This window comes from Gossypium arboreum, chromosome 2 (genome assembly GCF_025698485.1).
Source record: "Gossypium arboreum isolate Shixiya-1 chromosome 2, ASM2569848v2, whole genome shotgun sequence".
NCBI classification, from domain to species: domain Eukaryota; kingdom Viridiplantae; phylum Streptophyta; class Magnoliopsida; order Malvales; family Malvaceae; genus Gossypium; species Gossypium arboreum.
This window is the reverse complement of record NC_069071.1, coordinates 110,438,196-110,562,454: the sequence shown is the minus strand read 5'-3', so window position 1 is coordinate 110,562,454 and position 124,259 is coordinate 110,438,196. Positions and strand designations below refer to the sequence as shown.

Sequence of the window (124,259 nt, the reverse complement as noted above, 5' to 3'; positions counted from 1 at the left end):
GCCCATTTCTCATGTTTCTTGTTTTTGTTTTGTTTTTTTAATAGAAGTAAGAATAGATCTTCTATTGTATTAATTGACCTCACAATGATACTATTTATCATGTTTTGGCTTTACTTTGATGTTTTTATGAAGCACATCATCAATTTTATGATTTATTATTGGTAAAAGTATCATGGAAGCCTTTGTACTAGAAATTGGATTGAATTTTGCTCTCTCTGTTAAAAAATTGAGCAAATTAGTATCTATGCATTAGATCAAAGAGCAAATTGATCATTCTATTAAAAATTCTATTCATTTCTACTATTAAAAACTTGTCACTATACATTAGCATGAGGTACAAATGATAGGTCACGTATCATTATCGGGCTATTTCGTTGGCTAAGTCACTTTTGAACAATACAAATAGGTGAAGTTTTTATACATAAAGGACTGATTTGCTCTTTCATTTAACATACAGAGACTAATTTACTCTTTTAAAATAAAAAATAAAAAATACAATTTAACTTCTAGCATAAATGCTATATGTTAATTTTTAGTTTCATTATTTCAATATCCATGCATGCACTTAGGACCACCTCCTTCCTAATGTCAGTGTCCTTGGCAAAAGTGAAATAATTGTGTCTCCTTTACGTACAAATCCATAATCATACTTGTTTGACGTCTTTGAGCATCGATCATTATGCAACAAAGAAAAAGGTTCGATTTTTATATAGAAAGCATAGAAATTGCAAAGTCACCAAACTCAGTAACTAGGATTGGATATTTCTCTCCCCCACATTCAAGAATAACAAGTTCTTCAATCCTTCCGGCCAAGTTGGGGAGAATTAACATTGTAGCCTTACTATAATCATTCAAATTTGATAAAATGCAATTCAATGCGGCCAACTTACCCCAATGATCAGCCATACTTTTAGTAGTACCATTCACATATTTTTCTAACTTATGCATCCCTTTCAATAAGTTGGAATTTTCTTTTTTTTGTTTATCTCGTGAAACAAGTAAGTTTATTGGTTTTAAAAATCTCGATTTTTTTAAATTAAGGAAGTTTATTGGTTTTAAAAATCTCGATTTTTTTAAATTAAGTTAAGGTCTGATTAACTCGAGAATTAATTCAGGGACTTTATAAGTAGTATAAATTAAGTTCTTGAGAAAATTGATATTTTTTAAGAGAGTATTAAACTATAGTTCATTTTCTTACGTAACAAATATGTTCTTTCACAATAGCAACAACATTGAACCACTAATTAAGAGGAATCGTGGGAGGGGAACCAAAAAAGTAAAATTAGAAGAGGAGGATCCTCACAATGATGAATCTATGATTATTGATTCTCAAGTAAATGTCAGTATGTCATATGTTATTGAATATGTCATCAAAATATAAAGAAAAGAAGCTGTAGTCGTGACTAGTTTTGAGAAAGGCATTCCATTGATAAAATTCTTGGAACGAGTACATCTTTTGATGAAACAAAGTATGGCACAAAATGTGATCATCAAACTCCTTAGTAGGAAGATAGGGTTTAATGCATTACATGGTAAAATCCCTATCAAATGATTTCTATACAATGGTGTTGGTGGAAAGTCTCTAGACTGTATTTGAACAATATCTTATGGTTTAACCTTGGTTACCTTCCTTAAATGTCGCTCAACCATATTCGAACAATAAGGTTACAAGGATCCGATTACAAGATTTATTTAGAGCAATGTACAAAAATTAGCATATTAAAAGTGATCAGGGAATTTGATTAAGATTGATTATAACACATATAGTGGAGCACACACGAAGTTTACTTAAACGACAATTTGTATTAACCTAAACTAACCATTGATCTCCAAAATTAGCATTGAACGAAATTTATAGAGGATGCATGGAGTATGAATCACTATCAAACATATATTTTAATTGTGGAAGATATTATCATATAATAGAGAGACGCCCAAAGAACATTACAATCACTATCAAACATACGTTTTAATTGTGGAAGATATTATCATATAATAGAGAGACGCCCAAAGAACGTTACAGCTAGAGGTGTGCATAGGTCGGGCCAGGCTCAATTAAAAATTTAGGCCCATTTGCTAGGCTCAGGCCCGGTCCAAAAAATGGGTCTCAAATTTTGCCAAAGCCTGGCCCGGATAAAAAAGCTAAAATCCTGGTCCGACTTGGCCCACCCATATTAATTTTATATTTTTATATAATTTTAAAATATATATAATACATCAAAATACTAAAAATATCAAAATAAATATTTCCCAACAAAATGAAAATAAATTTTAAAAATATCTATACTTAAATAATACTAAGATATATGCAACTTAACAAGCAAATGTCTCTAAAATAATAACAAAATTAACAAATATCTTTAAAATAATAACAAAATTAACAGTAAAATAAGTTTTATACAATATCCAAATAATAACAACAAGATAGTAGCAACATAATAGTAAAATAGTAGCAAAATAGGGAGAAAACAACAAAAAAATAGTATTTAGAAAAAGCAAAATTTTTTTTGTCATTTAGTAAATTTGGGCTGGGCCTAGGGCCAAAATGCCTTACTTGAGGCTCAACCCGTTTTTTAAACGGACCTTATTTTTTTGTCCAAAGTCATTTTTTGGGCTTATATTTTTGCCCAAATCCTTTCACATTTCAGGCGAGCCTTCAGGCCAAACCGGGTGGCCCGACCTATGAGTAGGTCTAATTACAACAAAGGATTAACAAACACAACTAAATACGAAACCATCGTTACACATAGAGTTGTGATACAGGAATACGAGTGTTGGAGGTGGTGGAAAACGACCTAGCAAAATAGTAAGAAAGTGAATTTCAATAAATTTTAAATTCAGGAAGCCAATCAAGGAGTATCACAATTTGATACCCTTGTATAAATTTTTTTTTTGCCTAGGTACCCTTGTGTTTAGTAATGGATGGGTAGAGTCTTCTAGAGAAGAGAGGTTGAAAACACAAAGGGAAGGAAGCAGACCCACAGTGTAATGGCCCAAAGTTGAGTGGGCAGTCAATTTTCAAGGTCTAGTTGCTGACAAGGAGCTTGGAGCTAAGTTGCACATTAAATTTTTTAAAAAATAAATAAATATTAAATAGTTTATTGTATTTTTAAATCTTATTTTAATATTTTTTTAAAAATTATCAAATTCTTTTATCAAATTAAATGACAAAAGATTGTGGAAGACATAGATTGTTTTAGGTTAAATTCTAGTTATGGTTATTATACTCTAATTTAACATAACTTAGCTTCAGACTTGTGCGATATCACTAGCTAGTTCAAATAGTTAATACCTTAACTATATCGATTAAAATATTGAGACTAAATTTATTTTTAAAAATATCAATTTCAATTTATCATGTCGAAATAATTTTTTTAAATGTGTTTTAAGAAAAATTCATGTCATCATTTAATCGAAATAGCTAAGTATTTGGACTAACTAATGTCATTGTAAAAATAGAAAATCAAATTATGTAAAATTAAATTATAAATACTAAATCTCAAATGTGAGCATAGTAAAGTGATTTAAACTGCAGTTTGATCATTCTTTTAAATGGCTAACAGAGTGGGAGTTGTGTCATAAAGGGCATTCCTTTTATTTAGAGAGTATAATATAGTTCAAAATATGGTTATGATCCTCTACTATGTTTAAATTTAAGATTTAATATTTATAGTTTAATTTCACATAATCTTTTCTATATTTCTATAATATCATCACTAATCCAAATAGATAACACTTTTAATTATTCGATTAAATTATTGAGAATAATTTTTCTTACAAATGTTGTCAAATTAAAATATAAAAATTAAAACCTTAAATGTGAGCATAATAAGAAGATAATGTATTTCATTGTATAGCATTCGCTCCCCTTGCCCTAATTGTATTTCATATAATTTGCCCACTTAAGCCATAACGTTATACATTATATTAATAAAGTATATTTCAATTTTTAATTATATAATTTTAATAATAATCAAATATTAATATATGATGGACCTTGAAAGACTAAATTTAGAGGCTCAATATGGACTTTAAAGCAAAATTCCAAAATTAATTGATTTGGTCCATACCATACATATTAGGTTAGTAACTTTCTTGTATATTAGTTTGTATGTATTATTAAGGAATTATCTTCCTCTGGTAAGGTGCCGACACTGTTGAGAGAAAAAGAAAGGAGTTTGATGTCGAGACTGAGAGCACAGAGTAAAAAAATATAAATTATCTTCCTCTTGGCTTAAGCAAAAGACCTCGAAAAACAGCATATTCAGCCATGAAAATTGTAAAGACAAGGCTTCGCAACAGAATGGAGGATGATTTTCTTTCAACTTACTTGGTGGCATACATCGAAAAAGAGATAGCTCGAGAATTTTCAACAGATTCTTTCATTGATGAGTTCGATCTTATAAAAAGCGGAGGGTGCAATTTAGGATGCTTAGAATTGAGAAATAGGACTAAGGCCAATTTTTTTAATTTAATTTTTGGAATTATAAAGATATTTATGAAAATTTTAGTATAGTATTAGTTATTCTTTTTTGCATATTAGAAAGAAATATTTAATTTTATATAGTGTGATTTTTTTTTCTTTTAATTTTTTTACAGTTAAACCGTTCATACTTTTTAAATAATATTAAATTGATTTGTTTGATAAGAAAAAAATATCTGTGAAGAATTGACACTCTTTTACGTTAAAAAAAAAGGTTGTTCGGATTTAAAAGTTTTGCCCAATTAGAATAAAATCCTGGATTCATCCCTGGATATATATAACCTTCACAACTTTTACATTATTTCTCGAGCCAGGATTAGGTTCAATAAGAAAATAATATTCAATCCATAATCAAACTAATCCAGTTTAGTGTTACATTTTCCAAACCATATCATATTCAATAGGTTCATAAGCTTTGCTCATGTTGGACAATATGTTATCTAAAATCCAATGGATAAAAACAAAAAACACTTTGAGACATATCAATACATATATCTATGGCATGCACTAATCTATTAGCCAAGAACTTAGCAACAATCTCATAGAGAACAGTACCTAAGCTATAAAGCGGATGCAGTTACCATTTCTCACATTTACACCACCATCAACAAGAACATGAACAAGAAAAATATACAGCACTAGGCCTCTTTTTTCCCTGTCTATTATTATGAGGAATGAGATTCTCAACTTATTCATTTATCTAAAAAAATAAATAATAATGAACCTCTTACTATATGCTACAAACCCCCCCCCCCACCCCAATGTGTGCTCACCTATAAAAGTTCAATTCACCATTAACCGGATCCTGTCCCACTTAGCTGTTGATTCTTGGCATTTATCTGACTATCATGTGGGCAAATGAAATTTCAGTGGTTTCCTTCTGACATCCCTCAGCTGTGCCCATCGAAACTGGTTTGCTAGCTACAAGTTCATAGCTACCCCCTTCATCTTCTTCCTCATCATCGTTTTGATCACTTTCCATCATGTCTTCCATTATAGTATCATGGTGTTGTTGATGGGGCTCTAAAGGAGGTGGCCATTGCTTCTCTGGGCGTACCATCAAGGGGTTGGATTTGGAAGAACAGTCATGTTTGTTCTTTTCTCTATATAAAACATCAAGTAGGTGAAAGTAGGGACATGTTTTTGAATCAACCGGCCTTCGCTTGTTGCTTTCTTTCACCTTCTTGAAATACTTATTTATGTTCTCCCATTTCTCTTTGCATCTTTTGGCGTTCCGATTGTAACCAAGCTTTTTCATTTCGTTTGATATCTCCTCCCATAATGGTCCTTTAGGACTATTGTCTTGGTATTTAGAATCAAGGCTAGTTCTTATCTTAATCAATGCTTCGATTTCAACTTTAGGCCATCTTGATGAACTTGATGTATGGGTTTGAATTTGATTCCCATTATCCGGTGGTGGAGCAACCGCCGCAGGAACCACTGCCGGTGGCGGTAGTGGACCATTTTGTGACTGCCCCAGGTTTTGTTTCTCGGATAATTTCTGCAAAAAGGCCATTATAGCTGCATCTTTGGCTGCTGCTATTGATCTTTCTTGGGCTAATATCTCTCTTTCTGTATTTAATCTTGACATTTCTTGTACCTTCCAAGCTTCATCACGGACAATTCTTTCACGCTCATGTTTCTCAATTGCTTCCAAGAATGTCTTCTGCATCACTTGTTGCTTCTGAATCACCTCTTTCATTAACCTCTCGAAAAAATCCATCCATTTTCTTTTCCTCTTCTTACGACCTTGTAATTCTAAATCAGATGAAGTCGACGAAGAAATAGAATTCGACATTTGAACTGCCGAAATGGACTGATTTATAGTAGCTGCTGCTGTCATTGGCGGTCGTGGTGGCCATTGAATGGAAGGCTGATTTTGAAAAGCTTCTAACTGATCACAAAACCGATAAGTCTTACCATCGGCCTTACCACTTCGTCCATCTTTAGTTCTCTTATGGTACTTGTAAACATTCTCGAATTTCTCCTTGCATTTCTTGGCACTTCGATGATAACCAAGCTCTGCTAGTTTCCTGACATTTTTACATAAAATAAACTTAGATCTCTACTCATCAAACTTACAGGAAACCGAAAGAAAAAAAATATAAAAAAGAAAAGATAATAATGACCTTGAAACCTCTTCCCATAATGGACCCTTAACGCTAGCTTCACGAAAAGTAAGATCCATATCAGACCTTATTTTCAAAAGTGCCAAAGTCTCTTGCCTCGGCCATCGGTTACCTCCAAAAGAACGGTCACCTTCATCAACTTTGCTTCTATCATCTTCACCGGTATTGTTATTATTGCCGTCGTTGGTATCAAACACAGCAACAGCAGCAGCAGCTTCATTTCTTCCATTACGACCACCGACGCTGCTAACACTAGCAGTTGTGCCACCACCACCCAGCATATATGAACGTTTTCTTTATCCTACAAGTAGTCCTTTCTTCCTCTTCGTTTTTGCCCCTTGACAAGATCCAGCTATTTACTCACAGCTTTCAATGGAAAAAAAAAGAAAAAGAAAAAAAAAAGAGCATAATAACTTAAAAAAATGATTTTAACTTTTTTATTTATTTTTAAAATTTATATTATTTATCAAATTACTTTAAAATATATGTGAAAATTGATATAGGTTAACAATTAATTATTAATGCGGTATACACATAAATTAACGTACTTTAATTGTCATTCATGTTAAGATGTTTTAATAAACAATATAAATTTAAAGTTTTAAAAATTAAAATGAATATTTTATAAAATTGAAGTGCGAAAACCAATTATACCAATAATAATAATGGCTTTGTATTAGACCTGTTTATAAGTTGAATTTGATCTTGACAAAACTTTAGGTCTCGACTTCGATAAAAATATTAATATTTGAGTTTGATTCAGTTTGCCTATACTAATTTTTATATTATTTTTTAAAATATAATACACTAAAAATATTAAAAAATATTTATCAACAAATTAAAAATAAATTTAAAAAGACTTTTATACTTAAATAATATTAAAATAGTAACAAGATTAACAATAAAATAGTAATAACATAATAGTGAAAATGACAAGAAAAATAGTGAAAAACAATAAAAATATAATAGTAAAATAGAAGATTTTTTCTTTTTGTAAATTTGAGTTGGTCCGGCCTGGGGCAAAAAAACCCTTATCCAAGGTTAAATAGATCTTTTTTTTTACCGAAATTCATTCTTCAAACTTATATTTTTATTCAAATCTCTTAACTTTTCAGATGGATCTTCAAACTGCCAAACTCATAAAGTCTAGTTTTTATTCATGTAGGGGAATTTATTACTCTATTATTGTCTGCTGTGGATAGAGGTGTTCATGGGTCGGGCTATCCGGTTTGACCCGAAGGCTCGCCCGAAATGTGAGAGGGTTTGGGCAAAAATATAGGCTCAAAAAATGGGCTTGAACAAAAAAATAAGGCCCATTTAAAAAATGGGTCGAGCCTCAGGTAAGGTATTTTTAGCCCAGACCCGACTCGAATTCACTAAAGGACAAAAAAAATCTGCATTTTTTTATTTTTGAATGTTATCTTCTCCTTGTTTTGCTACCAATTTACTATTATGTTGTTACTATTTTGTCATTATTATTTAGATATTGTATAAAACTTATTTTATTGTTAATTTTATTATTATTTTAAATGTATTTGTTAATTTTTATTATTATTTTAGAGGCATTTGCTTATTAAGTTGCATCTATCTTAGTATTATTTAAATTTACATATTTTTTAAAATATATTTTCAATTTGTTGGAAAATATTTATTTTAATATTTTTAATATTTTTGATGTATTATATATTTAAAAATAATATAAAAATTAATATAGGCTAATTGAGTCAGGCCTAAATTTTAATATTTTTATCTGAGTCGAACTTAATTAAAATTTTAAACTTATTTTTTTAGGCTCGACCGAGCCCGAACTTAATAAATAAGTATAATTTTTTAATTAAACCTAATCTAAACTTAACCCAACTCTATCCATGATTATATCGGTTGTAGGACTATGCTGGTCAAATGTCAATATCAAAGAAGTTGTGTCTTATTTGACCTTTTTTTCTTTTTCTTTTTTTTTTTTGCTTTTTTTACTTAAATACCTTTTGTGTACTCTTTTGCAGTGGAATCTTCAGGGTTTTATTATTAGTTTTTCTAGAAAAGGCAAAATAAATAAATAAAAAGGGTTGGTTGGTTGGTTGGATAGATGTATAAAAAGAAGAGCAAAGAGGAGGTGGAGGATTGCCTTTTCCATTTATTATTATTTTGAGAGTAATAATTAGGGCACAGAATGATATATTTATCAAATATGGAAAAGACAAATCAACATTTCAGAAATTTATAACAGCTGTTGCTCATCATTTTTATTTAGTTAAAAGCCGGGGCCCCACCTCTTCCCTTTTATTTTTAGGCAGAGTGAATTTCTAGCTCGGAGTGTTTGATATCTTTTTAAGAATAATTGGAGGGCCGATTTTGCTGACCCGATTTTTTTTCTTTAATAAGTATGTGATTTGACTTGTTGAGTTTTGCCGCTTGATAAGCTTTTTTACTTTAATAAAATATATTCAATAGAAAAATATATATCGGAAAAATTTGAAGAAAATGTCAAATTTTTTTTAAAAAAATAGGGTTTGAGATCAACTTTTGAGATATTTAAGAAAATATGTTAATTTTGAAGAGAGAAAGAAAATGCGTCTAACAAGACGCGCTTTTAATTTCTTTCTCCTCGACTCTTTGTTTTTTTAAGGTTTAAAGGTTTTTTAAGGTTTAAGGTTTTGTATTTTTTGTTTAATGTTTAATGTTTTTCTTTTTTAGGGTTTACAGTTAGAAATTTGAAGAGAAATATTTATTTGTGCTTGTGTTTGAGGTAGACATTGTGATTAGCTTAAAAGTATATTTGAGTTGATGGTGATGCGATAACACTCGGAGACCCACATATTTCATTTGTCGTGTCGGGATGAAACCATTACCTTAGAAGCCCATCATATTGCAACTTAGAGTTCAAGTTCATAATGCTTATACGATCATGGGTTGAAGTATAACTAGGGGTTTTAGTTGATAGTGGTTATGCGATCATGGGTTCAAGTTTTATGATGCTGGAAGAGAATGCTTTATAAACCCGATACATAAGCTTAAAAGCATAATAATAGGGAGAAACAAAAGGGGTTTCCAGTGTAATCAACTTATTCTTTTTCTCCATCTCCACAAAAAGCAGTATCTTAAACCTAATTGTCCAAAACTTATGACATAGTTAGATACAAGATGTAACACCCCTAACCCGTATCTATTGCCAGAACAGGGTTATGGAGCATTACTGAAGTTTACAGATCAAATACAGTTAATTCATATCATTTAGTCATAAATGAATCATATTCAATCATATTGTCCCTTATGTGGGCCCTCGAGGCCCAAAATATGCATTAGAAACAAGTTGGGACTAAACCGAAAACTTAGAGATTTTTTGCAAAATATCAAAATTTTTCTAAGATGCAAGGGACACACGCCTATGTGGCCAGGCCGTGTGGGTATTCGAAATACGGGCATACTATCGTGTCCTAGCCCGTGTCCAATTTAGGGTGCTTACTGACTTGGGTCACACGGCCAATCCACACGCCGTGTGCTAGGTCATGTGAACAATTTAATTTGCATTAATTAGGTGCAGGGGTGACACGGCCAAGCCACACGCCCCGTATGCTAGGCCGTGTGAAAATACCTGGGGCATTCGATTTCTCAATTTTAAAGATGCATGGGACACACGGTCAAGACACGCTCGTATGGATAAAAATAGGCCATTTTTAAGGCCATTTTTCCCATCCAACTTGTATTTCACCTACTACAACATTTTAACACATCCTTAAACAAATTTCACACATTTGAATCAAGCCAAAACCAAGTATTATGCATGATATATCATCTCATATGTTCAAGTTTACAAACTTACTTATTTGTCGAAACATATAAACTTACCACATTAATCAAATACACACTTATACATGTTTATGTCTAATTTACTAAATCCAACACAACTATACCAAGCATACACATATCAAACATGATATATCCTCACATATAAATATACATCAAAATATGCCATCACTAGCCATCCCCAAAGGCTAGTTACAATTAAAACATATATATGCCAACATTAGCCAAACTATCATATACATGCCATTATAACCAAGTTTTAGTATTTTAAATATACCGAAAAGTCCGATAGATAGTGTGATGTAGCTCCGACCTGCTTCCAACCTTTATGAGCCTTCGAATACTATAAAACAGAGGAAACAAAACCATTTAATACTTAGTAAGTTCGTATAATGGGAAATTAACTTACCATTCATTTACATTAAAAGTAAGCATACAAAATACATTCAACAATTTGGCCAATAGCCTAAACATATAGCTTCATCAAACATGTTAGTCATGTATTACATATATAAATCAAGAAACATATATGAACTCATTAAATATCAAACTTCCATGTACATAAACTTTTCACATCTTGTGTTCAAATATCAATTTCATGTAATTCAAGTATTTTCAGGTAATGGTTCACTTTAATTTCATGTGGTCTCATGTCAGAGCTTGACCCGTTAAATCATTTGAAATATCGATGGATACATGGGTAGTACACTTGAAGTGTACAAATCTGTAGCCCGTCAATTTATATTCGGGAATGCTCATTCGAGCACATAAATAGGAAGCTCTTTCGAGCCATATAATAGGAAGCTCTAGAGAGCCATTAACGGGAAGCTCATACGAGCCAATATCAGGAAGGGTCAAGTGAGCCAATATCAGGAAGCTCTAGAGAGCCATTAATCAGGAAGCTCACGAAGAGCCATGTATCGGGACGCTCATAAGAGCTATGGTGTGTCCACAACACATGTAGGATCACAAACAAATCGGGATGCTCCGAAGAGCTATTAACGAGAAGCTTGCAAGAACCATTTAACGGAAGCTCATGAGAGTTAATAACGGGACTCTCTTTCAAGCTATGGTGTGTCCACAACACATGCAAGAACACAACTAATCGAGAACCCTGTATCCATCGAATTTCATTTGTTCAAACGGAATTTAATACTAGTCGGATCTACTTAGATATTTGCTCAATACTTTTACATAGCAATTATACATTTCACACACAAAAATATTCAATTTAAATCATTTAATTACACAAATAGTTACACGAACTTACCTCAACAATATTCGTGTATGCAAAATCTACTAATTTGACACATTTTCTTTTCCTCGATCTAACTCTGTATTTGGTCTATCCGGATCTATATGAATGAATTTAGAATCAATTTAATAAAATTTACATTCAATTCAATCCAATTCACACCTTATGCAAAATTACCATTTTGCCCTTTACTTTTAATTAATCTTGATTTTGTCCTTAGGCTCGGAAAATGAAATTCATGAAATTTAATCTTCATTCAAAGCCTAGAAATTTTTATATATAATACTAGCAACCCATGAATTCCATAAAATTTAGAATTTACCCTAAATTCAACATCTTTTTAATTTAATCCCTAAATCATGTTTTCATCAAAATTCTTTAATACCTTTAAATACTCATCAACATCTCAAATTCATCATCTAATAGCTTAAATTATATGGACTCATCAATGGTAACTTCCAAGATTTTCAATAAAATCAAAAACTAAGGTAAGGTTAATTGGACCTAATTGTAACAATCACAAAAACATAAAAATAGCAAGAAACGAGTAAGAATTGAACTTACAAGAAGCAAAAATTGAAAAAAAAACCTAAACCCTCTTCAATTTCTGTTTTAGAACTGAAAATGATGATGAAAATGTCAAAATCCTTTAATTTTCCATTTGTTTCATTAAATTTGGCAAAATTTACAATTTTGGCCTTTTTTCACATCAGTTTGTCATTTTTCCAAGCTTATGCCGCCTCAGCCATTTACTTTAGGCATATTTATGCCTAAATTCCTTCCTTATTTACTATTTAAGCTATTTATTAATTATTTCTTTTAATTAACAAGTTTTGTAACTTTTTTAATCTAGTCCTTTTTAACAAATTCAACATGTAATCGGTGAAATTTCTTAACAAAATTTTCATACAACATTCCTATCATACCATAAACTATAAAATAATATTAAAATAAATTTTCTTCCGACCTCGAATTTGTGGTCCCGAAACCACTGTTCCGATTTCACTGAAAACGGACTGTTACACAAGATTACTCTTAGTGGGAGCAACTGTAGCAGTGGAGAGAAGCTAAAACTTGAGTGAGGGTGACAATGACTGTAGTTATTAATGATTTCTTTAATCACAGCAACTGCTGCCGCCCTGTAAAAACCTTAAGCTTTTTTCCAGCACCATATTCACTCCTCTCTTGAAACTCCTCTTGCCCCTAACTCCATCATAGGTTTTGAACAGGGAGGTTAAGGATATTGTTTTGGTGGAGATGCAGAAAAAGAATAAACTGATTATACTAGAAAGCCCATTAGTTTTCCCAATGATTATGGTTTCAAACTTATGTATCGGGTTTATAAAGCATCATCTTCAAGTATCATGAAATTTGCACCTGTGACTGCATAACCATCGTCAACTAGGCTCTCGAGTTATAATCCAACCCCTAACCGCTTAACCACCATCAACCAGGAGCCCTAATTATACTTCAACCCGTGACCGTATAACCACTGTGAACTGACGGCCGAGTAGCAATATGCCGGGCTTTTAAGGTGATAATTCAATCCCCATACTGCAGATGAAATGTTAGAGTCTTTGAGTGCCACTGCACCACTGTGAACTCAAATACATATTAAAACTATCATATTGTCTCCTTTAAACACAAATAAACCTTTCCATCTAAAAAATTCAACACTCAACCAAAAAATATAACATTTTAGGAGAGAATTGTTTAGGATTTAAGGATTGTGGCTGAGAGAGATGATGTATTAAGGGGGAGTGAAACCCCCTTTATATAAGAAACCGGGGGGAAAATTGAGAAATAAAAAAAAACAATGTACCAACTGAGATATTTGAAAGTTATCCCGGGATTCCAAAAAATTTTCACGAGTTTGGATGAGGTATGACTTGTCCAGATGTCTAAATCGTAGTCCGAAGAGGTTGCCAATTTCGATGCAAGAACAGGGTCGCGCATAGGTATGAAATTGTATTTATATTCCCAAATGTTAATATATTTCTCGTGGAATTTCGCCCAATCTTCATTGGTCCTCCTCACAAGTCGACTTTGTGCAGTTCTTCGAGGTCCTAAGGTGACAGCAGAATGGTTCGCCTAAACTCGAACTGATGCATCACTTGGTAAGATTCATGCAACTCTACAGTCGGGAAAACTATCAATGGCATATTCACGTGCCGGATATTGAATTGGCTAAAAATTCGACCGGGATGCATTCTTGAATTTTCGATCGGCGTATGACATTCATTCAAACTATAGTATGAAATTATAAATATTGTTATCTACCTAATATTAAATTTCAAATCCTTGTGTAAATATTATATAATTGAAAAATTCAAAAACTAACCTCCGCTTCCGATCATTGATTTAACAGTAGCCGGATATCTTTGAGCTTGTCTGCTATACCCACATGACTTGCCCCATTGTTCAACCTATTCAAATAATATGTTATTTCAAAAATATAATAATGAATAAATATTATGATAACTATATTATCAAATGAATTTTACCTTGTTATGAATGAGAATCGATAAGGGGCGTTCACTTGGGGACATAAAAATGGTAGTCGGAACCATGCCCATGCTACAAAAGGAGTATGCAACCATCAATTTTAATTTTTTTTGGTTGGTCGCCTAACGCATCTCTCAGTATAGTCTGGCCAACACAGTTGATCCTCAACTGAGTCACCCCATTTCCTTCAAGTCAACGAGTTGTAGTAGCCACTTTAGATGTACTAAATTTTGAGATTTATCGAGCATTAGAATGCCCTTGATTAACCTCAGGATGAAACTTCAGCCGTCTTATTGTCTTTTAAGGGTACTCGTGGAGTTATCAAGATAATTGAAATTTTCTTCCAACCATTTCATATTTATTCGGCTACCAAAAAACTTCTCCTACACCTTGCCTAATAGTGCATCGTAAATGCCACTCCAATCGCCAACATACACTGCCCCCGTAACGACTGGCCCATCGATCGATAAATTGAGTTTTAACGCTATGTCCTCAAGTGTGATTGTATACTTGTTGCATGGAAGATGGAATATGTGTCTTGGGTCTACATCTTTCTACCAATGTGCTGATAAGTGTGGGATCCAATTTACACCCCCTGAGCATAAAAGACACGTGCAAGAATCCCACCTCTTGCAAGTCTCCTTCAATTACACGTGATGCCCTCATAGATAAATTGTGGATGTACATCTCTAAAATTCTATCTTCGACCTGATTATATAAATATAAAGAAATTTTAAATTTAATAATTTTCACAACTTAATAATGAACTTAATTCCAATTAAAAATTTAGAAATATTTTTTTACTATTTGCAATTGGACACAGGAAATGTACTTGTTATCGAAACAAATTAGAGAAATTGCCATTATAAAAATCAAATAAAACAAATAAATTACGAAATGTAAAATTAAAACAATTTTTTTAGGGAAATTATCTTTTAAAAATTGAGAACTAAAAACTTTAAAGAATTGAGTGAATGGATGACTTGTAAGAATTGAGAAAATTAGAAGAATGGGATTTGAATGCAAAAGGGAAAAAATGGCTTGAATTTATATAGTAAATAAACTAGCTATTTTTAGTCGTTGGAAACAATTTGTCCCTTGGAATTTTGGACTGTCGGAAAACTTACCATTGCCTGAAAGAGCGTCAAGTAGGACGTGTTTTCATTTGACATGGCAGGAAAAATTAAATGAAAAACTAAAATAACTCTTTTTTTATATAAAGTTAGAGAGGCAAATAAATTATTATACCAAAATTATATTAACTCTTTTTTATTACGTAGATTCTATTGAGATCAACCAGAGAAAACTATTCAAAATTGGTAAAAATAAAGATTAAATCAGTAATTTTTTTGTTTCTTAGTAAAACTATTTTTACAAACTTTCAAATTTAAAAATTTTACCTTGTAATCATATATTAAGTTAAATACATAATTAATTATTTATTATATTGAAAATTTATTTAATATTTATTGATGAAATTTTGATTTTATTGGTTAATGCGAAAGTCTTAAGTATTTAATATTTAGGTTCGTGTTCTATCATGTTCGATTACAATATATGAGTTTCAGTTCCATCAATTTTTCGATTCTTTTGTCTATTTTATTTTGCACTAGTTTTATTCTACATTGTAGTTGATTATATATACATGTATTTGCATTTGTATTTGTATTTGCATTTGTATTGTACTTACTTCAATTGTAATAATCAAACTTTAAAAAATTATTTAATATTTAATTTATTTTAATTTAATAATTCACCGAAAATCAATTTATCAAATAAGAATCATCCAATAACAACAGCTATAGATTTTTCTTTTATTATTTCCTTTTCAACTTGTTGGGTGAGACTGTGGTACACAAATGGTGGCGAAAAGGGGGTCCTACGGTGACAATGAAAAGTTTGACAAAATATTTGGAAATTTCATAATTTTTACAAGGAAAAAATAAATTGCATATAAAGTTATCTAAATAAATAAAATAAATAAAATAAAACAATTGAGCCGATGGAGTATTAACTCGATTGGTATGTGCATTGTTGTTAATGTAGGAGGACGTGGGTTCGAATGTGCTGAAGAGTATTATCTTTTTATTTATGAGTTGAAGAGGAACTATAGGTAGTTGTAGACATTATGTCAAAAAAATAGATATAATCAAAATTTATAACGAAATTATAAAAAAAAAATTGAAATAGGACCCACTGTTGAATTAAACTGGTTAGATGTAAGTCATGTTATTACGGGCCAATCTATTTATGAATTGAAGTAAATTGGTTGCCATTTCAGTTAGGTCTGCAACCTACCAATTAATAAGAAAAATTAATTTTGGAATAAAAATAACTTTTTTAGTTTTTGTATTATAGTTAAATTACCATTTTAATACTTGTACAATTTTTTTTTAATCAATTTAGCTCTTTTACTATCATTTTGTATACCTCCTTACTCCATTACTCATTTCCATTTAAAAAGAAAAGGGTAAATTATAAAAATAGTCACTTTTGTTTGCCTCGGATTACATATTAGTCATTTATGTTTGAAATGTTACGTTTTAATCACTTACGTTATCGTTTTGTTACAAAGTGGTTACTCTACCATTAAACTTCGTTACCTCCCTAACGACAGTCCTATATGACAGTCCAAATGGGTTTTAAATGCCAAGTTAGATGTTCAGTTGTTGGGATGAAAATAGATTTTTAATTAAATAAACTTAATTTGGACTGCCACATAGGACCGCTGTTAGGGAGGTAACGGAACTTAATGGTAGAGTGACTACTTCGTAACAAAATAATAACGTAAGTGACTAAAAACATAGCATTTCAAACATAAAGCAAATAAAAGTGACTATTTTTATAGTTTACCCAAAAGAAAAAGAAGGCTTATTCCCTCTTTTAGCCACTATATTCTAGTTAAACTGTCGCTTCGGCCCTTATATTGTTATGTTGTATATTCTATCTGGAACTTAAGTTGTCCACATGTTGCTATGTGATAGGCTTAAAGTTTTTTTAACGGTAATGGGTATAAAAAATGATAATACATAGGTCAAACTGATAAAAAAAATTACAAACATCAAAGTGATAATTTAACTATAATATATAGACCAAAAGAGATATTAACCCAAATAAGAAAAACTAAAAAGAAATGGAAGAAAATTATTGCAACTTTTTGGGACCATTTGTGTCAATTTTATCCTAAGAATGAGAGATGTGATTGTTGAAAGGCAATGTTAAATCATTTTATTTTATTTTATTTCTAACATTATATGTTTTTTCAATTTCTATGGTCCTTTTTATATTGCACTAACTTAATTGGAAAATGACTCCTCATTGTGATAAGGTTGTTGAGAGCTATTTTTTTTTGACATTATTTTATGGATAAACTGTATTTTATTTTATTTTACTTTACTTTTTTGTCATTTGTATTAATTAATTAGAGGGTAAACCATTAAAATAGTCACTTTAGTTTTCCTCAAGTTACATTTAGTTATTTATGTTTGAAATGTTACGTTTTAGTCACTTACGTTAACGTGTAGTAATATTTTAGTCACTGAGCTATTAATTATAGTTAACAGTGTAGCAGTAAGCTGACGAGGCATATTAAATCATCATTTCAAACAAAAATTTTAGATTAAATTATACAATTGGTTCCCATATTTTTTCGTTTTGAGTAATTTTTTTTCTTTTATGTTCATTTAACTTTCCCTTTTTTTTTCCATTCTTTTCTACTTCTCCCTCTATTTTCCTCCCTTCTCCATCTCTTTTAACGTAAAAAAAATTAAATTGCTCAAAATAAAAAAAATAGGGACCAATTGTATAATTTAACCTAAAATTTCTGTTTGAAATGATGACTTAACGTGCCACGTCAGTTTACCGTTACACCGTTAATGTCAATTAATGCTTAGTGACTAAAATATTAAACACGATAGCGTAAGTAACTAAAACATAATATTTCAAAGATAAGTGCAAAAATGTAACATGAGAAAAACAAAAGTGACTATTTTGATAGTTTACGCATTAATCAAATCTTGGAATTTTGTAAAATTCAACTTATTTGCTTAAAATTTGAATTTAAATAAAAATTAATTTATTTAAATCAACATTTTATTTTCTTTTTAAATCATGGTTACACTAATATACATAATTTAAGGACTTATAGTCTCTTGTATGAGTGTTTGAATCCAATCTCGTTACAATCACTTCTCACAAAATTATCTCAATTTTCATTTAATGATGGTAAAATTTTCTCAATATATATCCAAAAACCATCGGTATAGCACCTTAGAACCTATACCAGCGAAAAAAATATTGTCGGAACAAAAATAGGACCGTCGATAAAATTTTGGTCAATATAGGATTATAATGACGGAGATTCTCTGCCAATATATACCTTTTACCTTATACTTATTAAAAACTTGTTAAATCCGTCGATAAAAATAACGTTAGCGGATAGTTATCCCAACCAATTATACATATCTTATTTATGACCACTAATTTTCAGTTTTGACCTTTAAACTTATATTGACGTCTTTTCCGTCAGTAAAAGTTAAATTTATTTTTTAATTTTTATAATTATTCAAGACATTTACTGACAGATTCAGCTGTTGCTACCGTCGGCAAAAGTATACTATTTCCTATTTATTTATTTTTCAAAATTCTCTTTTCTAACAATTATATTTCCAAAATGGAATGTTAAAATTAATTACAATCCATGAAATTTTAATAAAAATATAAAGAAAATAAAGAAACAAAGCAGTTGTTCTATATTAACAATGTAAATTCAACATAAATGTCAAAAATGATAAAATTTTCGGACTACAAAGTTAACAAATACTATGAAGTTTATCAAAAGATAATATTTTATTCAACTTCCATACTTTTAAAATAGACTTGATCATTGGTGGGGTTGATGTAAAATTTTAGGCCTAGGTTTGGTCGGACTCGAAAAATGAACTTAAAATTTTGCCAACTCGGATAAAAAAATGTTAAACCCAAGCTTGGTCCAACCTGCCCATATTAAAATTTTTATATTATTTTTATATAAAAGAAATTTAAAAATATAATGCATCAAATACATCAAATACATTAAAATAATTATTTTCCAACAAATTGAAAATACATTAAAAATTCTTTATACTTAAATAACACTAAAATAGTTGTATATTAGTAAGCAAAATTAATAATAAAACAAGAGTTATACGATATCCAGACAATAACGAGAAAATATTAGCAATATAATAACAAAATGATAGCAAAGCAGTAGTAAACAACAGCAGGGGAAAAATTTTAGGCAAATTTGGGCCGAACCCAAGTGAAAAAACTTACCCAATATCCAACTCATTTAGAAAATTGGCCTTAGTTTTTGTCTAAACCCATTTTTTAAATCTATATTTTACCCAAACCCTCACACTTTTTGAGCGGACCTTTTGACTTAAACAGATAGCCCAATCCAATATCACATCATCTTATTCAAGCTCGCATATCTTCATGGTCAACTTTGCCTTCAAGGTTAATTTTATTCAAGCTACTGTATCCTTAAGAAGGATTTGTCTTTAAAAATAGTTCATTGTTATGTAAACAAAGCCAACAATTTTTAAAACGGATTCTTTACAAGAGCAACATTGGGGATGAACTTTAAGTCAATGGATTTTTGAAAACTTGTAGACAAAATGATAGAATAAACCTTCATAATACAAGGTATTTGCATCTCAAAACATTGCTTTGATTACTTTATTAGAAATTATACATTCACAAGAAAGACTGTACATAAATCAGCTACCATAAACACATTATTCCAGTAATTTATAGCATGCAGTCAAGTAAAACAATATACAGAAAGATTTAGTGAAAATCAAAAGAAAAATATCAATTCATTAATGTGAATGTTAATCAATAAAAAACCTATGTAGTTGCATTATTAGTAACCTTTACTTCATTCAACACTTTTTCTTTGCCATCGGGTGATCACTGAAGGGGTCAAAGACTCCTCTTGCGGAGAAATCTTCCATGAGTCTCTCCATTCCTTGATGAATTCATCCCAAGCATTTCTTGAGGGATTCAAGATGTCAAAGCTAAACTTTGTCCAAAGAAGACCTTTTTAAGTCAACACCGTTAAGATTAAAGGTGATGAGCGGATATTTGTTACATATTTTAGTTTCTTATTTGCTCACATTTGCATGTGGTTGTTGTAATTGAAGATGTTGAAGACGAAGCTGCTGCAAGGCCGATACTGAACCAGTTGCTACTGCCAGACCAAACTCAGCATTGGAGAACAGAGGGCTTGAACATCTTGATGAAGAAATTGTAGGATTAGATAGAAGCACCAAATACTTGGAAAATCAGCTTAAGGTGCTTCACCCTTATAGGATGGATATTCTTACCGATAAATGAAGTCCTTTGGTAGATTTGTTGAACAAAAAAGAGGAGCTGATTTGCTTGTTTTGGCTCTGAACTTTATTGGATTATGTTTGTTGCTTTTCAAATTTTTAATGTTGATTTCTTTTCTCTGGCAAACATTGCTTATATTTCAGCTTGAAGTCTTTCCTTTTAACTATGATAGTATCTGGGTTTCTTTGATTATCAAAGCATCTATATCATAAACATTTATAGTTATTATACACGTAGTTAAGTTTTTAGATTAGGGAGAGGTACTGATTAAGAGGAAAAGTTTCTTAATCAATCTTTTAGTAATTTCTTTTGCTTGAAATTATTAAAAACTCATCTAAATGAACATTTACCTCCAATGCGATTACGTTTAGTTTTATGAAAAATAAAAACAGAAGAGGAGGTTAAGGTTTTCTATTGGTTCGGAAATGTTTTCACTTATCCCAAAAACCCAAAAACAATTTAATTTTTTAACAAATAATACTTAAACTTAAATTAAAAATTATTAATTATCTTTTCATGAAATAAATAATTTAAATCAATGTTAACAATAAAAAAAGATTATTGGTTATAAAAGAATTTTGATATGAATAATAATAGACTTTATTTTATATATGAAATTAAATTATATTAATTTCCATGTCCATGTCATTTTCTTTTTAAGCTGTCATGTCAGCGGTGTTCATGTCATAGTATACTTATGCAAGTCCATGCTTCATAGATTTTATGTTTGCTTATGGCACACACAAACAATTGTATTTACTTACATGAAAATAGCTAATTTTCTTAAATGGACATATGTATCTTGACAGCAAACTGAACAAAATGAATAAGCAGTATTGAGAGCAATCGTTTCACCTCTACATTTTCACCAACCAAGTAGTGTTATAGATGCTTTTATTATGTAACCATTTATGTATACAAGGAAGTCAATTAAAGATCAATAACATAGTTAAAATGGTATGGACCTGCTTAAACTCCACCACCAGTAATAAATAAAGGACAATAATAACCCATAAGGTTAGTTCAATGCTCCCTTCTACTGTTCCTTCAATAACAGAGGGGGTACTCCAGGCCAGAATTCAAGAAAACCTACTATATATGACCTCTAATATACTCGGGCAGCATTTAGAGACACTCAAAACGGTGGGTTGGAAGGTTATTAAATGCTATCTCTCTCTATATCTCTCTCTATATATAGGCAATGTTTGCAATCATAGTATCAAGAAATCGATCCCATGCACAGCCTATCTCTCAAGAGTCTCAAGACATAGTAACACATAGGTAAAAGTGCCGTGAAAGTCCTTTTACTAAGAGTCAGATTTCATTATGTTCCCTTTACTTAAAAAATGGACAAGTTAATCCCTGTACGTTTGATCAAAGAGTAAATCTGTCCTTTCTGTTAAAATTTTCTTCCATTTTTACTATTAAAAACTAGCATGGCTAACGAAATAACCAGCATGCCACTAGTAACTCATGCAGATATACAGGGACTAATTTTTAATCGTAAAACTGGATAAAATTTTTAACAGAAGAACTAGTTTGCTCTTTGATTTAACGTATAGGGACTAATTTGCTCATTTTTTTAGTAGAGGGGATAAATTGCAATCTGACTCATAGTACAAGGGCCCCTATGGTACTTCCACCGTAAGTAGATATAAGGCAACCATAGAGAAGATTGCCAAGCTTGCAGAAGCTACACATCAAACAACAACATTTAAGATGAAGGGAAAGAGTGAGAGTCCAATCATATGGAACAAAAGAACCCTAAAATCAAACAAATGTAGACATGAGTTGCAATCTAATGTACCCTAAAATTAAACATATTTAACATGTAAAACAATAAACAGCACATCCATCTTATAGAATAGTGGAACATCTAAGAGAACCAAAGTCTAAACAAACTAGCAACCTAAGACAAGTAGGAAAAGGCCATATCCAATACAGTAATCATAATAATATTAATCAATATCAACAAACTATATGTGATACTCCAAGGAAAAATCAATAGCAGCTTACCAACAACAAAATAATTTTGCATCAAGGCCTTGGCACTGCAGAAAACAAAATACATGGTTTTAATCAGCAGCTAACTCTTTTCGCTTCAACTCTAATGCCATTTGTTCATTCTCGAGCTTCATCCTCTCATTTTCCATTCTTATCTTTTCTAGTTCACGATCACTTTTCTTACTGAATCTCTGCCACTTGAAACGTTGTTTCTCCAGTTCTAGCATCTCCACTTGAATTTGCAGTTTCTGTTCTTCTAGCTGAAGTGAGCGGGATTCAATCCACTGCTTCTGTAACCATGCAGCTCTTGAGTAGTCAGGTAGGACTTGGTTTGTATCAGCTTGGGCGACAGGTGGACAGGAAAATGAACTTTTGTTGCAGTCCTGAGAGTTTAAAAATTTCTGGAAACAAGCATCTTCATGGACTTGGCTTTGTCTAGATCTCTTTGTAGAGCCCACTGGTGCACCAAATATCACTCTGTTATCCCCATGTGAAGCATGATTCTCCTCAAGTTCATCATGATCATCAGTTTCCATGTCATGGTCATCATCATCAAGATCATCATGTTGATGCCTCCTTACATTGTCGTTTTCATTCTCATCTCTTCTTCTAAGAGCCAATTGCAAGGATCGCTGCAATTTTAGATCATGAGGCAGATGCAATCTGTTCCCATTATGATAAGAACACATCTCCTCATAGAAAAGATGCTTTGAGCTTAAAATTTTCCTCACATCATCCTTTTCTTTCTCTGTTAAGTAATCTATAACATCCAAAAGTGCCGGATTCTCAACAACTTGACAAGAAGTGCCCCTACCAAGCATATCATTTAGTTTTTTATACCTTTTATTCAGGTCATTGAACTTATCTTCACACTGTTGAGGAGAAACATGATAGCCCCTCTCAGCAATGACTTTCGAAACCGATTTCCATTTACCCTTCTTCTGTAGAACTGCAAATTTCCTCCTCATCCCACCACCACAATCCCCCGCCATATCCTCCCCTATATAAGACACCGCCGTAATTAGAAGCCTCACCATTTTATCAGTCCACTTCACACGCTGCCATGGGGATCCTTTCTTGCCTTTATTCCCGTCGTTATGACCATCAACACCTTCTTCTGCAAAACTAGGTTCATCCTCATCACTTACTGAACATTTCCCTATTTCCATCTTGTTGTAATCTATCATTGAAATAGGTTGATCAGAGTTCTGCATGGTCCCCGCCGTGAGCCGAAAACCAGGATGGGCAGAAGTGCCACGGCGAGGGTTAGGGTGGTGATGATGATGATTTATATTATGTGGGTTTTGTGCATGATGATGAACCATCATTGATCCTTGTAAATCAAGACCTCCAAAAGAACTCCCACCAGGAATCATTCCTCTTGATAAATTGCCTTCCATTGCTTATTTCAAGATTTCATGTCATTGCCCCTTTGAAGCTATTCAGCCTAAACTATAAATACCATTCAAGCACTCAATTAACCAAAAACAATCAAGCATAACATGTTCTAGTCTTCCCTTTCAATACATTGCAATCTACCAAACAAAGGCAATTAGAAAAAAAAAATCCCAAATTAACCAAGCTCACCAAGCTAAACAAGCATACATTAACAGATTTCTACCCTTTAATGACAATTCCAAAAAAAAAAAATGATACAAACTAGTAAAAACCTACATTCAACATCACCAAAAACGTAGAGAAAAAAGTCACGCACCAAAAAAAAAAAAAAAAAAAGAAGAAAGCTTTCCTGAAATTAGGGCCGATAATCGAGGAGTTGGAATCATCAACTATTAGCTGAGACTAAGTTAATGAAAGCAGCAAAAATGAAAACTGAAAGGGAAAACTTAGTAGAAGTTGCCAAAGCGTTTTATATGTGAGGGTTTTTGGCTTTTGTATAATTATTTATATTAAAAACTTTTACAGGTTCAATGTATGGGGAAGATGGGCTCCATTCTTGACATATTTTAGTATTTAAGAGATGAATAAAATATTCATATATTTAGTAGTAACATAGAATATAAATTTATAATTTAACAAATTGATTAATTTTTCAATTATATTAGATTAGACTAAATAGGTTCAATTTAATGTTGAATCCCTGTTTCCGTTATAATTTTTATTTGGTTACTATTTGTAATTGTTTTGTTTGAAAAAATATTATTAAAAGAAAAATATATATATAAATATTTTTCATTATAACTCGTATATATTTTTAATAATATAAAATTTAAAATATATATTAAAATTAAATAAACAATATTTATTTCATAAGCATGTACGTATTAAATAGAATAAAATTATGAAAATTTGAGTTACCCAATTTTTATTTGGAATTTTTTTATAAAATTTGAAATTTTCTATTGTTTCTACTTAAATAAAGTAAATTTATTTTTAAAATTTGTAGATTTTGACAATAATGAAATTAGTCCTTTTTTTTTTAAACAATCTCATGATAGATTCGGATCATATCTGTTTTTTTTTATACAATGTTTAGAATTACCTATAGCTTCTTCCGAACTCATAAATAGGAGGATAATGCGCCTACTACATTAACAATAATGCTCATACCAATCGAGTTAAGACTCAATCAACAAATGAAATTGGTCTTTTAAATCTTTCCTTAAAACACAACCTTTAGGGTTTTATTTCTTTTAATTGTAAAAAATGTATTTTATATAAATAAATTTTTTATTTTAAAATTTCAAATTTCTTTTAATAATTGGAGAAGGATTATGAAACTGCTTGGAATCAAATTCAGATTTTCATGCCTAGAACATAATACTCTTGTTATTGAACCAAAAATTTAAACCCATCATTAAAATAATAAATGTCATTTTAGACCCTCCCAACAAAATTACTACTATAATAATGATAATAATAATATAAACATATTGTACTACAAATAAATTTGATTGAAACTTTAATATGTTCTATTTTTATGGAGATAAGAAATAGCAGATGCATGGATATTTAAGGTGAGTTTGAATGGGTGACTTGGTGCGGTGCGTTTAGTTTATTTTTTGTATTGCATTACAGTATCATTACAATATCTAATCTCACTACCATCGCAAATTTTAGACTAACTATAAATAAATGCACCGCCCATCAAAATCCAACCTTAATATTTGGATTTCTTAAATATAACACGCACCGCCAAATATGAAAATATATAGTTGTTGATTAGAAATTAAATTTTAAACACAAATATTTTATTATTTTACTTATAATTCAGTTTATGAAAATATTAATAATCGACAATAAATTTAAATTGTTTTACAATATTAGATAACTAATACGTTATCATCGCGGGAAACTCTACTGATGAAGTTAATATATTAGTGTAGCAGTTGAATGAAGGTTTTTTCCTCAAGGATGTTGCTACTAGTATAATTCGATACTCACAAGTTATTCAAGTTTAACTCGAAAAGAATTTAAATTTGATTTGATAATTATTGAATTGAGCTCGAGCTAACAATTGAATCGAATTCGAACTTAGTAATACTTAATTTGAGCGACTCGCGAGCTGGTAAAAATAATATGGTGACCCCTGTACTAAGAATCAAATTTCATTTTGCTCCCTTTTACTCAAAAAATAAGCAAACTAGCCTTTATACATTAAATCAAAGAGCAAATTGATCATTTCAATTAAAATTTTAATCTACTTCTAATGTTAAAAACTGACATGGCTAACAGAATAACTAAATAGTTACACATGGCGTGCTATATACACCTCATTTCGACATGCATGAACCAATTTTTAACAATAAAAATTAATAAAATTTTTAATAAAATGACCATTTTGCTCTTTGATCTAATGTATAAAACTTAATTTGTTCAATTTTTTTAATAAAAGAGACAAAATATAATCTAACTCTCAATACAAAAACCTTCATGATACTTCTACCTTCGAGAGCCTAATCAAACTATTCATATTTTTATATTATTATATTATGTCATTTCCCTTAATATATTTTATTAATAAGATTTATGACTGAGTCGAGCTCAAATTTAAGTTCGAGTTTAAGTACAAAAATTAATAAACAAACTAAAGTAACTCAAGCATATCTCAAGCCGAACTTGAACTTAAAAATAAATATCCGATCAAGCTCGAGCCGAATATCAAGTTCAAGCTTAACAATATTTTAACATAGCTCTGACTCAATTACACCCCTACTCACAACTTCTTGCTACGGGAAGTGCAGCATAAAAATGACGGCATAAAACATAATCGAAGTGTGGTAGGAGCATTACAGTACATATGCCTTACAAGACCAGACATAGGTTACTCGGTCAATAAAGTTGGTATATGAATATGTCACAAGCCGCACACAAAAGCCCCTGACCAAGGCAGACAGAATAGCCAATATATGAACATGTCGATAGGCGCTACTATTTACCATAACAATGAGAATGTAAAACGAAAAACTTATGAATATAATCTATATTTCATTAAAACCAAATGACAAGCTGCATGAAAATAGAGGAATTCCCGAATCATAGACTGATATTTTTTTTCACTTGTGCAGAGCACAAACGCAATTCGCTTTCCCTATCTCTGCTGCAATACAAGGAGGTTGAACATTCCCTTGATACCAAGTCGACCGTTTTTCAACTAATTCATTCAAGAAGAAATCCAGTTTTTCGATTGTCACATTAGGCATCACCACCACATGTGCTATATTCCCTTCACAAGCAAGTTGCCACCTACGAACAAACTCCTCATCCCGGGGCCGCTCAAACACAACCGTACTGCTGAGTTCATTTAGCATAGCACTGATCCCAGCCTCGTGCAGTCGGTCTTTCAAGTAGTGAGCATTTCTGAGGCATTTCTGAACATCTTTTGAAATCCTTTATAACCTTTTCTATTGAGAGTATACCAAAGGAAAAGAGGAGCATGACCATTCCGACTTCCCATGATCGTAGCATCCCTTGATGCTAGGTATTCAACATTGCTTGAAAGCACATTGATGTGTTCCATCCTTGTGATCTGAACACCACAAGGCATTGGACAACCCACAAACTTATGGCCAGAAACACTCACACTTCCAATTGGCTTCTTGAAACTAACCTTCGGTGCCTGTTCACCACCAAGAATGATATCAAGCTTAAGACAGGATTTCTTTCACATCTTTTAAGAATGCCAACAAACATCATAATTTTTTTGATACATACATAGACAGACCATAAAAAGCAAGAAAGGACTCTTATGGTACTTTATCTCTGTTCTTTAGAATTACTATTCCTGAATCACTTTATCTAGCCCTAATTTATGCTAAAAACCAGAGGAAACCCATACCAGCTTACATTATAAACTTGCTAGAAAGGAATAATAAATTGGAAGAACAAGAGCAGTATGTTCATGCCTCACATGTGACGAGGGAGCTTTGCTATCTTCCCTCAAAACCAACATATGAATCAGGAGCTATACATGTGATAACTTACCCGTTTGACAAAAGGCATCATGAGTCCAAATAAAGCTCCATCACAATGAATGTAGAATCGATCATGTGAAAATCCACATTCTTCAAGGGTTTTTATCACAACATCAAGATCATCTACTGCTCCTTTTACAGTTGTTCCTGCAGCAAACATCATTAACCAAGTTATGCTTCTCGTTTCAATACTTATTGGCCTGAACCTGTGACAGTGTAAGGATACATATGCTAGAGAGACGAAAGAGACCTATGTTAACGTTGAGTATAGCCGGTTTGTCTTTATTAGCAAGCAACTTCGGTCTCAAATCACTGCAATCAATCTCACCCGAGACCAAAGTGTCAACCTTCACACACTCCATACGATACATTCGTGCAGCTTTAAAGACAGAGTAATGAGACTCTCGTGAAGCATACAAAATTCCATCGGGAAACACTTCCCTCCTACAAAACTCAATCATCAGTGATTTTTTTTTCAATTATAATAGTCAAAATGTACGTAACCAAGTTTTAAACAAACACTAACCCAACTAAAATTCCATGAAGATTGCCTTCTGTACCACAATTTGTAATGTAACCCCAGTATTCATCCTTTTCTATTTCCCACAAACGGGCAAACCAATCTAGCACACCAACTTCAAACTGCCTTGAATGAACTCCATAATTGCTTTCAATGAATGGATCTCCAAGATTGTTGATTGAGAAATGTTGCAACTGTGCTAATGCACCGTAATCGAAGTCCAGATTATAAGGATAACCTGCAAAATTCGCACTTCAATTACTAGCCCATAAAAAAATTTAAGCGACGACCTGGTTATAGACAAAAGCCGAATCTGATTACGGATGCAAAAAACCAAATAAAATTTTCGAAAAATTAACAGTTAAAAGATTTCTTCAATATTTTAGAACACAATACAAGATTTACATTTACCGATGTCATATTGTATTAGTTTCTTCATTTTTATTTAATAATCACAAGTTTTGCTTAGTTACACATCAAACCTAAATGGTACTTTGTCCGCTCCATAAGGTTTTTGCGATATCGAGCCAAGACGCCAGCCATCTGAGCTTCCTTGTCACCAGTGACTTCATCATTAACTTCAGGCTCAGTTATGGTCAGGCACGTGGAGTGCACGTTCCTCCCCAACACAATGTTCCTACTTTTCTCCGACGGCTTGTCCACGCCATTCTCCGGTACAACCGGAGGCAACGGCTCCACTTCAATAGCGGTAGGTTCAAAGTTACCCTTCAAAATCTCTGCCTTTCCGTTCACGTTAGGCGACGGTGCCTTGATCTCGGCGCCCCCAGCCATGAATACTTAGATCGGAAATGAGAAGGGTTTGGTAGTTTCTAGAGTGATTATAGATCTGAAAAATATCGAAGACAATGGAGAATGAGATGCAGATGCAGATGGTGATGGCGAAGAGATTCTGCAGAGCTTCGATTACATTTATAGGCGGCAGCCATTGGCATTTGCCTAAATTTCCCATGCTTAATGGAGATTGGCTCGTGTACTGTTGAGTCGTGCCGAATCTGCTTTCTTCATTTTTTTTACCGGAACTATTCAATTTGTATTATTAGCAGTTACAGATTGATAACAAAAACAATAATAATATTAATAATATTTTAATCTAAAAAAACAGAAATTAAAATAAAGTAATGGTAGTGTCAGTGCCGCGTGAAGGTAGGTTTACAGATATTTTGGGTTGGATGGCTGAAACTAGATTTATGGAGATCCATTAAATTTGGGAAACAGAACCCACTTTGCCTTTCAATTTGCATGTAATTATTACTTTCATAACCTATCTGTAAAATGTAATGAATCGGGTCCGATTATAAATATTATTATTAATATAATAGAATATAATTTTAGATGTACTGAAACGTATTTATATATAATTTTAAATAGAATATATATAATCTAAACTTATAATAAAATTATTTAAAAAATTATAATGAATAGGTTTTAGTGTTAGTGCTACAATTATTATCCTCGAATTTATCATTTCATTACTATTTAAAAGTTTATTTTGGATTTTTTAAGGTAAGACGAATATTTTATAAGATATAGTAAAATATATAAACAAATATAACATCTGTTATGCTTATAATTGTTTAAAAATGTTCAAGAACGAGATAATTTTGAAATTATTATTTCTTGAATTTTTTAATTTTGGAAACAGGATTAATTTATTATCATGTGTCCCATTTATTTTTAAACTTTAATTAAAGATATGTGATAGTATCGTAAACTCACTTGTGAAATTAAAAAATTCATCTTCAAATTATTAAAATTCATCATATAAATAGTTACATTTAAATTCAATTAATTTATGAAATTATCTGAGTAAAATTAAATGATTTTTAAATGCATTCTTACATTATTTTAGGCTCCACAATCAGGTGACAAATGCCTTACAATGGTGCAGTAAAATATTAAAAAATATACATAGAAATTTTATGATCATTTGTAGAATAAAAAAATATTACCAGTGTACCAAATACTATCGTATGTATTTTTATTTATTATATTAATAGTTATTATTTATTTATTTAGGATAAAAAAGAAATAAAATTTAAATTTATTTTTTAGTACAATTGCAATTCGAACTTATGTTATTTTCAGCGAAAATAAATATGTAATAAATTAATTTAAAAATTAAATATAATTTTAATTGAAATGATAACCATAAGGGAATGAATGCTTGAATGAGTTTTGTTTATTTTTATTTTCCTAATCTGAGCACAAATTATTATTCCTTAAAATATCAATATTAATATATTTTATTATTAAATTTAAATAAAAATTTAGTTATTAAATAGAAATTCAGATGAAGTCCACTCAGAATATTGTAGTAATAATTTGATGGTCGAAATTAAGTACTGTTTGTAAGAAGAAGCTTCTAGTTTCAAGAAACATTTCTTAAGTGCATTTATATTTCAAATTTTAAATCACCTCATTCTATTTACTTATTTTGTTATTGTTGTCTATTCAGCGGACATTTTTATATTAACAATCGGACTATATTTTATTTTTTAATTAAAATAAATAAATAAATGTTTATATATTATATTAAAATATTAAAAATTTTATTCATTTTCTTTGTTAAGTGATGATGTATTATTGTTTAGTTCCTTGAATTAGACTTTTCACGTTAAAAATTTCATTCATTTTACTTGAATTAGTATTCATGCGTTATCATTGTCATATTGCTTCATCAAAATAGATAGAATTTTTAATAAAATGATAAGTTTACTCTAAATTTGTCCAAGGGCCATCTAAGCCGATAAATTCAACCTAACTTTAGTAAGTATTTTTACACCTTGAGTCCTGCCCGAATTCAAGTTTAATAATAAAAAATATTTTTAAATTTAAATTTAATTATATAATATAAAAAATAAAATGTGTTTATAATATTTTATTAATTTTAAAGAGTAAAATTGACTTTAGGTGGATCAAGTCTAAAATAGGCATGAGCTTAAAAAATTTTAAACTAAACTTCGATCCGACTTAAAAAAAATTTATACAATAATTAATTAATTTAATTTTTAATAAAATAAAACAATTTAATTTTTAATATAAAAACATTATTATTATTGTAGTATTGAACGTGATTTGAATAGAATAGAATAAAATTTGATTCAGCTAAGCTTTTGGCGATTCTGTATGACCCATGAGTAGATTCTTTGCGATGGAAATGGTGTCACGTGGTGAATGTGTCCCCCCCAACAAACAAGAACCACATTATTATAATAATTATTTAGTTGCCACGTATTGTCCCAACTTTGCCTTCATTTGTGCTTTGATGCTCGGTGTCGGTTCTTAGCTTCCTGCCTTTTGCCTCGTAAAATCTACAAAGGAGTGGATCACAACAAACGCGACGGCTCGGAAGGAAAACTCCTCATCCCCGCACCAGACACTCATCTCATTTTTCTTTTTCTTTATCATTTCTCTATATTCACTATTCGGCTCTCATTTATTTTTTAAGTAATTCTTTTTTCTTTTAGGTTGAACACATACATAGCCAACCATTACTTTTTAATTTCTTTTTATAATATCAGTTTAACATATAAAAATAAAAAGACAATAGTTGAATGCAATGATAAAACATATTGTATTCCTAATGGGAGGATTTAGAGAGAACCTAAGTTTGAATCTTGGAAACAACTCTGTTAAAAAAGACAATCATGAACCTTAAATATAGGTCGTAAAATGAACATAAAGAATATTAAAAATAAAAGTCAAAAATAACTGAAGTGATAATTTTTCATTTCCACTATCTTTACCCCTCACTTGACCTTTGCACTTGTTTTTCGTCTTGCTTCGTCAAGGATACTGTAATTATACTTGTCAACAGTATGGTATCTTCAGGTGATGGTGCAACCAATAATTTCATTGTTTTCAACATTCTTAGGATTTCGAATTTGGCAATTAATATTTACAGTTTTTATTTTTTCATCGGGTTGAGTTTTTCATGAGCAATCTCAAAAGATTAATCAAGTTTCACAGGCAATAGTGTATTTAGAAATCTTTTTAAACTCTAGACTATCAACAGGATAAAAGATTGCATTAAGAGTCTTTGACTTTGCAATTTGCAAGCCTTTATTCTTCAGTGGTCCAAGTAGTTTCAACTTTGGGAGTTTTGACACCAACAACATAAAAAAATTGGGGGCTCCCAACATTGAGAATCGATTACCATACTTTTTTATCAACAGACTTTATTAAAGATTTGATTATTGCTCCGTCAAATATACGGTGTCGTATCAATGAAGAATAATCTTCTATCTCAAGCAAGTATCAACACTAGGAACAATACTATCTACATTAAGTGGGAGGCTTTGATACCAATTGTTTGTTTGTACTAGTCTATAATTGCAATAAATAAAGTATGAACAGAAATGACAGCGAAAGTGGGTACTTTTAATTGCACTGTGAAAAACAAAATAAAGATAAGAGGACAAGAAATCATTTAAGCAATTCAGTTTCCCTACGACTGCGAAGCCTAGCTAAGTGAATAAATCCACTATCTTTAACACCAAATACAACAAGTGATTCAAATCCTATCACTCTCCTAGTAAAGAAATCTCACTTTTGTATTTTAAAAACCTAGATCATTCCCCTCTAAGTTCTCCCCTATGAGAACTTAGGCTGTAAAGACAACTTGTTTAATCTCAATTGCAGTCACAAATGCATTCCTCAATTAATAGTAAAATCCTCCCAATATTCACCATTAGGGGTGAGCATTCGATTGAATAAGTGAAAAAATTTTGAGTTAATCGAGTTGATGAGTCCTATTTTAGCATTTTAACTCAATTTGAAATTTTTTTTAATCGAGTCGAGTGAAATGAAATTCAAGTTGAGTTGAATCAAATGAATTGTTTGAGTTAAATTAAAAAAATTAAACATGTCAAATTAAAGTCTTGTTACAATATTAACTAATTTCATATTAAAGCACATAAATTTGAAACCATATATATTTAACTTTTTCAAAGCAAAAAAAAAAATACTTTAGTATGATAAACTCGTATCATTAATTAACTTATTTAGGTCCAAAATTATTATTTTAGAAAAATTTTAACTTTCTCTATATATTCTTTAGAATTTTTTAAAATTTTTATAATTTTAAAATATAAATTTTGGAATTTTTCTAAATATTTTGACTTTTAAAATTATTTTGAATTTTTGAAAATGATTTTGAATTATTTTGCGATTTTTGTTGAGAGAGTGACTAGTTTGATTGTTTTCAAAATTGATAGGGACCAAAAAGGTATTTACATCAATTTGTTATTTGAATTATTTGAGTTATTCGAATTTCAAAATTCAACTCGATTCGAACTCGAAACTTAAATTACTTAATTGAGTTGACTGGAAAAACTCAATTTGATTAACTTGAAATTAACAAAATATTCAAAATTTTTGAATCAAATTGAGTTTTGCTCACCTCTACTCACCATACCTCAACCTATACAAGTTTATGAAATATATAGAAGTTTGGACCTTGCTAATATATTAGAGATCAATTATAATCATAATCTTTATTAAAGAGTCGCTAAAATTGCTAAATACAACATATTAATAAAGACCAAACTAAAGTGGATTTTTGAGAGATATGCCTTCCATGCTCCCGATTTGATCTCCATAAAATAAGGGATTTAATTGCTTGATCCAATTCAAACTCCAAAGATTTGTTGCTCCGCAATAGTAATCTTCAGATATTGGCCAATATATGTCTACAAAATCATTTAAGTTATTGCCTAACTGATTTGATTGAAAAGATTTCCATCTCCAAGGCTAATTATGTTGCCTATTGAAATGCTAGCCGGAGTGGTCACTTTCATTGGCACTTCGATAGACAATTAAAAAAACTTACCTCAATAATAAAACCTCTATCGTAGTTGATCAAGCTTTCTATACTTAAAGCGTGAATTCATCTTCACAAATTAACTTTTAATTTATTTTGATTTACTCAAATCTTATCAAATCAATTATCCTTAACATAAGGATAAAAAAACTATAAAATCAACTCATATTTTCATGGATTGCATATCTCAAATTATAAAAATTATCTTTAATATTGATACAAAAATCATAAAGTCAACTCATATATTTATGGATTACATTCTCAATACATAAGGTAAGTAGATCATATAAGAATCATTAAACAGTAATTTTGCTCGATTGGATATTTCTTTAATAATAAAGAAGAGATTGACTACACAAAATCCTCAAAAAAGATGCAAACAAATCATCAACATATTTTAGTCAAACATGCTAATAAATAAGGGCTTTTTTATTAAACTAACCCAAAAAAATAAATAAATTATTAAAATAACTCACTTTTTTAATTAAATACAAAAATAATCCGTTTTCTACAGTAAAAAGTGGTGGAGCCATATGATATGGCGCCACCACAGTGCCATGTCAGCAAGAGGTGTTAAAAAATTATTTTTTGATGGAGCCATGTTGAATGGCGCCATCAGTATAAAATACCAGGAAAATACTTAAAATTCTGAAAAAATGGGGGACTTAAAAAAAATTTACCATTTTCAGGTGGAGCCATTCTAAATGGCGCTACCACTTTTCTGCCTTCTGACACCTTTTTGTTTCCTTTTTCTTTTATTTTCATATTTCTTTTGTTTTTTTCTTTTATTTTCATATTTCTTTTATTTTTACTTTTTTATTTTGTTCCTTAATAAATTTTATCTTTTATTTTTTTACTTTTTGATTTTTTTCTTATTTCATTTTGTTTATTTTGTTTTATTTTTATTATTAACTTTAAAATGATATAATATAATATTTTTTTAATTATGATATAATATAATATTTTTTTTAATTATGATTGGTTTATCTTTTTGTATTAAATGAGAATTATATGGCCATGATTGCTTTTTTACCTTTTAAAGATAGGTATTAATTGTGAAGAATATTTCATCCTATTTTTCTAAAATCCAATATTATAATTAACAAATATTAGTAAAATATATTGCATTTAAAAAATTATTTTATTCATTCATTTAATTTTTCATTTTCTTAACTTTTAAATCTATTTTTACTCAAAATTGATGAATTTTTCAATACATAAATAGTTATGTGGATGATATCTTAATATTTAATTAATTTTAAAAATTTAAAATAATTAAGAATATATAAAAATTTAAATTTTAAAATGAATTAAATGTTGACATATCATTATATGACAATCAAATGTGAGATATGTCAACAAAATTAATTTTTTGAGGTGGTTTTAATAAAAAATAAAAAATTGATTAAAATATTTTTCTATAAAACTAGACTGCAAAAACGACCAAATGTGAATAAAAAAATCATTATAAACATAAAAGTCGATTAAAATGGAATGATAAATGTCGTAACCATTTTTTTAAAAAAACGGGTATCGACTTGGAGAAAAAAAAAACGAAAACAGGAGTCGCCACCAATCTTTTTAGGTGTGATCGGATCACCTTAAGTTAATCATTTTAATAAAAGTTAAGATTTACCAAAACGATAATTTTTGGTCTACGAAAATCAGAAAATGAGTTCGGGAGTCGGTTACGCACGAGGAAGGATTAGCACCCTCGATACGCCCAAAATTGGTACCTAGCTAATTAATTAGTGTCTTAGTGTCGAAAATTTGAAAACTTGAAAGAATTTAAAATACGATCCCTCTTTATAAAGAAAATGCTCAAATGTTAAGGACCTTCTCGTCTCACAATATAAAATGTCACATCCAGTAAGTTAGGACACGACATCTTGAATTTTCGAGAGCGAGCTTGCCTTTTATATAAAAATTCGTGTATTTCAAAAGGTTATTCAGTTAGTTAAGGTGAACGAGGAAAATTGAAACCCAGTAAGTTAGGGCACGTTTCCTCGAATTCCCAAACATCGAATATTGCCTTTACTTGCAAAAATCTTATTTCGAGGTAACAAAATGCCATACCCAGTTTTACTTGCAAAAATCTTATTTTGAGGTAACAAAATGCCATACCCAGTAAGTTAGGGCACAACACCTCGTATCTCCGAGAATAAGCATTTTCAAAACTCATGTCATGATTTAAAAGAGTATTCCGTTATTTAGGTTAAAGGAGAAAATCGAAACCCAATAAGTTAGGCACGATTGTCTCGAATTACCAAATACGGAATATTACTTTATGAAAGAATTATTATTGGGTTGGATATAATGATAATAAGAATAATATTAAAGTAAAGTAAACAATAATACTATATATAAATATATATATATATATATATATGTATATAATAGAAATACACACTACTATATAATAATAATAAATATAGAAATACAAAAGCAAATATAATAAAAATATTAAATTAAAGTAATAAAAACAATACTATATATAAATATATATATGTATATACATAAAATATACACTAATATATAATAATAATAGTAATAGCAAAAATAATGAAAATATGAGTAATATTAATAATATATTAGAATACAAAAGTAAAGTAATAACAATAGGGGTGATAATAATAATAATAATACAAACAATAATACATATATATATAATAATAGTAGTTAGAAATAAAAATAATAGAAGTAACAATAATGATAGTAATAATATAAATAAATATGGAGAGAGCATATATAATATAATAATAATATAAATAATAATATATACATGAGAAATAATAATAATAATATAAATAATAGTAAAATAATAATAAAAAATAAAACAAAGCTCTCAACTCTCTTTCTCCTCTTTTCTAAATCCGCCGTTGGTCCGGCTTTGTTTTGGTCATGGACCTCACGGGTCACATCGGCGCCATCACACATGATGGGACCTCAAAAAACCTTTTTCAGTAATGAAAATATGGGTAAGCTTCTTACTTTTATTTTTACTTTCAGTATATAAAAAACAAAATAAAATTGAAAGGAAAACAATAAACAAATAAAGAACTAAAGATGAGAATAGACAAAAGAAACCTCTTTTGCTTTGATCTTTGATTAATCTCTAAAAACTAGCCTTTCCAAGAAACAAAAACAACCTTCTTTCCAAAAAACAAAAAAAACCTCCAAAAAACAAAAAAAAAACTCTTCCAAAACAAAGAACAATCCTTCTCCAAAAAACCAAAAACCCACCTCACTAAAAACAAAGTCTTGAATGGCTTTTATAGCCAAATTTTACAAGTGGAGTGGTTGGGGTGGTTTAGGTGGCCAAGGGTGGTGGAGTTGGTGGCCAAGGTGGGTGGCCAACAAAGGTGGTGGAGTAAGTGGCCAAGGTTTTTATTTATTTATTTATTTTTTTTTTTTGTGTTTGGGTTGGGATTAGGTTGGGCCAAAATTGGGTTTGGGCTTGTAACTGGATAATAGGCTAGGTTTAATTCGGGTTTGGTTTCATTGGGTCCCGGTAAAATTTGGGTCTTATAATGCCCTCTTTGCTCATTATCGTAACGAGAATGGAGCAAAGACTACAAAAGACCAATTTTGCGTGGCTCCGAGTCTTGAGTTCTTGATCTTCTTTAAAATGGCCTCTTGACGGCTTCAATCTGCTTCACTACAACTCGAAGGCGATATCCGCTATCTTTGATCCGCTTCATCGTAAGCAGTGAATGTCGATTTGCTATCTTCGATCCGTTCCTATAAGCACAGGATGCCAAATCATTGTTTTCAACTTGTTCCTATAAGCACGTGGATGTCATGTTGAAATCTTCGATCTACTTCATTGTAAGCAGGAATGTCGATCCGCTATCTTCGATCCGTTCCTATAAGCATAGGGATGCCAAATCTGTTGTTTTCAACTTGTTCCCTATAAGCAGTGGATGCCAAATCGATGTTTTCAACTTGTTCCCTATAAGCAGGGGATGCCATGTGAAATCTTTGATCCGCTTCACCGTAAGCACAGAATGTCGATCCGCTATCTTCGATCCGTTCCCTATAAGCATGGGGATGCCAATCGATGTTTTCAACTTGTTCCCTATAAGCACAGTGGATGCCATGTTGAAATCTTTGATCCGCTTCTTCGTAAGCACGAGAATGTCGATCTGCTATCTTCGATTTGTTCCCTATAAGCAGGGGATGCCAAATCTGCTGTTTTCAACTTGTTCCCTATAAGCGGGGATGCCATCTTTGAAATCTTCGATCCGCTTCACTGTAAGTACAGGAATGTCAGATCTGCTATCTTCGATCTGTTCCCTATAAGCATAGGGATGCCAAATCTGTTGTTTTCAACTTGTTCCCTATAAGCACAGGGATGCGATGCTGATGTTTTCAACTTGTTCCCTATAAGCACAGGGATGCCATGCTGAAATCTTGGATCTGCTTCATCGTAAGCACAGAATATCGATCTGCTATCTTGATGCGCTCCTCGCAACTTCAGGGAGATAAGACTTGTTTTGATCTTCTTCCACTGAAACTTCAAGGAGATCTGCTGTGGCTTTTAGCCTCTCCAATGCCATTTCTGGAAGAAGAGGTTTGCTGAAACTTCAAGGAGATCTGTTATGGCTTTTAGCCGCTCCAACGCCATTTCAGGAAGAAAAGATCCTCTGAAACTTCAAGGAGATCTACTGTGGCTTTTAGCTGCTCCAATGCCATTTCAGGGAAAAAGAGGTTTGCTGAAACTTCAAGGAGATCTGTTGTGGCTTTTAGCCGCTCCAACGCCATTTCAGGAAGAAAAGATCCTTTGAAACTTCAAGGAGATCTGCTGTGGCTTTTAGTCGCTCCAATGCCATTTCAGGGAAAAAAAAATTTGTAATTTCCAGCCTGTTACCCTACTACTTAGGGATTTAAGGCCCATCATCTTCGATCTATTTCCCAACTGCTTAAGGGGTTAAGATCTGTAAATTCAACCTGTTACCCTACTGGTTAGGGGGTTAAGATTTGTAAATCTTCAGCCTGTTACCCTACTGCTTAGGGGTTTAAGGTTTGTAAATTCGGCTTGTTACCCTACTGCTTAGGGGGTTAAAGCCCATCATTTTTTATCTGTTTCCCTACTGCTTAGGGGGTTAAGATCTGTAAATCTTCAGCCTGTTACCCTACTGCTTAGGGGTTTAAGGCTTGTAAATTCAGCTTGTTACCCTACTGCTTAGGGGGTTAAAGCCCATCATCTTTGATCTGTTTCCCTACTACTTAGGGGGTTAAGATCTGTAAATCTTCAGCATGTTACCCTACTGCTTAGGGGGTTAAGGTTTGTAAATTTGGCTTGTTACCCTACTGCTTAGGGGGTTAAAGCCCATCACCTTCGATCTGTTTCCCTACTGCTTAGGGGGTTAAGATCTTCATCTTCGATTTGTTTCTCTACTGCTTAGGGAGATAAGATCTGCAATTCGGTCTGTCACCCTACCGATTAGGGGTTTAAGACCCTTCGTCTTCGATCTGTTTCCCTACTGCTTAGGGGGTTAAGATCAGTAAATCTTGACTGTTACCCTACCGCTAGGGGTTAAGGCTTATAAATTTGGCTTGTTACCCTACTGCTTAGGGGGTTAAAGCCCATAATCTTCGATCTGTTTCCCTACTGCTTAGGGGGTTAAGATCTTCATCTTCGATCTGTTTCCCTACTGCTTAGGGAGATAAGATCTGCAATTCGGTCTGTTACCCTACCGATTAGGGGTTTAAGACCCTTCGTCTTCGATCTGTTTCCCTACTACTTAGGGGTTAAGATCAGTAAATCTCAAACTGTTACCCTACCGCTTAGGGCTTAAGGCTTGTGAATTCACCGATTCTAGGGACATCACCGTAGAATCAGTTCCATATATCTATGCTTATGTCAAATGATTAGGATGCTATGATCGAAATGAATCAAATGCTCCTAACTAAATGTGTTATGAATGTGTCAAATAATTAGGATGCTATGATTGAAATGAATCAAATGCTCCTAACTAGATGTGCTATTATATGAATGTAGAAATGTCATGAGCCCTTTTTAAAAAGGCTTAAGGTATCATCGTGCGTTGTTCATTAGGACATTATCGCTGACGTATTACGCTAGCATCTTGTTCGGCTGGTATTCTTGACAAAAAAGTCAAAGAAACAATCACATTTTGCTCGGAAAGCTTGCCCCACTGTAATTTCAGAGTCCCTTCCACTGTACCTTTTGGGACATGAAGTTTGTGCCTCCTACTGCGATTTCAGAGGAATAACATTTGGTTTCTTCCATCCATTCTGCTGTAACTCAAAGGCATAGGATTTGTATCATCTTCAATCAGTTTGATCTGTTACACTATTCCCTGGGTGTAATAACCAGATGTATATGAATGCAAAGTATCATTTCTTTTCTCGAGAATGACCTTCTTTTACACTTAGGTTGACATTACTCGTCATTTGTCGAGGTTATATCACTGACGAAATATCTTGTCTTTTGGTTCAACCAATAAAGAGTCCAAAGAGATAATATTTCCAACCCTTAAGCTTGGTGAGTTCTAAACAATAGTCCTACTTCAGGTTCTTGTATTATTTAGAAACTTCCAGAGTAATATGCAAAACTTCTTTTGTGAAAGTGTTATTAGTCCATTAATCATTATTTCAATGCAAAATGCTTGAAAAAGATCAAAACAATTAACAAGAAGGAAATTGATTATGAGCATAGCTGGAAATGGATAAATTAATCAAAGATTGCAAATGCAATAAGAATGAAATCAACTCAAAACGAATGATTTAATCAAAGATAGCAATGCAATAAGAAGAAAATTTATTTGGACATATCTTGAGAAGAATCAAAGATAACAAATTCAAAATGGGCAAAATGGAAGCTAGATGCCCCAGATATCGCAGCCTGAGCTTCTCTGTACCAACTTCTTGAGGACCTTTCTGAGTTTAATATGTGTTTAGGGGATCCGGAGTACTTTGTCGATGCCCCAAGACGTAGCATACTTCTTCATTGTTAATTCAGGCATAGCAAGACTAATGTATGCCCCACTTTGATCCAAATTTGAGCTGCCCTTTTCGGGTTTTCAACTCGAATCCCTTTTAGTCTCAAGGCTCCATTTGCGGGGTTTCGCCCTGACTTCTCCTTTTTCCGCTTCATTTTTTTTAGAATTTTTTTGTTTTTTTTTGTGTTTTCGTGTTTTTGTGTTTTTTTTTTTTGCCTTTGCCTTTGCCTTTGCCTTTGCCTTTGCCTTTGCCTTTGCCTTTGTCATATAACTCCTAATCTTTAAACAGACTGTGACCTTTTGACATTGTGCAGCTGTGTTAGACATGATTTTCTAGCACTCTTTATTGGCACCCCTTTTTTTGAAATTTGATGACTGTCGACCTAGTGACATTGGCATATGAAACAATTTTTATCCTTTTCTCGGGGTAAACGATGACCTCAAAGGTGAATCGGTATTGGTTAGAAGCTTTCAAAGAGATCGGCCCATAACCTCCATGCCCCACATGAAGGGGCACATGAATTTTCTCTCTATAAATTTGGCATTTACAGCATACTGATGCAATCCCTTTCTATGGTGGGCTAGCAGAACCCAAATCTCATGATTAGCCTGGCCATCGTAAAACCATTAGCATATGTCATTCAAAACCCTGCAACATCCTCTTATCTTAGTAGCCAAGCGTATCTTGATATGATCATGCACAAAATCTTTAAATTCTAGGAAGTGACTCAATGACGTCTCGCTTTGCCTTTGTGGAAATGCAGATTCCGATGTTTGCATCTTTCTCTTGTCATAGGCCCATCTGCTCTCTCTTTTTGTAAGAGAGGATCTGTTTTCATCTTACTCTACCATCCTTAACAAATTAGAGAGTAGTCTACATCTCTATCATCTTCAGAGTGTTGAGATCCCTTTAGGCCCATATTTCGCTCAAAAGGAGACTCGGAGTCAATAACAGCGTTACTCATATCATTGATATCTGGAGACCCGCTGAAGGCAGATTCCAAAGAAATAAATGATTCTAAGGATGATTATTTGTATGGTATGATCATGAATGAAGAATAAATGAATGTTTGAAATAAATTCCAAAGAAAAAAAGAATCTAAGAACAATTATTTGTACCGTATGAGATGAAATCAAAGAATATTTGCTCAAAAAGATGCATTTTATTGAAATAAAGACTTAGGATACAAGCCTATTTCACAAAAGGGGTTTAATTGCTTCCAGGCTTAAAGCAACAAGCGTGTTTTGAACATTACTCTAGATTAGCTCTAAAAACTACAAGAGGTTCCTCTACAGACTAATCATTCAAAACATTTCCAGGTTTGTAAGGACGAATGCCTCACAAGTTTCTCTACTCAGGATCCGATGCTACTAATCCTCTTCTTATTTTTCCATCTTTGACAGAGTCCTTTAATTATTTGCTCTTATCATCGTGATTTGGTAACGGACTCTTTGTACCAGGGGTGTCATCAAACTTCACAATCCCCATCTCGAGGAATCTTTCAACCGTCTTCTTGAAGGCAGTACAGTTTTCTATTGAATGCCCCGATACTCCCGTATGATAATCACATTGAGCGTTTGAATCATACCATTTGGGGTATGGGGGTTGCAACGGCTTTATATAATATGGGGACACCACGTGTGAATCAAATAAACTTTGATATAACTCCTTATATGACATTGGGATTGGCGTAAATTGGAGCTTTTCAAAATTTTGCCTTACACTTGATTCCTACTTTGTCGAACCTTGTTGCCCCCTCGTAGTCACCTTTGGTTGATTGATGATTATTGACCTTGAGTGATCTCTATTGTATGAGCTCATCTGTTCACTTCATTCTCCTTTTCTTTGAACCGACCTCTTGGTAGTTTCTCCAACTTCAATCTTGCCACCTCTTATGGCATTCTCAATCATCTCACCGCCATTACCATATCGAAAAACTTTTGGTAGTATTCCCAATCATATGGGTGATGAATGGGGCCTTCAAAGTATTAATGAAGAGCATGGTCGTTTCCTTCTCCAAAAGAGGTGGTGGACTTGCATCGCTATTTCCTCCACCGTTGTGCATCTCGCCCAAACTCTCACTCGGCTTCTTTTCCATGTTTTGTAGTGTGATCCTATCTGGCGCCATATCACCACATGGTTATCTTGTTGCATGAAAGCTGTGCAAGATCTCTCCATGAACCGATCTTTGCACGGCTCAACTGATTGTACCACCTAGCCATTTGCTCCCATTAGGTCGTCCGAAAACAATGGATCAATAGTTGATCGTTGTTCACATAGCCGATTATCCTTCTACAAAACATTGTTATGTGCGCCTCGGGCAAGTAGTCCGTTGTACTTTTCAAACTCGCATCTTAAATTTATGAGGAAGCACCAAATCTGGAACCAAACTTAAGTCTTTGGCATCGATCCCCTGATGATTGCCAGCGCCTTCTAAAACCCTAAACTTCTCCTCTAACCACCTGCAACGATCTTCCAATTGTTTCGAGGATTCAGTGGCCATTCTTTCCTTCTCTATTAAATCCAGATCATTAGTAATAGGGTTGACCGAGCTATCACCCAAATTATTTCCCAACCCAGATGGGAAATTTATGGGGATTCCAGCATCCACTGGCCCATGTTGAGGCCTCACTGTGACAGATGGCCTTCTAGGAGGTGCCTCGGTTTGCAGGGGCACATGAGGTGGGGTAAAACCCGGAGGGTAGGTAGGATCTTCATTATCTTCTCCCGCATTGATCAAAGGGCTTTTCCCCTTTTCTAATCCGTCAGCCAATAGACGAGTTAATTGATCCATTATGCTTTTCTGGGACTCTAACATATGGTCCCTCATATCTTGCTGTATCTTAGCCAGTTGCTCTTGCATCTGCTCTTGTAATTGTTCTTGCATCTCCCTTTGCATTTATTCTATCCTTTCTAATCTCGGTCCATTGCTTTGGTTTTACAAATGGGTATAGTGGTCGTGTTCGGTTGCTTGATTCTCGTTGGTTTCCAGATTAACTGAAATAATTTTGTTTAATCAGGGTTCTTTAGTGAAAGTTTAATGCAAATGTTACAATGTAATGCAAATATATGGAATGAATGCAAAAGAAAAGAAGATGTTGATCTTGAATTCAATTCCATTAGAATAACTTTTCTAGAAAACATATTTCTTTACATGAAAATAGATTACATATGCGGTATTGCCCTTCATATCCCAAGTAAACGCTGATCTTTTCTTCATGGTCGAATCCTGTAAATTCTCTAAAAGATGCCTTTACTAGTTCCTTGCTGCTTAATCTGAGCCTCGATCTCTTGCTCACTTATCTCCATGATACTCATCAAAAGTGCCGGCTCTTGAATAATCTTCATTGGCAATTAAATCAAGTCATGTATTCCTTCGTGGACTTTCAGCTTTCTCTCGTCATGCCTTTGTTGGCTTGAATCTCTGGCAATTACATCATGTATTCCTCCGTGAACTACCAGCTTTCTCTCATCGTGTTTACTTGGACTATATTCAGGCGATCACACTATAATCTACTTTATCAAGAAATTCGTTTCCTTATGACAAACTATTCTATTTAGGAATTGAATTTCGAATCAACACATTCTTTTCTTTAATGTAATGTAATGCAAATGCACGAACGCAAAAAAAAGGAAGGCATTGATTCTAAATTTAATTTCATTAGAACAACTTTTCTAGAAAGCAAATTCTTTTACATAAAACGGACTACATATACGGCTTTTCTCTTGTATTCCAAGTGAAGACACCTATCTTCCTCTTCATATCCGGATCTTGTGGTCGAGTCTGACGAATTCTCCAAGAGATGTCTATATTAACTCCTTTTTTGCTCGATCCAGGCTGCGACTCGTTGCTCACTTATTACTGTGATACTTGTCAGCTCCTTTAAGAAGGTCAAGATGTGACGGCTCTCGAATAATCTTTGTCAGTTTCTGTCTTCAGGCAATGAAGCGAAGTCTTGTATTTCTTCACGAGCTATCAGTCTTCTTTCATGTGTTCACTTGGATCATATTTAGACAACCGTATTATAATCCACTTTATCAAAAAATTCGTTTTCTTATGACAAACTGTTCTATTTAGCAATCAAATATGAATCAACACCTCCTTCCTAGGATGATGTAATGTAATGCAATTATAAACAAAACAAAAATAAAACACGTTAGTGCAGGATAAATAAATAACAAATAAAGCAATTCGGGTGACCACTAGGGGTTCGGAGTGGCTCTACCTAGGGTGGGCTCCTAGGTCTCTTTATATGTGGTTTGGTTCTAGAGTAAGGGTACCTGAACCAACAGATTCCTCGATCCTCACCCATTATAGGCTCATTTGAATCGAGTTCAATTCAGGAGAATACATTTCGTTATGGCTACACGGAGATGAAAATCTCATGAAACCATAAGTACAGATGTATTCCGAAAGTGATCCACTATCCTGCACGGAGGTGAAAACCTCACGAAGGCGTAGTTTCTCACTCCCACTTAAGGGTGTGACCACAACGGTCATGCAATGCAATGCGAGAAGATATATGCATAAAAACTTGAAACAATTAAAGAAAATAGGAATAAAATGATGAAAACAGTACGAAAAACGGGTGAAACGCAATGAAGTGATCGTATATCAAAACCAAATTCTCAATTTTCGAAAAAAGACAAAAGTTAATCAACTTGTGGCTTGACTCTCTTATAAAACTCCCTAGTGGAGTCGCCAAGCTGTCGTAACCATTTTTTTGAAAAAACGGGTATCGACTTGGAGAAAAAAATAAAAACAGGAGTCGCCACCAATCTTTTTAGGTGTGATCGGATCACCTTAAGTTAATCATTTTAATAAAAGTTAAGATTTACCAAAACGATAATTTTTGGTCTACGAAAATCAGAAAATGAGTTCGGGAGTCGGTTACGCACGAGGAAGGATTAGCACCCTCGATACGCCCAAAATTGGTACCTAGCTAATTAATTAGTGTCTTAGTGTCGAAAATTTGAAAACTTGAAAGAATTTAAAATACGATCCCTCTTTGTAAAGAAAATGCTCAAATGTTAAGGACCTTCTCGTCTCACAATATAAAATGTCACATCCAGTAAGTTAGGACACGGCATCTTGAATTTTCGAGAGCGAACTTGCCTTTTATATAAAAATTCATGTATTTCAAAAGGATATTCAGTTAGTTAAGGTGAACGAGGAAAATCGAAACCCAGTAAGTTAGGGCACGTTTCCTCGAATTCCCAAACATCGAATATTGCCTTTACTTGCAAAAATCTTATTTCGAGGTAACAAAATGCCATACCCAGTAAGTTAGGGCACAACACCTCGTATCTCCGAGAATAAGCATTTTCAAAACTCATGTCGCGATTTAAAAGAGTATTCCGTTATTTAGGTTAAAGGAGAAAATCGAAACCCAATAAGTTAGGGCACGATTGTCTCGAATTACCAAATACGGAATATTACTTTATGAAAGAATTATTATTGGGTTGGATATAATGATAATAAAAATAATATTAAAGTAAAGTAAACAATAATACTATATATAAATATATATATATATATATGTATATAATAGAAATACACACTACTATATAATAATAATAAATATAGAAATACAAAAGCAAATATAATAAAATATTAAATTAAAGTAATAAAAACAATACTATATATAAATACATATATGTATATACATAAAAATATACACTAATATATAATAATAATAGTTGTAGAAGCCCAAATTGCCCGGGCCCAATTATATGAAAACCCAACCAAACCTCTAAACCCACTAAAACCCTTAACCCATGACCCATTTACATCTACCCAAACCCAATTCAAAAGTCCATTAAGCCCCCAAAAAAAACCTAACCCAAAAAAAAACAAAAAAAAAAAAAAAAAAAAAAACTTACCCCAAAAAACCTAACCCCCAAAAAAAAAAGAAGAAAAAAGAAAAACCTAACAAAAAAAGATAAAAAAACCTAGCCACCTAACCACTTTCCCACTTGCCCCATTTTTCCTCCCATTGTCTACCACCACCACCTACAAAATAGAAAAAAAAAATAGAAAATCATGTAAAAGATGGCTATAAAAAGCCATTCAAAAATCATGTAAAAAAGGAAGAAGGGAGGATTTTACAAAGATTGAAGAAGAAAAAAAACACAAAAATCCCTTCAAATTTTGAACACAAAAGAAACATCAATAAAAAGGTTGCATTTTTTTCTTTTTTCCTCTTCTTTCAATCTTTTTCTTTCTTTTTTGTGTTGTTTTTTTTTCTTTCTTTATATATACATATATTGTTAAAAATTATTTATTTTTCCGCCACCTGGCGGTGGTCGACGGTGGTCGGTGATTTGGCGATGACCGACGATCGACCGTGACCGCCCCCTTGGCGGATTTCTTTCCCCCTCCTTCTCTCTTCCTCTCTCTTCTTTTCATTTATTTTTCAGATTTACCTTGGATTTCATATTATTTTGCTACTTAATTTAGCTTTAAATATTAATCATGTTATATATGTAATATTGTTATCACTATTATTTTTATATATTGTTATTATTATATTATATTTAGCTATTTATATATATATTTTCTTTATGTTTCGTTTCTTACTATTATATGCATATATATCTATTATTATATTTATTATTAATATTGTTAGCATTAGTACTTTTACTTAATGTGTATGTAGATATACATGTACATATTATTAGCTTTTATCATATGTGTATATTGTATATATTATATTTATATTATATATATATTCTTAATGTTATTAGTTGTATACTTCTTGTATATTTCCATGTATATATTTTATATTGTCTCATGTACATACTCAAATACTATTATATATATACGTATTTTAATACCATATCATGTATATATTATTATATTTATTTTATCCCTATTATATTTATTATTAATATTAGTACACATATTTTATTATAGGAGTATATATATTCTTTTCTTTATATAGTATTATTTTCATATATCGTTATATTTATTATTATACTTATCATTTTTCTCTATTGTTACTTACTATTTTGTTTTAAATTATTATGTATTATTTGGTATATATCGTCTTTTATTATTACTCTTATTATCATTATTAGTACATGTCCATTATATATGTAGATATTTTAATACATATAAGTACATATTCATGTAGTGTCGTTAGCATATATATATATAAAATATATTTTTTGTTATTAATATTTCTAATATATGTTGTATATTTTCATTTTGGTATGTCATGTATATATATATATATGTATATGTATGTTTTATGTATATATTGTTATTTTCTATTGTCATTATGAATATATTATTTTTCTTATTATATTGGTAGTACATCATTTCTATTTTTTTGTAAATATTAATATTATTGTTTTAATATTCTCGGTTTTAACATTTCATTATTAATTGCATCGTTGTTTTGTATTATTTACTAATTCTTATTTTAAATAATGTTTTACTCATAATTTTAATTTCAATAAATAAGGCAACATGCCGATTTAATATTAAGTCATCGATTTCATCGCTATGTTGGGTGAATATCAATCGACTCGTGTTAAAACGGTACGTCCTTCTCAAAAGAAAACGAAACTTGAAATTTCGTGTTTTGATCGAATCACGATTCAATGTTACTTTGAACTTGCAATTTTGAAAATTAAGACAATACTTGTTTAATAAGATACCAATTTTGGGCGTCGCGAGGGTGCTAATACCTTCCTCGCAGTAACCGACTCGAACCCAACTTTACTTTGGCTTTTGACGAGACCTAAATTCGCCTTCATTTTTGTGCAAGAATAAGTTTTCTTTTCTAAAAGGATGATTTATTAGGTGTCCGGTCACACCTGAAAAAAGATCGGTGGCGACTCCCTTTATTAATAAAATCGAAAGTTGGTTTTCAAATGTTTAATAAATCACCACAATTAGCGACCGAAAAAGAATTTTTTTTACGTCGCTACAATAGTAATAGCAAAAATAATGAAAATATGAGTAATATTAATAATATATTAGAATACAAAAGTAAAGTAATAACAATAGGGGTGATAATAATAATAATAATACAAACAATAATACATATATATATAATAATAGTAGTTAGAAATAAAAAATAATAGAAGTAACAATAATGATAGTAATAATATAAATAAATATTGAGAGGGCATATATAATATAATAATAATATAAATAATAATATATACATGAGAAATAATAATAATAATATAAATAATAGTAAAAATAATAATAAAAAAATAAAACAAAGCTCTCAACTCTCTTTCTCCCTCTTTTCTAAATCCGGCCGTTGGTCCGGCTTTGCTTCGGTCATGGACCCCCACGGGCCGCCATCGGTGCCACCGTACACGGCGGCCGGACCTCAAAAAAAACCTTTTTCGGTAATGAAAATATGGGTAAACTTCTTACTTTTATTTTTACTTTCGTATATAAAAAAACAAAATAAAATTGAAAGGAAAACAATAAACAAACAAAGAACTAAAGATGAGAATAGACAAAAGAAACCTCTTTTGCTTTGATCTTTGATTAATCTCCAAAAACTAGCCTTTCCAAGAAACAAAAACAACCTTCTTTCCAAAAAACAAAAAAAACCTCCAAAAAATAAAAAAAACCTCTTCCAAAACAAAGAACAATCCTTCTCCAAAAAACCAAAAACCCACCTCACTAAAAACAAAGTCTTGAATGGCTTTTATAGCCAAATTTTACAAGTGGAGTGGTTGGGGTGGTTTAGGTGGCCAAGGGTGGTGGAGTTGGTGGCCAAGGTGGGTGGCCAACAAAGGTGGTGGAGTAGGTGGCCAAGGTTTTTATTTATTTATTTATTTATTTATTTGTGTTTGGGTTGGGATTAGGTTGGGCCAAAATTGGGTTTGGGCTTGTAACTGGATAATAGGCTAGGTTTAATTCGGGTTTGGTTTTATTGGGTCCCGGCAAATTTTGGATCTTACAATAAAATTTATTGAAGGATCATTATAAACAGTTAAGGTTTTGGGGGTGGGGGGGAATATTAAAAGTAAAATAAAATAAATTTTATTTATTTATTTTAAAATTATAATAGAAAACTATTAAATTTATTTTTATATTTAATAGTTATAGTAGATAATATTTTCTTTTGACATGGGTGTTAAAATCCAATCATAATTAAAAAATATATTATATTATATCATATTAAATAAAAATAAAATGATATTAGACACCACATAATTATATTATATCATAATTAAAAAATATATTATATTGTATCATTTTAAAGTTAATAATAAAAATAAAACAAAATAAACAAAATGAAATAAGAAAAAATCAAAAAGTAAAAAAATAAAAGATAAAATTTATTAAGGAACAAAATAAAAAATAAAAAAAGAAATATGAAAATAAAAGAAAAAACAAAAGAAATATGAAAATAAAAGAAAAAGAAAACAAAAAGGTGTGAAGGCAGAAAAGTGGTGGCGCCATTAAGAATGGCTCCACCCGAAAATGGTAATTTTTTTTTAAGTCTCCTATTTTTTTAAAACTTTAAGTATTTCCCTGGTATTTAATACTGGTAGCGCTATTCAACATGGCTCCACCAAAAAATAATTTTTTAACACCCCTTGCTGACGTGGCACTGTGGTGGCGCCATATCATATGGCTCCACCACTTTTTACTGTGAAAAACGAGTTATTTTTGTATTTAATTAAAAAAGTAGGTTATTTTGATAATTAATTTATTTTTTGGGGGTTAGTTTAATAAAAAACCCAAAACATAAGACAAGTTATGTGTTAGGCATAATGATAATGGAAGTGGCCACTTCCAATGGCACATAGACAACTACTTCAAAAACTTACTTAATAATTGAGTTTAATTTTAATGTTCTATTTGATACTTAAATCAAATGACCCAATGAATGTTTAATATGTATACTCTAGTAAAAAGAATATATATAAATACTAAATCAAGACAAAAAGAAAAGTTAATATATCAAATTGAACAATAAATCAAATTAAAATACTAAATTAAGATAAAAAAATTTAAATATTCAAATACCAAATAAAAAAATTTCTAGTTTAGAAAAGCTAGCCTCTATCATACCCCTCTAACTCCACCCAAGTAAGGTGGCTAATCAAATACCTGAAACATCAAAAGGTGTAATAATATATCCTCTCTCTATTTAATCTATAGAGGGACAATCACATCAATTGTGTTTCACACAAAGTGGGATGCCCACTGCTGAGTCACTAAGAATTTGAAATGTACAAGTTTGTCCCCTTCTAACCATTGGATTTTATCCTTAGCTAATGGCTATAAGCATGGGGTCCTAATAATTGGATGTTATGAATATGTGTTGTACTATTGTTTTGATTTTATATTATAATGAACAACAAACTTCCATATGAAGCAACTATCAACATTAGGAATTACACTAGTTACATTAAGTGGGAGATTTTTATATCAATTGTTGATTTGTATCAATTTATAATTGTTAGAAATAAAGTATGAACAGAAGTGATAGTTTAAGTTGACACTTTTGATGGTATTGTGAAAAACAAAATAAAAATAAGAGGATAATAAATTGTTTAAGCAGTCCGATTTTCCTACGACTGCGAAGCTTAATTAACTGAATAAATCTACTATCTTTAAGATCAAATACAAAAAGTGATTCAAATTCCATCACTCTCCTATTATAGAAATCTCACTTTTTTTCGAATCAGTTGAGTGGCATGAAATTCAAGTCAAGTCAAATCGAGTGAATTATTCGAGTTAAATAAAAAAATTAAATATGTCAAATTAAAATCTTAGTACAATATTAATTAATTCTATATTAGAGCACATAAATTTAAAAACATATATATTTGATAACTTTTTAAAGCAAAATAACAAAAAAGAATGAGATACTTTAATATAATAAACTTAAATAATTAATTAACTTATTTAGGTCCTAAAATTATTATTTTAGAAAAAGTTAACTTTCTATATATACTCTTTAGAATTTTTAATTTTTTATAATTTTTAAAAATATAAATTTTAGAATTTTTATAAATATTTTGATTTTAAATTTATTTTGAATTTTGAAAATTATTTTGATTATTTTGTATTTTTGTTGAGAGAGAGACCAATTTGCTCATTTTTTAAATTGACAAAGACCAAAAGCATATTTACACTAATATGTTAATCGAATTATTTGAATTACAAAATTCAACTCGATTCAAACTCGAAACTCGAATTAATTATTTGAGTTAACTCAAAAAACTCAATTTGATTAACTTGAAATTTAAAAAAAAAATTAAATTTTTGAATCAAATCTAGTTTTACTCACCCATACTCACCATACTTCAACCCATACAAGTTTCTCAAATATATAGAAGTTTGAGCATTGCTAACATATTAGAGATCAATTATAATCCTAATCTCTATTAAAGAGCCGCTAAGACATTTAAATAAAATATACTAATAAAGACCAAAGTAAATTAGACTTTTGAGAGATATGTCTTCAATACTTCCGATTTGATCTCCATAAAGTAAGGAATTTAACTGCTTGATCCGATCCAAACTCCAAAGATTTGTTCTCTACAATATTAATCTTTAGATATTGGCCAACACATGTCCACAAAATCATTGAAGTTATTACTCAACTAATTTGGTTGAAAAGATTTTCAACTCCAAGGCTTGTTATGTTGCTTGTGGAAATGCTAGCTAAAGTGATCACTTTCATTGACATTTCGACAAACAAATAAAAAAATTTACCTCAATAATAAAACTTCTATCATGATTGATCAAGCTTTCTATATTTAGAGCGTGAATTCATCTTCAAGGTAACTTCTAATCTATTTTGATTTACCCAAATCTTATCAAATCAATTATCCTTAATATAAGGATACAAAAGATCATAAAATCAACTCATATTTTCATAGATAGCATATCTTAATATAATAAATTATCCTTAATATAATGATACAAAATATCATAAAGTCAACTCATATATTCATGAATTACTTTCTCAATACATAAAGATCATATAAGAATCCTTAAACAGTAATTTTGCTTGATTCAATATATTCTCTAATAATACAGATGAGATTGGCTACACAAAATCTTTAAAAAGATACAAACAAATCATCAAAATATTTTGGTCAAACATGCCAATAAATAAAACAAGTTATGCATTTGGCATAATGAAAGTGAAAGTGGCCATTTCCAATGGCACATAGACAATCACTTCAAAAACTTGCCTGATATTTGAGTTTAATTTTAATATTTTATTTGATAACTATACCAAATGGCCCAATGAGTGCCTGATATGTGTACTCTAGTAAAAAAATATAGATACTAAATCGAGACAAAAGAAAATTCATATATCGGATTGAACAATAAAATCAAATTCAATATCAAATTGAGACAAAAAAATTTCAAATATTCAAATACCAAATAATATATCAACTTTTTAAATTAAAAATTATTATTACTAATTTAATATTTTATAAATTATAAAAAACTTGAATAAAAAATTTCTACTTTAATAACATCTAAAGATGTAATAATATATCCTATATCTCTATTTAATCTACAAAGGGACAAACAATCATATCAATTGTGTTTCAGACAAAGTGGGGTGCCCACTGCTGAGTAACTAAGAATTTGAAATGTACAAATTTGTCCCTTAACTAATGTCCCTAAGCATGGAGTCCTAATAATTGGATGTTATGAATATGTGTTGTCCTATTGTTTTGATTTTGTATTATAATGGTTTCTACATATATTTATATTTATATTTAAGAAAGTATTTCATTTGTAGTAGTAAAAGAATTGTGGAAAAAATAGCTTTCTTTTCAATAAAAAACAGAAAAAATTCATAAAAAAAATTAAAAATAGGTTTAATAACTTTTATGATCCTTCCATTTAAAAAAAACTATTTTAATTTTCATTTAAATTTTCGTCTCTTTTACCCATTGAACTTATATTTAAGTCAAATTACCCTAAAATGGATGAATAAGTTAATATTTGTTAACTTTTTGACGTGGTATACATGTATATTGTTGCATAAATGACATGTCAAGATTTAATTAATTTTTAAAATATAAAAATATTTAAAAAAGTTTTTATAGTTTTATAAATTTTAATAAGTTTAATGATTTTTAATTTTTAAAAATAGTTTTTATAATTTTATTTGAATTTTTAAATTTTAAAAATTAATTAAATGTCGACATGTCATTAACATGGCAATCCACGTGTATGCAACGTCGTAAAAGTTAAAAACGTTAAATTTTCTATTCATTTTGAGATGATTTGATGAAAAATACAAGTTTAAGAACTAAAAGGTAAAAATTAAATGAAGGGCTAAAATGATATTTTTATAAAGTTGAAGGGCTAAATAAATCATTATGCCTTAAAAATAAATAAATATTATCCAGATTTATTGTGATATAGGGATGGATATATTTTTATTTTAGTTTGATTGAACTTTGTATTGATTTGCTTCTACTTATTATTATTCGTAGGCCTAATCATGCTCACAATCTTTTTACTCGTTTGTATATTTTGAAACTTAATCTCTTTATTTTTAATTTTAAGAATTTAAAATTTTATTTTTATTTAATAATTAAAATCTAATTGTTAACAAGTTAGGGTGTGTTCTCCATTGCTTTTGGGATGAACTTTTTCTAAAAAAAGTACTTTTCTCTTAAAAGTAATAAAGAACACATATCATTGAGACAACTTTTTTAACTTTTGGGATGAGCTTTTTTATAGATGAAAAACCAGTAAATTTTAGCTTTTTCAGCCAAAAATCACTTTTGGCTGTTATTTTACCTTTTAACCTTTCTTTTGACTTAAAATGTGTTTGATGCTATTATTTTGTATTCTCTTTCTTGGTTATTTAATATGAGTTTTACAAATGTGTTAAAAGCATTAATTAAAAATAAAAATATTTTTAAAATAATACAATTGTGTCAATATCTAATTACAAATATTTAATTATTATATTTAAATATTTAAATATAATTTATATATTCTAATTAAATTTAATAAATAATTAATATTAATTACTTAGAAATATTTAAAATTAATATTAAATATTAAAATATTAACAATAAGTTATAATAAATTATTTTTTATATTTTTACTAAAATATCATAATATTAACTAATTTGAACATTATTTAAATACATATTTGTTACTTTATAATATCATGTCTAAAATGGACATTTTACTTTTCAAAAGCACTTTTTGACAGCAATATCAAACACTTAAATTTTTTCAAAGCACTTCTCAAAATTACTTCTCAAAAGCTTTTTTCCACAACACTTTTCAAAAGCAATGAAAAACTGGGGTTTAGTGTAATTTTGCTAATTGGATTACGTGGCATTTTGTAAAAAAAAGGTTATTCACATTGCGACCTTAAAACATCGTGAAAGTTATGTAAGAAAAAAATTAAGTATTGTTGATATAAAAATGTTGTAAGAAAATCAGAGATGATCCACCTAATGAGCTAAGAGTTGCAAGTAGCTGAGTCTGAGGGATATGAGGTAATGGGAGCTCTCATGGAGCTTAGTTGAGAGTAAGGTAGGAGTAGACCTGTTCATAGATCGGGTCACTTGGTCCGAAGACCTGCCTAAAATGTGAGAGAATTTGAGTAAAAATATAGGCTCAAAAAATTGACTTGGATAAATAATAACGTCCATTTAAAAATGGGTCAGGCCTTGTGTAAGGCATTTTTAGCCCTGAGCCTAGCCCGAAATCACTAAAGGACAATTTTTTTTAATGCAATTTTCTTGTTACTTTCTCCCTATTTTGCTACCATTTTACTATTATGTTGCTACTATTTTGTTGTTATTGTTTAGATATTGTATAAATCTTATTTGTTATTATTTTAGAGGCATTTGTTAATTTTATTATTATTTTAGAGGCATTTGCTTGCTAAGTTGCATCTATCTTAGTGTTATTTAAGTATACATATTTTTTAAATTTTATTTTCAATTTGTTGGGAAATATTTATTTTAATATTTTAGTATTTTGATGTATTATATATATTTAAAATTATATAAAAATAATATAAAAATTAATATAGGTGGGCTGGACCGAGCTTTAGTATTTTTATCTAGGCCGGACTTAAGTAAAATTTTAAATCCATTTTTTAGGCTTAAATTTTTTATTAGGCTCAAGCCGGCCCATAAACACCTTTAGGTAGGAGTCCCTTTGTCCCATCCTCAAGGTGGGTATAAAAAGGGTTGTGGGAGCCGTGTAATGATATCATATTATGTGTGGGATGTGTAGCGACGTAAAAATCTTTAGCTTGGTCGCTAATTGTGGCGATTTATTGAAAATTTGAAAATAGAATTTTGGTTTTATGAAAAAAGGGGGAGTCGCCACCGATCTTTTTTCTAGGTGCGATCGGACACCTAATAAATCATCTTTTGATAAGAAAATTCATTTTCTTCTAACAAAAAGAAGGCCAAATTTAGGTCTACGTCAAAATCCAGAGAAGAAGTAGGGTTCGGGAGTCTGTTACGCGCGAGGAAGGTATTAGCACCCTCGCGACGCTCAAAATTGGTATCTTGTAAAACACGTGTTATCTTGATTTTCAAAAATGCGAGTTAAATGTAAAATTTAGTCGTGATCCGATTGAAAAGACGGGAAATTTTAGTTTTTTTTTTCAGTTTTCGAAAAAGACATACCGTTTTAACACGAGTCAATTGATGTTCACCCAACATAGCGATGAAATTTGATAACTTAATGTTAAATCGGTACGATACCTTGATTATTGAAATTAATTAGAAAACAATAATATGATTTTCGAGGTAATGCAAAGCAAAACTGATATGGAATAAAAATAAATAAACGAAAGAGCTAGAAATATATTGAAGCAAATAATCAATGTGACAATAATGATAAAGATGTATGCCATATTAAACGTAATACTAGAATTAAACATGAAGGGAAACAATGAATATATATACATAGTAATGACATTAAGAATATGTACGTAAAATAAGATGAAAAAGGTTTACATAATCATACTAATACGGGTACATAATACATACATATATATATATATATATATATATATATATATATATATAACATATTTAAAATGAACATATGCAATATACATATATAATGACATATACTAATAATAATAGTAACAATAGTAACAATAAAAAGATACATGTACACCAAATAACATATAATAATATTGAGATCATAAGTGACAATATGGAAAATAATAAGTTTATTAATGAGTGTAATAACATATGAAACTATAAAAATATATTTACACGCATATTGAAATATATGTACTAATAATAAATATAATAGGAATAAAATAAATGTAATAATAATATATACATGGGAATAGTATATCAAATATAGCTAAGAATATTAAAAATATATACATAAGATGACATACAATTCAAACAACAATATTGAAAAATATATATATACATAGCATAGAATAAAAATATATATATGTAGCACAAGTTAAAAGAATACATATAATATACATATATTTCAAAGAAGATAATAATAATAATAATAAAAGAACAACTATTAATATGTTGCATAAAGTATATATATAAATATATATAATAATGGTGTTAGGAATATATTATAATAGTATAAAGATACATAACTAATAGTATTAATGCGTGCTCATAATAATATATATAAAAGTATGGTATTAAAAGCGGATGTAACGTATATAAAAGATATATGTAATATGATACATAAGTATATTAAATTCACATACATAGACATAATATAAAAATATTAAAATAAAGTAGAAAGTGATACTATGTACAAATATATATGTATACGTATAATAAAATATACACTAATATTATATAACAGTAATACTAAAAATGATGATGTAATATAAAAAAACATAGAATATAATAATAATATTAAAATAAAGTAATTAAGATAATACTATATATATACGTACATATATAATAAAACCTATACTAATATTACATATAATAATAATACTAAAATAGTAATAACTAATAATAATATATTAAAAATAATTATTTGTTAGTAACTAGGATATTAATAATAACAATAATAGTAGAAATAATAGTATTAATAATATTAGGAATAATAATAACAATATTAAAAGAAACGAAAATAAAATAAATAAATAAATAAAATGAAAAGGGACGAAAATCGAATTAGAGTCAAAGTTTTGGGCGAATTTTAAAAGAAAGAAAAGAGGAAAGGACTTATTAGAACACGCGAGAAAAGTGAAGGGACCAAAACGGCAATATTTCCCTGTTATTAAAACGCAGCGTATGCACGGGGACTAAATTGAAAACAATGAAAAATTCTAGGGCCAAATTAAAAATAACGAAAAACTTGATTGTAAAATCCCAGAAAAGTGGAAGGGCCAAATGCGAAAATTGCCCTTCCGCTCAAAAACACTCGGATCCTGGCTTGGAGCGGGTCGGGTCGACCCAACCCGGGTCAAAATGACGTCGTTTTTTGTTTAAAGGGGGGGACCAAAACGCACCGTTTTGGTCCCCTATAAAAGATAAAAAATTTTGAAAAAAAATCATTTGGAATGGGAGAAAGAAAAAAAAAGAGAGAAAGAAGAGAGAAGGGAGGGGGAGGGGATTCCCGGCCAGGGGGCCGGTCACCGACCGATCGTCGGCCGCTATCCGTCGCCGGCACCGGCCACAGTACATGGTTGTCGGAAAGGTAAAAATTTTAATTTTTTTGGTATTTTTATTATATTTTCTTTTATATGTTTTTTTAGTATAGATAGGAGAGAAAATAGATTTAAAACGAAACTAAAATAAGAGGAAAAAAAGAAATCACCTTAGATTTTAGCTTTCGATTTTTGTTATTTCTGTCTTCCGATTTGGTATTATCTATGTTTTGATATCACTGGAATTTATTGTGTGAGATGGCCGAATCTGTTGTTTTCATTTATCAAAAATTCATCCCCCCCATTTTACAACTTTTGATTCGGGTTTTATACCCTTTCTCATCTAATTTCCTATTGTTTCTGTCTTGTCTCTTTACAGGGGATGGGCACGATGGAGGTGACAGAGGCATGGGGTGCAGAGGGCAGGTGGCAGGTGCTGCAGGGTTGGTGGCGCAAGTGGGGGTAGGTTCGATTGAACTTAAGGGACTAGGGTTTGGTGGGTTTTGGGCTGTTAGTTGATGGGTTTGGGCTTCTGTTGGGTTAGATTTTAGGGTAGTATTGGGCTTGGGGTATTTGGGTTTTGTAATGGGTTTTGGGTAAGGGTTATTGTTTGGGTTTGTGGGTTTAGGTTGTAAGGTATTTGAGTTTATGTAATGTATTTGGGCCCGAGTCATTTTAAAAACGGCCCAAAATTGGCCTATAACAGGATGGTTATAAGGTAAAGATGTTTTGATATGAGTAAATATTTATGTATAGGATAAACTACATAGTTAGTCACACGATTTTAGTAAATTTTTAGTTTGGTTACCGAAATAAAATTTAGCACTATCTTTAGATGGTTTTTTTTTTTACCCAACTTTAGCAATGTTTCGTTTTGGTCATTCACCATTAATATGGCTAACGGCAATATACACTCATTTTAGTCACCAAAATTTTTCATTTTGGTTGCTCTTTTTTTTAGAATTATTATTTTTTCAAATGAAGGGAAAATTTTCAATTTTTACAAGGAATTGAGTTATTCATAAAGCAATTGTAATTCTCTATAAAAACCGAGATATTTTCATTTTTTATTGGAAAAGAAAACTAAGATTCATTTTAAAAAAGGGAAAAAAATGGTTTTCCCTTTTTCTTTTACTTGAAAGTAAAATTAATTTTAAAAAGAAAAATGAATGACCAAAATAAAAACGTACTAACGTTGGGTGAATAAAACAAGGAAAACTCTCTAATGGCAATTCTATATTTGAGAATTTTTTCTTTTCAGTGACCAAAATAAAAACTTAAGAAAATTGATTAACTAACTTTGTAATTTACCCTTCTACAGATACAGTACTCTTTTCGCATTATTTTTCCCCGAAAATATAAATTCTTAGACTAATTAATTAAATATAATTTATATTAAATAAAAATTAGGAAAATTGATGCACAAAATGAGGCTATAATAATAGTTGATAGATATAAAAAAATCAAATAAAAACAATTATCTAAATGGAAAATGAAAAATGGGTCGACTCATTTCAAAAATTTATTAATTAATGAAAAATAGGTCGTTCCAATTCAAACAAACATAAATAATAAAGTAAACATAAAAAAAAATTAAACTATTAATTTCGACATCCTAACCTTATCCTCCATAAGAAAAAAGCAATCCCAAGTGCTTACAATGCATCTTGGGAGGCATCAATTTGAGTGTTGATGCTCTTATCTTGAATCACCTCTTTATGTTCCTTCCCTGCAAATTCCGAGGCATTTATTTGGTGGTTGTTGTTGATGATGATCTTATTTTGCATTTCTTTTGGTATTTCCTCTTCAGTTGTTGCACTTTCCAAGGCATTAATTTGGTTGTTGTTGTCGTCGTCAATGATGTTATTTTGCATCTCATTTGGTGTGTCGACCTTCCTTGTTTCTTGTTCATCATGTTCTTCCCCTTTGCTAATGCTATCTTTGTTATCAAAGACAATATTTGCTATCCATTTGCGCAATTGCTCTGTGGATTCCTCATCTGTGGGAAGAGATGAATCAAATAAGGTTTAATATAATATTTGGTAAATGAACTTGACATTTTTTTTTTAATTTGGTATCTAAACTTGACATTTTTCCTAATTTGGTGCCTAAACTTTTTTGGGTCTAATTTGATAATTGAACTTGGTATTTTTTTTCCTAATTTGGTACCTAAACTTTGTTGGGTCCAATTTGATACTTGAACTTGCTATTTTTTTTTTCTAATTTGGTACCTAAGCTTTTTTTAGGTCAAATTTGGTACCTAAATTTATTAAATGTTATATAAATTATACAAAACAATAATGGTGTTAACCTTTTTTTAGTTATGCTACAAAAATATTGCCAGTACTAGAGGAAATTCAAATTAAAAAGATAAGTATTGAGTTATGATTAACGAATTAACATTAAATAAGAAAAAAAGAGGTTTAAAACTAGAATTAAAAGAAATTAATTTTTAATTAATAAAAATAAATAAAAAACTAAAAGTAGTTAAACATATAAAATACAAAAGAAATACCACATTATCTGTCACATGTTGGTTATACATTGATTATTTTATTATCTCATGAAAATAACATTGCTAGTATATTGGAGTAATTTGTAAAACGTTTGACCAGTTCAAGTACCAAATTAGAAAAAAAGTCAAGTTTAGGTATCAAATTAGACCCCAAAAATATTAAGTACCAACTTAAGAAAAGTGTCAGTTTAGGTATCAAATTAAAAAAATATCAAATATTTTTAGATTAATTTTATTTAAAAATATTTTTTAATAATGCAATAAACTAAATGAACTAAAAAGACGTTAAAATAAAAGTTTTCTAATACATTAAAAATATTTATATTAAAAATACTACTATACATATAATAGATGTTTTATTATATTAAAACACAAATAAATATAATAAATATTTTATTGTATTAAGAATAATTTTAAATTTTTATATTTTGAGTTGGATTATTTAGTTGGGTAAGTGGTTTTTTTTTAGGTTTAATAGGTTTAATTGTTATTAGGTTAGTAATATTATAATTAAGATAATTATTTTTATAACATAGTATATTCAAGCCAGACCGGACTCGAACAAAAGACCTTGCTCAAGGCCTGACTTATATAGAAATTGGGCCTTAAATTTTACCCAAACCCATTTTTTGAGCATCATATTTTGTCTAAACACTCCTATTTTTCAAATTGTCCTGGATAGATGACCCGACCCATGAGCAAGCTAAAATTCTATTGACAATGAAAATTAAAAAATCAAGTTAAATATGGATGAGTTTAGAAATGGGTTTTTTTAATAAAAAATACTAAAAAATTAATTAAATACGAAAATGGGATGTTAGCTACGGTGTTTCTTGGTGCAATCGGTGTGTCAAGTGGCACCATCCCACTTTTTGCCCAATCATGCAACTATCATGACGTTTTTAAAAGAAAACAATTCTTTTTTGTGTCGCCACTATGTTAAGCGGTACCGATATGTATATTTAAAAACACTCGTATTTTCATGGCTATACACATTGAAAAAACAAAAAAAAATATTTTTTATTGGTGTCGCCTAAAAAAAAAGAAAATGTGCCTTGGTACAACCAAGGCATGGCCGATTGGTCACATCGGCAACAAGCGTCAGGCTGGTGCTGCCTGACTGTCAGGAATTTCTTTTTTAAATTTTGAGCAATGTCATCGATGTGTCAAGCGGTATCAAAAATAATATTTTTCTTTTTATTTTTTCAACGTGTATACCCATGAAAATATGAATATTTTTAAAAATATATACCAGTACCGACACAAAAAAACTAATTTTTAAAAAAATGTTTTGATTGCTGCATGATTGGGCAAAAGTGGGTGGTGCCTTCTGATACACCGGTGGCACCAAGAAATACTATAACAAACACCTCATTTTCGTACTTAATCAGTTCCGGCCTCATTTTTATATATGATTAATTTTTTAGTATTATTTTATAAAAAAAAAAACCCTTTAGAAATAGGAATCCAACACAGCGTATGAAAAGGCAAAACAGAAGCGGCATTAAGGTACCTACCCAAACGTGGGACAGTATGACCTTGGGGGTGCCTGATGATAAGAGGATCATGGAAAGCAGTAGCCAAATCCTCTGAAGGCAACTTTAACCAATCCTTAGCTCCGATGAAGTGAACTGATTTCACATTGATTTTGTCTTTGTAAGCCACCTCGCATATGCTTGGCTCTCTGAATTTTGATCCTGATATTGATACAAACATTTTGAAAGGTGGATGCTCCTTTAACACCTTCCCCTGTTTTTGCCACAGAGATCATCATCATCATTTAAAAGGCTTAGAGTAGGCTTAGTTTTGGCTTTTGATCCATGTTTCTGGAACTAAAAACTTATATTACCTGAGCCTTGTAGCCCAATAGAAGAGCACCAAGAGTTGCACCTTGGGAAAAGCCGAGCAATCCATGAAAAGGGCCATTGTGGGTGATGTATTGACACAAGTGAGAGATGCATTCCTCAAGGTTTGTGTACTCTGTGAATTCCTTGTTGAATTGGAACCATTCAAAGTATGGAGGAGGGAATATGCCTTCTATGTCTGACTTTCCTCCGGCACTAAATAACCCGTCAGGAAAATCCTGAATTTACAAAATACAAAACAAATATATATATATATATATATATATATATTCGAACAATTACAAATTAGAATCAAATCAAGACAAAGCACAAATTAATTATGCACTAAAACCTATAATGGTAATTGCATATGATGAGATGTAAATTTGGATATTCAAAAACTTAAAAACTCAAAGTAACTTTGCAAACAATGTCAAGATTTCATTCGCAACTCTTATTAATAATTTTGAACATTAATATATAGGCATAATATGAATTCAAACATTATCTTACATGATTCAATTATCATACATACATACATACATACCATTTGAAAGTGATGAAGAAAAAGAGAAGGATCCCATTTGCTGATTTGCTTCTGCAGGAACTTCCCACTGGTTCTAAACCCATGAAGGCATAGTATCTTCATATTTTGGTTTTGGCCTTCCATTTTTCTTTCTTCAATGTCTAAATTGGTCTTTCATTTTATGGTACTAGTAATTGCTCCTTAACTATGGCCACCTACCACCTTTCCCTGGTTAGGTACAGCTTGCACTGCCTTGGTTGGTGCTGCATGTGATTTACTATAAAGTCTCTTATGCACCTTCTCTTCATCAAGCTGGTAGCTAGCAAAAGGCTTTTTTCCCTTTTCAACTTAATTTTCATAGCTCGAAAATGTATTTATTGATGTGACATAAGGTTTGATTATTGCATACGCAATTAATTTTATTTTTTAATATAAAAATAATTCGATTTATTTTTAAAATATGTATAATTGAATTAAAACTAATATTTCATATGTATACACCAAATCGAAATTCAATCCTTATATTAGATATTGAATCAAAATTCATGTGTAATTTTATGATTTTTTTTAGGTAGTAAATTTACGCTGGACATTCTTCTTTTCTTTTCTGGAACTCATACCCTTTTTCATCTTCTTTGCTTGTTCTTCAGTTATCTCCAGCCACTGTCAATGTTCATTTTTCGTCATCCATATCTTGATCATGTCGAGATCGTGTCCCCTTTCTTTTTAAATTTTTTTTGGCGTGTCCCATAGATACTTAAGGTCTGTCAGAGATTGGGGGAGAAGCCGAAAATTTTGTAGGGAGGAGCCAAAATTATATTGTAATTTTTACGATAATAAAAATGTAATTTTATTATTTTAATAATTTATATTTTTATAATTTTTAAAAAATTAAATTAAAATTTTATCATTTTTAGGGAGACAAAGTACAATTTTATCTTTATTAATTTAAAATTTTAAAGAATTTAAATGAAAAAAAAATTAATTTTAGGGGATTCAAGGCCCTACCAATCCCTAGCTATACACTAGTTAGAAGAGTGTCCAACACCGAAATGAGGGGAATACCGCGGTGGCCGTGCTTCCTAGTTTGGCATATATTCATTGATGGAAACATTATAAGATTGAATTGTTTCAATTGGATTTTGTACAAGTGTACTTCGCATGGAAGAGTTGTGCTCGCAGAAGCTAGTGTTACAGGTTGAAGTTTTCTTGTTTATCTTAAATTGAGCATTAGATGTAGGTGTCTTTTTTGCTTGTCACAAAGGTGAATAAATGAAATTCTACTGTTTTTAAACCCAAATAATATAATTATTTATTTAAATAATATATAATTTTTTACCGAAATAATATAGATTCTATTTAAGATTTTAAATCTTCAGTTCAAATATCGATTTGGGATGAAAACAAGATCAATTATCGTATTCTGACCGTGAATAAAAAAATTAGCACATTAAAAACCCAAACCGTACACTGACCTGACAATTTGGGAACCTAATACTCAGCCATCAGTCAACAATGACGATAATAACGGTTATGCAATACGAACCCCCACTCATCCCATTAAATCCCACTCTCATACACCACCTATATAACCCCTAAACCCCCCTTCCCCACCTCACATCCCTACCCCAATTCCCCCACTTCCAAACAAGAGGCAAAAGAAAAGAAAAACCCTCTAACCCTAAGTACATTAACAATATATGCAAATTTTGGAAGATAATGGGAAAATAGGCTATTTTTTCTGATATTTAGGGAATAAGCCGATTTTAGAGAGAGAAACAGAAAATGCATCTTGCAAGAAACATTCCGCTTTCTGCTGATGTGTCTAAAAACGCATTCTACAAAATTCGTTTTCTTTAATAATTTAATACATTAGGTTATTTAATTAGATGGTTAAATGTTAGTGGTTTTGTTATTGAGTATTAAACCTAATTTCTCTCTCTACTCACATTTGTGTATTAGAACTAATTTTAGTTTTATAATATTAGAATTTACTGTATCCACGATGTAGATGAAAAAACAATAATAGAATTCTAGCATATTTAACAATGTCGACTTGAAACCCATAAACCCGTGACAATGTCGACTTCATGCTACAACGCCTCACACTCCTCCTTGGTGTATGGGTTTGTAATTTCTGAGGACACGCACATGGCCATAAACGATGTTTGTGGATGTTTGCTTGGAGCTATTCCTTCGCCCGTAAAATTGTATGGAAAGTTCATCTTATATACATGACTGGATGAATTTCTTAAAGTATTACGGGAGGAGGCGTTGAATCTAAACGTTCAAAATGCCATAGCTCATTGGATCCAATGAAAATGGAAAATATGCATAAATTCAACAAGCGAAATAGAGGGGGGTTGACTGAAGATGGTTCCATCAGGACTGGATTCAAAGTTGGGATAATTGGAATTTGTTGGTGGTGAATGGGTTTGATAGCCAAGGCAACTTCAAAGCCTCAGTTGAATATATGAACCAGTTCACTGAAAACGGAAAACCGTTTTTATTGAATGAAGCAGTTATCCCATTCCGGTCGGGGCATGGTCATCTAAGGCGGGTTGTGCGGCCATCTTCAGCTTCGCAGCCCCAACAGTCAACAAATGCACTTAATGTAGACGATTATTCGATGTCATTCGCCCAACCTTAGCAGACCCAACATTGGAGTCAACAATCATAGGTGAGCAATTACCACCCGAAGATGTCAGACTCCAGATTTCCAGGTCAGTTTGAGGGGGGTTCTAGTAATCCGGTGCAACCACAGATGGAGTAACCACCAACGCTTGGGACACAGATAAGAGGGCTTGATGATCCTCGTACGTGGTTTGGGTTGGATGCAAGTTTGGCACATGATCCAGCAGTACATTTGCCAACGGCGTATACTATGGCGTTGCAACCTGATATATCTTAGATACATTTCATGCACGTGTTTATGGAGTCATTGTTTGGTCTTGACTACAACCTCTCTCCAACTCAGCCGTTAAGAGTAGCAGTTGCCAGTTTATGCACGGCCATCTACTACTGGATCATTCAGTCGAGTTTCTAGTTTTCTTATCAATTGACAACCGGGTTGCTCGCGGAGATTGATAAGAATATTTACCACCATATACACTCTTAATGCTGATTTCCATATGCAACAGAAAACAGTATTTGACTTATGTGCTAATAACAACATTCATTGTATTGAGTCATTCAAAGTCTAGACAACAAAAATTTTCTATTTTCCAAAAAGAAAAAAGAAGATTCAAGAAGCCAATCTCGGTAACTTTTTGTTATTCTTCATTTACCATCTTCGGTATTTAAGAACGCCGGCGCCTTCTTTGAGCATTCGGGGGTAATTTCTCAGATGGACCACAGGGGAGCTTCTGCCCAGTCTCCTGTTCGATTCTGCTTTTGAGCTCTCTTAGTATCCGAATTTGCCCCAGCTTTTCCGGAGACAATTTATCCCAGTAAATGCCTGCAAAGAGAAGAATGGTTACATCCTAATCCTATTCCTATGACTGATGGTCATGGATGACTTGTGCATCAAGAAAGGTATTCTTCTTAAATTCAAGTTGGCAAAGCAGTAGAAGAAGCAAAATTACATTGATTAATGTAGTAATGGAATATAAGATGTATTTATCATAAGTGAATATCCAACCATAGAGGACCGTTCCATTTTTGTACTTGCAGTAACCAATGACTTTCAGGCCAAAAATGTAAGCTAGAGGATGTTAAATTTATCCCCCGGGAAATAAATAATGGGGGTCGTAAAGACCTGAAATAAAAAATTAAAACAAGAGAGTTTTCACCAACCTTGAGGCTTTGGGATTGTTCTGTTGGTGAAAATAACTTGAGTAGGAGTACAAATGATGTCAACAGGGACATCATGGACCAACAGTTTCTCAACTGGAATATCATCTACGATCTGACAGTCATGCACTGTAACAAAAGACAGAATCCAATAAATGAGGTCGGAAAATTGTTAGACAACATCTAACAAATATATTAATGATGAAAACAGTTTCAAGAACAGAGGAATTATGGCTGATAACCACACTGCATTCTTCATTTTTCTGCTGTAGCAGTTGGACAAAATCCCCATGACAAGGAGCTTTACTACTTTATACTAACCAAAGCTACATTTCACAAATTATAACAGATATCGTCACCATTCAGTGTGTCTAGAAAATCCCATAATCTAAAAGTTAGTCTATAATAATTTATGGTGAAGTGATAGAAGCAAAAGTCAGAAAAACGCTAAACACTTATGCTTCGTTTGGATACTAGTGTAACAACACGAGGAAAAAGCTTATTTAATACACACATGTTAATATAGTTAGACATAAAATAAAGAATAATTAGTATAAATTTAAACTTGAAATCGGAAGGTCGAGTAAAATTCTTATAAACAATATGGCCTCTTCAAAATAAGTGAAAACTTCTCCTTCTCTTTGCTAAAGTAACTCATAACAGTGGCAAAATATTACCAATTGAAATTAGTTTATTGCTAACTTATGTACTAAAACTTTCAATAAATTTTGAGTGCCAAAGGGTAGAAAATATTTCTAAACGTTCAAATTATTATTATGTGGTTTGAGAATGTAAAGACCCACGACAAAAATAGAGATATTTGAGGTGTGGTCTAAAACATTTGCAATAGACTCCTGACTTGCTGTTGCAAGTTCAACTTTTTACATTTTTGTATAAACCATAGCCAGTTTAAATGGAAAGGTATCTTTGTTAAAATTTCATCTTTAGTGAAAGATAGGTGACTGTCGTACCTGAGGTAACCACCAGAGTTGAATCATCAATGGCACCCATATACCGCAGCATGCCATATTCGAGTTCAGCAAATCCCTGTCGCCAAGTCCCAAATTTCTCTTAAAATAAGAAAAAATCATATGGCTTCTGAAAATCAAACATCTCAAACTCAGTACACCATACAACAAAAAATCATATGGCTTCTGAAAATCAAACATCTCAAACTCAGTATACCACACAACAAAACCAGAAATATCAATTCTAGACTGAAAATGTTTCCACCTATTTATACACTAAAAGATTAGACCGAATTTCCAACACACAGGCACACACACACACGGAGAAAGGTTCCTTTGATCTTCTGAGTTTCTTAGTTAGTAAATTGTAGAGTTCAATTAGTTATAGCAGTTTGTACAGAAATACACTAAAGAAGTCCTCTTAGTAAGTTAATGGAGATAAGTTTTCGGTCATACAATGGTACCGTGCCAATGAAATGTCGAAAAACAAGATAACAGGAAAATGTTGGTCAATGTGTTCAACTTGTGGATAAATAAATTGCATTATAAGCAGCCAAGAAAATAAGCAACACATGTCAGTTTCTGCAAGTCATTAGTGCTCAAAAGTTAAAACTGATCGGAATGGTTCATTTATCCACTGATTACTGACTATCAGATGAGATAACAAGAGGACAATATGGGCTGAAATTAGTAATTTGTACTCTTCAATGAGGTTGAAGACAAAATTATATGTTCTAGACCTGATTTTCCACCATCATCAACCATAGAATTACAGGATGACCAAAAAGTAATGCAGCAAGATAGAATGAATCCTTACCTCTCCCTTGCCGAGTCGAGCCCCAGTCGTTGGATCTACAGCAACTGAACCAATGACAATTACATCAACCTTGATCTTTTCATCCAATCCAATTGGCCTTCCATACTTTGCAACCCCTACAGAAGTGCATGCCTCGTTGATGGTACTAGGAGTCAACATAGAGGACTCAAGTATTGAAAAGAAACCGGTTCTCAAGCGAGGTTGCGGAGTAAGCAACTTCTTGCCATCTGTACATATAAAGAGTTCATATATTACACCAAAAGTATAGCTACTCCGGTACCAGAACAGATGTGTTATAAACGTCATTAAGAGAACAAGGATTGATTTCAAATTATTAAAATCCAAGAATATACACCCAAATAAAACTCTCTTGTATGATATCCTCAACAGTTACCTAGCAAATCAATGAAAAACATCACCACACCAGTTAGGCAAAATCACTACCACACACACCACTAACACGCAATTCTTGTGGCTCGATCTCACAACGGGGGTATGGGTGAATCCCCTTGGCCAATGGGCCAAATACCGGGGTTCAATAACAGTTCCCGTTACTGCAACTGTTAGAAGCATTTCATAGATCAACTGAAGACAAAAAAAATATGATTTATATTTACAAATATCAAAAGCACATTCTTAAAGCTACAGAATTTGCAGGATAATAACAAAATGAGGCATATTAGAATTCAGAATTACATGGAAAGACAGCCTGATCAAAATGAAAGTCTTTAAAAAATTTGAAGGGAACGCATTCATACAATCGGTATAGGCATCATAAACCAAACTGATTAATTGAATAAAACTAACCAGAAAGAGTGAGAAACCTGACTTGCTTTTGTGGCGAATCCGGGTTTACCTTCACACAGTTAGCCATCACAAATGCTTCCAGCTCACTCAACTGCGCAACAACAACAAAAATAAAGGGTTTTCTTCTTTCTTTCCTTTTTTTTCTTCTCGAAACCCAGAAAACTCAATAGATTAAAAGGTTAATGACTTTTATACTTTTTTGGCAGCAGATGAGGCGCCGACGAAGTTTGGGATCCGATGATGAACGGGTCTTGGGTTCTGTGCAATATTCTGCGCCTCCATTAAATCCCAAATCCTTTTACGAATGACCCATTTCCAAGCTTTGGGATCAGCTTCGGCTTCTGCAGTCGTTTCCGTCATTGTTTTGGAAATCTGGGCCATTGATTCTCGAGCCTTTGCGTCCAGTCTCAACCTCTCAGCTTCAAATGCTGATTCGTCGAACTCCTTAGCATCAGAATTAGAATTTTTCCTGCTTTGGAGCCTGAAATTGAATGACGTGAAATGACGGCTAAGTTTTTGATTGGCAAAAAGGTAGCATTTGTGATTGTAGGTAAATGGACTTGATAATCGGATCATATACGAGTCCATGGAATGGAATTTCGGGTAATAATGAAGCAATTCAGGTGCATGCATGTGTAATTTTTTACTTGAAGTGATGAAGGTAGGATTGAACGGCTCAGATTCGATCTGATTAATCAACATCCTAAGAAGTTAATATTTAAAATTAATTAATTTAAATGAAATAAATTTTGTTGCATTCAAAATAATTTATAGGGTAAATATATATTTTCGTACCTGAACTTGGTTTCAGGGTTCAAATTGGTACTTAAAGTTTTTTTTTTCCAATTATGTACTTAAACATGGATTCAACGTTTAATTTAATACCTAACGTTTATATTGATCTACTTTAATACTTGAACTTGACTTCTTGGTTTAAGTTGATACTTGAACTTAGCTTTCTGATTCAATTTGGTGCTTAGTTATTTGAACCGATTTGAATTATAAAACCAAACTTAAGTATCTAATTGAACTAAAAAAACCTTTAAAGTACCAATTTAAACCTTGAAGTCAAGTTCAAATACCAAAATATCCCATCGGCAACTGGAAGCAATACGAGGATGTATTTATTATTATTTTGTAGGTTAAAATATGCCCCAAAAATATCCATACATTTAGAATTCAGTCTCTCTACTTTTCTATTTTAAGGAATTTAGTCCCTCAACTTTTCAAATTTAAAAATTCAGGTCTAATTGTTAATACCGTCAAAATCTTCTTTTTTTTTTTTGTTAATTTAAGTTCATTACAATGTCATGTTACATAGTTTACCAAGTGAATTTTTAATTATAAAATGTCACATCAACAAATTTAGTAAAAAATTTAGTGAAGTTATCAATTGGACTTGAATTTTAAAATATGAAAAGTAAGGAGACTAAATTTCTAGAAATAAAAGTAGAAGGACTAAACTTCAAATATGCAAAGAATATAGAAACTTGAAACATATTTTAACCTTTTCTTATAAAGATATTTTATAAAGATATTTAAGTAGATATTTTTATAAAGATATTTTTAAAGAAATTTATACATAAAAAATTTAAATATTTTAAAAATATATTTATGTGAAACTCGGTTTAAGCAAAATTTGAAAGAGAAATTATAGATGAGTAGAAATTTTATCACATGAATATACGTATCAAAATTACGTATTTAAAATATATGGGTGCGATTATAAATGACATATAAGAAATGTTACTTTAGTTGAAAGGACAGAGTTGAGAGAGCATATATTTAGTATTTTGGATTCAAATATCATTGTAAGCATAAATTTCTTTTTTCTAGATTTTGTATAAAAGATAGAAATACTTTAAATTAATATTTATTACTTTGTTAAAATAAAGGTATTTTAATAATTTAATATAGATGGTATAGATATTTAAAGTTACAAGTATAATAATAAGTATAATCATAGTAGACTTGATCATGGGTTGGGTCGGACTAGACTGATACAAAATTTTAGTTGCTCAAACTCGGCTTAAATAAAAAATGTTAAACTCGAGTCTAACCCTACCGTTAGTATTAAAATTTTTATATTATTTTTATAAAAAATTTTAAAAATAATACATCAAATACATTAAAAATATTAAAATGAATATTTCTAAACAAATTGAAAATACATTAAAAAACTTTTATATTTAAGTAACACTAATATAGTTGGAACTTAACAAGTAAATGTCTCTAAAATAGTAACAAAATTAATAATAAAATAGGAATTATACAATATCCACACAATAGCAACAAAATGGTAGCAAAATAGTAGTAGGAAAATTTCTTTTAGTTAGATTTGGGTCGGGCTGGGTCAGGTCTAGTCCCAAAAAGATCTTACCCAAGGCTCGTTTTATTAAGAAAACGACCTTATTTTTTATCCAAACTCATTTTTCGAGTCTATATTTTTGCTCAAAGCTTTCTGTTTTTTGAACGAATCAAATCTAGACGGATGACTCAACCTAAATCACAATCATAATTAGAAACAATATTTTTGAATAACTTTAATTAAAATAAATCATTATAAACTATAATTCTATATATTTAAATTTATATCCGAATATAATATATTTGAAATTATTTTTTTAAAAAAATCTAGTTTGAGCTAATCCTTATTAAGGAACAAATCCAAGTCTTATTCCGACCTGTATTATTACATAAAAGATTGACTACCACCCACCACCACACAAACAAAACAAAATCTAAAGAGGCAAGAGGCCAAGGCCACAAAGGAAAGGGCTTTCGTCTCCTATTTTCTCCTGGAGAGATGGTTCTTGCTTTCAAACCGCCATTGACATACTTCTCCCCATTTTCTTCGCCTCATCTACCTCCACGCTCAGCTCCTTCTTGGCTCCTCCATCACTCTAACTCTACCTATAACCCCAACACTTGTCTTTCTCCACTTCCAATCTATGCACATTCCAAGTGGCCTACAAACACACACTCCTTCGCCATCTGGTATCGCTACTCCAGCAGTGAAGAAGAAGATGACAACCATAGCTTTGACGAGGCAGTTTCCCTTTTCAACCAAAGGGAATACTATAAGTGCCATGACTTGCTTGAAGCCTTATGGAACAAAGCCGAGGATCCCACTAGAACTCTCATTCATGGTATTCTACAATGTGCTGTTGGATTCCACCACCTTTTTAACCAGGTTGTAACCCAAATTTCACATTATTATAATCATCATCATCATGTCTTTATCTTAATTTTAACATCTACCAGTGTGTGAGGGAGCTATGATGGGAACTTGTTATATATATATATGCAGAACCATAAAGGAGCTATGATGGAGTTAGGTGAGGGGCTGTGTAAACTTAGAAAGATGGATTTCGACAGTGGACCTTTCTATGACTTTGAACAAGACATTTCTGCTGTTCTCAACTTCATTTACAATACTCAAATTGAGTTGGCTGCCTGTGAGTTTTTCATTTATGTAGTAGCAGTTAAATCCGAGTCATTTTAAGTTAGTATACCTTTCAGAAATTTGAAATTTCAATCTTGACGTGAACCGTAATTATTAATCCATTAATTAAATTCTTAGTGAATAATATATAAGAATAACAAATTGAAATGGTGTTAGGTATGGTAATATGTTTGTCACATTAAATTTCAAAAATAACAGAACTTAATGAATTTAAAGTTATCGTTTAATGAGATCCGAAATTTTAAATTTCGAAAAGTAAAAAGACTAAAATTTGAGACGTGTGATAATCTTTTGATACAATGATATACTAATTATAACATTTGGCTAATCAGGTGGTGATGATATATGTGTGACAATGGAACAATCGGAGAGGTCATACCTTCTCCTCGGAGCCTATGCTGCCGGCCAGCACCTTTATTATCTAGAAATGGATTCTGATCAAATTGTGTATATTGTATTTTGCCCTCAAAGACCTAATGGATCTGCTGCTCATACTTCAGCTTCATCTCCAAAAGTGAGGCTTCCAATTCTGAAAGCTGCTGAGGACCATCTTTTGTTCTGTGAATAAAGTCATTGCAGGCATCCATCTTTTGTACATGGTATATATTGTGAATAATCGGTAAAAGTACCATGGAGGCTTCTGTATTAGAATTCAAATTGCATTTTGCCACCACTTACTCAAAAAATAGGTAAATTTATTCTTATACATTAGATCAAAGAGCAGATGAATTCTTTCTATTAACAATAGAAATGAATGGAATGCTTAACAGAAGGACTAATTTGCCCTTTGATCTAATGTATAAGGATTAATGTGCTTATTTTTTAGGAAGAGAAGACACAATACAATTCAACTCATAGTATAAAGATTTTCATGGTACTTTTACTTGAATAATCCAATCTATTCCTTCCAAAAGATTATGCATTATTAAAGACCCTTATAATGTGTTTGGTGAAAACGAAGCTTTTTCATTACGGATGTATATAAATTTGTTTATTGATAATATGCCATATACAAACTATATAAATTTGTCAATGAAATTAAAGTTCATATAGTAATGAGAAATTTTATCTGGTCCTTTCTTCTTCCGAACAATCACAGGTAAGATTTATCACTTAAAGACATAATAAAAGTATAAAACAGATAAAACTTATTACATATTCACAGCAATGCGTTTGTAAAGATGAGAAGGCAACCTGGGAGTTGCCATTGCCTGCAATGGAGTCCTCATGTAAGCAACCAAACCAGGATTTTCAAGCATGTCAATTTCCTCATCCTTCATTGCCTCAGGTGGTGTCCAACAAAAATGGTGTAATAAATGACCCAACATGGATGTTACCAGATTGGTCCCAAGTTGTGCACCGGGGCATACCCTTCTCCCCGCACCGAACGGAAGTAAACGAAAATCATGGCCTTTCATATCCACGTCCTCTTCAAGGAATCGTTCTGGTCGGAACGATTCAGGGTCTTTCCACACAACCGGATCATGAGCTATTGCCCATACGTTAACATGCACGTTTGATCCCTTCGGGATGTCGTAGCCACCGATTTTGACGTTAGCATTCGCACGGTGGGGTAGCATTAATGGTGTTGGGGGATGTAACCTTAGTGCTTCCTTGGCTACACTTTGAAGGTAAGGGAGATTCGAGAAATCAGTTTCGGACATCACGCTTTCGGATCCTATAACACGATCTAGCTCCTCTTGTGCCTTTTGTTGTACTCTTGGGTTTCTAATTAGTTCGGCCATTGCCCATTCTGCTGAGATTGCTGTTGTATCCATGCCTGCTGTGATCATGTCCTGCAGATTCGATTCAATTCAATTCATTAGTGTAACAACTTATAATTAGGCTTACCTTAGCTTACGTTTCAACATGCTTACCCAAAGTAGTCCAATAATTGTATCTTCACTAAGGTCATACTTGTCTTGCAATGTAAGCAAGGCATCAACGAAATGCTGCTTGGTATCACCGCTTTTTTGGCGAGCAACGGTGTGTTCCTCCATTATAGCTCTGGTGAGACGATCTCTCCGTGCCCCGTGCTTGGCGAATGCTTCTTCTTCCAATGGAAACATCCAACGTAGCCATGGAATGTGTTCAGCCATGGCTAGAGATGCACCCAGCTTAAGTCCATTAGCCACAATGGCTTTGAATTCGTGGCCTTGCTCATCCATTATGTCCTCATGGTTCACAAAACGCTTCCCAAATGCTAGTCTCGTTATGTTGTTGAATGCTACTGCTCCCAAGTATTTCCTTACCACCAAACTCCTTCCCTTGTTTTCTGTATATATAGCAGGAGATTAATATTGATTATATATTCTGTTAATACAAGAGTTAGCCATTGATCTCATTTTAGCTTTTAGAAGGCTAATAACTTCATACATAAAACTAAGTAAAATGGGTGATTCTTAGAAATACATTATACTCCCGATATTATTATTGTTATATTGTAATTCAGAAAAACAAATGAAGAAAGGTTAAGAAGAAGAGGATACCAGGATTGGAGCAGTGCAGGAAGATGGATTCAACCATAGCAGTAACCTCATCTTCTCTAATAGGTCTCAAAGCTTCAAGCCGCTTAGGAGAGAAAAGCTCCAGCGTACAAACTTTCCTTACCTTAACATAATGAGGTCCGTAATCAGCCCAAATAAGGTCTTTTCCATCTCTGCTAAACTTTTCTGCTGATCTAGTCCTGTGCCTATCAGCTAGCTGTTGATCACACTCTTTTAAAACTTCCCTTGCCAGCTCCGTATTCGACACGATCACGTTCAATGTTGAACCAAACCATACTGAAATTATCGGACCATAGGCCCGTGCCCATTCTGCATAGCACCGGAACCTAACCGGTTTTATGTCGTAAAGGTTCCCAACCACCGGCCACCGTCGTGGACCTGGTGGGAGCTTGAACTTTAGCCGTTGGTACAGCTTGTACGCTAAGATGATGGCGATGGTTGAGATGGCAAGTATAAAAGGACTAATTTTTTAATTTTTATATTTAACTTGGATCGAACAATGGTCGGGAGGAGGTCATTATATAGTAGAGGAGCGAGTTGGTGAGTTGATTTTTCAAAGTTTTGTGACGAGAGATGATACACTAACATGCACATTTGAGATGGATGGTGAGAAGGGCCAATGGTAATAGGACACGTCAGAAAGATAGGGAGTGGGATTCCGGTGGATAATGTTATGCAAGTATTGATTGGAGTGGTTGGTGAGGTGAGAAATTGGAAGAAAATGGGAGGCAGGAGTCAATGGTTGGTGAGATGGTGGTGGGCTCTCCTAATCCTTAGCCATGGTATTTACATAACATAATAATTGGTAAAAAGATCGTTCTGATCCTTTTCGATTTTAATATTTAACAAATTCGTCATTCTTAAAAAACTCGAAGAAATTAAATCCTTATTAACTTTGAAATATTAATTACGCATTATACATATATGGGTGAGTATTTAGTATATTAATAATGTACTTTTAATTACACAAGTAAAGTTGTAAATTTGTCAAGTATCTAATTTCTTTTATATATATTTAAAATATATATTATCATACCCTATATACATTTGTCATCAACCCAACTCTGCTGATGAAATTTTTAAATTTTGTCACTAAATATTTTCCACATATATATAATTATTGAGCTCTTTTTGAATTTTTAAATTTTTATATTTTTTTCGAGATTAGGATCAAATTGATGAATATATAAATATCGAGGGCTTAGTTTGTTATTATATTAATCAAAATTATGTACAATTAATAAAAGATATTAATTTTCATAATTAATTGCCCTTAGATGTTTACTTTCAAAATTATCATAAATTAAATTACTCCGATTTTTTTTAAAAGATCAATTTTCTCAATATTGAAATTAAGAAGTATCAAATAAATGTTTTTACCCATAATAGTTAAGTTGTAGCAGTTCCTTTCTATTAAAGTTAAAATCTCCAAACAACAATCCAAGGGGCACAGTAGAGCTTCTAAAGTGGTATGTGTTTGGTGCAACAAGAAATATATATTACTAACATCTTTATAATAAAGTTAAGAGTTAGAATAATATATTTTTTCCCAAATATTTTTTAATTTTTTTTAAAAAGGGAAAGAACGAGTGTGTGAAAACGTATTATTCTCTTGTATAAGAGTTGAAAAAGGACTATGAATAGTTCTAAGTATTGTATAAAAAAAAACAGATATGATAAGAATTTATAACGAGATTAAAGTTTAAAAAAAAAAGGAAAAGAAATCTTTGCTTCAATTTCTCTTACCCAATGCTCAATTCGAGACTTGGGTAATATTCGGTATGATGAAAAGTAATAAATTTTTGGAGATTTTAATCGGTTGGAAATTGATTCCAGTATTTGATATGTCAAATTTTCTCGTGATAAAATGTGAAAAAGTTATTTTCCCGTGTAGATTGGAAAATTACAAAAATATCAAGACAAAAGTAACCTTATTTTATATTAGTTTAGGGTATTAATCTATTAATAAACATAAGGATCAAAGAATAAGAATAAGCAGCTATTGGCTCTTTCCTCTTACTTAATTTTCTCTTACTTCAAAAGGTTTTTCAAAAGTAATTCTTTTACTTGATTTTATTTTTATATGTATATTTAATCATTTGTATATTATATGGTTTACATATTATACTTATTTTCTTTTCTTTTCTCTCTCTTTTCGTTATATTAATTAAAATTCAATTTTGTTATAGAATTTATAAATCTTTACGAGCAAAAGGGAAAAAAATTAAGGTTTAGGTTTAGCTCTAAAATTGATTTGATCATAACCTTAATTTTTTTTTATCAATTTTTAAGGGATCTAAGCAGAGGTGAAGCTAGGGGGGCTAGCAAGGGCCCTGACCCCCTTAAAATGTAAAATTGTTATTTAGGCCCTTAAATTTTTTTAAAAAATTTAAATTAGTGAAGTTATAATTGCATTTTGGCCCCTTAAAATTATAAAAAGTTGATTTAATCCTATACAAATTATAAAGATATTGACTATAGAAAATTAAAATTTCATTCGGTCCCACTTAAAAATTTGTTCTGACTTCGCTCCTGGGTCTAGGAAAATTTTTCTCCAACTTTTAAGGAACCTAAAATCTCATTTTATTATTTTGCCTAAGGCCCCAATAATATAAAAAACGGGCTTATTTGTTATGGTTTATTCTACTTTTTATCAACTTGAAGATGAACTGCATGATAAACTTTATAGTGGACTTCATTGGAGGCTTATGATGGTTTTTATTGTACGGGATGGATGAGGGAGTATTAAGCAATGATGTTTAAATTGGACCAAATTGATTGGTCGGGTTGATATAGATTAAGATATTAGTTTGGAGAATGATTTTGAACTAATTAGATTAGGAACCGATATGAATCAATAGAATCAATTAAAAAATTAGTTAATTTAGCAGTTGAACTATTTTTTCCTTTCTAAATTTTAATAAAATTTTAATCAAATCGGTCGAATCAATGAACCAATGACTTGACCGGTTCAATCACCGATATAATTCTAAAAACACTGATATTTAGAAAGGATAAGGGGATGGTTATTCTCACATATATAATTGGAGTAAGTCAAAATTTATATAATTTATGTTGACAATTTTTAGATCCAGAAACGTGTTGGGTTTTATATTTGTGTCACCTGAAAATTATCTATGGCTCATCTATAATGTTCAATTGTGCATAATCAAATCACAAAAGATCTACTCAAAGTCTTTTAATGTAATCAAAGTTCTCTTGTTTAAGGAGATTGGATCATGTTGACTTTGGAATATATTGAAGATCTCGGTCTTTATCTTAGTTTTTACTAGAATAACTATTTTTTTTTATGTGTGTGGCTACTTATATATAATTGTCTTGTACTAGATAGAAAACAACCAAGAGAGCACTTATCTTTGCTCATATAAGAAGCTTTATTCTAGTGCATTTTGTAAGTAAACTCAAGTGAATCACTTGCTTTACAATTAAGCTTTTAGAGAGAAAGTCTTAATGGAAAGCGATCTATATTAAAGAATATATGTGAGGCCGTTACATAGTGAATCTGTTGAACTTAAATCGTTGCTTGTATTTATTAAAGTATAATGAATACTCTCTAAATAAAATCCGATAGACATAGAAGTAATCTGAACTACGTAACCAAATTTTCTTTGTTCATCTAAGTTCTTACCTCACTTGCAAGCTATGTGCCTCTCTCCCAATAGATAATGGGAGAAATGTGTGTTTGATGCATGAATCTTCAATCATTGTAAGTTATTTACAATTCCTTCTTATTATATCTGTATTTTTTTATGTAATGCTTAAAATTATCCATAATCCTTTTCCAACTCTTAAATAGGAGGATAATACGATTCAACGCACTTAAAACCATGTCTTCTTGCATTGACAATAATACTCTTGCCAATCAAGATAAAACTCAATCGACTAAGAAAAATATATATTAATGATTTTATATATATATATATATATATTAAAAAGTAAAAACTATTCCCATTTTCTTAAAAAGGTTATCGTATGTAAATTATTATTTTTTCAAAATGTAATTTTAATTCCTATAACATGATGATGGGTGTGCTAATTTTTACTAATAAATAAATAAGATCTCACATCTTAGAGAGCTGAATCAATAAATCATCATTACTTTATAATTTTTTGTTTTAGTCATTTAATTTTAATAAATTACAATTGGATCACCTAATTATTGGGTGTGTTTTTTGTCACCTAGTGTTAAATAACTAATTGAAGGATTTTTAATCGACATAATAAAAAATTTAGCTATTATTATTTTTAGATTTTTTCATTTTAGTCCCGATTCTAAAAAGTTGGTCCTCAATATTTATACATTGTATCAATTTAGTCATGATTCTAAAAATAAAAATTATAATTATAATAAATATAAATATAAATAATTAAAATAATTCATTAAAAAATTTAAAATTTGATATACTCATTCCAAGCCCTAATGGAAATTGTTCAAATTTATAATAGAAGAAGAAGGAGGAGGAGGAGAAGGAGGAAGATGAAATTATCAACATTCAAATCCCTTTGTTAGTTGCTTTCACCAAAAAAAAAAGAAAAAATCTCTTTCTTAGTTCAAACTATTCATCCTTATTATAAAAAGGGAAAGTTCAATTTAAGCAGAAAATGATGGCCTAATAATTGAATAGTTTCCTCTATATATCATTGCATGCACTAAAATTCACTTTATTTATACCAAATTGACACTTTAAGAGTTTAACTTTTTTTTAAAATTGGGATTAATTTGATATAATTTATAAATATCGAAGCTAAATTTATTATTGTACCAATTAAAAACGGCCCTATAGGTGACAAGAGAACAGTGATCCAATTATAAGATTTTAAAGTTGGGTGATGAAAATGGAAAGATAGGTATAATTAAGTGAGAAGGGTGCAGTTTATCCTTTTATTATTTTTTATATATTTTAAAAATGGAAATAAAAAAAGGAATATGAAAAAATAAAAAAGGAAAGGAATTTTTAGAAAAGCATGAGAAACAGTAGGCATTGATAAAAGCTGAAAAGAAAGAAAACAAAGATCCACCTCGAACCTCCCTCCACTCTCTGTCTTTCGCTCTCAACCCTCGACCAAACCCCAATCTTCTTCTTCTTCCTTTGCTTGGCTACGTGAGTATTGCTTTCCTTAGTCTTGTTATTGTTTTTTATTTTAATTAGGCAATTGTGGTTTTAGCATTTCATAAATCCATAAATATGTAAGTTCTGAATTTTGTGATTGTTTGATTGTTGGTGCAGTGAGCAGAATTAGGAGGTTTTGATTTGTTGGTCTGAGCTTGGGTTTGGGTTAATTACTACAATTGTTTTAAAATTATAATTTGTGAATAATTATGAGGGAAGAGGATTCGAATTGGTTCTCTAGATGGGAGGAAGAGCTGCCATCTCCGGATGAGCTTATGCCTCTTTCCCAATCCCTAATTACTCCTGATCTTGCTATGGCCTTCGACATTCGTAACCCCAATCATCACCATGCTCAACAGCAACAGTCCTCAGTACAGCCTGCTCCTCCTCCACCTTCCGCCGCTGTCCAGCCTTCTTCTCAACCTACCTTAGCTGAATTCGCCGCTGATTCTGGAGACTTGGGATCCGGGGCTGCTGGGGATGAGCCAGCACGGACTCTCAAGCGGCCTCGTCTCGTGTGGACCCCACAGCTTCACAAGAGATTTGTTGACGCCGTGGCTCATTTGGGGATCAAGAACGCTGTCCCCAAGACTATAATGCAGTTGATGAGTGTTGATGGTTTGACAAGAGAGAACGTTGCTAGTCATTTGCAGAAGTATCGCCTTTATTTGAAGAGAATGCAAGGTTTATCTGGTGGTAGTGGAGGTGGTGCCAATGGTGGATCTGGGGGTGCCGGATTAGGTGCCTCGGCTGATCCAGCGACAGACCATTTGTTTGCAAGCTCACCTGTTCCACCACACTTTCTTCATCCAGGTAGGGGTAATTCAGAGCATTTCTTACCATTCGTGCCAGTGCCAGCACTGCAGCATCACCATCATCACCAGCAACAGCAGATAGTGGCAGCTGCAGTAGGACATCCCCATTTGCAGTCTCAGTATCATAGGCCACAAATGGGGCACTATGGGTCATCTCCGAATAGCCAATTTGAGCATCCCTTCTTAGGCAGGCAGACGCAGCAACCAATGCATAGGATCGGAGGGACACCCATGCATAATCAAGCTCCCAGTAGTTATGTGGAAGATTTGGAATCGGCCAATGGGAATGGTGGAAGGAAGGTTCTTACATTGTTTCCTACTGGGGATGATTGATTCAAAACTTTGGTAATCATTGACACCCCATTTTCATCATTCAACATTTCTGCTCTATTTTTAATTAGCCCTTTTCTTCAAGTTTCATCATGTAGAGTCTTGGTTAGTAGTTATTTCTCTTTCTGGCTTTTTTTTTAAGTGATCCTGAGGGGGTGCTGGTAATTGGAAATGGAATTCAATTTCTGAGTTTCATCTTGAGCTTGTAGGTAGTATACTTAGTGTGTTTCTTTTACTACACTCTGTTGTGTCACTGTTGCAGTGTCAGTTCTTTTGTAATTGTCAGTTGTGCAGACTTCACGGCTGCAATTAAGTTGCCAGTGGCATTCTGTGTCCTCAGTCAGCTTCTGGTGATGGATATTAATCGTGATGTTTCTCTAAGTGACAATATGTTCTTAGGTTTATCATCTTGCAATTACATCAGTGTGCTGGTATCAAGTTAATATGGTTTTCTTTGTGGCAATGGTTACTGGGAAATATCTCAGTTTACTTAAAATATATAGACTGCATGCTTGGGAGGTCATTCAGCCAATAAGGTGGTTTTTGAGGCTACATGACTAAATTTTGAGCTTGAGGTGGGGAAAAGAAGACATAATGTTGACAATCTTAGTTGGTGGTTCTGTTTGTTACATTCGGTGTTGAGGTTCTCGAGCTTCCTATATTCTCTTCTGTGTTAATGATTTCTTCTTCTTATTTCAGTGTTATGTAGAGGTAAGTTGTACTTGTTGTACATTGTATGACTCCATAGAAGACTTTGGACCTATGATATGAAGGGCGACTTTCAGATATCTCTGACTTTCTTTTTTCTTCTCACTTTTCTTTTCATTTTTTTTTTCTGGCTTTTGTTACTTTTTCCATGTTAAGTCTTATTCCCATACACATTAGCTGCTAAAATTTCACAGCATCCGCAACTTTTTCTTGTATTGTTGAATTACATAAATCTGTTCTGCTAAGTAGAACACTCGGCATTTCTGATCAAAGAATGATGTAGAATTTGTTGGCATGCTGCTTCAACATACCATCCTTGGTCTTATTTTCGGTCATTTGTGGCTGAAATCTTAAATCTAACAAACAAGAAGGCAGTCGATGAAATTCTAATCAGTTCTCATTTGTTGTAAAGCAAACTAGAGAAAGAATTTTGGTGCCAATGTTTGTTGCATTGAAAGTGAAGCATCTTTGTGATCTGAGTGCATAAGCCATGTTCATTGAGCCATTTTGTTACTCTTTCTCTGCACCATATCATTGTTTAAATTTTGGGGCTTGTTCATTTTTAGGCCAACTGTGCTTTCATTTCTGTAATAAATAGGATATTTATCTGGTACTAGTGACATTTTGGAATTCTGACCATAGGCAATTATTTATGCAACTAAGCAGAGCATTAGACTGTATACATCCCCTTCATAATTTCTTTAAAATTTCAAAACTGGAGAGAGATTTTCAATAATGGATTCTATAAATCAGCTTCCTTGTGGTCACAGTACCTACCTGTAATCTCTAAATTGATTAGAGTAGTCACCTAAGTTGTTGATCACATTAAAAGTTAGCCTTGAGATTGATCATGATTGTTTACTCTAGTCTTTGAGTGGTGGCAGTGGTATAATTTGTTATGCGCATTCTAATTGCACTTGTGATCTGATTCTAATACATTGCTAGATTCTTATAGGTAGGGTGACTTTGATCAGTGTTTTCTTTTAATAAACTAGATAAGTAGGGGATTTAGTATTGCAAATGGCTTGGAATTGGATGTACTGTTTGCCACTGCCATATTATACCTGATGTAGGTAACTTGGATAAATTCTGAGTGAAACTTTTATATTCTGGTGTACTTTTCTGTTTGATTATTAACTCTACTAACTGCAGCAGAGTAGAGTGGTCGATAACATTTGGGGCTAGTTTTACCGGAGGTTAGGATTCCTAGAAGAAGCATTTTTTCCTTTTCTTGGTTCTAATTTCCTTTCCGTTTCATTTCCTTGCCACATTAGTATTCTGTTGCTGTTAAAACAGACAACAAAATTGGATGTTTTGGCTAAGAAATGTTGCCCCTGATTGTAATACCCGTAGGGGTTATTTGTTTAATCCACAAAAGTAACTCATAGATTAAAGATGGTATGAATATTTTTATGCTTAATCAAACTTTAGCACATTAAGAGACTCATGGCTTCTTTCTAGGTTCATGACTAGGAACATGGCAAGTTTACCAGCATCTCATTCACTCTCTCAATGGGTGAAATGGTGCATCCTGCCGAGTGCTAAGGACATAAATACCATTGGAGAACGCATGAAACAGAGTAATGATAATCTCAGGGTTGAACTAGTATGCAAATAACCAGACATTTTATCTTTGCTTGGAATATTGGATAATGTAGGGCATTCCAAGTTCTTCTGAAGTCGGTGTGTTAAATTTAAATTGATATTTGTCATTTTGGGAAAGCGTGTTGTTCATGGATGCAAAATATTATCTGGCGAAGAATAAAATTGATGAGCAATAGAATCTAGAGCTTAGCTCAATTGCTTTGTACGGGTGATATTCAGTAAGTTTGGTGTTTGAATTATAGTATTTTCAATTCCATTCCCTCCCATACTTGGGATTCGAATCAAGTTAATTCATGCCTCACCCTTTGACAGTAGCAGTGGATCATAAAGGATGAATGCTGAGAAATTCTATTAGACTTTCTGAGCTGAGAAAGTGTCATTAAATCGTGGTTAAAATGATAAAAGTTGAGGTTCTAAGAACTTTGATATATTAAGTCATGTGTAGGTTGTCCCACACATAAATCCTTTTGTGTGTAAACTTTATTTAGATTTATTCCGGTTTAGGCATATATTATTTGTGATTTTACTTGTAAATTAAAAAATAATTTGACAACCTAAGAGTTATGTTTTGCAATACAGGGGTTGTCCTTTAAATTATTATGATGACTAAGGGTGTATTTGATTGAATAATAAAGATAATGGAGTTTATCTTGTTGGTATAGAAGCAAAGAATTGCAATAGATTTACTTGAAGAAAATGAAAGATAATAGAAGAAATATAAAAGATGAAAACAATCAAATATATGATGCATGAAGATAAAAGGATGTACCATATTTAGTCATTTTAAAATATTTATGGATTCGATACATCCATATTTTTATACCTTTCAAATATATATTATATTGAATTCTAATTAATTCGTTCATTATATATGTATTTATCCAATTTTAAATTCATGTACCCAAGAGTATAAAAGAATTCATATAATTTTAACTGTAGGTATCAATGACATCAATACCATATCCCTCTAAAATGTCCATTTAGATAGTATTTGAGAAAGTACCGATACCTCTTAAATGGGTTCATTATATGCAGCTTGCATACATTTCTAAGTTGATCTCTATTTTTAATATGTGTTTGATGTTTGTGGTAGGAATTCCTCTTTAAAAGAAAAGTAAAACAAATTAACTTGAAAGAAAACACGCAAAATTTGGAGAAAGTTATTCTTCAAAAAAAAAAGCCATATATCACACTATTACTTCTTTCTCGCAAAAGGTACTGAGCTTGGACCAAGTTTAGGGGTGGTGTAAGAAATGAAAGTGGATAATCAGGAGGCTTAAAGAAAGATGTTTGAGGAAATGTCGAGAAGAGTTGAGGAGGAAGGGGTGGTGGTGGAGGAAAAGATGAGAGAGGAAGAGATGGTTGTAGAGAAGGGAAAGAATGCGACAGTGGAGGTGGAGAAGAGAATTTTGAATAATTTATTTATTTTTATCAAAAATAAATTTGTTTTTTTTATTTTAATTTTATAGAATTAAAGACTGATATGATGCATAAAGTTGAGGGTTAATTTGTTAAATTTTTTAGAATTAATATCAAATTGATAGAATCAGTAAATATAGAATGACTAAATTAGTTATTATGCCAATAAAAGTTATATTAATACTTCATTAATGATTTAACGGGGAGTGATTAAATATTAATTGTTGATAAAATTAGTGACTAAAATATAATTTATTTTAGACCTCAATAACCAAAACAAAAATAAATTAATAATCGAGTAAATACTAATATAGTTTACCCTAAAATAAATTGTTTTCTTTATGACCACTAAACTTATTTGTTTAGTATTTAACACTTTTTATTAATGTTTATTTCAAAATATATCTAATGATTAAAAATAAATAAAGATATTTTTAAATTAAAAATGAATTTGAATAAAGTTTATATTTTAAAAGCTTGTATCAAACTTCTAAATTTAGATTAATATTTTTACTTATTAATGAGTTTTGTTGATGTAAGTGTCAAACAAGGGAGGAGACAAAAAAGAAAAGGTGGTGTATAAGGAAAGTTGGTTTACTTAAATAGGCGGAGAGAGAAAGACGGATAGAAGAGATTGAGTGTTGCGTAATGCTTAAGATTGTTGAAAGGCTAAAAGGTTGATTCTTTTTTTGTTGGATGGTATATATAGAGGGGAAGTCTCATGCTCAATGATGCCACGTCACTGAACAGACCTGGAATATGGTGATCGTGTGGTTAGCCAAGCAACAAGACCGTTGTATGTGGGGTTGTCTTCATGCATGGTACTGATCTATCACTGGCTTGGCTGGGGTAGTTCAAAGTTGTTACGCCTTTGTAGTCCCTTAGTGGTCCCCCATGTAGATGAGTGTATTCTAGCTAAAAGTGAATGGCTTGGACGACAATGTGCTCGAGCGGCGATGTAAGGTGGGGGACTATCTAAGTACTCCTCAAGTGTGAGGCTGAAGGCCGTCTATGAGTATCTCTAAACCAAGTGAGAGTATAACAAACCTATTTCAAAAGTGAGGAGGTAAAGATTATTTTCTGAATATTGTCTAAACTGTCTATGAGTGTCCTCGCTTTTGAATTAACCTTCCCAACCGGTTCAGAGGCAATATTGGGTGACTCAAAAGTGATAGATCAAAACATAAGTTGAATTATTGAATATAATAAATTGTAAAAATTTATTATAAAAATATAACTTCCAAAGCGCAATTAAAAATTATATATAAAGGGGGAGGGGTTTATGTTAGAATTTTCCCCTCCACAAACTTCCCGTACCACATGTCAAATATTTTCAGTATAAATACGTTAGAAACTTGTAATATATATAGATATTATCCTAACCAGATTAGAACATCTTCCTAAGCTATTTACAGCTGATGTACACTGTGACCAAGGCAACAGAGACTGCTCAACAAAAGGGTTATAGACACATCATATTAGATGGTGATGCCATGGCTATGCAACTGATAAAAGGGCTGCAGAAGTGATGATTGATCTCTCAAATTAGGAAAATTGCAGCATTACACAGTTCAAACAATCCCTCATTATTCATTAAGCCGTTTGATTGTCTACTTCAATCATCTCCCACATATCTGTAATAAAGAATATTAAAACATGCGGTTCTCAAACAATGAATTTTCTTTACTTATAATATTGTAGTTCATTACAAATGCAATACCATATACAGCACCTTTAACAAATTCAAACATTGGAAAATAAAATAAAGTTGAATAACCACAGATAATGGAGATACATGGCAATCAAATGAAAGAATGTTGGCATGCCATGCCAAGCTGTCCTTAACTACAATATGTGATCATTACAGTGTCCAGTGACACTATGAGAAGATAGGGGGGAAACCAACCAAAAAGGAAAGGGGAAAAATCAATCTTTTTAAATCATCATATGATCAATCTTGAATACTAATCGCAACTACATTCATCAAGAAGGCAGAAGGCAAAAAGCTAGACATGGCAATCCAGAAATCATATTCCAACGAAACAACAAATTTTTGGCAGAATCAAAGATCAAAATGAATGACGGATTGCTAGTTGAATGGAGATGAAGCACATAATAACTTGTTTAAATCCCCTAACACTTAGAATAGACCAACTTTCTTCTTCTTCAGGTCTTGCTTCCACTTTGGTAATTTATAGAATGCTTCCTTTTCCATACCGAATACTGTCTGGAACTCATTATCCGCCAAATAAGCCTGAGAAATTGAAGAGTGAGAATATGGATATGTTCAGGCAAAATAGATAAGAATCAACTTAAAACATCGATGGCAGAACAAACCTCTCTCCGTTTGAGATCAATTCCGGTTGCAGCATTACCAGTTATGGCTTTCAGTTGCTCATAACTATATGCACTTTGAGTGCTTCCACTCCCATTCTCGTCCTGCGGTATCTTTTGATTTGGTTCTGAATCATCCCCATTGGTTTGGGATGCTACACCAGTCTCCTTGGCTTCAGCAACCAATTGAGAATCCTCAGCTTCAGAAGGGTCTGCCTCACTCTGTGCTTCAGCTGTACAATATCAAGGCATCAAGACAGTTTCAGAATTATATGAAGAAATGGGGTCAAATTCAATTAAAGAAGCTGCCGGGAGATTTAGCAAATTCTTGTGGATCAGCCTAAAGCAATGGTTCCTGTTTCTTAGATATCATACAGTTCAAAGTACAATGGGTTTCTTACAAAGTGGGCTGGATACAGCAGGAGTGCTGCTAGTGGATTTTATAGGAGATCCATCGTGCGATTGCTTCTTCTTTTCAGCAGTAAGAACCGACGAAAGAGCAGCTACAGCTGCTGCCCTTTGAGAACCCTGACCACTGCTTGAAGGCTTTGGAGCTGATGTTTTGCTTGCTGATGATGGATTGAATGCAGATGACAAAGCAGCTAAAGCTGAAGCTCTTTGTGTAGGTCCGCCATTATTTCCATTGGATCGAGCCTGGGCCTGCAACAATTACACATATCAAATCCTTAACTCATAAGCAATGTAATTAATGCCTTGAACTCACAAAATAAAAGCACACAGAAGTTCAGCCACAATCACTATAGAACGAAAACAAATAATACAATAGAACGTATCAAGGAAAAGCAAAGAGAAACAACAATAAACTGCATGCAATAAAATACAAATAAACCAGGTAAAGTTAAAACATACATGATAGATGAAAGAAAGCAGCACTAATATTCAAACCAATTGAAAAAGGGGGAAATAAATGCATCATCAATCTGAAATTATCTGGAAAAAGAGATGGGGAAAATAAAACTAAATTTCCAAAAATAGAATACACAACAGGGGAATTTAAGGATTAAAACCAAAAAATAAATCTAACTCATCATTCTCCTCTTTCAAAAAGATCCCTTTTCTTTTTTTGCCTTTGGAATCCTTCTTTGATAGCAAGCATAGATGCTAAACATCAATCTTAGGATGCATAAAGCGAGGAGGTAAGGATTATTTTCCTACACAACTAAACATCTTGCTTAGGAGGCAAGGTTAATCAAATGCCTTAACTTTCTTTCTGGTTCCTGACAGTAAATGGTAAAATTATTTTCCTAAGTTCCTGATAATATGGAGGGTATGAAGTTCAGCATTCTGTGATGTGCCAAATTTCAACACTAATGCATTAGCATATGCAAAATAAGGAAACTGGAATTATATAAGCCTTTGGGCCATACAGCGAGGAATACAATTTTGGACAGGGAAAAAATGTAGGCAAAATAAGCAAAACCAAAAATACATTGCAGCAAAAGATATTTGTCATAACTCGTAAGATAGGAAAAACTGTGTTACAAGTACATGGGATGACTAAAAATGGTTCACTTTGTGCACTGAAAACCTAATGTCAGAACTGCTTCTAGCAGCAGGTACAAAAGCATGTCAAAGGAGAAAGGGTTGGAAAAATGGGGGCAGTTAGGGGCAACACAATTGTGATAACATTCGATAAAAATTACCACTTGTACAGTAGGTGATATCTCTAAGTAAATGAAATTTTACATGTATTCTTAGAAGGCATTTATCTCCAGTTTTATAAGACCCCTTCCAAACCTTCTGGGAACTTCGTCAGGTGGCTTGTCAGAAATGTTAGCAACTCACACTAAACCACCAATGCAAAGAACTAAATATAGGATCTAACTGACGTCGTTTCAAAATTTGAAAGAAAGATTCATAAAACGCATGTTTTTCCCAGACTGCAGCAGCTAATAGTATAACTGTTCCCCACTATAACTAGATGGAATTAACAATTCAACTTACTAAACAGTAGGAAAAAAACAGAGAAGAGTTCAGAAAAAGTTAAGCAGCATATGCAATTGAAACTATATATACATGTATTTTTGTGTGTGTGTGTATATAAAGAGAGAGAGAGGCTAAGATATGCAGATTATTACCGAAGAGGTTGATTTGGAAGATGGATTGAATGCAGAAGATAAGGCAGCTAAAGCTGAAGCCCTTTGAGTGGGACCCCCTTGGTTTCCGTTGGACTTGACCTGTCTCAGCAGCATGGAATCCATCAGTTAAGGAACTAGTTAGTAAACATAATTGTTCAGAGCGAAAGAGAGAGCAAGAGATCATCATCTACAAATTAGATATACTATCACTGTTCTTAATTTACCAATAGAAATTGTTACCCTCCAAGAAGAATACAACAAGGTCAGGATCAAAGGTTCCAACACAGGGGCAACCACTACTAAAGTTCTTTGTCATCAAGTATAATGAGATGATCGCATAAATTCATCTGTAAATTTTGTTTTACACGTCACCCAAGACACATCCTCTTTCTCTATTTAACACTTAAAGAACAATATGGTAAATACAAAAATGGTTCTAGATGTCCACAATGGATAAACAACTAAAACAAGTTTTTAACACTTAAAGAAGCCAGAATAAGATACAACAGGAAGCCAAAAAGAACCCCTATTGAACAACAGCAAAAGATGTAATGTTATATCGCAATATTATCCAAGCTCTCCATCCATCAAAATTTCATACATTGATAATAAGTTATTTTCCATGCAAGGAGCCATGAAAGTTAAATCCTATTAGATTTTTTTTTATGATCAAAATTATTGGTACAGACAGAAACTTCATGTATATAGCTTTTTTTACATTTCAAGATAATTAAAGAAAGAATTTACCTCAACAGCATGGCTAGCTCCAAAAAGCAATGCCACCTTTTTCTGGAACGAGTTTCCTTGCACCTGCATCAAACATAAATATTGAATGGTTACAGTTGAATGCAACATCATGAAAGGACGAATCTGTCAGTCAAAAATCTATTAACCCTTATAAACAAAAAAGGGGAGTCATTAATTTCAGTGACTACAGAACTAATAGAGCTGTTTTTCCTCTGGGTACACCATGCGTAACCTCAACAGTGTAATGCTGATATTATTCAAAATACAAGATCTCATCAGTATGATCTTAAATTTCAAATTTTGGAAGAATCCAATGGTAGTTTATTAAAACACAGTGCTCTATGCTAATCTATTCCATCTCTGGTCCATAAAATATCAATTCATCATTATAACGCCTATCCTGCTTTTCCATCATCAGGGCTCTCTCACTGCAATTTAAAGTTTAAAAGTCTTATGCTTTGACTTCTCATCTCTTGAACCTCAAATTATGTTCTTAAATGGTCACTTAGGGCCAGTTCTGCATTGCTTTTCAAAAGCACTTCTGGCTCCAAAAGCACTTTTGGAAGAAAAGCTGTGCAGAACAAGCTGCTTTTGGCTGAAATTTTTAGCTTTTCAGAAGTGCTTTTCAAAAGCACTTCTGAAACGGAGAAGTTAAAATTTTTAGCTTTTCCTCTCCCAAAAGCACTTTTAGTGCTTAATTACTTTTTCACCCCTTCAATAATAGAGTACTTCTCTTTTTTTTTCTTGGTACTTAATTACAAATGTGTTAAAATCATTAATTAAAAATAAAAAAATATTTTTTAAAATACTAATTACAAATATTTAATAGTTATATTTAAATATTTAAAATATAGTTTATATACTCTAATTAAATTTTATAAATAATTAATATTTATTGCTTAAAAATATTTAAAATTTATATTTTATATATTAAAATATTAACAAGAAATTATAATATATTTTTTTATATTCTTACTAAAATATAATAATATTAACTAATTTAAATATTATTTAAATGTATATTTGTTACTTGATAATAACATGTCTAAAATGGACATTTTATTTCTCAAAAGCACTTTTTGACAGCAATGCTAAACACTCAAATTTTAAACCAAATTTTTCAAAAGCACTTCTCAAAAGCACTTTTTAAAAGCATTGCCAAACTAGCCCTTAATCTTATGCATGCTCTCCATCCAACTATTCAAACATTTCCACATTACAAAAATATGCGCAGTGGTTGAAACCATATGGATCGAATAGTCTCGATATTCTCCCATTTTGAATAGACAAGCTTCATGAAGATAAAAATGATTTAAAAATAACTGAAAGTGACAGTAACTCAAAGACAAAGTATAAATTCAGTCAAGGACGCATACAGTAGCTCGGGTGGAATCCCATGAAAAGAATGTTGTGAAGAAGCAGGGTTCATTTCCTTCAGAAACTTTATAAAGTGGAACATTTGGGGACAAACCATCTAGAGATGCAGCCAAGCCTATGTATTTCTGCAAAAAACTTCTAAAATGAATATTGAGCATATTGAAAAGATAAAAGGATGAAGGAATCAATATTTTATTTATACCTGGCCAATTTCAAAAACATTTTGCTTTTCTTTGGTGTCTACAGATTGACCAACCCAAACAAACACTTCAGCATGTGTGTCAAGTATCAAAATATCTTCTGTCAAGAGATCGTCCTGAGAGAAATTGTAAACTTCCTCAATCTGCACAACAAAATGGAAACTTACATATCGAAGACATTTGGATACCTGTAGAAACAAGTTTCAATTACATTAACAGAAAAACTCACCTCAAACTTTCCTGAGGCATCCATGTGGAGAAAGATAAAATCAAGGAAAGAAAGTTAGAATGGTAATAAGCTTCATTAACAACTCAGGCAGGAGTGAGATATCTTAGAGCACAAATTTGAAAACAAAGTAATGACATTCATGACTAAGAACCACCTTTATTAAAAGAGAAAGTGAACAAGTGGGGATCCCTGACAGTCTCTGTAGATGCTTTTTTGCTGGTATAACTTTGTTTTCCTCCAAGTGCAGACCAGAACGCATTGCTCTCTGTTCCTTCTTTAGCATATTTAAGAACAACTCCAGGCTGAGGGCAAAAGAAGATGAATGGATGATAGACTAACATGGATGGAGTTGCTTGAAAGAAATAGAAAGTGCTATCATTGACTTCTATTGTTGAGCAAAAACCATGTAAAAGCCTTCTTGAAATATAAACTATACAAGAGACAAAATACAGCCAACTAAATGTTTATTTTCAGTATATTTTATCTAGCCCCACAATGTATTCAGGAGGAATTCAAAGGGGGGAAAAATTGCAAATACCTAAACAAACTGCATCTCAAAATGCAGAAAATAGGCATAATCAGCTGAAGAATGTGATCAAATACTCAAAAAATACTGTAAACATTATAATAATTAAATCTTAACATTTTATTAGTACAGGCAATACCAAACATTCTTTTTATTTCAGTTGTATTGATTAGCTGGTCAACTCAACTTGTTGGAACTCAGATGCTTGACTATAACTATATAAAATCATTACCAGGTTTCCCAAGAAAATAATGTGCTTTTATCTTGTCACAACAAAGCCCAAAAGTCGAACTATCTATGAGTGTACCTTCAAAAACTCAGCAACTTTTGCAGCTAATTGCTGCTGTTCATAAGTGCTTTGATTTCCATGCCAAGTAAAAATTGAGGATCCAGATTGCAAGAGGAAGCACTCAGTTGAGTTCAATGATGTTGCCACCTAAACAAAAGTTTTACAAAAATAAGGGTATTGCTGTTAGGTTACAAAAGGAATGGATAATGATACTGCAGACATCATAACAAAAAAATGCAGGAACAGTCATAAAAAAGAAGTGGATGTCACCTAAATTAGCTTACATCTAACAACTAGTAAAATAATGGGGAGATAATGAATACTTCAACTAATGCAATACAGTGACTAGTTTGGTTTCATTAGGCCAGTCTCGAGTTTGGGTTTTTTTCAAGTTCAGAGTTTTCAAGCTCAAGCTTTTTCAGTTTCAGGTTTCTTCCAGTTCGGGCATTTTTAGGTTCGAGTTTTAGACTTTTGATCAAATCGGGTATGAACAGGTTGGGGTTGCCTTTTTCGGGACAGATTTTTGGGTTCGGGCTTATTTTGCCCCCTCTAAAAAAATAACCAACTAATACATACCGCATCAACTTGCAATGTTTTATTATTGTGTACAGCTGTTCCTGAAATCTGAATTAGAGCAACACTCTCTGCAGTATAGGTTTCATCTGTCAAGCCTTTGTCTGCTATACTCTTCTTGTAGCCAGTGCTTAAACCACCCTAGATAGGAATCAATCATAGGAAATTAGATGATACCCTCCAAATCTAAACCAAAGACTCTCAAGCAATTGGTAATGAGATTTTAAAACATTGAGTCAAATTGAATACCTTAAGGACAACCATGGGTTGGAATAGTGCAATGAACTGGGATGGCTCTTTACCTTCAAACACTCGACCCTGCAAGAAACATCTATTAGAAACACAAGCATTAGAATCATTATATTCAGGCAAAGCTAATATAATACCTGAATAGGCCTCCCCTTGAGTGAGTTACACATTGTATTAGCCAACCGAGCAGCCATCTTTTGGTCCTCCTGAGTTAAGAAATATGTCTACTTTCAGAAAAAAAAAATCCAGTGGTACATTAAGTTCACATGTAACTATCTAAGCATATCTATCTTCCATACAAAGAACATGAGGAACGTGAAAAGTAATTACAGAACTGATAAAAGAAAACAAGCCAAAAGAAAGACATTTGACCCATTAAATGAGCAAGAAACCAATTCACCAAACAAAGAAAAGTACAGTACAAATAATTTGCTAAAATTTTCAAAATCGACAATGAGAATAAATCTGGAACTTGTTGCAAAGAAATTGAAAATGTAAAAATTATATTTCAAAAACAAAAAAGTGTCATAAGCAGAGATACACATGATGGTTAATGTAACATCATAATGGGAGAACATATAACAGCTATCAAGATCCTTTTTTGTTTTCAATTTCATAGCAAAGATTTTAGGTTTTGCTTTTTCCTTCAAATGTTTATGTTCAAGGTACCATTCTTAAGTTTTAATTTGACAAATAAATCTTAATCCCAGCTACTGATTACTCTACTTTGTTGAAACCTCTCCCTAGCATTTATACCCATTCCAGATGCATCCAGATTAGGAGTCTCTAAACAGATATATGTTTCCAGCAGCAATTATTGCAATCAGAATTAGCACAGGTTTCCTAAGTTTTATAGATTTTTATATTTTACCAAATATTGTTAGTCCTTCATGATTTAAACTCCAGTGCTAAAGAACAGTTATATGTATAATTATATACACATATTCTTGTGTGCATTCACCATTCTGATCTTAAAATTAAGAATCTGATAGGTGCAATGGAAATTCTACCCTCCCAACGATAGTGCAATTCAAAGTGCTTTAAGATTGAAAAGGGGCAAAAACTAATGATACCTATGAATGCCAAGATAGAGTTAGCTTGATGAAAAGGAAATGTATTGGCAGCTTAGCAATCCAAATTAGGTGGTGATCCAACTTTACAATGTGTACCAAATTAGGAAGGTAACATAGAAATTCCATATCAATGGTAGGCATTCATATTGGAAGCATATATAGATCATTTTAGTAATGACAAGCAGCTCATATTGGCAGCGCTGTAGTCCATATTATTTAACATCAAACTCCACTGTTTCACATTGCTCTATGGGCATAAGTTCTATCAGGAACAACGGGCATATTTTTTAAATTATTTCATACCCAACTAAGAATAATGTAAATTACCTCAATGCTATCCTTTCCAATCCAACAGCATAGAAAGTAATCTTCTTTCCTCTCACCCGAGTGGTAGGTATAAAGAACAATGTAGCAGTCTCCACTATAGAATTTACCAACATCCTCTTTTTGCAATGGTGTCTTGGCACTGCCATTGATGCACCAGACCTGAAAAACAAGCAACACTGCATTTGAGTCAAGAGTTTGTATCTGTCAAGTCAAATGGCAAAACCCAAGCGGACTATTAACTCGACCTCCATCTTTCCACTGCCTTCGAGCAAAGGAGGAACTTCTTCAATTACAGGAGCACTTTTAGTCATCCCCTTGATACCAACTCCTTGTTGCTTAAGCAAGGCTACCAGTAGAAAGAACACCATTCAACAATATTAACCACAAAATATAATAGTGTATTTTACAGCTTATTAGTGATCCGTACCAGCTACTTTTCCTCTTCCCTCCTCACCACCAGGTGTGGTGGACCCTGCCGGCCAAGAATCAAAGTTGGCCTTGAATGAATTAGTTTCATATCCTTGGATGACACGGGTAATGCGTGTTGCTTTTGGTCGTTGCTGGCTGCCAACAAAGTCCTGGAGATAAAAAGGTCCAGAATTAGAATTCATATTCTTGAAATACATGAAGAAATCAAAACCATTCCTCAAGCTCTACCTCAGCAGCTTGACTGGCAGCTTTTCTGTCCTCTACTTGTGTCACCCGTCCAACCCAAACAAAAACCTCAGCACCACAGTCTAGTAGATAGCATTTGTTGTTCTCCAAGAGGCCTTTTGATAGTTCCCCTTCTACAACCTTCACCTCACCACCAGTTATGCTACAGGAGCCAATAAATCCAAATTAGCAATTGATAAGACATATAGCTTTAAAACCAATAGTAACAAAAATAGTATTGACTCAAAAAGATTTCAATCAGGACTGCCTACTTACTTAGAATTGCCCCAAAATAGTGGATCTACCTTAAAACAAACATCTAAAAAGATAATTCAGTTCACCTATTTTATACATGATAATGGTGACCAAAAAAGTACTCTTAAAGCTGCCTGGCAGAACTCTAAATAAGCATAATGAGTTATCTATGTTCTCTCCAGAGAAATTGCCTATACCAAGGAAGGCTTTCTAAGGCCCACTCCAAATATCCTTTTCTCCTTTTCCTTTTTGAAAAAAGAAAAAAGGAAATCAACACAAGGGAGTATGAAATAAATAAAGCTAACCTTAAACTATAAGGCTGCCTCATGACTTCATCCTAATAACAATATTCTTGATAACACGTTAAAAAACTTGATTTCAGATTTCTTGCAGCATAAAAATAATCAAAATTCCATAACATATGAGAAACATCAGACATTGAACAAATTGGATGAACTAAAATGAATGGGCTTGGAGGTTGAAATGATAGGTAAAAGTTTCCATAACTCCATTAATTAAGACTAGGATTAATATTAGTCACATTAGAACAGCTAGACTTTAAGAACTGTTATCCTGAAGGAAATAAATTAAATGCAATATGGAAATATGTGGAAACTTAAGCATTTCGATTTGCATAAAAACAGCATTTGATGCATGCTTGCAAAGAGAAACATAAAGTACCTGTACAGTTTAGCAGGATAAGTCTCAGGAATAAGATCATCTTCATTGTGAACCTTCTTTCCTATTGGAGCAAAACCACCAAAGAGGACCCAAAACTCACCAGAGTCGGACTCTGTGTCCAATTTTCCATCATCTGGCAGGGTGATTACATTAATCCATATATAAGTAAATATTCAAATGGTACAGTGGAGTAAAATAAACAAACTTTTCAGGCAATTCAATCAGTCCTCATAGATTACTAGAAGAACAGGAAAAACAGCATCATTGATACTGTAAATGCATGCACCCTTACCAACAATTGCAACATCACATGTCCCGTCATGATACTTTTCCTTTAAAAACTGAATAACTTCTAATGCCTTTGCTCTTTCTTGAATATTAGAGTTTGCACCATTGAACTGATAAATCTTATTCTGAGTGTCTAGGATAAATACATCATCGTGATTCAGTGAAGATCGAGCAAAAGGAACCTGAAGAGAATAACACAAAATGATATTTAGCTGATCCTCAGCAGTCTCATATTAAATAGTTTATAATTAGCAAATAGTAATTTTCTTTCTTGCTTCTTTCTATCCATACTCATCAAACATATGTAAAGAGCACCATATACCTGCTTCAATCTGACGACCCGTTTTCCTCTGCAGACATATAACCGTTTCTCAAACTCTTCTTCTTCTGGCTTTTTAAATCCTGTAGCAATACCACCTTCCAATGGTATAATGCAAGGTTTAAAATATGACAAAAATTTGTCAGATTCATGGCCTTGAAGTTCCCTGTGCTGCACAGCACGCCCTCCTAGTACTGCATCAAGCTCAATAGTTTTGATAGCAGCCGTTCCAGCCTCATCCTGCATGTGAAAAATGATCTCAAACAATGTCTTAATTTATTTTAAGGCACATATAAATCCTGAACAAATTAATACTAGTAAAAGTAGATGCACACCTGAGTAGTATCTTTACCAATCCAGAAGTGTATATCATATAGATATGAACCACCCTTGCTAGGTGTTGTCTACAAAGAGAACATATTAAAAACAAAATGATTGAGACGTTAAAAAAAGCAGTGATTCACCTTGAATGATTTATCTTGTCCCAGAAAAAGGTTAATGAATGTTCTGCCAATGTGCATCCATACAAGATACAGCAAGCAAGAGAGAAATAGAGTGTTCACCTGTAAGACAATATAAGAATCCCCCATGTAGAATTTTCCATAGTCGGCCTTTGGCAATGGAACTGGCTGAAAATTCTCAATACGCCAGATTTCAGTCCCACTATAAGATGTCAAGTGCAACAGCCTTTGCATAGAAAAACTATCGGGATATATATGGAACATAAGCACACATCTTAAAACAAGCAAAAAGCTTGACTATTTTTGTTTTCATGGCAATGTTGGAAAAATAGATTATTCTTGTTTCTCTTATCAAAAGTTAAATACACACACATATATACACTCTTATATAAAAGAAAAGGTCAAAAAAATGTCAAGTCCATAAATTCACAACTTATTATATGCCCTTCATTTTAAGGATACGGTTTTTGACCCACTCCTTGAAATGCAGGATCTAGAACTTTTGCAGGGCTAGACATTTCTCGGAGTTCTTCCTTATTGATGTTTTGCCAAGCAAATATATAATAGGTCAACTCGAGAATCCAACCTTCACCAGTGTGGAAGTTGCCCAAAACTTACTGGAGAAATACAGGTATTAGATCATGCAAGGAAAAATTAAGTTACAGTACAAAATAAATTCTAAAGAAAATATTAAAAAAGAAAAAAAAATCAATGCTTACGATAATTTAAGCTGTCTAAAATTATGTTCCTAATTCACAGTGCACTATATAAGCAGAAAATAAGATATAACAGTGTAATAATCAGGACGAAAGCAAAACTCAATTTTGCTTTTTATAACAGCACCAATCAAAAAGAAGTCACAACTTTCACAATTTTCAGCAACAAGCCCATGTTGCAACACCTGTACTGTTAAGAAATTTGCGGAAGTCTTTATATGTCCTAGCATGCAACCCAGCTGACTTAAGATGTATTGCTTCCAACTAAAATACTTGTAAATAACATTAACAATCTTAGTCGCTGAACCCTTTCTTCTCCATGACCTTCTTTCAAGGTGAGCTTGATAACCAACTTCCCATTAAAAACAAGAAACTACCGTCTATTTCAATACACGGAAATTTGAACAATGAAGCCCAATCATCATTTCATAAGAAGTTCGGAAACCAACCATCACAAAAGCATGCATTTGGTTGTGAGAATGATTATCTTCTTAAAAGAATCCTTGAACACTTAGACAGCTGATTAGCATAAAAACTTCTCCCCTCTCTACATTAATGCATGGAATTTGATCCACACGGTAAGGAAACTTCCCCCAGGATTAATACCCTAAGAACTTATATCTTCCTTTCAAAATCAAATCTACCTGTCCACTCAAAATGCCCCATGGATTAATTAGGCTACTACAGTAATTACATTTTTAGTACCTAAAGACAGTTATCCACGTCAAGAGTAACACTTGCCTGATCCTGGTCGCAAAATTAGTGGTAAAAGATATAATAAGAGTGAAGCCTTCCATAAAGTTAATATTTTATTACGTATTTTATATTCAGCACCACTATATGAAGGACTAGGAGCAACTTTTCAGCTAATATAAACATGAACAATTTGTCCTGTCCATGCATCACTCATTGCCAAATTCAGCACATCAAGATAAAGTTCACATAATAAACTGGGGATCACCAACCAGCATTCTTCCTCTAACTAAAAATAGTCATATTTCCATATAGACACAGATTTGCCAACTTCACATGATACTGAAATTAATAAGAGAAACGGCCATTCTTTAAACCAATCATCCATCATTTTGATTATATTATAACAAAAGACCACTTATCACACACACACACACAAAGTTCCAAACACATGCTTTCAATTGTTTCACGCTCTTAGGAGAATACCCTAATCAGTCTTGTTCGAATCTTGTCATCCGTAGAAAAATCAAAATCAACAATTAACACAAATAATCAGAAGATTGCAAGGCAGCAAAGAATTTTTAGCATTAGTGCCATTGATAAGCAATCCAAGCAGCGATTAACATAATCAATCACGGGACCGGAAAGCAAGAAAAAACAGAATAAGACGAACTCAACAACCATTCAGAAAATTTGCTCAGAGCTAAGATCTTTTAAGCTCTAATGCTTAGTTACCAATAACAAATTAAATCATTCCTATAGCCCCTGCCATAAAACTAAATTCTTAAATTCCCTTGCACTTAAAATAGGAGAATAAAGATTTAACAAGCAGATAGAACCATCATGATCTAGCAGCTTAAAGATAAAATAGAAATTCGAGAACAATCTAAAAAAATGACATTCGCATCAGGCAATTAGATCAAAACAAGAATTAAGGAAAAAAAATAAACAAAACCCATTAAAACTAACAAAATCAAGCATACCCAGATCAACAAACATGAAATCAAACACGAAAAAATGGAGATCCAAACGAGTTATAACCCAAAAAACTGATCAAATCAAGTAAAACAATAACAAAAAAAAGAAGTTACCTTGAAAGAGAGATCTCTCCCTATTTGAGTTGGAACAAGGGAAGGGTAAGCAGAGTTGGCAAGTAAATACTAAAGTAAAAGGGAAGGGAAGATATATTGAGCAAGAAAAAAAGTGAATTATTGCAATGGTATTGTCATGTGTTGGGTGAGTGTTTCTCTCTCCAACTTTATCTATTCATTATTTTTCAGTCTTTTTCGAGATTTGCAAATTCAGAGACTGAGAAATATGAATGTAAGGAATTATGATGATTGAAAGCCGAAAGAAAAAAGAAGAAGCCGATAGAGCAGAGGACAGAGAGAGAAATATATATAATCTTTGTTGGCTTTGTTTTGTATATCCAAGGAAAAGAAATGAAAAGAAAAGATTTGAAAAAGGAAAAAAAATATATATTTGAGACTTAATTTTGGGCAAACAAAAATCGTTCCTTTGTAAAAATATCCTGTCACCATGCCATTGCTTACATAGATTTTTCTTTTCTTTTCTTTTTCCAGTCAAGGATAATTTGGAAATACGATATATTATTTCGTTTTATTTTCACCATAATTTAGATAAATATATTGGTAATTATCTTTTTTAAACATATTTCTTTTTATTAAATATGCGATTTATATCTATTATGGGCAAAACAAAAATAATAATAATAATAATTTTCGGATTAGGATAAAGATTATTATATTATAATTTTTAGAGTTAAAATAATTTTTATTTTTAAATATAAAATTTTCAAAATTTTAAATAGACTATGATATGTAAAGTAAAAATTATTTTTATTTAAATATTTAATTCAAATTAATCCCAAATTTGGCTAATTTAGTCATATATCTCATTATTTTTCTTAATAGGCCCTTTTTTTTTTAAAAAATTTAATGAAATAGGTTGATTTTGAAAAGAGAGTATAAAAAGCGTGTCTAACTGAGCAAGCTTTTCGCACAGTTATTAGAAAAAGCTTGTTCAGCTGGACGAACTTTTCTAACATGTTATGAAAAGTGTGCTCAATTGGACGCGTTTTCTTTGAAATTTTCAAAATATGCTTTCAGTTAGGTGCGTTTTCCTAACATGTCAGCAAAAATTTATCCAATTAGACGCACTTTCAAACACTCTCTTTAAAATTAACTTATTTCCATAAATCTTGAAAAAAATACCTATTTGGCCAATTAACCAAAAAAACCGACATATATACACAATTTAATCCTCAAGTTTAATCTTTGGATAACCTCTACCCATTCTTATAAAAAGATCTAAACAATACAAAGAAAGAAATTATACTTTTAGCACTTTAAAACTTGTAAAATTTAAAGTTAGTATACAATAAATTTATATTTTAATCTTTAAAATGATAAAATTTTAATTTAATTTTAAAAAATTAAATATATAATATATTTCTCATAAAATATATAATTTAATTCTCTCTATCTCTCAAAAAATTTTAGCTTCACCTTTGCTACATCTTACATATTATAAAACTTAGTTTATTAAAACTTAATAGTATATAATAATAATAATAATAATAATAATAATAATAATAATAATAATAATAATAATAATAATAACCTTGAAACATTTTCACACAAAAAGTCAATCAAACACCTTTGCAAAATATATATATATATATATATATATATATATATTGAGTACTAAAACTCGAAAATTACATCAATTAAACCTTTGACTAATAAAAATCGTTATCAGTTGTTACTAGTTGTTATTGTACTAGCGGGACTATTAACAAAGATTGACTCAACTGTTATAATATTGATGTGACATTCTACATTAATAAAAATTTATAAAATTTATAAAAAGTTTCAAAATAATTTGTTTTTAAAATTTGTAAAAAATCAAAAATTATTTTAAATATTAAAAATAAAAAGTTTTAAAAATTATAACTATTTCAAAAATTAACAAAAATAGAATATTTAAAATTGAAAAAAATCTTAATAATTTTAATAAAATTTTATAAAAATTCAAAAAAATTTATGTAAATTATAAATTATTTTAAAACTCAAATATTAAAAAAATTATAAGCTTTTTATAATTAACAGCCATGTGCTCTACCATTTATGTTAGACAAACTTATTACTAGAAATCTGGTTTCTTTTCATTTATATGTTTTTTTTTTCTCTCCCATTTATGGAATGGAAAAATAAATCATTTTAGTTGGGCTTAAGAGCTTTGCGTTCTGCTGATTGAGTTATTTTAATTTATAAGATGACTTAAAATTTTTAAAATAAGCTTTTCAATCAACTTTTAAAGTGTTTTATGTTAATTTAATTATAAGTATTAAAGTTAAGGGTAAACTATATTAATTGGTCTCCTAATTATTAGTATGTTCTTGTTATGGTCACTTAATTTTAATTTTTTAGTGGAATAATGTTATCGAATTTAATATTTTGGTTACTTATTTGTTAAATCATTAACGGAATATTGATGTGGTGTTTTGTCATATCGGTATGACAATAAATTTAGCCCTCTAATGTCTATAGGTTCTATCCATTTGGTCCTAATTTTACAAATTTTAACAAATTTAAACATTAACTTTACATATTCTATCAATTTAGTCTTAATTCTTAAAATTTCATAAATAAAAAATATTTAAACTTTAGCCATTGTCTACCCATCTTTCGATAAAAATACATATAAAATTATAATTAAATGTCTACTCATTTTCTCTTTTCTAACATGAAATTTATTTATTAAAATAATAATTTTCTCAAAAAATTTCACAAACAAAACTTAAAACATATTCAAACTTTTCCTCTCTTTTTTTTCTTTTTTTTTTTCTGTTTTTTAGTCCTCACGAAATTTGCCAAGCATTAGGCATTGTCTTTGCCCACAACCACAAGCACCAATAACCTTATTTTGACCTCCTCGATTTTCACATCCTTCGTCATCTTGTCATCATACTAGGAATTGATTGTGGAGCTATTTGCATGGCCTTCCACCTACTAGGTCTTTAAGATCTCATTCTCATCTATATATCCCCATTCCCCAATCATGTCTACAAGCATCAATGACACTTTGAACTCCTCGATTCCACATCCTTCGTCATCTTGCCATCATAGTAAGAATCGATTGTGGAGTTACCTGCATGGCCTTCCACCTACTGGTCTCTGAGATCCCATCCTCACCTATATATCCCCAACTTTATCCACCTTCAAGCGCAATCTCAAAATCAACAAACTCATTGTGAGCAACAATCTAAAAACATTGATTCTTATCCTTTTTGATCTCAGGCTAAAGTTTTTTTACTTAACCTAAACATGGTAGTCGTTAATATTAAAAAAAAAAAGGGAAAAAATGGATCTGCTTAAATCTTCTTCATGATTTTTCTCCTTAAATTGTTTTGTTTATACAATTATTATTTAAATAAACAAATGTCATGTTAGAAAATGATAAATTAAATGTTCATTTATTTACAAATATTTTTTTAATTTTGTATGTACTTTTATAAAATCTTATGTTTTTCAAAAATGAAATTTTAAATAGTTTTTTTAACATCTTTTAAATTTTAAGAATTAAGACTAAATTAATAGAATGTGTAAAGTTGAGGTTAAATTTATTGAATTTTTAGAATTAAGACCAAATTGATAGATCTATAAATATTGGAGGGCTAATTTTCTTATTATGCCAATAAAAAGGTCATACCAACTTTCCATTAGTGATTTAATGGATGACCAAAATGTTAAATTTAAATAATGTCGGTGACTAAAATAAAAATTTTAAACTAAAGTGACCAAAATAGAAACACCCTAATAATTGGGTCACCATTATGTTAATATATATCTAATATATCTAGCACGAGAGACTAAACTTTTCCTAAAAATTATGCATTTTAAAATTTTCAAATATTTATATTGTAAAATTATTGTCTTAGAAAAGCAAACTCTTACAAAACATGTACATAGTAATAAATAAATTATACTAATAAAATGAGAATATTGCTTATAAATATTCACACGACAATTTTTCTTTCTTGATATGTGCCCAGCATTTCTGCATCAGAAACATGTGACCATCTTTTTACTTTGCCAACTGATACATTTTTCTGCACTTGAGTCTTCTTCTTTGTTCTTTGTTCTGGATATATTCTTTTTGTTTGGCTTCATTTTCAAGAAGAAAACAATATCATGTTAAAAAAATTTCGCAATCTATTTCGCTAAAGCTTCTTGAGTAGAGAGTAAATTCTTTAAATTCTTTAACTATTTTACAGAAAGCTGCGTTGACTATCCTTGAATAGAAGTGGCAAAAGCCTCGTACTCCTTCCTCAATCCACAAATAAGATAACAACGTAGATAGGCTTCGCTAATTCTCTTATTCGCATTTATCTTTGAAATTTCAACCCAAATGTTTTTAACTCGTAAAATATTATGAAATTGACATACCTCCCTACTTTAACATTGTTAGCTCTTTCTCCAACAATTGCAACCTTACAGTATTTTTCTTAGTAAACAACCTTTCTAGTGTTCCTAATCTTCCTTTAAAGAACTAACATCACGAACATGATCATGAAGTTTTTGTTAATAGATGTCCTCAAAGCAAAGAGAGTCTTGCCACACTTGATCTTCTACTTCCTTCATGACTCGACATTATTAGGAACATTAGGAGGAATTGTTTCACTTGTGCTAGCAATCTATCACCACAAGTCCTAACATTGAAGATATGCCTCCATGCACATCTTCCAATACTTGTAGTTAATGCCTACAAGTTTCTTTATACCATTTTGAGTATTTCTTGTGTTTGAGAATTCCAATGCGGTAAACACATAAGCTCTCTTTTATACTTTCAAATTTTTCAAAATTGATAGTGTTAGAATTAAGTGACTCAATTTCTTATTTAAATAAAATACGATGGAAAATAAAATAAAAGTAAAATCCATATAAAACTAGACTTCTTTTATTTTATATTAAAATAAGGTTTTTAAACCTTATTAAACTCCATCTATTTTATATTGATTAGGATAAGGCGTTTCAATCCTACTAGAATATGGCTTTGCAAGCCTATAAGTAGACATAGTCTATTCCTCTTGTATGTGATTCAAATTTTTTGACATAGTGAATTTTCTTCTCCTCTGCCCGTGGTTTTTTCCTGAAAGGGTTTCCACGTAAAATTTGTGTGTTCTTTATTTTATTTATTTTATTTTATTTTATTTTTCACAAATTGGTATCTGAGCTTCCGGGTTATTCATCTCGATTACGGAATGACATCTTTGAAGTATGAAATTCCGCTGTTGGATCGCAACACCAGATTTGCGTTGTGGCAAATTAAGATGCAAGCAGTTCTTACAGATGGATCTGGAGGATGCCCCGCTAGGATAGATAAGATGCCTTCGACATTAACAGATGAAGAGAAGAAGCGTAAGGATCGAAAGGCATTAACACAATTACATCTCGCATTTGTCCAACGAAATTTTGCAGGATGTGATGAAAGAGAAAACCGTCGCTGCATTATAGAAGAGGCTAGAACAAATATGTATGTCGAAAACTCTAACAAGCAAGTTGCATATGAAGCGGCGTCTTTATGCTCATCGTTTGGAGGAAGGTGCGTCAGACACGAACACTTAACGGTGTTTAAAGAAATTCTCTCAAACTTGGAGGCCATGGAGGTTCAAGATGATAAGGAAGATCTAGGTTGATTCTACTTTGTTCGTTGCCCCGCCTTATTCAACCTTTAGAGACACAATTTTATATAGCCGCGAGTCTCTCACAGTTGATGAGGTTTATGATTCTTTAACCTCGTATGATAAGATGAAGCATCTTGTGGTTAAACCCGACTCTCAGGGAGAGGGTCTCATTGTTCGTGGGAGACAAGATAAGAATGCTGATGATGATCGTGGTAGGACACAGGAACGGAATCCTCGTGGTAAATCTAAGGGTGTATCAAAGTCTTCAAACAGAGGTAAAACTTGTAACTTCTGCAAGAAGAAAGGGCACATTAAATCTGAGTGCTATAAGCTACAAAATAAGATTAAAAGGGAGGCTGCGAATCAAAAGGGAAAACAACCAGAAAATTTCGGTGAAGCTGATGTTGTAGAAGACTACAGCGATGGTGAACTTCTAGTCACTTCTATCAATGATTCTAAAGTAAGCGAGGAGTGGATACTTGATTCAGGCTGTACCTTCCACATGAGTCCCAATCGGGATTGGTTTACAACTTACAAAACAGTATCTGAAGGTGTTGTTTTAATAGGAAATAATGTTTCGTGTAAAATCGCAGGTGTTGGAACAATTAAAGTTAAGATGTTTGATGGAGTTGTCAGAACACTTAGTGACATGCGGCATGTTCCAGAATTGAAAAGAAATTTAATTTCGTTGAGTACTCTTGATTCAAAAAGGTACAGATACACAGCTGAAAGTGGGGTTTTAAAGATTTCTAAAGGGTCCCTTGTTGTGATGAAAGGGCAGAGAAATATTGCCAAGTTATATGTTTTACAGGGTTCTACTGTTATTGGTGATGTAGCTGTCGCTTCCTCTTTCTTGTCAGATGATGATATTACTAAACTTTGGCATATGCGCCTAGGGCATATGAGTGAAAATGGCATGGCAGAATTAAGCAAAAAAGGACTTTTTAATGGGCAAGGAATTTGCAAATTGAATTTCTGTGAGCACTGTGTTTTTGGGAAGCAAAAGAGAGTTCGATTCACTAGAGGAATCCATAACACGAAGGAAACATTGGAGTATATTCATTCTGATCTGTAGGGGCCATCCAGAGTGCCTTCGAAAGGTGGAGCTAATTATATGCTAACCTTTATTGATGATTTTTCCAGAAAAGTTTGGGCGTTTTTCTTGAAGTAGAAAAGCGATGTGTTTTCCGCATTTAAGTCTTGGAAAATTATGATTGAAAAACAGAAGGGAAAATAGATGAAATACCTCCGCACAGACAATGGCTTAGAGTTTTGTTCTGATGAGTTTAATAGATTGTGCAAGTTAGAAGGGATCATGAGACACTTGACAGTTCGTCATACTCCACAGCAAAACGGCGTTGCAGAACGAATGAACAGAACGATCATAGAGAAGGTTCGATGTATGTTGTCAAATGCCAACTTACCGAAGGCATTTTGGGCAGAAGCGGCCTCTACTGCATGTTTTTTGATCAACCTATCTCCATCCGTTGCCATTGAGAAAAAGACTCCACAAGAGGTATGGTCTGGTAATCCTGCTAATTATTCTGATTTAAAGATTTTTGGGTGTCCTGCGTATGCTCATGTTGATAATGGAAAATTGGAACCGAGATCTATTAAATGCATTTTTCTTGGTTATAAAGCTGGTGTAAAAGGGTATAAGTTATGGTGTCCTGAAAATAGAAAAGTTGTGATTAGCAGAGATTTTTGATGAAACTGCTATGCTACCTAACTTATCTCTTAAAGACTCTTCCAATAAAGAAAATCAAAAGCAGGTGGAGCATCAGATTAATACAGAGTCAACTCCTCAAGCTAGAACAAAAATTGAAAATAAAGTTGCTTCTTCACCATAATACTCTATCACCAAAAACAGAACTAGAATAGAAATTAAACCTCCAAAGAAGTATGCCGAGGTTGATTTAGTTGCTTATGCTTTAAATATGGCTGAAGATATAGATGTGAATCAAGAGCCATCTAATTATTCTGAGGCGGTTAGCTGTGAAGACTCAGAAAAGTGGATGCTTACTATGCAATAAGAGATGGAATCACTCCACAAAAACAGAACATGGGACCTTGTGAAACTTCCTAAAGGTAAAAAGGCTGTTCATTGTAAATGAGTGTTTAAAAAGAAAGAAGGGACTCTAGGAGTTGAAGAACCCAGATATAAAGCAAGGCTTGTTGCAAAGGGTTACAGTCAAATTCCATGAGTGGACTTCACAGATGTGTTATCTCCAGTTGTTAAGCATAGTTCGATTCGAGCTTTACTTGGTATTGTGGCCATGCATGATTTGGAGCTTGAGCAGTTAGATGTGAAAACTGCATTTCTGCATAGAGAACTTGAGGAAGATATTTATATGCAACAACCAGAGGGTTTTATAGTCTCAGAAAAAGAGGACTATGTTTGCTTGCTGAGAAAGTCCCTTTACGGTTTGAAACAATCACCAAGACAGTGGTACAAGAGGTTTGATTCCTTTATGACTTCTCATAATTTCAAAAGAAGTAGTTTAGACAGTTGTGTTTACTTTAAGAAAAACAGTGATGGTTCTTTTGTGTATCTACTTCTTTATGTTGATGACATGTTGATAGCAGCAAAAGATAAAGGAGAGATAAGAAAGGTTAAAGCCCAACTAAGTGAAGAATTTTAGATGAAAGATTTAGGACCAGTAAATAAGATACTTGGTATAGAGATTCTTAGAGATAGAAAAACAAGTAAATTGTACCTAAGTCAGAAGGGGTACATTGAGAAAGTTCTTTGCAGGTTCAATATGCAGAGTGCTAAGCGTGTTAGTACTCCTTTAGCAGCCCATTTCAGACTTTCATCGGCCTTGTCTCCTCAATCAGATGATGAGATTGAGTACATGTCACATGTTCCATACTCTAGTGCAGTGGGATCTCTCATGTATGCTATGGTTGTTCACGTCCAGATTTATCATATGCAGTCAGTGCAGTTAGCAGATATATGGCAAATCCCGGTAAAGAACATTGGAAAGTAGTTCAGTGGATTTTAAGATACTTACGAGGCACTACTGATGTTTGCTTACAGTTTGGAATAACTAAAGATGGAGTTATAGGGTATGTTGATGCTGATTTTGCTGGAGACCTTGATAGAAGAAGATCTCTTACAGGTTACGTCTTTACAATCGGAGGTTGTGCAATTAGTTGGAAAGCCACTTTGCAAACTACAGTCGCTTTGTCTACCACTGAAGCTAAGTACATGGCGATTACTGAGGCTTGTAAAGAAGCTATTTGGTTGAAGGGACTATTTAGTGAACTCAATGAAGACCTTCAAATTAGCACAGTATTTTGTGACAGTCAGAGTGCCATCTTTCTTACAAAAGATCAAATGTTTCATGAGAGAACAAAACACATTGATATTCGGTATCATTTTGTTCGTGATATTATTACTCGTGGTGATATTGTTGTGAGCAAAATTAGTCTTCATGAAAATCCTGCAGATATAATGACTAAGTCACTTCCTATAACCAAGTTTGAGCATTGCTTAGACTTGGTTGGTGTTCATTGTTGAAGTTAAACCCTTAAGGGGTTTTATGGAAGAGGTGGAGAACTTGTTTATTGAAAGTTCGCGATGAAGAACTTGTTCATTGAGAATTTGTGTCAAGGTGGAGATTGTTAGAATTAAGTGACCCAAATTCTTATTTAAATAAAATACAATGGAAAATAAAATAAAAGTAAAATCCATATAGAACTAGACTTCTTTTATTTTATTTTAGAATAATGTTTTTAAATCTTATTAAACTCCATCTATTTTATATTGATTAGGATAAGGTGTTTCAATCCTACTAGAATATGGCTTTGCAAGCCTATAAATAGACATAGTCTATTCCTCTTGTATTTGATTCAAATTTTTCGACATAGTGAATTTTCTTTTCCTCTGCTCGTGGTTTTTTCCCGAAAGGGTTTCCACGTAAAATTTGTATGTTCTTTATTTTATTTATTTTATTTTATTTTAATTTTCACAGATAGATTTGAAGAACGAACAATTGAAGAACCTGAATCTGATACCATAAAATAGAGAAAATAGTAAGTAAAGTGAGAGAAAAAAGAATGAAAATAAGCAAATGTGTTTGATAAATAAACTTGTGAAAATGAATATGCACATTGACAACTCTACTTAGCTCTTGACTTAAAGAATTAAATCTACTAAGTTGGTTTCCACATATTTTTCCAACAAATAAATAACTAAAATTAGACATGTTTACCACTACTAACAATTATATAAAATTATCTAAAAATAGACATAAAAACATGGGCGGAGCTAAGGGGTTGGCAAGGCCTATGATCCTCTTAAAATAAAATTTTTTCATTTAGGCTCGTTTATAATTTATAAAATTTTAAATTAGTAATGATAAAATTGTACTTTGACCTCCCAAAATAATAAATTTTGATTTAATTATTTAAAATTATAAAAATATAGGGTATTAAAATGATGAAATTATATTTTTACTATTGTAAAATTATAAAATTTAATTTCGACCCCCTAAAAAAATTTCTATCTTCATCCCTACATAAGAACGCACCACTAAAAAATGTATGAAGTTGCACTAAATTTTTATTCTCGTTTGAGTTTAATTAATGTAGGCGAATAAAGCTAAAAATTAAAATCTGCAATTCGCAGTAAGTTGCGTCCCAACATTTATTAAAGGATATCGTGATTTTCGTCTCAAATGATTTTTAATAGCATTTCATATACATACTCAACAAAACAACCTTAAGCAATATAGTCCAATGATCAATTAAGTTACTTTTGCATCATACATATATAATTAATCTTATCTTTAATTTTAACCTCTTAAGAATTTGGCCATGGTTTAAACTAAGTACACCGCATCGCTTATCCAAACCTATACTAATAAGCCTTAAATTTATTATTTAATCCTTTAAGAAACAAATTGGCTTATTATCACCATCACCTACCAATGCTCTTTTCTTTATATATTATTACTCTTTGAGCTATTTTAGACCTTTTAAGCTTGTTCTCAAGTCTTTTAACATGTTAACTTTTACTACTTAAAAACATTTTATCTTTTGGTTTAAATATGCCAAAGTTTCTTGTACAATTCTAAAATTTAAATTTTAGTATCTATACTTTAATTTTGAGACATTAAATCCCAATATTTTTTGGGATTTAAAATATCGGTCCTTCCATCAATTTTTTCATTAAAATTGTTGTTATGGCTATTATCAAAAGGTAAAATAACTCTTTTAGTCCACAACATTTACAAATGTTTTGTAATTTTGGTTCTTACTCTTTAAAAGCACGAGAACAATAACAAAAATGTTTTAAAAATAAAAGTTTTTTATTTTCAATAAAATATAAAATATTATAAAATTTAAAAAACAAAAATATTTTTAAATAATCATTTTAAATAATTTAAAATGAAAATATAAAAAAATTCAAAAAACCCTATTCTTTACTCTATAAATGGTAACTTTGAGCTATTTGTTCGGTCCATGTTAAATCAAAATTGAACAAATTTTTTATTATTTTAAATCAGATTAATTAAAATATATTTTATGTAAATTTAAATATAAAGTATATAAAATATTATTATAAAATAACTTGTAAATAATGATACAAACTTTGAATCGATTCATATTAAATTTAATATATATTTTTGTTCAAAATACACTAGATTTTTTATATAGTGTATTTTGAACAAAATCTGTATACTATATTTGAATTTAATTTAAATTTATTTAGATTTTGTATCATTTGCACTAATATTTTGTATACTTTATAATTAAATTTAATTTAAAATGCTTTTGATATATAATTTACTAGAATTAGATTTTAAAAATATTTGTTCAAATATGATTTAATATGGACTGAATGAATAGTTTAGATTTTGGAGACCTTATATCCATTAGAGGTGATTAAGGGTGAGGCTTGCCAAGGACCGATTTCAAGAATTTTTTCAGTTTCAAGCTCGTTTTGCGCAAATAGATCATTTCACTATTTAAAATAATAAAAAATATTTTTATATTTAAATTTAATTAAAAAAAATATCAATATAATTTTTTATATTTTTTATTATTTCAAACAGTAAAACAGGCCAAGTCAAGTCAAATCAAAATTATAAATATAAGTTCATGCCCATGAACACCTTTTATTACCATTCAAGGAGTAGATAACACTTTTTGTTTGAATTTTTATATTTTTAATAACTCTAAAAATATTTAAATGTTTTTTATGATGTGGTACTGTCATGTTAACAACATAACGATTGACTCAACAGTTGTTAACAATCATGTCAACAAATTAATGTTCAACGACAAAAACTATAAGTTAAAAGACTCAATTGATTAATTTTTTAGCTTTTTAGAACTTGACTGGATATGTTTTTTTTTTTGCAAAAAAGCTTAATTAACTTTTTAACCAAAAGTCATGGGCTTATATATTGGGGAAATTAGGCATAAATGTCGACTTTAAAGAATAATTAGGGAAATAGACTATTTTTTCAAAATTTAAGGAAATAGATTAATTTCGAGCATGGGTGGCAAAAACGCGCCGTGCAAGAAGCATTTTTGCTAATGTGAGAAAGCGCGTCCTACAAGGCACGCTTTTCCCCTCTCCCAGCCATGTCAGCAAAAAAAATTATTAAAAAAAGTTATTTCTTTGAAATAAAATAATCGATTGATTAAATTTGAAAGAAAAATAAAAGAAAAATTAGTCGTTTGATAGAAATTTGAAAAAATCGAGAAAAGCTCAATAATTTTTGAAACCCCAAGAATACCGAGATAAAATTTACAGTTCATCTCTTCTTTTCCATGGTTGAACTTTTAGGTCACAAGAATACCCAGAAATATTGGAAAAGAAATTTTTTTGAGAAAAATGCTTCTAACAGGAAGTGTTTTTCAAATTTGTGAGTCATGTCCGATCTTTTCTAATCATGTCTGATCTTTTCTAACTTTTTGAAAAATGTTTCATATTTGGTGGTGGAGTTATCTCTAAAACGAAGATCGATATGGAGAGATTTCATAGTTAAATTTCAAGCAGAAGTTTTGCATGTTGAGGAGAAGATTGTTGATGTTAAAAATCTGAAGTTGGAAAAATGACCCAACAAAGTAAATTAAGTTAAGTAAGTAAATTTGATGTTGTTGTTTGAATTTGGTTAATGAGTTTTTATTTTTTTGTATAATGTTTTCATTTTAATTTTTTTTATTAAACACGTGAAACAAGCTTTTTTGAAGAAGATTAGTAAACGAATTAAAGTCGTTATTTATTATGACGGTCAAATTTGTGACACTGAAATTGGGGTTTTTTTTGTATTAGTCCAATCTACAGAATTAGCTTTCAACCAGAACATCAAGCTGAATGAGCTCCTGTCAAGAAATAGAAAGGAAGTCTTAGCTTTAAGCCGGAGGAGAATTTCAAGCTTGAAATATAGATATTTAACGTAAATGATGTTGAAAAAAATCTGGTTCGAAAACGATTTTCTTGTACAATGGAAAAATAAAATTTTAAAAAACGAGTCAGTTTGTGATATTTATAGCAAATAGCTTTTTCCCCAAATAGTACCTATGTTTTAGGCTAAACAAATCTTAGAAGTTCTCGACTTTCAACTGAACGACCTTCTTTATTATTCTCGTACCACAAAATACTTCGAGTGTGGGCTCGAACAATTTTGAATCAAATATAAAACCATGAATAATTTTCTTTACTTTCAGTTGAAAAGTAAATCTCTCTCTTATAAAAACTAGTAGAATTATTATTCCTAGAAAATAGAATTTATATTTAGTAATAAATTCTCACTATTTTCAGGCAGAATAATAATATCTCAAAAGTTGTATATAACTTATTATATTTTTAAACTTATTGGTGCCTTCTATTTATGGAGAGATGGAGTGTCCTAGTTGAACTAGGAGAAAGAAGAACTAATAGGATGTGTTTCCCCTCATATGTATTATGACGAAGATTCGAGTCTCTCTTGTATTGGGTCTAATTATATGTATTTTTTGAATTTTTAACCCAACATTTTATAATTTAATTCAACCCAAGACATGTTTTTCAATTTCCAAAAAGCCATTATTTATTAAATTAATTTAAATAAATTTATTTTTGAATTAAATAATTTTCACAACTCATCTCTAATTTCATTAAAATCATGACAGCTTTTATCAAAAAAATCTATGAGAAAATATATTTAATTTCTACATTCAACGGATTCACGATATCCAATTAATTTAATTTCATTTTTGAAATTCAATTATTTAATTAAATAATCATTTGAAAAGCTTAAATTAATTATCGTGTCATTTCTATATTTAGCGAGAAACCACATTCATTTACAAGTGTAACTCATTTCTCTAACTTTATCATTTCTATCTATTTTTGTTCATTTAATTCAACATTCAATTCATTTTTGATTTCAACTAGGTAGTGGAGGGACCGACTGGACATATGCAATTAGGGCTCAAATGATTTACAATTAAGTTCTAGCTTTTTACCTATTAATTATAAATTCATTTAGCCACGAAGTCATTCCACTATAATACCATGACTGAGCTCTCCCCAATTTTATACAATTACGAAAGCTAATTGATCAGTGCTCGTCCAATGACCTTGTCACAAGTGTATTACCCTCATAGGATATCCTTAATCTCTTTTAGATAAATTCATTCTCCCAATATGATCCTATTTTAGCTTATGGTAACAATTATACCCTCTTTCATGAAAATCAATTACTATCAAATAGTAATTCAATCATTCATCATAAAGACAAACGACTCATGGTCACGTTTACTTTTCATCTATCATGTAATGCCAATGAGAAGATATCATTTACCCATGTCTTGGGCTATGAATTTCACGATTGTGAATGATGCTACATACTGCAGAAGTTGTATGGCCAACGCACCAGCTTTCGGTTCCTTATATATTTTAAATCAGGCTTTTACTTATATCATAGTAACAAGTCACACATATATAGTTCATCATCCACTTAAGATTAATATATGTCATACTATGAACGTCACAAGTGAATAAATCTATAAACAGATTCATGATCTATTCTACTTAGGTCATATCTAATGTACTATTAGTCCAGTCAGTCACATCTATGTTTTTATTTTTTGGGAGTCATCCGCTCCGATGCCCAAGACAAAAGATCTCCCCAATTGAACTTGATAGGTGGTATATTAGTCTTTCAATTGATCTACTCATTTTCGATTAGACTAATAACATGTTTAGGTTTGTCTACTAATATAAGTTGTCTTTTTGTATTACGATCCGACTACATAATACCGCGGAAGATTAGATAAACGTTAAACAACCAGGGAGCTAATATTTATTTTTATTTTTCTTTGCATGTAAAAAGCATTTATGATTGTATACAAAGGGTATTAATATAATTAATGAATAATTTTATCAATCAATTTGTTTGAAAAAATTACAAGTGCACATAGATAAAAATACTACACTTAGGGCACTAGATCCAACAAATGAATCATATAAGATATAATACATTTGAGCTCAAAGGCAATACTGATATCGAGTTAATGCTTAACTGGAAATGTTATATTGGAGTTAAATGTCTAGTTTGTCAATGTAGAGGAAGGTGGTTTGAGTTGAAGGGAACATAATTTGCTGATAATGTTGGTGGTGAAAGAAACATATTTTTGCTTATTAGTTTTGTTTTTGAAGCAGGTAAGAAAAATATGTTGGATAGATAAAGGGCAGACACATTTGGTGCGAAGAAGGGAGGAAAGATATGACGGAAAATAAAACAAGAACAAACTTGATGATAGTAATGTGTCACTCACATTCAAATGAAATATTTCTAGTTACGGAGTTTCATAGACCAGACGAGGGTATCATCTGGGGATTGTATCGTATATACCTGAAAGAAAAAACCTACAACTGTGGGGGATTTCAAACACTTCATTTTTCATGTGCATATGCAATTGTTGCATATGTCTTGATACATTTGAATTGTATGAAGTATGTTGATGAAGTGTACAAACTAAAACGAATATATAAAGTATGAAAGTCTAAATTCCCACCAGTCCCAAATAAAGGTAGATGATCGCCTATTCCAAGCACCTCGTTCGAATTGCTATCGAATATAGAATTGCATTGCAAGCCAAAAGGTTGACTGAAATCTAGTTGGATATGCAACAATATGGATATTCAGGAGAAGATAGACCAACAATTTGGAACTCTAGTTATTGTGAGAACCCAGGACATAGTAAGAAAACATGTCCACATTTAGTGGAAACGTTGAGGCAATGATCGTAGATATTTTAATTTCTAAATTTTATTACTACGAAAGTCACATTTTAAATTACTCAATAGTCGATGTAAGTTCTAATGAATTGATGAAAATTTTAATAGTTAAACCGAATTAAAATTTTTATTAAATTAGCTGTATATTTTAAAATTTTGACAAAAAAATAACAAACAAAATCATTAATTATGTAATCTACTCTAATATTATGTTGACTACATGGAAGCATTAAATATATAAATTAAAAAAAATAAAAGTTAAGAAACTAAATGATGATGTACATGAAAAAAACTAACATGAAAAAATCATTTTTGTTGTCGGGCCAAATGTGCGCCACAACCCAATGGGTGTCAATTACGAAGAGGATTTCATCGTGGTTGAGGTTCTGACTCATTATCATTATCTTCATTGTCTTCATTTTTGTCATCATCATCATTATTATCATCTTCATCTTCACCTCCATCTCCATATTCATCTTCAACGTTATCTTCATCTTCATCTTGTTCTTCTATGCTAAACTGCATTTGCATATTAAGTTATCATCGTATATTATCAGTTGTATTAGTAGGTGATTAAGAAGATGATTCACCTTTGAAGAACAGTGATTCTGGTGGTGTTTATGACACTATTGGTAGAGAAATATATGGTGTCGAATTACCTAGTTGTGTATAGAATGCTAGAATTGTAGGCGATCTTGGATACAATGGTGTTGTTGAAGACATTAGCGTGTAGTATACTCATGCAAATGAAGTTGGTGCAAAAAATATTCTCGGAGAAGGTGATGATGCATAGTATGATGGTGGAATGGATGATGGGACATATATCGATAATGGTACATAAATTGGTACTTGTGTGAAAAAGATAGGGTTGTTAGTAAATGCACTAGAAAAATATGAACCATACTAATCGGGAGGTGCACCCGTTGATATAAGATTCAATGTTGGAACTGATGATGATGAAGTTGATGCATGTACTCCCAATTGCGGCGTCATATGGGGTCGTGTTGACATATTTCGATGAATTTTTCTATTCCTTTATTCTTTCGACAATAGCTATGACTTACCATTAAGTCTAAACCATGTCATGTAATTCGAAGATGTTTCCAAATCCAGTTTGACAATTTTTTCGCATATCGGTATAAAATTATACCAATCTTCCCACAAGTTGATGTACTTGACATGAAATTTATGCCAATCTTCATTGGCTCTCCCTCACATGTTAACATTGTGATGTTCATCGAGGTTCTAAGGTGAAGGTAGGATATTTTCCACAAAGCCAAACTGGTACATCACTTAATCATATTCATGTATCTCAATTGTTGCAAAAACTATCAATGACACTTTGATGTGTCAAATATTACGAATCGTTAAAAATTCAGACAGGATGCATTCTTTAATTCTTTGATCAGAGTATGACATCCATTCAAACTGCAGTATGAAACTATAAATTTCATTATGTACCTAATAATAAATTTCAAATCCTTGTGTAATTTTTATGTAACAAAAAATTCAAAAATTAACCTCGGCTTTTAACAGTTGATCTAATAATAATCGGATATCTTCATGCTCATTTGGTATACCCATATAACTCACATCATTGTTTCACCTACTCAAATAATATGTTTTCTGAAAATATAATAATGAAAAAATATGATAATTATATTATTAAATGAATCTTACTTTATTACAAGTGGGAATTGATAAAGGAAGTTTACTCGGGGACTTAAAAATAGTAAACGATACTATGCCAATGATTGAAGAAGAAGCATACATCAACTGATTTTAATTTTTTGTGCTTCAATTGTCTTGACACATTTCTCGGTACAATGTGGACAAGACAATTGATCCCCAATTGAGTAACCCAACTTATTTTAGATCGATTAGTTGTAGAAACCACCTTAAATGTACCAGATTTTGAGATTTATTTGGTATTAGAAGACCCTCGATCAACCTCAGTATGAATGCTCGAGCGAATTGTTGTCTTTCAACCACACTAAAAGAGTTGTAGAGATATCATAAATTATCTTCAAACCATTTCATATCTATTCAGTTACCACTAAACTTGTCAAACACTTTGCCTAATAGTTGGTGGCAAATTGTCCTCCAATCCCTAACGCGCACTACCCCGTAATGATTGCCCCATTAACTGGTAAATCGAGTTGTAATGTTACATCCTTAAGTGTAATCGTACACTCATTGCACAAGAGATGGAATGTGTCTATTTTGGGTCTCCATATCTCTAGCAAAACATTGAGAAGTGCAGGTTCCAATGTAGTCCCATTGAGCATACAAGACACTTGAGGATGTCGCCTTTTTAAGTATGGTTCAATAATACGTGGTGCTCTCACACTTAAATTGTTTATATATATCTCAATAATTCGATCTTCATCTTGATTATATAAACATAAAAAAATGTATAACAATATTTTCTTGTCATATGTAATTGGACATTTGATATGTGTTTGTGATCCGAATGGATTAGTAGCGTTAACATTTTTAAAATCTGTAAAATTAAATAAGGTTAGTTAATTTAAAAAAAGAAATAAACTAAAACTTTATAATATTATTAAATTACTATTAAATTTGTAACACCCCAAACCCGGTCTAGATGTTATCACCAAATATGGAGGAATTGTAACACCCCCTAACCCTATCCCGTAGTCGGAACAAGATTACAGAGTATTACCGGTCACTACAGTTCGATTACGATTAATAAAGAAAGAAAAATACAATTCAATTCATAAAATATATCTTAATGTTCCTTTAATGGGCCCTCGAGTCTTAAAATGAATGTTAGAACCAAATCGGGACTCAATCAGAAACTTATAAAATTTTTCATAAAATTCTTAAAATTTCCCTTTTATGAACAGTACCACAAGCCCGTGTGGCTTATGTGACACGCCTGTGTCTCCATGACACGCCTGCGTTGTCACCCTGTGTGACTCACATAGCTTGGACACATCTGTGTCCTTTACTCATGTACAACACTGACTCATTACTCATGAATAAACTAGTTTCACACGGCCAAGTCACACGCCCGTATGCTCAGCCCGTGTGGTATTCTGTTTTACAAAATTTAAGTGCAGGGGACACACGGCCTATTAACATGCCCGTGTGCAAGCCGTGTGTCTCACACGGCTTAGTCATACGCCCGTGTTCCAGGCCATGTAGACTCAATAATGAGCCTGTCACACTTTACTAGCCAACCCTGCAAATTTCAAACCACAACCAATACCAATACCAATACTAAACCAATCCAAACACATTTATATATTATCCAATACTTGACTTAAAATACTTATGATGTATCATTATTAATTATCAATTTACTTATTTCACTATTACAATCACAATACAAAATAACACACTTAAGATATCCTAGGTACATGCCATTATCAAACAATTAACATGCTTTACCTTATTGAGTTCGGGATCGGCCTGGGATGTTGATTCAATGGTTTAGCTTTATTTAACCTGTGCACGGAAACAAACCATCCACTGAGTATGGACTCAGTGGTATTTCTATAAACTGATACTTAAGTCAATAATAAATCTTATATCAGTGAACCTTGTGAATTCAATCTATTACTCTTAATAGTTCAATCATTTGTTTTTGATTTATAATACTAAGATCTTGTTAATCACTTTCGATGAAATGTATACAGTTTCAATGTTTATTCATTATCCATCGATTTTTCATATTTATTCAGTAACAACCAGTATACAGTATCATTCAAACATTCAATAGCAGTCTAATATTCAGTAACAATTAGTTTTTCAGTACTTTTATTTACAATTCATTTGAATAATAATATTATTCACCTTTCATTCAATTTTCTGTACTATTTCATTTCAATAACAGTCAATATTCTTTGGTACCAACTAATTGATCTTTATTGTTCAGTACCAGTCAGCCAACAGTAATAATTGGTTAATTAGTAACAATCATTTATTCAGTAACAGTCAATTATTCAGTAGCAGTCAGTCTTTAATACTTTTTATTACCCCTATTAACATGACTCGGACCTGGATGGATACACGGATCCAACCCACACACCGGGGATAGTACACAGTGTTTAATCGACCAGAGTCGGATTACATCGTGTCGAGAATGATAATAAATAATAATAATAGTATGATGGCGGTACACAAAGTACCTCATCGGAACAAATCCGGAACAGTAACATTAATAGTAACAGTAAGGTACAGAGTACCTTTTCGGAACGAATCCAAACGAAAGAATAAAGAATAAAGAAAGTACTGAGTACCTCTTCAAACGAATCCTAACAAGAATGATGAGTCGACACAAATAGTGTCTCATCCACACATAGTCAGAATATCCCTGAACACTTCTAATCTATGGCATGCGAACTATATCCGACTAACCCGATACTGTTAATAGGGTTTTCAGTCTTCTTTAAATAACAATCATTTTTTCGATGTTTAAAATCAGTAAATATTTCAATTCATTTCTCAATAATCACATATAATTCATGAATTTTTATTCTATTCAATACCATAATAATAATTATTACCATTCATATTAAATAATAAATTCAACAAATAATTATTAGATTCGGTTTATAGAAATACAAACCGTAATTTCCGAGTTATCCCTCGTCGACTTTTCTTTTCCTTCTTAGCTGAGATTTTCCGGCACAACGCTAACTATTAAACTTCCAAGTTTCAAACCTTTAATTTTCTGTTTTCTTCTTTCTTTTCTCTTTTTCTTTCTTTCCTTCCCTGTTTCGTTTGGCTTTCTGTTTCTATTTCTATTCTTTTCTTTCTTTATTTCATTAAACCATTATATATATATATATATATATATAATAACTTAATAAATATTTATTATAAAAATCTATTTAATAACAAATATTCTATCCATTTATATTATCACACTTGTTTTTCTCTAATCTATTTATTATAAAAATATCTTTTACTTAATAATAATATATAATTTAATAATATACTTATATAATAAGTAAATATACATGTATTTTACAAATGAATGTATATTAATATCACACATGTCACCATATGCACCATACATTTGTCTTACTTGTATTTATTTATCATATAATATCAATAAATACATTAATATTTACTTAAATAATAAGCAAATACATACATATATTACAAATGTATGTATAATATTTAGTACACATGTATTTTATTTTTATCACACACTCCTTTTTGGCTTATTTGTCTATGTAGTCCCTTTACTTTTCTTTATTCCATAATTAAACTTTCTCACTTCATTCAATTTAATCCTTTTTCCTAATCACTCTTAATTAAATTAAATTCACTTAATTAAACTCTAATTAACTACTCATTTTACTTCGTAAATATTTTTAATAAATATTTACGAATCTATTTTTCAGAAATAGAGACCCGAAAATAAACTTTTCCGGTAACAATAAAATTCGGGTCATTACAGGAATTACATAAGCTCGTTATAAAACTTTCGATCAAATCAAACCTAGTCATGCTTCGAAAAAATAAAATTTGGCAAAACTTTTGCAAATGTGTAGAAAAAAAAATTAAATCCGGAGTCATTTATCTGAATCCCAAAATTTGAATTCAAACTCGTGTTTTGAAATTAAGCATTTTGGCGAACCATTTCCAACTTAAAACAAACACTCGTTAAAACTATTTGTTTATTTAAAAAAAAATCTTTAAGAGTTACTTAATTTTGTAGCGGAAAAAACTTTTAGAATTTTGATTTTAAAAATCGAACTTTAAATTGTTAAGCCACAAGGCTTTGCAGTTTCATTATAAAAGACTTAAAACCAAACAAATAGATCAAAAACTAAAAACAAAGTCTAAACAAATTTACAAACCAAAATGATTAAAAACATAAACTATCATATTTAATTAATCGAGAATCAATCCGAGATCCCGCACGCCATTCGATTCTGAACTTAAAGTTTACCTAACAAATCAGAGATAAACCAAAGGGATGAGCTATAGAGCTTAGTGAATAACGAATCTCGAACATAGAGCATACATATCACAACATACAAATCAGAGTATCACAAAGAAATTCATCACGTACAATTGAACAAACCTGAAAATGCATGGTTATGTCAATGGGATATTTTTCAGAAATCATAATGCAATTTTTTTTTTTTCAAAAAACTTCCTACCCAACTCCATTACACACCAAAATAAAGTTCCCAAGAACTCATCCAACCAAATCACACCAACAGAAAATTGTGGACATTGCCACTAGAGTTGTAGTTAAAACTGCCAAATCAAAAATATATGTGGTTAAGTCACTATTGTAATACCCCCTACCCGTATTCATTGCCGGAATAGAGTACGAGGTATTACCGGAGTTTACGAATTAATTTAATTTAAATTTTTTTTAGGAAAACTCAATATAATCCCTTTACAGATATCTAACCTTCCCTGCAATATTATATCGAGACCAATCCAAATCAACCAATCCAATTCAACATATTTTCAAGATAGATTCATGCATTTTTATAAGATAACCTCATCACATAACAAAACCAAGATTTGTTAGCCATACTATTGGCTGACCTTACATTCATTTCATAGAATCATTTACTTTATTAGCTTATACATGCCATTAATTTCTAAAATAAAGTTTCTTTATATACCGAAGTCCTGAGGTTGATAGTGTGATGTGTCTCTGACCAAATCCGACCTCCGAGCTCTTAACACTACAAAACAGAGAAAAAGGAAACGGGGTAAGCACTTTGTGCTTAGTAAGCTCATATAACAAGAATTATACTTACCTAATATTTTCAATACAATACAATAAACATTCCTATATCCATTCAATGCATTATTACCCTAATATGCACAAACTCAACATTCAAGTTAGTACAATAATTTCTATGTACCAATAATATATACTATGATTGATGAGCTCATCAATATCATAATTTCCATTTCCTTGTTATTTTTCCATATTTATCCTGTTGAATTTATCGAAATTTCAATGGATATTCAGAGGTACACTTTTAGTGTACAATTCTGGGTCCGTCAATTCATATTCATGTGCGCACATTTCCATTTC

At 31.6% G+C, this 124,259-nt stretch overlaps 9 protein-coding genes and 1 long non-coding RNA gene across 11 annotated transcripts; 2 read left to right on the top strand and 8 right to left on the bottom strand.

Moving 5' to 3' along the window:
- Nucleotides 1-4,919: 4,919 nt before the first annotated feature.
- Nucleotides 4,920-7,033, bottom strand: LOC108462964 (trihelix transcription factor DF1). The gene is made up of 2 exons (XM_017762889.2): nucleotides 6,613-7,033; nucleotides 4,920-6,516 (listed from the first exon to the last, which is right to left on the bottom strand). Exons 1-2 carry the CDS (start codon nucleotides 6,891-6,893, stop codon nucleotides 5,319-5,321), a joined length of 1,479 nt encoding a protein of 492 aa, XP_017618378.1. The 5' UTR covers nucleotides 6,894-7,033; the 3' UTR covers nucleotides 4,920-5,318.
- A 14,380-nt stretch (nucleotides 7,034-21,413) lies between these two features.
- On the bottom strand, nucleotides 21,414-24,509 carry LOC108462040 (uncharacterized). Its single transcript, XM_017762046.2, has one exon. The coding sequence runs from the start codon at nucleotides 23,953-23,955 to the stop codon at nucleotides 22,627-22,629; it is 1,329 nt and encodes a 442-aa protein (XP_017617535.1). The 5' UTR covers nucleotides 23,956-24,509; the 3' UTR covers nucleotides 21,414-22,626.
- A 2,110-nt stretch (nucleotides 24,510-26,619) lies between these two features.
- LOC108467118 (serine decarboxylase) lies at nucleotides 26,620-29,581 on the bottom strand. The gene is given in 6 exon segments (XM_017767637.2): nucleotides 26,620-27,392; nucleotides 27,395-27,632; nucleotides 27,998-28,134; nucleotides 28,238-28,431; nucleotides 28,514-28,745; nucleotides 28,990-29,581. Coding segments are annotated over 6 exon segments (1,434 nt in total). The 5' UTR covers nucleotides 29,300-29,581; the 3' UTR covers nucleotides 26,620-27,069.
- Nucleotides 29,582-49,574: 19,993 nt separating this feature from the next.
- Nucleotides 49,575-49,973, bottom strand: LOC128284064 (uncharacterized). Its single transcript, XR_008274379.1, has 2 exons — nucleotides 49,813-49,973; nucleotides 49,575-49,680 (listed from the first exon to the last, which is right to left on the bottom strand). It is a non-coding gene; the product is annotated as an uncharacterized LOC128284064 (long non-coding RNA).
- A 10,457-nt stretch (nucleotides 49,974-60,430) lies between these two features.
- On the bottom strand, nucleotides 60,431-64,115 carry LOC108462719 (family of serine hydrolases 3-like). Its single transcript, XM_017762634.2, has 4 exons — nucleotides 63,825-64,115; nucleotides 63,283-63,516; nucleotides 62,951-63,182; nucleotides 60,431-60,917 (listed from the first exon to the last, which is right to left on the bottom strand). Exons 1-4 carry the CDS (start codon nucleotides 63,945-63,947, stop codon nucleotides 60,574-60,576), a joined length of 933 nt encoding a protein of 310 aa, XP_017618123.1. The 5' UTR covers nucleotides 63,948-64,115; the 3' UTR covers nucleotides 60,431-60,573.
- Nucleotides 64,116-66,958: 2,843 nt separating this feature from the next.
- On the bottom strand, nucleotides 66,959-70,857 carry LOC108464351 (5-formyltetrahydrofolate cyclo-ligase-like protein COG0212). The gene is made up of 6 exons (XM_017764620.2): nucleotides 70,383-70,857; nucleotides 70,188-70,278; nucleotides 69,381-69,607; nucleotides 68,567-68,642; nucleotides 67,599-67,724; nucleotides 66,959-67,260 (listed from the first exon to the last, which is right to left on the bottom strand). The coding sequence occupies exons 1-6, from the start codon at nucleotides 70,818-70,820 to the stop codon at nucleotides 67,103-67,105; spliced, it is 1,116 nt and encodes a 371-aa protein (XP_017620109.2). The 5' UTR covers nucleotides 70,821-70,857; the 3' UTR covers nucleotides 66,959-67,102.
- Nucleotides 70,858-72,874: 2,017 nt separating this feature from the next.
- LOC108466432 (uncharacterized) lies at nucleotides 72,875-74,716 on the top strand. Its single transcript, XM_017766788.2, has 3 exons — nucleotides 72,875-73,380; nucleotides 73,498-73,645; nucleotides 73,986-74,716. Exons 1-3 carry the CDS (start codon nucleotides 72,994-72,996, stop codon nucleotides 74,219-74,221), a joined length of 771 nt encoding a protein of 256 aa, XP_017622277.1. The 5' UTR covers nucleotides 72,875-72,993; the 3' UTR covers nucleotides 74,222-74,716.
- On the bottom strand, nucleotides 74,370-79,886 carry LOC108466431 (cytochrome P450 98A2-like). The gene is made up of 4 exons (XM_017766787.2): nucleotides 79,810-79,886; nucleotides 76,143-76,621; nucleotides 75,531-75,928; nucleotides 74,370-75,449 (listed from the first exon to the last, which is right to left on the bottom strand). Exons 1-4 carry the CDS (start codon nucleotides 79,884-79,886, stop codon nucleotides 74,805-74,807), a joined length of 1,599 nt encoding a protein of 532 aa, XP_017622276.2. The 3' UTR covers nucleotides 74,370-74,804.
- Nucleotides 79,887-81,096: 1,210 nt separating this feature from the next.
- Nucleotides 81,097-85,040, top strand: LOC108467289 (transcription factor MYBC1). Of its 2 annotated transcripts, XM_017767895.2 has the most exons (3): nucleotides 81,097-81,283; nucleotides 81,410-82,452; nucleotides 84,607-85,040. In XM_017767895.2, exon 2 carries the CDS (start codon nucleotides 81,502-81,504, stop codon nucleotides 82,438-82,440), a length of 939 nt encoding a protein of 312 aa, XP_017623384.1. In that variant the 5' UTR covers nucleotides 81,097-81,283; nucleotides 81,410-81,501; the 3' UTR covers nucleotides 82,441-82,452; nucleotides 84,607-85,040. The 2 variants fall into 2 exon arrangements, with proteins under 2 accessions (XP_017623384.1, XP_017623383.1); XM_017767894.2 differs by having other exon boundaries at nucleotides 81,410-85,040.
- A 2,791-nt stretch (nucleotides 85,041-87,831) lies between these two features.
- LOC108466962 (villin-3-like) lies at nucleotides 87,832-101,769 on the bottom strand. The gene is made up of 24 exons (XM_017767365.2): nucleotides 101,351-101,769; nucleotides 99,313-99,467; nucleotides 98,953-99,052; nucleotides 98,725-98,793; nucleotides 98,393-98,629; nucleotides 98,075-98,252; nucleotides 97,783-97,915; nucleotides 96,850-97,009; nucleotides 96,620-96,770; nucleotides 96,438-96,538; nucleotides 96,193-96,351; nucleotides 94,930-94,998; nucleotides 94,793-94,861; nucleotides 94,547-94,684; nucleotides 93,989-94,117; nucleotides 93,310-93,457; nucleotides 93,156-93,166; nucleotides 92,929-93,069; nucleotides 92,726-92,851; nucleotides 91,350-91,412; nucleotides 90,603-90,701; nucleotides 88,905-89,163; nucleotides 88,507-88,736; nucleotides 87,832-88,423 (listed from the first exon to the last, which is right to left on the bottom strand). Exons 2-24 carry the CDS (start codon nucleotides 99,366-99,368, stop codon nucleotides 88,310-88,312), a joined length of 2,940 nt encoding a protein of 979 aa, XP_017622854.1. The 5' UTR covers nucleotides 99,369-99,467; nucleotides 101,351-101,769; the 3' UTR covers nucleotides 87,832-88,309.
- Nucleotides 101,770-124,259: the final 22,490 nt, after the last annotated feature.

Coding starts and splice junctions, on each gene's coding strand:
- LOC108462964 (XM_017762889.2), bottom strand. CDS start 6,893: ATGCTGGGTGGTGGTGGCACAACTGCTAGTGTTAGCAGCGTCGGTGGT. Junction 6,517..6,612: donor TTATGGGAAGAGGTTTCAAG/GTCATTATTATC, acceptor TAAAAATGTCAG/GAAACTAGCAGAGCTTGGTT.
- LOC108462040 (XM_017762046.2), bottom strand. CDS start 23,955: ATGGAAGGCAATTTATCAAGAGGAATGATTCCTGGTGGGAGTTCTTTT.
- LOC108462719 (XM_017762634.2), bottom strand. CDS start 63,947: ATGGAAGGCCAAAACCAAAATATGAAGATACTATGCCTTCATGGGTTT. Junction 63,183..63,282: donor TATTGGGCTACAAGGCTCAG/GTAATATAAGTT, acceptor TGGCAAAAACAG/GGGAAGGTGTTAAAGGAGCA. Junction 60,918..62,950: donor TCATACTGTCCCACGTTTGG/GTAGGTACCTTA, acceptor CTCTTCCCACAG/ATGAGGAATCCACAGAGCAA.
- LOC108464351 (XM_017764620.2), bottom strand. CDS start 70,820: ATGCATGCACCTGAATTGCTTCATTATTACCCGAAATTCCATTCCATG. Junction 67,725..68,566: donor AACTCTGGTGGTTACCTCAG/GTACGACAGTCA, acceptor CTTTTGTTACAG/TGCATGACTGTCAGATCGTA. Junction 67,261..67,598: donor AACAATCCCAAAGCCTCAAG/GTTGGTGAAAAC, acceptor TTCTCTTTGCAG/GCATTTACTGGGATAAATTG.
- LOC108466432 (XM_017766788.2), top strand. CDS start 72,994: ATGGTTCTTGCTTTCAAACCGCCATTGACATACTTCTCCCCATTTTCT. Junction 73,381..73,497: donor TCCACCACCTTTTTAACCAG/GTTGTAACCCAA, acceptor ATATATATGCAG/AACCATAAAGGAGCTATGAT. Junction 73,646..73,985: donor TCAAATTGAGTTGGCTGCCT/GTGAGTTTTTCA, acceptor TTGGCTAATCAG/GTGGTGATGATATATGTGTG.
- LOC108466431 (XM_017766787.2), bottom strand. CDS start 79,886: ATGATTGAAGATTCATGCATCAAACACACATTTCTCCCATTATCTATT. Junction 75,929..76,142: donor CCTGCACTGCTCCAATCCTG/GTATCCTCTTCT, acceptor CTATATATACAG/AAAACAAGGGAAGGAGTTTG. Junction 75,450..75,530: donor CAATTATTGGACTACTTTGG/GTAAGCATGTTG, acceptor TCGAATCTGCAG/GACATGATCACAGCAGGCAT.
- LOC108467289 (XM_017767895.2), top strand. CDS start 81,502: ATGAGGGAAGAGGATTCGAATTGGTTCTCTAGATGGGAGGAAGAGCTG.
- LOC108466962 (XM_017767365.2), bottom strand. CDS start 99,368: ATGTCTAGCCCTGCAAAAGTTCTAGATCCTGCATTTCAAGGAGTGGGT. Junction 93,458..93,988: donor AAGTTGCTGAGTTTTTGAAG/GTACACTCATAG, acceptor TTTTGCCCTCAG/CCTGGAGTTGTTCTTAAATA. Junction 92,852..92,928: donor ATGTTTTTGAAATTGGCCAG/GTATAAATAAAA, acceptor AGTTTTTTGCAG/AAATACATAGGCTTGGCTGC.